This window comes from Paroedura picta, chromosome 8, assembly GCF_049243985.1.
Source record: "Paroedura picta isolate Pp20150507F chromosome 8, Ppicta_v3.0, whole genome shotgun sequence".
Classification (NCBI taxonomy): Eukaryota; Metazoa; Chordata; class Lepidosauria; order Squamata; family Gekkonidae; genus Paroedura; species Paroedura picta.
Genome location: NC_135376.1, coordinates 252785 through 388679, shown reverse-complemented (window position 1 = coordinate 388679; position 135895 = coordinate 252785). Strand labels below are relative to the sequence as shown.

The 135895-nt window shown below is 53.9% G+C and overlaps 5 protein-coding genes across 8 annotated transcripts; 1 reads left to right on the top strand and 4 right to left on the bottom strand.

Moving 5' to 3' along the window:
- Window positions 1–4219: 4219 nt before the first annotated feature.
- On the bottom strand, window positions 4220–16901 carry LSG1 (large 60S subunit nuclear export GTPase 1). The gene is made up of 14 exons (XM_077347959.1): window positions 16753–16901; window positions 16462–16592; window positions 16259–16378; window positions 14893–14979; window positions 11984–12070; window positions 11546–11606; window positions 10105–10281; window positions 8768–9163; window positions 8362–8463; window positions 8121–8264; window positions 7080–7203; window positions 6663–6742; window positions 5280–5450; window positions 4220–4582 (listed from the first exon to the last, which is right to left on the bottom strand). The coding sequence occupies exons 1-14, from the start codon at window positions 16855–16857 to the stop codon at window positions 4412–4414; spliced, it is 1956 nt and encodes a 651-aa protein (XP_077204074.1). The 5' UTR covers window positions 16858–16901; the 3' UTR covers window positions 4220–4411.
- Window positions 16902–25215: 8314 nt separating this feature from the next.
- On the top strand, window positions 25216–29083 carry FAM43A (family with sequence similarity 43 member A). The gene has a single exon (XM_077347951.1). It carries the CDS (start codon window positions 25743–25745, stop codon window positions 27003–27005), a length of 1263 nt encoding a protein of 420 aa, XP_077204066.1. The 5' UTR covers window positions 25216–25742; the 3' UTR covers window positions 27006–29083.
- Window positions 29084–50490: 21407 nt separating this feature from the next.
- XXYLT1 (xyloside xylosyltransferase 1) lies at window positions 50491–64586 on the bottom strand. Its single transcript, XM_077347899.1, has 4 exons — window positions 64221–64586; window positions 63951–64098; window positions 63034–63166; window positions 50491–57549 (listed from the first exon to the last, which is right to left on the bottom strand). Exons 1-4 carry the CDS (start codon window positions 64584–64586, stop codon window positions 57153–57155), a joined length of 1044 nt encoding a protein of 347 aa, XP_077204014.1. The 3' UTR covers window positions 50491–57152.
- Window positions 64587–64743: 157 nt separating this feature from the next.
- ACAP2 (ArfGAP with coiled-coil, ankyrin repeat and PH domains 2) lies at window positions 64744–114565 on the bottom strand. Of its 3 annotated transcripts, none has more exons than XM_077347948.1 (24): window positions 114393–114565; window positions 109779–109836; window positions 104498–104617; window positions 103991–104044; window positions 101919–101977; window positions 96985–97168; window positions 93082–93126; window positions 91903–91998; window positions 91032–91106; window positions 89683–89795; window positions 88589–88609; window positions 85032–85083; window positions 82478–82578; window positions 81726–81831; window positions 81136–81341; window positions 80956–81025; window positions 80494–80588; window positions 80183–80361; window positions 79151–79249; window positions 69576–69763; window positions 69294–69403; window positions 68165–68275; window positions 67295–67356; window positions 64744–64958 (listed from the first exon to the last, which is right to left on the bottom strand). In XM_077347948.1, exons 1-24 carry the CDS (start codon window positions 114443–114445, stop codon window positions 64855–64857), a joined length of 2361 nt encoding a protein of 786 aa, XP_077204063.1. In that variant the 5' UTR covers window positions 114446–114565; the 3' UTR covers window positions 64744–64854. The 3 variants fall into 3 exon arrangements, with proteins under 3 accessions (XP_077204063.1, XP_077204064.1, XP_077204065.1); XM_077347949.1 differs by having other exon boundaries at window positions 69576–69760; XM_077347950.1 differs by lacking the exon at window positions 88589–88609.
- A 1872-nt stretch (window positions 114566–116437) lies between these two features.
- On the bottom strand, window positions 116438–134034 carry PPP1R2 (protein phosphatase 1 regulatory inhibitor subunit 2). Of its 2 annotated transcripts, none has more exons than XM_077347946.1 (6): window positions 133737–134032; window positions 132916–133023; window positions 126983–127060; window positions 126546–126646; window positions 124277–124459; window positions 116438–117778 (listed from the first exon to the last, which is right to left on the bottom strand). In XM_077347946.1, exons 1-6 carry the CDS (start codon window positions 133961–133963, stop codon window positions 117711–117713), a joined length of 765 nt encoding a protein of 254 aa, XP_077204061.1. In that variant the 5' UTR covers window positions 133964–134032; the 3' UTR covers window positions 116438–117710. The 2 variants fall into 2 exon arrangements, with proteins under 2 accessions (XP_077204061.1, XP_077204062.1); XM_077347947.1 differs by lacking the exon at window positions 116438–117778 and adding an exon at window positions 123603–123777 and having other exon boundaries at window positions 133737–134034.
- Window positions 134035–135895: the final 1861 nt, after the last annotated feature.

Genomic DNA, 135895 nt, shown 5'->3' with positions numbered 1-135895 from the left:
GCTTATCGTGTCCAGAGCAAGCAAGGCGATGTTACCACTTTACTCCGCTCTGGCAAGACCTCACTCGGAGCTCCGTTTTGGCCACCACAACTGAAGAGATGTAACCTGGAGCATGACCAGAGGAGGCTACAAGGGGGGCATATGAAGAAAGATTGAGGGAGCTTGGTCAGAAAGAAGACGGCCAAGCGGTGAGATGACCTTCAAATACTTGAGGGGTTGCCATACAGCAGTTGTTTCTGTTGACCCAGAGGGTTGGACCAGAACCAGTGGGTTGAAATGAATTCAAAAGAATTTTCAGCTAAACCTCTGGGGAAAGTCCCTTACAGTTAGAGTGGTGCCTCGGTGGAACAGGCTTCCTCGGGAGGTGGTGGCTTCTCATTCTATGGAAGTTTTTAAGCAAAGGCTACAGAGTCATCTGGCAGAATGCTGATTTCGTGAACTTAGGCAGATGGTGAGTTGGGTGGGCAGGAAGGGATGTGCCCGGGTTTGTCTCTTGTGGCCCTTCCTTGCAGACCCAGGGGATCACTGATTGTTGTGGGATGGAAGGTGAATCTCCTCCAGGCCAGGCTGCATTCTGGAGATTTCTTTTTTTTAGTAGAGGCATCACTTGGGCACGAAATTTGGGTCACCATTAGTGGACAGGTAGTTGTGAGTTCCCCCTTCAAGGATCGCTGCCTTGCCATGGCAAGACGGACAGATCATAGCAGAGAGCTCTGACAAAAGGTGATCCACCTGAGAAGGAAATGGCAAACCACTCCAGTACCTTTGCCATGAAAACCCAATGGACAAGTTCAAAAGGCAAAACAACATGATGCCAGAAGATGAGCCCCTCAGGTCGGAAGGTGACCAATATGCTACTGGGGATGAGCAGACGGCTAGTACAAGTAGCGCCAGAATGAACGAAGTGACTGGGCCAAAGCCGAAAGGACGCTCAGTTGTGGAAGTAACTGGTGGAGAAAAGACAGTCCAATGCTGTAAAGATTTTTATTCCATAGGAACCTGGAACGTCAGATCCATGAATCAAGGCAAGCTGGACGTGGTTAAACAAGAGATGACAAGCCTGAACATCGACATTTTAGGAATCAGTGAACTAAAATGGACAGGAATGGGTGAATTTAATTCAGATGATCATCAGGTATACTAATGTGGGCAAGAATCTTGCAGAAGAAATGGAGTAGCCTTCATAATCAATAAGAGAGTAGGAAAAGCAGTCTTGGGATACAATCCCCAAAATGACAGAATGATCTCAGTTCGAATCCAAGGCAAACCTTTCAACATCACAGTAATCCAGGTCTATGCCCCAACCACTGCTGCTGAAGAGGATGAAGTTGACCAGTTCTATGAAGCCCTACAACACCTTCTAGAAGCAACGCCAAAAAATGATGTGCTTATCATCATGCTAAATTGGAATGCTAAAGTAGGAAGCCAAAAGATAACCGGGATAAGAGGCAAGTTTGGCCTTGAGTACAAAATGAAGGCACAGGCTGGTAGAATTTTGTCAAGAGAATACAATGGTCATAGCAAACACTCTTTTCCAGCAACCCAAGAGACAACTCTACACATGGACATTACCCGATGGTCAACATAGAAATCAGATTGACTATGTGCTCTGCAGCCAAAGATGGAGAAGTTCTATGCAGTCAGTAAAAACAAGACCAGGAGCTGATTGTGGTTCAGATCATCAGCTTCTTGTTGCAAAATTAAGGCTTAAATTGAAGAAAGTAGGGAAAAGCACTAGGCCACTCAGTTATGAACTAAATCATATTCCCAACGAATATACAGTAGAGGTGACAAATAGATTTAAGGAATTGGATCTGATAGACAGAGTGCCTGAAGAACTATGGACGGAGGTTCGCAACATTGTACAAGGCATAGCAACTAAAACCATCCCAATGAAAAAGAAATGCAAGAAATCAAAATGGCTATCTGAGGAAGTTTTACAAATAGCTAAGGAGAGAAGGGAAGTGAAAGGCAAGGGAGAAAGAGAAAGATACACCCAACTGAATGCAGAATTTCAGAGAAAAGCTAGAAGAGATAAGAATGCCTTCTTAAATGAACAGTGCAAACAAATAGAAGAAAACAATAGAATGGGGAGGACCAGAGATCTTTTCAAGAAAATTGGAGATATGAAGAGAACGTTTCATGCAAAGATGGGTATGATAAGGGACCAAAATGATAGGGACCTCACAGAAGCAGAAGAGATTTTAAAAAGGTGGCAAAATTATACAGAAGAAATATACAAGAGCGAGCTTAACATCCCTGATAACCACAATGGGGTAGTTACTGACCTGGAGCCAGACATCCTGGAATGTGAAGTCAAATGGGCTTTAGGAAGTCTGAGCAACAATAAAGCTAGTGGTGGTGACAGCATTCCAGTTGAACTATTCAAAATCTTAAAAGACGATGCAGTAAAAGTGCTACACTCAATATGCCAGCAAATTTGGAAAACTCAACAATGGCCACAAGATTGGAAAAGGTCAGTTTACATTCCAATCCCAAAAGGGCAATGCCAAAGAATTTTCAAACTACCGCATCATTGCACTCATTTCTCATGCTAACAAAGTTATGCTCAAAATCCTACAAGCTAGGCTCCACCAATATGTGAACCGAGAACTTCCAGAAGTACAGGCAGGATTTCGAAGAGGCAGAGGAACTAGAGATCAAATTGCCAACATATGCTGCATCATGGAGAAAGCTAGGGAATTCCGGAAGATCATCTACTTCTGCTTCATTGACTATGCTAAAGCCTTTGATTGTGTGGAGCACAACCAATTGTGGCAAATTCTTAAAGAGATGGGAATACCAGAGCATCTTATTTGTCTCTTGAGAAACTTATATGCAGGTCAAGAAGCAACAGTGAGAACGAAACATGGAATCACTGATTGGTTCAAAATTGAGAAAGGAGTTCAGCAAGGCTGTATACTGTCGCCTTGCCTATTTAACTTGTATGCGGAGCACATCATGAGAAAGGCGGGATTAGAGGAGTCGCAAATTGGGATCAAGATTGCAGGGAGAAATATCAACAGCCTCAGATATGCAGATGGCAGAAAGTGAAGAGGAACTAAAAAGCCTGTTGATGCGGGTGAAGGAGGAGAGTGCAAAAGTTGGCTTGAAACTCAACATCAAGAAAACAAAGATCATGTCATCCGGCCCCCTCAATTCCTGGCAAATAGATGAAGAAATGAAGATAGTAACAGATTTTATTTTCCTGGGCTCCAAGATCACTGCAGATGGGGACTGCAGCAAAGAAATTAAAAGACGCTTGGTCCTGGGGAGGAAAGCTATGGCAAATCTAGACAGCATCCTAAAAAGCAGAGACGTCACCCTGCCAACAAAAGTGCGTTTAGTCAAAGCTATGGTATTCCCAGTTGCAATGTATGGCTGAGAAAGTTGGACCATAAGGAAGGCCGAGTGTCAAAGAATTGAGGCTTTTGAACTCTGGTGCTGGAGAAGACTCTTGCGAGTCCCTTGGACTGCAAGGCGAACAAACTGGTCAATCCTGACTGCTCCTTAGGCCAGATCCTGAAGATGAAACTCAAATACTCAAATACTTTGGCCACCTCATGAGAAGGAAGGACTCCCTGGAGAAGAGCCTAATGCTGGGAGCAATCGAGGGCAAAAGAAGAAAGGGACGACAGAGAGTGAGGTGGCTGGATGGAGTCACTGAAGCAGTAGGTGAAAACTTAAATGGACTCCGGGGAATGGTAGAGGACAGGAAGGCCTGGAGGATCATTGTCCATGGGGTTGCGATGGGTCGAACACGACTTCGCACCTAACAATAACAACAAGAAGTTGTGAGTTCCTGCATTGTGCAGGGGGTTGGACTAGATGACCCTGGAGATCTTTTCCACTATGAATCTATGACGAGAGGCTGTCCTTGAGAGTGGGACAGGAAGCTGTTTGTGATGGCAGCATAGATCAGGATGCACAAAAATGGCTTTCAATTGTGGGCGGGAAGGCTAGACACTAGTGGGAGGACACTGAAGCCAGAGTAGTTCAGCAGGGGAATGGGCTCCCCCCTCCCTGGCAGCAGCTATACAAAGATTTGGCAGGGTGCTCTGGGCTGACCATGGCCTGTGCAGGTGGTTGGACTCAACGCGTCTTTCCAACTCTAATGACTCCAGACCAGGCCCGCTTCACAGCTACAGTCTCCCCCCTTCTGACCAAGAAACGGGCCAGGCAAGGCTGTGTCTGCCACAATGTACAGGAAGGAGATGAGTGAGGCAAGAAAAGTTTATTCCAAATGTACAGAGACCACCTGTGGGACTCCACAGAGGGGCTCCATGCACCCCCGTGGCAGAGGGATGCCCGAGGCGTCTTGCTGCAGCCTGAGCAGCCAAGTGTGGCCCCAGCAATGCTTCCGCCCCTTTGTGCTCCGGGATCCCCTCCAGCGGTCTGGCCCCAGGGGCTGTCAGGCATCGAGGTGCTTTGTGAGGCGGCGGATTTTCTCCTTCTTGTTCTTGTTGCCATGCTTCTTCCAGGGCTTGCCTTGGCTTGCTTCTGCCAGATGCCCAGGGGGGACTGTGCCCCCTCTGGCTCCCAAGGAAGACCGGGTCCCCCGCATCAGGGCTCGGGCGTTCTCCTGCCAGAAAGCCGTCATTACCAAGCGCACTTTTTGTCCTGCCCCTCCCACCAAGTGGTTCTGGATGGCAGTTGCTATTCTGCCTCCTTGCAAAGGAGGCACCGGAGGGGGTCTGCAGCAGAGCCGAAGCAGAGAGCTGAGGGAGGGAACACGGTTTCTCCAAAGCTTTTCCCTCAAAACTTTTGTTGGGCGTTAAGGTGTGCCTGGACTTGACTCTCTTGGTGAGGAAATCTCCAGCAGGGAGGAGGGCACGGGCCCCAAATCTACTAGGCAACCAGCTGCCCTGGCAGAGAGGGACTTCCCCGCCCAGGCTCCCCACCCCTCAGCCACTCCAACCCTGACACCCGGCTGGCTGTCCACAGCGAAGGCAGGCAGGAACCCCACCAGGCAGCCCCCAGGTGGAAGGGCCGGCAACCCCCAAAAGACAGCAAGGGCAGAGTTCTATGTGGCTGTCCCGGGGGGGGGGGTCCTCAGCACCCTTATGGCAGCAGCAGCAGCACTTGGCTGGGAAGCAGGGCCTCCACTCCCTTTACCTGGGTCGGCCACGACAAGAATCCTCAGGCTGCCAGAAGCAGGCAGCACCTCCTGAGAGCTGGACACTGCCTCAACACCCCTGCTGCAGCAGCAGCAGAGGAGGAAGGAGGGTGGCTGAGCATATTCTCCTCCCCTCCCCCCCCCCCCATGGTCCCCTCCTCACCTGATGGAAGAAGGCGTCCACCGTGTTTTCAATCTGCCAGGCCTTCGCGTTCCGGATGGCTGGCATCTCCGCCCAGGGCTGCCCCGGTGGCCCTGAAGCACCCCTTCTGTGATGGATCTGGAAAGCCTCGGGATCGGTCCCAGGAGGGGGGTGGCAGTACAGCAGCTTCCCCTGTGAGGGAAGGCGAGGCCCGAGGGAGCGGGGTTCACACTCTGCCCCTCAGACAGGGCTTCTCCCCCAGCCAGAGTCTCCTCTGAATGGGGATTCAGGGAAGCAGCAATGAAGCGGGCACATCGCGCCTTGCCCCCTCCAAGAAGCGGGCAGCACTTTCCTCGCTCCCTCCGGCACTTGGTATATTTGTGAGGCAAGGAAGAACAACACAAGAACAGCTGCTAAGGTCATTCCTGATACTCTCCACATTTCTTCTAACATTAGACTGGGAAGTAACTTTTGTGTTTCAACTTGTCCTAAAAGCTGCCAGAAGTCTTCTACCCCACCAATAGCTTCAACATTTCCAGATGTTCCTCTAAAACTGGAACACTGGCCATTAAGGTGACAAAAATAACATGTTCTAAATAAATCCTATTACATTTAAATTACTGAGTGGGGGAGGCCTGCAAAGACTTGTGGAGGGAGAATTCATTCACCCCTCTTGTCCTCCGCTAGCTTCTCCTCTGTATCTTCCTGCACACCCCACACACCCCCCCCTGCTGGCTGGCCTCCCCTTTTGTTTCTCCGGCAGCAGCCTCTGCCCACCCCACTCTGCCTCCAGCTTCACTTTTCCTTTTTAGCCTGACACACACCTTGCCCTGCTGATGCCGGGGCTTGGAATCCTTGGCCCTGTTGTTGGGGGGCTGCCTAGCAATCCCCTGGACAGCTGCTGAGACCTCACAACTCCCCCCCCCCATGAGATGGAATCTTAAGAGTTAGAAGGGTCCTCGAGGGTTATCTAGTCCAACCCACTATTGCGTGCAGGAAATCCTGAAAATGCTTTGCTGAAAGAAGCACAGTCAGCTTCTCAGGCTTTTAGCCTTCTGTTTACACTTCATGTTGTTCTACAAGCCTAGGCCTTCTCTCAGGCTTATAGAAAATACACACACACCCCTCAATCCATACAAGGCCCTGTTTTGTGGATTCTTTGATCCACACTTGAATGTCAGGGTTCAACATTAGATATCGACCAGTGCATTCTTAAGTTATGTTTTTCCCTCCTGCTTCCATATCCGGACACCGTTCTCCCGCCTGCCGTTCCTTCCCCACAAGCGCCCGTTGCTCCTCCAGGCAGAGACAAAATTCACGTTCTGGACCATTTCAATGGCAGACCAGACTTAGGATCACATCTCCCCACTCCCATGAAGGCACGCGGCTTCCCACATAACTTACAGCAACGTAATCCTTCAGGATGTAGCGGGCCGAGCGGGGCTGGTCTGGCCGCCCGTGATCTGTCATGAAGCCTCTCATGCCTGGGGGTTGGGAGGGGGAGAAGAGAGTTGGCCGTTACGGGCAGGCAGCTCCGGCCATTCTCTCAACCTTGTCGGGGAAGGGAAGTTGACAGGAGCCCAGCCAGAGCTCCACGATGGACCAGGCACTGGAGCCCCAGAAGCAGGGAGGGGTCGATCCAGGTGCCTCTGAGCGCCTCACCTACACCCAGCAGCAGGACTTCCCTGAGATGGTTAGCCTGCCCCCCTCCCCCAAGGACACCACTGTTCTCCTCTCAAAGAACTCGTGGCAGAGCCAAGTCTCAACCAGCAGCCAAGGGGGGTGGGGGTGGGGGGCTTAAGCCCCAGCAGCGTGACTCACATCCGTAGGCCGTCAGGAGCTCCTCTGATGTTGGCGGCCGACTGGGCGCCTCATCCTCTCGGGGCCGGACAATGTTTATGCCGTAGGTCACCTCCAAGACGTGTCGTGGGATCCGCTGGCAGACGTGACCCAGTTAAGGAACCAAACTTGGGGGCAGGGGGCAGTGGACAGCCCCTCACTCAATGGTCCCTTTCCCACAACCTGGGGAGGAAGCACCTGCCACGCTTGGACGGCCCAAGCAGGCCCCACCCAGAGGATCAAAGGTCCTCGCCAGGCAGCTGCAGTCCTGCCCCCCCCCCAAGATTGGGGATCAAAGTGCTTTACAAGCTCTCTCTCAACTGAGGGGGGCGGGTCAAGGCTGAGCTTGTGGGCTGGTCAGCCCCATGGAAGGGCTGTGGAGGGCCGGCTGGAAGGCAGGCTGGGATCGAAGGAGCAACAGCGGAGGGGAGGTTGGGGCTGAGGCGCTTCGGGGCTCCCTCTGCCACTGGTGCAGCCCAAGAGTTCCAGGGCCCTGCTTGCCCAAGCCGGCTGCGACCTCCCCAGCTGCCTCCTCTCCCTCCCAAGAGCACAGCTTCCAAGGCCGCCTCTTGGCCAGCCCGCTACATGCCCCTGCAGTGCCTCCGAGGTACACCTACCCTCCTGGCATCCACAACGCAGGGCTGGCCTTGAACAGGGGTCTGTCTCCCAGGGGAGTGACCTGGCACTGGCCCGAGGGCACCCAGCAGACCTCATGTGTGTGTGTGGGGGGGGGGGAGGGGGGATTCAGTTCTGCTGAATAAATGCTGCTCCTTCCCCCTACCCCACATGAGCTTTCCCCAGCAGCCCAGGGTCCAGTGCCCCCAATTAAGGTTACATCACACACACACACACTTGCTTGAGAAGGCCACTCCCCCCCCCCCACTCCAGAGCCTTTCTACCAAGCTCAATAGCCCCCTCCCTCCCCCCCCCACCATCCCAGGCACAGGCACAGTCCTCTCCCACAGTGGACTGCTCCCCCCCTTCCCCTGTCCCCCACCCCAGAGAGCAAAGAAAGTAGGATATCAGAGAGACAGGGGGGATGTGATCTCGCATCTGGTCTATGGGCAAGATCCCGCTGCACACCATCTCTGCCTTGGTGGCCACAAAGGACGGGAGGACAAGGCCGGGGCAGTCGCAGAGGCAGAGGCCGGGCCCCACGTACAGGGTCTGTGGACAAAGAACAGAACCAGGTGCGCACACACAGGTGGAGGAGGAGAAGCCCCCTCCCTCTGCCCAGCAATAGGCTGGCTGCCTCCAGCTCTACCTGGAAATGCTTTGTGTGACCCGGCGTGGCAGACACAGAGACCTTCTTCCTCCCCAAGATGGTGTTGATGGTCGAACTCTTCCCCACATTGGGATAGCCCACCTAGGGTGGAAGGCACAACGCTGCCTTAACAGGGAGGCCAGAGCTCCCCCCTCCCTTGCCTATGCTCAGAGGCATTCTAGACCCTGGCGTTCAGCACTGTCTGCTGGGCCCGGCCCTCCCTATAAGGCCACCCTAGCTAAGGCTTGAGAATTCTGACTCTGGTGGGCCTCTCCAGGCTCCCTCCTGTGTGACCCACGGCTCTCACCGCCAACCGGCCCTTCTGGGTCAGCCACTCCTTTGGGGGGGGGGAAGCACCCCTCACTGAGGAACCCCCTATCCACCCACGGTTCTGGCTGCGACTCACCAGCCCCACAGTGACCTCGCCCTCTTTGATCTTCTTCCCAGTGTGCACCGTTCGGAGTATCTCCAGCAGTTCTTCCCTCTGCACGAGTCGGCTGCTGTTTAGGAGGGTCCGGCTCTGCTGGACTCCTAGGCCGGCAGCCTTGGCACAGCCCGTCCTGCTTTCCCAGCAGGGCCCAGCAGGATCCTGGCTCTCTGCCACCTGCTCCTCCTCCGAGCAGGTCAGCCAAGCCTCCTCTTCACAGTCCTGGTACTCTCCGCTGTCCTCGTCTGTGCTGCTCTCCTGCTCTTCCGAGCTGCTCTCCTCCAGCAGACGTGAGGGAGAGGTGGGTCTCTCGGGCCAGGGCTGCTCTTCCGTCTGGCTGGCCAGCCCAGCGTCCAGAGCAAGCAATTCTCCAGCCTCCCAAGAAAAAGGAAACAGAGAGAGGTTCAAAGAGGGGGGGGGATAAGGGGCAGCACTCTCCTCCCACCAAGGAGCCTCCCTGGCTGGGGAACAGGGCTCCCTTCTGAGCTTCAGGAGTTCCCCCCTCTCCTTCATTTGCCTGCCTATTCATGTCAGCCTCTGGGGCCATGGGAGGGAGGTCTCTGCCCCCTGGAGACAGGCTGTGCTGTTGCAGGCTGTGCTCTCTCCCCACCCGCCACCCCCCAGCAGCAGAAGGGACCTCAAGGGATTCTAGCCCAACACCTAACACAATACAAGATATTCATGCAAGTCCCCGCCCCATGCAGACCCCCAGTGAGCCCTGCTCCAGGCCCAGAGAAAGGCCTGTGCCAATCCAGCTTGGAGGGTGTGGTGACTGGCATTTCCTGGGCGTCTAAACTGAGGGCACGAGTGCTGAGCCCTGGCTCACGCCATCCTGCCCACATTCAGGGTGAGTCACAGGAGCAGCACTGCTGTCTGATGGCCACCCAGCCTCTGCTTAGGATCCTCCTCCAAAGGAGGAGAACTCCCCCCCCCACACACACACACACACACCTCTAAAAGAAACCTGCCAAGGGAGCGGGGGCCTTGACAGGAAGCTCTTCCTCCTGTTTGGCCCAAATCCATTGGCTCTGGTCAGGCCTTCTGGGGCAACAGAAACGGAGCAGAGGAGGAGGCCTTGGCTCTGGTGGGCTCCCAAGGGTGAAAGCTGTCTCCTCCCCGAGATGTCCCCCAAGCTCCATCCCCACCAAATCCTTGCAAGGTGCTCTCCAAAGGACAGCCACGGCCAACTCCACGTTAAAGTTCCACTAGGGGGGGAAACACGGTGCCACCTGATGGCCTCACCCCGACGGAAAGCACAAGTGTCTCCCGAGCACCACCAGCCCCTCCCTCCCCCTGCAGGGCATCCCCAAGGCTACCTTGGAGGCCAATCCCAGCCGCTGTCCCTCCGCCAAAGCTGACCAGAAGACCGCTGTCACCCCTTCACCCTTGAAGAAGTGCGCCCAGGCAGACCGCTGCGCTTCGCTCAAGAAGTCGGCCTTGTTGAGGAGGAGGAGGGTCTCCTTCTCGGGGCTCAACTCCTTCACATAATGCTCCTGCAAGGCGGAAATAGGAGAGACCCTCCATCAGACACCTGCCCAAGCCGGCAGGGGGGGCCACAGCTCAGACAGGAGGCCGTCCTGCCCACCCCGCCCTGAGCAGCAGCCTCGCCCAGCGGCAAGAAACTGACATATAAGAACCAGCTCTTCTTCTTCTTCTTTCTTCTTCTTCTTCTTGCCATGATGCTCAGGGCCTTGGCCTCTCCAGACACACTGGGAGTCCCTGCACTCACCCTTGCCTGGCAGGGGCCTCTTTCTTCACAACAGGAAAGATCTTTGTTCGGCATGGCCCCAGCCGGTCTTCAATGCCCAGAGAAGTCTCTCCCCAGACTGAGAGTGGCAACTGTCCTTCTGAACCACAGGAGGGGGCAAGAAGTTGCTGAGGAGATCAGGTGGGAAGTGGCTTCTCTCCCCAGCTCTGGGCACCTTATAATCAGGCCATGGGCCTCAGTCCACAGACCCCTCCAGCTCCTCTTACCCCACGGGGAGGGGGGCGCTCTCCTCTCCCACCTGAGACCGGCAGTCCCTCTGCTGCAAGAGCCACCTTTCTCCTCCCATCACACCCCCTCTGTGCTGCTGTCAGACCTGAATCTTAGAGCAGCAGAATGGCTAAGGGAGAGCTTGACAGAGAGCAACGGAGGAAAACCAAATCCCACAGAGGCACTTTTGGAAAGGAATCATGCCTGCGAATCAACAGCGTCTCAAGCCCTCTGTCATAAGGCCAGGGAAACTTGAAGGCAGCAGGACAAGAGGAAGGGCGTGGCAGGAGATGAGCGACACAGGGAAGGCAAGAGGTTTGAGAGAACGTTAATCCGAAGGGCCACCACATACCCCACACACTCTCTCCTTGTATGCCGTGCTTCCCTCTCTCATAACATTCTACCTATCACCTTAGGTCATTTTTCAGAAACTGATTCCTCCTGGAATCCCTGGTCTCACTTGCCCATTGGTCTTTGTTTCTCCATAACCATTTGTCCCCCTCCCAGTCAGCACTCTGGGTTTGGAATGTCTTGTGTGCAGCTACACCCAGCGTGGCTCCCCTTCTGAAATCCAGTCCTCCCTCCTCATTGCAAGGCTCTTCTGCCTAACAGAGCAGCAACAGGCAAAGTGAGACTGCTCAGAAAACCCGGCCTTTGGGACCGGAAGCAGCACTGGTGTTTGGGGGCGGGGGAGATTCATTCATTTATTTATATTTGTATACCGCTCTCCCCTGAGGCTCAGACGAGGGGGGGAACCTGCTGATTCTACCTTCTCCACTCACCAAGTCAGGGCACCTGAAGAGGAGGGGGTTCCGGGCATCCACGATCTGCACCACCACGTCGCTGCAAGAGAGAAGGGAGGGGGGGCAGCCACCTTTGCTCACCCTCTCCCAGGGAAGGGCAGCAGCTGAGCAGCAAGCAGCACTCCCCAGGGAAGCCTGGCTATGTGAGGCAGGGAGGGGGAAGTGCCAGCTAGGACCTGGGAGCCCTAAGGAGTCGTGTGGCCTTCACACCTCTCCTGCCTCCCCCCACCCCCCCTTGCATCCGGACCAACAGCCACTGTGGTGTTTCTCTGGAAATGGACTTTTTCATTGAAAAACCATGAGCTGTGATTCCTTCTCCTGCCCGCCCCCACCATAGCTGCAGCTCAAAGAAGTGGCTTTAGCAGCCCCTCCCCTCCCACCACATCGAGAGCAGGGTGCAGAATGGAAAGACATCACCTTCTTTCAAGAACTCGCCAAAGCTGCCTCCAAAATTCCAAATTTCGTTCAAATGGAGTCAAAATGAGCTTCTGTTCTTCCTCTAAACTTGAACATGGCAAGGAACAAAACAGATTTGGGGGTCCTTATTGTCCATTTACTAGAGAGCTCTTAACTGCATAGCTGTTCTCAGAAACCTGCTTGTATTATGAGCTGCTGTAAGCTGCCCCAAGTCTTTGGGAAGGATGGCATATTAATTAGAGTACAATTAAATGAGTAAATAAATAATCTGATGACAACCCTTTGTGTCAGCACCTATATTGCCTACTGGAAGAACAGACAGCAGCTGCGCTCCATGGATCAGGCTCTCAGCCCTATGCAAGGCAATGGAAAGAGGATATATTTATTCAATTTATATACCATTCCTCCCTACGAAGCAGGCTCGGACTGGCTGACAAATAAAAATAAAGACAGAAAAAAACAGTATCTCTCACCGCACCCACTAGATACCCTCTGCCTGTCCAATCAGACTGGAGGATATAAAACGGGGGGGGGGGGGGTGAAGGGTGAGGGAGGCCTGTAAGCCCAAACCTCAATCACAGGCAAGGCGGAAGAGAGCTGTTTTGCGGGCCCTGCAAAACTCTGGTAGCTCCATCAGGGCCTGGATTTCAACTGGGAACTCATTTCATAGAATCATAGAGTTGGAAGGGGCCACACAGGCCATCTAGTCCAACCCCCTGCTCAACGCAGGATCAGCCCTAAGCATCCTAAAGCATCCAAGAAAAGTGTGTATCCAGCCTTTGCTTGAAGACTGCCAGTGAGGGGGAGCTCACCACCTCCTTAGGCAGCCTATTCCACTGCTGAACTACTCTGACTGTGAAATTTTTTTTCCTGAGATCTAGCCTATATCGTTGTACTTGAAGTTTAAACCCATTACTGCGTGTCCTCTCCTCTGCAGCCAACGGGAACAGCATCCTGCCCTCCTCCAAGTGACAACCTTTCAAATACTTAAAGAGGGCTATCATGTCCCCTCTCAACCTCCTTTTCTCCAGGCTGAACATTCCCAAGTCCCTCAACCTATCTTCATAGGGCTTGGTCCCAGATCATCTTCGTTGTTCTCCTCTGTACCCTTTCAATTTTATCTACATCCTTCTTGAAGTGAGGCCTCCAGAACTGCACACAGTACTCCAAGTGTGGTCTGACCAGTGCCGTATACAATGGGACTATGACATCTTGTGATTTTGATGTGATGCCCCTGTTGATACAGCCCAAAATGACATTCACCTTTTTTACCGCTGCATCACACTGCCTGCTCATGTTTAGTTTACAATCCACAATTACCCCAAGGTCTCGTTCACACACAGTGTTACCTAGAAGCGTATCCCCCATCCAGTAGGCATGCTTTTCATTTCTCTGACCCAGATGCAGAACTTTACACTTATCTTTATTAAATTGCATTTTTATTGCCCATTTTTCCATTGTGTTCAGATCTCGTTGAACTCTGCCTCTATCTTCCGGAGTATTTGCCAGTCTTCCCAATTTGGTGTCATCTGCAAACTTGATGAGTAGTCCCTCCACCCCCTCATCTAGATCATTAATAAATATGTAATAAATACGTAATCCTGCGTTAAGCAGGGGGTTGGACTAGATGGCCTGTATGGCCCCTTCCAACTCTATGATTCTATGATTCTATGTTAAAAGGTACCGGGCCGAGCACCGAGCACCGAGCCCTGAGGTACCCCGCTACTCATCTCTCTCCAGTCTGATGAAACACCATTGACAACAACTCTTTGAGTGCGGTTCTCTATTTCAAAACGAAGGAGCCCGGGCCAAAAGAGCCCTGGTTCTGGCTGAAGTCAGGCAAATGCGTTTAGGGCCAGGGATTACCAACAAGTCGGTGTTTGCAGAGTGCAATGTTCTCTCGGGTTTGTTGGGAGAGGTGGTTCCTCAGGTATGCAGGGCAGCATGGGCAATGGGGCACTACAGCTTAACTGGAAAAGTGCCACAGCTGTGGCTCTAGGTTATTAAGAGCCCATTTCAGGAGCTCTGCTGAGGACCAGCCTGGCTGAGCCAATAGCATTTCTGGCCCCCTTGAGCTAATAAACCAACAAACTTGGTGCAGTCGTTAAGAGCAGTGGCAAGCCTCTTTCTCCTCCACATGCAGGGAGCTGGGTGATCTTGGGCTCACCACAGCCAGGATAGAGCAGTTTTGACTAAGCAGTTCTGTCAGAGTTCTCTCAGCCCCAACTACCTCACATGGTGTCTGTTGTGGGGAGAGGAAGGGAAAGCAACTGTAAGCTGCTTTGAGACTCCTTCAGGGAGTGAAAAGTGGGATATAAAAGTCAACTCTTCTTCTAGAAGAAGAAGAAGAAGAGTTGGTTCTTATATGCCGCTTTTCTCTACCCGAAGGAGGCTCAAAGCGGCTTACAGTCGCCTTCCCATTCCTCTCCCCACAACAGACACCCTGTGGGGTGGGTGAGGCTGAGAGAGCCCTGATATCACTGCTCGATCAGAACAGTTTTATCAGTGCCGTGGCGAGCCCAAGGTCACCCAGCTGGTTGCATGTGGGGGAGTGGGGAATCGAACCCGGCATGCCAGATTAGAAGTCCGCACTCCTAACCACTACACCAAACTGGCTCTCTACTTCTTGGGTTACAGAAAGGTGCTGCTGAAGGACCTTGACGGTTGCAGCAGCCAACCTCTGGCAAGCCAGCTGTCCCAGAGTCAGAACTTAGTATCTCCTCTTGCCCCTGGCAGAGAAGAAAAATCCCAAAGGTTCGCAGAAAGCAACAGGCCTATTCTGGATCACAGAAGCCACGCCCAGGCACAATGTTTTTCTTTTTGCCCTGCCCGGCAGGGAGAATGTGCTGTGATGCTCCAAGCCAGGTAGGGGATAAATGAAACAGCAGAAATGGTTGATGCATGCTCACCAGGCAAGCTGCCGTCTCCATTCCAGGAAGCTGTCTCTTTCTGCTTGGTTCAACACTGCAGGGCTGGTTTGCTTGTCCCAAGAGGGCCTGCAGAAAGCAGCCAAAAAATATCCTGTTCAGTCCTGCCTCAGCAGAGATCAAATAAGAAAAGACATGTTCATGCTGAAAAGGCATCAGCTGCATCTAACGCCACGGCAAGAATCAACAGAATCCCAATGGATCGTACAACCCTCCGAATCCAGGTCAACAGTCACTCACTGAAGAGATTCCAAAGCGCTGCTATATAAGTCAAGGAGAAACTCGAGGAAAGTCCAAAGGGATGTGGCAACAATTAGAGAAAGGAGGGAGGGTGGAAGGGCAGGACCACCACATTTGAATACTTCATTTCCAAAGCACATTTGTATGGAGGTCGACCATACACTGAACATGAGTGAGCATGTGACTCGGTAGCTAAAAAGGCAAATGGGATTTGGGGCTGCATCAAACAGAGTATCCAGATCATGGGAGGGGCTCTGACGCAGAGCTCCTGCTTTGGTTGCAGAAGGTCCCAGGTTCTGTTGCAGCAGAAGGATGAAGGTAGCAGGAGATGTAACAGACCTCTGCATGAAACCCTGAAGTGTGAGTGACAGGGCAAGGAAATAATGTCAATTGGGACCAGACATGACTCAGTTTAAAATTGCTTCACAAGGGTCCTGAGACTACTCTCACTACAGGAAATGCCCTTTAAAGTGCAAAACTATTCAACCTCAGTAACCAGTGCATCTCTCACAGCCAAATTACACTGAGGAAGACAAGTCAGATGTCCATACGGGTTTGTACAAAGGCACATAACTTTTTTGCTATTTACCAGGTAGCTGTGATGCAAACCAAAATCTGCCTTGAACATCGGCAAGAAAGTAAATAAATATGCATGCCACTGTGGAACAGAAAAAGACCCTGGAGGAAGAAGATAATCTAGATCAGAAAGCAGCACAAGGAGACAAGGGTTTAATCCCCTACAAATCATTTGCCGCTACCCTACATGAACTACCACCTCCACTCCAGTTGCATTTGGTATTTTAAAGAAATCAGAGCCTCTGTCACATAATTCCTTGTGTAATGTACAGATTGGCCATGACCTGCTCAAAAGGTATACTGCAGTTTGACTGTATTGGAGAATTGCATGCTCTCCTTGGGCTCTTGGTCCTCTACAGTTGGTGTTTACGCACCTGTGCAAGGATGGATGTTAAGCCGGCCCACACAAGTAGCCACGATCTCTTCTGTTGCCCTCAGGACAACATCAGAAAAGCAGGCACAAGGTACAGGGGTGCAGGCGGGGGCACAGAACGTGGAGCCAGAGCACAATGCTGCCGAACAACAGACTCACCGTCGTGGGATACGCAGGAACTGCTTGTTCTGCTCATGCAGCTCATGGATCTCTTCGGTCTCCTTGGCTGTCAACAGGCCAGTCTGAGCTTCAGCAGGAACAAGCCTGATATTCAGTTTTCTGCAGAAAAGGGCGATGCAGTGGGTGGGGGGGGGTCAACAGGAGCGCAGGGCGAGGATTGGGTCCACAGCTGTTCAAAGAACTCACCGGCCACAAATTCGGTGCCGGCCAGCTCAGCCGTGGCCAGGAATTCTTCCAAGGAGCTCTGCTCGGTGATGGACTGGACGTTGAGGCGGCTCCAGTCGTAGCCATCGTGCAACTCGCTCGTGTGGAGCTGTCGGGAAAGGAGGAGCTCAGCGACGCCGCCAGGCCTCGTCTGCCCCGGGGCGAGCCCCACGAGCCGCAGCCCCACGGCAGGCAGGCAGGCAGGGCCAGGGCTGACGAGGGCCCCGGGGAGGCGGCCTCCCGCCCTGGACGCCCCCCACGCGCCTCACCCATCCCTCGGCGGCGGCGGCGGCGTTGCGGCGGGGCCCCCCTCGGCCCTGGCGGCGGTCCCGGAGGAGCGCGCGGCCCAGCCCGGCCGCCTTCTTCTTGCCCATCGCAAGGCGCGCGGCCCACGCAGGACGGTGCTTCCGGCCACGTGGGGCGGCCAGGCCAATCGCGGCGGGCGGCGGGCGGGCGGGCGGGGGGCACCGTCCTAGAGGCTCCGGGCTGCGCGCGGCGCCCCGCCGGTGGTTCCGGCCCGCTTCGTTCCTACCCGCCAGGGGGCGCCAGACGCCCGCTCGCCCGCCCGAAGGGGAGGGAAGGAAGGGAAGGGAGGGGCTCCGGCGGTGCCCAGGCCTTGCTGCGTGGCCCCAGGGGGCTGGGCTGGGCTGGGCTGGGCCGGGGCGGAGAACCCCCACCGCCCCCCCCCCTGGGTCTTCTGCAGGCCTCGGTCCCCAGGGCAGAGCACACGCCCGGGCACGGACAGCGGGGCCGAAGGAGACTACGCCGCTCGCCGCTTCCCCACCTGAGCCAGCTGGTGAAGGGGCCTCCTGGGTCATCTAGTCCAGCCCCCTGCCCCATGCAGGACGCTCACCACCCTCTCGCTCATCCACGGTCACCTCCTACCCCCAGGGCTCACTCCCTCCACTGTAGGCTGCAGCAGGCGGGAGAGCTGCGTTTGAGTCCTGCAGCCTCATAGAAGCCAAGCCAGGCCTTTCCTGGGTCATCTGGTCCAGCCCCCTGCACCACGCAGGACGCTCACCACCCTGTCACTCATCCACGTTCACCTCCTACCCCCAGGGCTCACTCCCACCACTGTAGGCTGCAGCAGGCGGGAGAGCTGCGTTTGAGTCCTGCAGCCTCATAGAAGCCAAGCCAGGCCTTTCCTGGGTCATCTAGTCCAGCCCCCTGCACCACGCAGGACGCTCACCACCCTGTCACTCATCCACGTTCACCTCCTACCCCCAGGGCTCACTCCCTCCACTGTAGGCTGCAGCAGGCGGGAGAGCTGCGTTTGAGTCCTGCAGCCTCATAGAAGCCAAGCCAGGCCTTTCCTGGGTCATCTAGTCCAGCCCCCTGCACCACGCAGGACGCTCACCACCCTGTCACTCATCCACGTTCACCTCCTACCCCCAGGGCTCACTCCCTCCACTGTAGGCTGCAGCAGGCGGGAGAGCTGCGTTTGAGTCCTGCAGCCTCATAGAAGCCAAGCCAGGCCTTTCCTGGGTCATCTAGTCCAGCCCCCTGCACCACGCAGGACGCTCACCACCCTCTCGCTCATCCACGGTCACCTCCTACCCCCAGGGCTCACTCCCTCCACTGTAGGCTGCAGCAGGCGGGAGAGCTGCGTTTGAGTCCTGCAGCCTCATAGAAGCCAAGCCAGGCCTTCAGCCAAGGCCAAGCCCCCCCCCCCCACTCCACCCATAGAATCATCGAGTTGGGAGGGCTACATCCTGGGTCATCTGGTCCAGCCCCCTGCACCACGCAGGACGCTCACCACCCTCTCGCTCATCCACGGTCACCTCCTACCCCCAGGGCTCACTCCCTCCACTGTAGGCTGCAGCAGGCGGGAGAGCTGTGTTTGAGTCCTGCAGCCTCATAGAAGCCAAGCCCCCCCCCCACTTCACTTATAGAATCATCGAGTTGGGAGGGCTACATCCTGGGTCATCTAGGCCAGCCCCCTGCAGGACACTCACAAGTCTACCGCTCATCCACTGTCACCTGCCACCCCCTTGAACCTTCACAGAATCAGCCTCTAAATCAGATGGCTATCCAACCTATGTTTAAAAACCTCCAAAGATGGAGAACCCACCACCTCCCGAGGAAGCCTGTTCCACTGAGGAACCTCTCTAACTGTCAGGAACATCTTCCAGAGGTTTAGACGGAATTTCTTTTGAATTTCATCCCATTGGTTCTGGTCCGTCCCTCCCGAGCAAGAGAGAACAACTCTGCTCCATCCTCTAAATGGCAGCTTTTAAAATACTTGATGGTTACCAAATCCCCTCTCCAAGCTAAACAAAGCAAGCTCCCCCAACATTTCCTCATACACAGTCTGGGCCCAGTGTACCTGAGGGATCGCCTCTCTACTTACAGCCCCCAAAGAGCCTTACGCTCTAACAATTCCAACTTTCTGGTGATCCCTGGCCCCAGGGAAGCTCACTTGCTCTCAACCAGGGCCAGAGCATTCTCCATCCTGGCCCCCACCTGGTGGAACGAGTTTCCTGAGGAGATCAGGGTCTTGGCGGAACACTAATATCAGGGCTTTCTCAGCCTCACTTCCCTCAGAGTGCGTCTGTTGTGGGGAGAGGAAAGGGAAGGCGAATGTAAGCTGCTTTGATATTCCTTTGGGTAGAGAAAAGCGGCATATAAGAGCCAACTCTTCTTCAGTAATCTCAGGTCTCTCTCAGCCTCCCCACCCTCACAGGGTGTCTGCTGTAGGGAGAGGAAAGGGAAGGTGATTGGAAGCTGCCCTGTGACTCCTTTGGGTAGAGAAAAGCCGCATATAAGAACTAATTCTTATTCTTCAGTCACATCAGGGCTCTCTCAGCTCCCCCTCCCTCACAAGGGGGTGTGTTGTGGGGAGAGGAAAGGGGAGGCGATTTTTGGGCTGCTTTGAGACTTCTTCAGGCAGAGAAAAGCAGCATATAAGAACCAAATTGTCATCTTAGATCCTGTGAGCAGCAGCCGCAGCAGAGTAAGTTTTGAGACTCCAATGCGGCCTTTTTCAACCATTTGACTGGAGGAGCCCCTGAAATAAATTTTCAGGCTTCAAGGGCACCCAGAAGTGATGTCAGCTGTCCAGGCCTCCCTGCCCCACCCCTTGGAAGTGACAGGTCCTCCAAAGTAACATCACCACTTGCACCCTCCGGCCTTCTTTCACTCCCTTCCCCCACCTTTACTATTATGGCATCTGTACCTCAGGTAGGCTAGAAGGAAGGGCAGGTGCTGAGAAGACAGCCTGGATCCCTGGGCCACGTCACTATGGTTCTTACACTCATGGCCTGCCCACCAAGCCCTCTGGGCAAAGGCAGCCTATCCCCCCCCCTTATCCAGTCCACTCAGCTGGTGTTTCTGGCACTCCCCATCCCAAGGCTCTTGGTAGGAACCTCCCCACCACCCCCGGGCACCCCTTCTTCAGACAGCCCTCTCTACTTTCTGTTTGCCGCCCCCCTCGGCTGCTCTTCCCCCATCACTGCTGTTCTTAGCCCCTTGAGCCCTCTTGGGCTCTCCACCAGGTCCACCCAGAGCCTTCCTCTGTCTACAGTGGATCGCTTCTGGACCCTAGAAAAGTGCCTGTAGACTCCTGGGGGGGGGGCTTCTTCCCAATCTCCAGGGCCTCCAGGCTCCAGCCACCTGGTTCCTGCTGCTGACCCTTCTGCAAGCTCTGAGCAGGAAGCAGCAGACTGGAGCAAGCGTCCTTTGGGATGTCATGGCTGTCTAAGCTCAGTTCCTCCTTAGCGACTGCGTCCTGGGAGGCACCTGGTGGCCTGAATCTGTGCCTGGGGCTGCCCTTGGACAGATGCGCATCCAGATCAGATGGGAAACTTTGGTGGGTGGCAAGGGCACTGACTGGGAGGAAGTACCCGGAAGGAGACCAGCCTGGCAGCCTGAGCCAGTGCCACGAGCTGCCCATGCCCTTCTGGGCATCACCCCAGAGAATGGTCATGACCTGCAAGGCCCTCAACCGTCTGGGAACAGGACATGTGGAAGGTGTTGCGCTCCCTTTGAATCCCGCCCAGCTGTTTCTTCCAACCTTCTCATCTTTGGAAGGAAGGCGAGTGGTCGGGGGCATTGGAACAGGACCTCCCTTGTTGTGGAGGGCCCTCTGTGTAGCTTTCCTGTTGCTCTACCGGGATGAATGTCCTCGGCCTCCCTGTCCTGCACAGGGGGTCCAAAGGGGTCTCTGAAGGAAGGGACAGCAACTGCAATCCACCAGGTCTGCTCAGACCGGGGGCTCAGATCTGCCCAGCCCCAGTGGAGTTCTATAGCCAAGATAAGCGACGGGGGCCACACCATCGCCGCTTATTTATTGATCAGGACACTGCAAGGAAGGCGCATGCAGAGTCACCAACTTGAGAACAGCAGTGTCGAGCCAGAGCCTGCAGTGATAGCTGTGGAGGCATCTTCAATTCCACCCAAGTCCTGTGTCATAGCGCATATTTCTACCATTTCTAATTTTCACCATTTGAGAATATGTCTTATCGTCTGGAGCCCACTGAAGGTGGCGGCACCAAAATGGGTTTGGTCTAGGGCCCACTGAGTCCGTCTTTGTGAATTTCAGAATGGATTTTATAGTGAGGAGGCCTCACAGTGTTTTTAACTTTGTAAATCCATACATTTATTAATATTTTTCATTTATTTATTTGATTTCTTATCTGCCACTCACAGCAGTGCTGGCTCATGGCAGGTTACAACAGTAGAAATCCCACAATCAAAATCAGCCCCCACCTTAAAACTGTAACCGTCCCCAACTGCAAATGCCAACCTCGTCCTCCTCCCCCCCCCACACACACACACACTCCACAAGCTCTCCCTCCCCGGTGCCCCAGGGAAATTATTTTTTTATTATTCATTCATTCAATCATTCATTCATTCATTTGGATTTTTATACCTCTCTTCCCTACAGCTCTGGACAGTTTACATGGAACGTTGCACAAAAATACATAGAACTTTATGACAATCTATAATGTTGCATAGATTTCATAGAACATCACAATATATCAGGTAACAAGCACAACACAACGTGAATAACAACTCTTATATCCCTGTGGAGATCAAATTGTTCAGTCATGGAAGGGGCATCTGGGGGGGGGCAGCAGATGTTCCGAGTGGGTCAGCCTCAAGCGAATGCCTGGTCGAATAGCTCCCTTTTGCAAGCCCTGCGGAACTGAGAAAGTTCAGGGAAGGCCTCTGATGTCCACAGGGAGCTCGTTCCACCAATTGGGGGCCAGGACAGAGAAGGCTCTGGCCCTTGTTGAGGTCCTACATCCTTCTCTGGGGCCAGGGATCCGCAGCCAGTTGGAGGTGGCGGAGTCTCTCAAATACACTGGGCCCAAAAAACGTATGGCCTTAAAGGTGATTACCAAAACTTTAAGGTTAATCCGGAGGAGGTGGCCTGCAGTCCTGGCTGAGCTGAGGAGGGGCCCTGCGATCTTCCTTAGCTGGGCCCCAACCAAATGCCTGGTGCAACAGCTCCATCTTACAGGCCCTCAGCTCTTCCAGGAGCTCCTTCCGAAGTGGACAGGTTGCTGGGCCACGTGACCACTTGCCCCCTTGATCCCTGCCCTTCTTGGCTCCTCAAGGAAGGGGGGCCTAGGGTAGGAGAGCAGCTCCGTGATATTGTTAACTACTCCCTCAAGTTGGGGGAGTTTCCGGAGCGGCTTGAGGCGGTGGTCTGCCTGCTCCTGAAAAAAACATCGCTGGATCTGCGGGACCCGGCCAACTACCACCTGGGTGCACACTTAGCGTTCCTGGGAAAGGTCATTGAAAGGGCCGCAGCGGACCAGCTCCTGGCGTTCCTGGAGGAAACTTTGGCGCTCGATCCATACCTGTCTGGCTTCCGTCCTGGCCACGGGGTGAAGACGGTGCTGGTTGCCCTGACGGATGATCTCCGTCGCCAGCTGGATCGAGGCGGCTCTGCTGTGTTAGTTCTTTTAGATCTGTCGGCCACATTTGATGTGGTCGACCACGAACTACTAGCATGGCTCCTCACCGGGATGGGATAAGGGGCACAGCATTACGCTGGATACGCTCCTTCCTCCAAAACCGGACCCAGAGGGTGGCGTTGGGGGATATCGAGCTCGTTTGGGCTCCCCTGTGGAGTTCCACAGGGCTTGGTGCTTTCCCCCACGCTTTTCAACATCTTCATGCGCCCTCTGGCCCAGCTGGTCAGGAGTTACGGCTTGGGTTGCCATCAGTATGCTGATGACACCCAGCTGTATCTCCTGATGGACAGCCGCCCTGATTCCCCCCCCCCCCGGATCCATTTGCCAGATGTTTGGAAGCCGTAGCTGGATGGCTCGAGCAGAGTCATCTGAAACTCCACCCTGCCAAGACGGAGGTCCTGTGGTTTGGACGGAAGGGAGCAAATCAGGAGCTCGATTACCTACCTTGGCCGGGACGCAACTGACCACTGCGCCCCAGGCAAGGAATTTGGGGGTGACTTTGGATGCCTCGTTAACACTGGAGGCCCAGGTCAAGAAGGTAGCGAGCCAGGCTTTTTTCCACCTTCGCCAGGCCCAACTACTAGCGCCCTACCTGTCCCCCAAACACTTAGCCACAGTGATCCATGCAGCGGTCACCTCCAGAACAGATTTCTGTAACTCACTCTGCGTGGGCCTAACCCTGCGCCTGATGCGGAAATTACAGCTAGTACAAAATGCAGCTGCTAGGGTCCTCACAGGAACAGCTTGGAAGGCCCATGTCCAGCCTGCTACCGATTGCTAACCGGATCAGGTTCAAGGTTTTGGTTTTAACCTTTAAGGCCCTCCGTGGTCTGCGACCCACATACTTGAGGGACTGCCTGACGCCTTATGCTCCCCACAGGGCTTTACACTCGCTGGGGACTAATTTACCGGTGGTTCCTGGGCCCAGGGAAGTGCATCTGGCCTCGACCAGGGCCAGGGCCTTTTTGGTCCTGGCCCCCGCCTGGTGGAATGAGCTCCCGGAGGAGCTGCAGGCCCTGCAGGATTTGCCATCTTTCCACAGGGCCTGCAAAACGGAGCTCTTCCGCTAGGCTTATGGTTGAGGCCGGCGCCTCCCCTTTTTAGATGCCCCCCCCCACATCAGCAGTGACCCCTGGTTTCCCGGATAGTACCGCCGCCATCAGGTTGGGGGGGGGGTGGAGTTGGGGATTGTTTTTAGGTGTTTTTATGTATTATGGGTTTTATGGGGTTTTTACATGTTGTCACCCGCTGCGAGCCTCAGGGGAGCGGCGGGTTAGAAATCCAATAATAAGAACAACCAGACCTTGAACTTGATCCAGTGCAGCTGCCTGAGCCCCTCCAGGGTGTTCCAGTGAGGACACCGGCTGCAGTTTCTGGGTCCATTGTGGAGATGAGTGGCACGTGGATCGTGGTGACCAGGTGTGCAAGGACAGGTAGTCGCTTGACTTGGTGTAGATGGAAGGAGGTTTGGTGGGCTACTCTTGTGACCTGCGCCTCCACTGACAGGGAGATATCAAAGACCACCCCAAACGTCTGGCAGACAGTGTTATGTTAAGTTGCACCCCAGCCAGGCAGGTAATTTTCAGGCAGCACCTTGATACTTCTTTAACCTTCCTTGTTTGCTTGATTCCAATTTTTTTTTGGGGGGGGGTAAGTATTTTTGCCTCCTTTTCCCTTTCCAGCAGATACAGAAGCTCCCAGACCCAAGCTCCAACATCTCCAGTTCCAGTGGACTCCAGGCAGAGAGTTCTTTCACGTCCTCTACTACCTGGTCCTTTCCGCTGGAGATGCTGCTGGGGATTGAACCTGGGGCCTTCTGCATGCCAAGCAGAGGCTCTGCCACTGAGCCAGGGGCCCCTCCCTGTGCAGGGAAAGGGTGTGAGTCTATGGCAAATCTCAAGTGGGGTTTCTTGGTGGCCCTGGAAGGGCTTCCCAAATGGATGGCAGTTAATTAATGTTATATATATTTTAAGTGCATCAAATATTTATGGCAATATCACCATATATGGTCCTATGGGCCCATGCACCCCCTCCCAAAGTGGCCAGTGATGGGTCTGGAGGGGCTAGGAAGAGGAGAGGCTCCGTGCCTGGGTAGAAACAGCTCTGCTTCCCAACCATAGACTGCACAATCGCATGGCTTCTGGGGTTTCTCAAAGCCTGAAGAAAGTTTCAGAGGTAACGACGTTGAGGGGTTGAAGAACATGAAAGGCTGTGGCACACTCTCTCGGAGGGGGGGGGGGCTAGTGAAACGGCCCAATTGCCACAGCCTGATGCCAAGAGCCGTGGGGGGGGGGGTCAGACGGGCTGGCTGAAGGCGGATCAGAGGGACAGAGAGGCCTGACTCTTCATGGGGCAGACCGGGGGCTGCAAAGCGACTGACTCTGGGCATGGAGCTGGTGAATGGGGCAAATGCCATGCGAGGGACAATTTGAAAGCCGCTCTGTCCGCTGGCAGGGTGTCACGTGGTTGGGGCGAGAACAGTGCATCCCTCCTCCTCCTCTCCTTGCAGTTGGGTTTGGGGCCCTTCTTTCCACGCTTTCTGGGCTGAGGGCTGGCTGGCAGCCACAAGGCTGAGTCTGGCGCCAAGCATGGGTACAGCTGGGGCTGGGCTGGGCTGAGCTGGGGGGACCGGTGGAAGAGGCAGGGCGCCCTGTGCTCCCGGAGGGAGGGAGGGAGGGGGCACCAGAACAGGCAGGCGGTGCCAGGAAGGGGGTCCTGAACGAAGGCCTCTGGCATTCTCTATCCCCCCCCCCCAGACACAGACACATGGCTGCTGCTGCTGCTGCTGGTGGGGCGCACATGGCTGGTGGGGCGCAACGCTGGAGCGCGGCCTGAGCTGGCTTGTGCGGCGGGATGGTGGCCGGCTGCCACGGCGCTCCGCGGACGCCTTCGGCCTGCTCCCCGTGGCGGGGACCGGGGCGACGGGGCCGGGCTGCTTCTCTCTCGAGCGCCCCCCTCCCGGCAGCCCCTTTGGCCCTCCCACCGCCACCCCCCTCCCCCCACTGGCCAGGGCTCCCGCCGGTTCCGCGCACCGGTCTGCAGTGGGCCTGCGGGGGCCGGGCCGGGGGCGGCGGCGGGCTCCTCCTCCAGCCTGTCGTCGTCGTGGCCGCGACCGGCGCCGCCCCGGCCTATATTTGGCGGCGGCGGCGGGCAGGAGGCGCCGCGAGGATGTGAAGCGCGGGGGGCGATGGCGGCGGGAGCGGCGGCGCGCCGGAGGAGCGGGAGGCGGCGGAGGAGGAGGAGGAGGAGGGCGACGGGGCGGGCGCCGCTGCTGCTGCTGCCGCCGGGGCTGCGGCTGGCGGAGGGGGCCCCGCGGCCGGCCGGCCGTCGCCGAGATGCGCGGGCGGCCGGGGCTGCGGCGGGCGCCTCCCGGTGAAGAGCCGCCGCCGCCGCCGCCGCCGCCGGAGTCGCGTCGCGGACCACTGGCGCCGTCGGGCGGCGAGGCGATGCTGCCCTGGAAGAGGCACAAGTTCGAGCTGCTGGCTGCGGCCGCCGAGGCGGAGGAGGAGGCGGAGGAGGCGCCGCAGCAGCAGCAGCCGCCGCCAGGAGGCAAGGGCGCGGGGGCGGGGGGGCTGCCCTGCTCGTCTTCGTCGACGGCGGCGGCGCTGGGCTCGCTCAGCCGGGTGGGCCAGCTGTTCCGCGGCAAGCGGCAGAAGTTCCGCGTGAGTCGCGAGGCGCCCACCTACACGGTGCTGTACCTGGGCAACGCCACCACGCTGCAGGCCAAGGGCGAGGGCTGCACCGACGCCGCCGTGGGGCGCATCTGGGCCAAGAGCGAGGCCGGCCGGCTGGGCGCCAAGATGAAGCTGACCATCGGGCCGCAGGGCCTGCGCCTGGCCCCCGACGCCGCCAACGGGGGGGGCGCCGCCCGGCCGGGCCACCTCTACCTGCTGCACCGCGTCACCTACTGCGTGGCCGACCCGCGCCTGCCGCGCCTCTTCGCCTGGGTCTACCGGCACGAGGTGAAGCACAAGGCCGTGCTTCTGCGCTGCCACGCCGTCCTGGTCTCCAAGGCCGAGAAGGCCCGCGCCATGGCGCTGCTCCTCTACCAGACGTCGGCCGCCGCCCTGGCCGAGTTCCGCCGCCTCAAGCGCCGCGCCGACGCCCGCCGCCAGCAGCTCCAGCACGCCGGGCCCGCCGCCGACGCCGCCCTGCCGCTGCTGCCGCTCCGCCGCCTGCTGCTCCTGCACGGGCCCGCCGCCTGCTACAAGCCGCCCGTCGAGCGTAGCCGCGGCGCGCCCAAGCTCGGCTCCATCACCGAGGACGCGCTGGGCGAGGAGCTGGAGGAGCGCGCCGCCCGCCACGGCCCCCGGCCCCCGGACGACCAGGACGAGGAAGAGGACGACGACGAAGAGGACGAGCTCCTGTCCGACGGCCGGCCTGACGGCGCGCCCAGCCTGGGCCTGCTCATCAGCCGCCTCGGCCAGCTGGCCATCGGCAACGACCCAGCCCTGCTGCGCGCCGACCTCCGCGTCACCCGCCTCCTCTCCGGCGAGAGCACCGGCAGCGAGTCCTCCGTCGAGAGCAACGGCCCCGACGGCGGCTCTCCGCCGCAGCCCGACGACGGCCACGACAACCCCGAGCCAGACACTGGCTGAGCGCGGCCGGCCCAGGACTCGCTGCTGCCTGCTGGCCTGCCTGCCTGCCTGCCTGCCTGGAGGCGAGGGGGGCTGGAGGGAGACCCCCCCCCCATACACACACACCGCCCAGAGCCTAGGAGGCCCCGAGGGCGACTCACAAGGAGCCAAGAGGAGCAAGTGCAATGTCTTGGGATGGCCCTGCATGTGGGGCCACCTCACACTGGAAATCCCCTGGAGTCTGCTGCTGGGCCTTGCCCTGGCCTGGCCCCAACCCTCATCCCCAGAGCCAAACATCTTTCGGAGAGGAGGCCTCTTGTTTACACTTCTGGGTTTTAATCCCCACAGGGAGGAGTTTTCCCTTTTTAAAAAACTAAGCCCTGTATATTAGCCATGATGGAAGGAAGGAAGGATGACGCCTGGGATCCCCGTCTGCCTGCGTCAGAATTTTTGCACTGAGATCGAAATGAGGGAGACCTTTTTCCTCCACCTTTTTAAAGTTGTCTCCGGGTCGTCGGCCTGCCGTTGGGCAGGATCCCGTCTTCTGCCGCAGCATTGCTTTCTCTTGCCTCTTTTGCTGGGCATGGCCAGTGGGACCTGGGGGCGAGAGAAGGGCCATCGGAGACATGTTGCTGCTTTGAGGGGGAGGACGGGCTGGGATCAGAACCCTTCGTTGTCCCCTGGAGTTTTTTGCACCCAAGAGTGGATGTAATAAAGAGGAAGGTGATGGACAAGATGCTTCTGTTGGCTTGAGGTGCACAGTTTCCAGAATTACACAGCAGCCCTTCAGCTGGGCCAGAGATCAGAGGGCAAGAGGGCACACGAGGCCACAGAGGGGCTGCTGGCGTGGTTAAGAGCAGCAGCTCCTAACCTGGAGAACTGGAAGGGGGTTCAGTTGCCCCCTCCTCCTCCACATGTAGCCAGATGGGTGACCTTGGGCCAGTCCCAGTTCCCTCAGCCTCACCTGCCCCATCTGTTCCAGGGAGAGGAAGGGTAGGCAATTGGAAGCTGTTTTGTGACTCCTTCTGGTAGAGGAAAAGCGGGGTACAAAACCCAACTATCGTCTTCTTGAGTCAAATACTGCAAATACTTCCTCTTTCATTAGAGGGCTTTTTAAACAATCGGGATAACTGTGATGTTATAGCACCACTGCTAGATTATTATAGCATTATAACAGTCACTTGCAACCATATGTCGACAAGGGAAACGAGTAGAAATTGACTTACTTTTTAAACATAAAAGTTATGAACTACTGTTTGGATGCAACAGCATCCAAGGGGCATCAAAAGATGAGTGGAAAAAAGCCCAACAGGGGCCCGAAGGCGCTGTCTCCTCCATGTACGTGTCTCAGACTCTCACACCTGCTGCTGGAGTTTCATTCCAGTGCGCTCCACACCATCCCACCTTGGGTCAGCATTGAGTTCATTGATTAGGGATGGGGTAGATTTTGTTGGTAGTGATGCTTCTATTTAAAATATTTTGAAAATTCAGTTAAACCACAAGGCTTTTGGAGGGAGGTGGGCTGGGAGTAACTCTCGAGGTCCTAATAGGGACCTTCATGGCTGGGTTAGGGTTCGAATCTGGGCTGGGTAATTTGGGTGCTGTAATGGGCTGGGCTCATAGGTCAGTGGCTGAGCATCTGCTGAGGACGCAGCGCTGCCAGGTTCGGTCCCCAGCATTGCCAGTTGAACAAGTAGCAGGTGATGTGAAAGACCATGGAGGGGGGGGGGCACTGCCAGTGAGAACAGGCAGTTCAGACCCTGAGTGTTTTTCAGGAGAAGGCAGCTTTATTAAGGTGGGGCTGGGCCTCAGTGATGAGCATCTCTTTTGCCCATGTGAAGGCCACAGCCCCATCCTCGGGAACAATCAGTAGTAGGTCATGTAGACTGATTGCCTAATTTTTACTTCATTTATGCATGCAGGGTGCCATCAATGCCATCTAGTCCAGCCCCCTGCTCAATGCAGGATCAGCCTCCAGCATCCAGGAGAAGGATCTGTCCAGCCGCTGCTTGAAGACGGCCAGTGAGGGGGAGCTCCCCACCTCCTCAGGCAGCCCATTCCACTGCTGAACTAGACTCCTAGAATCCTAGAGTGGGAAGGGGCCATGCAGGCCATCTAGTCCCACCCCCTGCTTAGTGCAGGATCAGCCTCCAGCATCCAGGAGAAGGATCTGTCCAGCCGCTGCTTGAAGACGGCCAGTGAGGGGGAGCTCCCCACCTCCTCAGGCAGCCCATTCCACTGCTGAACTAGACTCCTAGAATCCTAGAGTGGGAAGGGGCCATGCAGGCCATCTAGTCCCACCCCCTGCTTAGTGCAGGATCAGCCTCCAGCATCCAGGAGAAGGATCTGTCCAGCCGCTGCTTGAAGATGGCGAGTGAGGGGGAGCTCCCCAACTCCTTAGGCAGCCCCTTCCACTGCTGAACTAGACTCCTAGAATCCTAGAGTGGGAAGGGTCCATGCAGGCTATCTAGTCCCACCCCCTCAAGCATCCAGGAGAAGGATCTGTTCAGCCACTGCTTGAAGACCACCAGGGAGGGGGAGCAGCCCATTCCCCTGCTGAACTAGACTCATAGAATCCTAGAATGGGAAGGGGCCATCCAGGCCATCCTGTCCCACCCCTTGCTCAAGGCAGGACCAGCCTCAAGCATCACAGAATCCTAGAGTGGGAAGGGGCCATCCAGGCCATCTAGTCCCACCCCCTGCTCAGGGCAGGATCAGCCCAAAGCATCCATCCAGGATAAGGATCTGCCAGGCTGCTGCTTGAAGACTGCCTGTGAGGTGGAGCTCACAACAGCCCATTCCATTGCTGAACTACTCTGGCTGTGAAAATTTCCCCCCTGCTATCTAGCTGGTACAGTTCTATATGTAGTTTAAAGCCACAACTGCAGGTCCTATCCTCTGCTGCCAGTGGGTAATTTCCCCTACCCTCTAAGTCACCTTTCAAATACTTGAGGTGAGCCATCCTGTCCCCTCTCAACCTCTTCTCCAGCCTGAACACTCCCAACTCCTTTCCTCGCAGGGCTTGGGACCCAGGACCCCCTCCCTCCTTGTCACTCTCCTCTGCTCCTCACAATTTTGTCCAATTTTGTTCATGTCCATTTCCTCCAGAACTGCACACAGGATCCCAGGTGGGGTCTGACCAATGTGGTACACAGTGGGGCTATGACATCTTGTGATTTTGATGTGATGCCTCTGCTGATATAGCCCAAGACTTCATTTTCCTACTTTACTGCTGCATCACATTGTGTGCTTCAAGTCCCCAAGAACCCCAAGGTCTCATACACACAGTGCTACCCAGAAGTGTCTCTCCCATCCAGGATGCATGCTTTGTGTTTTTGTGACCTAGATCTAGAACTCTGCACTTCTCTTTATTCAGTTGCATCTTGTTCTCATTGTCTCCTTTTCCAGTGTTTTCAGGCCTTGTGAATTCAATCTCCATCTTCTGGGGTGTTTGCTACTCCTCCCGATTTGGTGTCATTTGCGAATTGAATGAGCAGTCTGCCTACCCCTTCAATCCCATCATTGAGAAAAATGTTGAGAGTCCAGGGCCCCGTTCTGTAGCACCCCGCAACTTACCTCCCCCCGATCCAGTGAAATGCCCATGACAATCCCTCTTTGGGTGCCGTTTTCTAGCCAGTTCCCCAGCCCCCTAAACCTCCTCCAACTTACCCATCAGAGCATCATGGGGAACCTTGTCAAAAACCTTACTGAAATCCAAATAAGCAACATCCACTGAGTTTCCATGGTCTACTCAGCCCACCACTCGATCAAAGAAGGGAATCAGGAGGGCATGCTTCCATGGCCAAGAGAGGAGCTCAGCCTGGGACTCCCAGAGGCCAAATTGCAGACTGGCTGTATGCAGAGTAGAATTCAATCATCAAACCCGGCTTGCCATATTAGAGATTACTCTTGAGGAACGAAGCAACAATTCCTCCCCAAAAAAGTTTTCCGTGCTGTTCTATCACAATGGTGCGAGATTTGTGTCCAAGAAGAATTGGGAAACCCAGGAAGTTTTCTGGGTAGGAGATTTTGTGGGTCCAGGCTCCCATGGCTAGGCGTAGAGGTCAGTGTGCCCTTTGGCAAGAGTCAACGTGTGTGTGTGTGTGTGGCAGGGCAGACTCCAGTTGTGCAGGCAAGCTGTGTCGGGGGGGGGGGTCTCCATGAGGGGGGAGGGCTTGCTTGCCTCTGGCCCCTGCCTGTTGCAGCTTGGCATTCCAAGGTCTCGGGCTTTCCTCAGCCCCGCTTCTGCCTGTCAGCTGGATCCCCAAGAGACGCTTAGTGTGTTGCCTGCCTGGAGCCATTGCATTCACGGGGGGGGGGGGGGCTTCCGCGTCCAGGGCTCCCAGTCCAGCATTGCGCCTGTGTGCATGCCCCCTCCTCCAGCGAGTGGTCGACTTCCGTCATGCAAGGTTCACCTGGCTGCGTGTGAGTGCTCTGGGTCTTCCCTCTGGCGCGGACCTGGCCCAAAATGAGGGGCAGGGGCTGGAAATTATGGGGGGGGGGGGGGCTGGAGCTTGATATGGGCTGCCAGGCAGCACTGAGAGCACCTCCTGCCCCTCAATGGTGCCAACCACTGGGCTTTCCACTTTCCATGCGATGGGCCCAGCACGGAAGGACTGGGCCCACAGGTGAGCTTTGCAGCCAAGCCAGTCGTGGGTCTCCTCTGCCCTGAGCATGTTTACCACACCCCTTGGCAGTCCCAGGCATGCTTGGCTGGGGGGAATGATCCGGCAACCCTGCATAGGGCTGGCTCAGGGCAGTGCCCCCCCCCCTGGCCTCCTGCAGAAGGGAGCCAGACTGGCCCGGTTGTCCCCCTGGGATGCTCTCCAGAATAAGGTGACCAAATTTTAACATTTGTAAAGCGGGACACCATTGACCAGGGGTGGGGGGGGGGGTACGTGATTAAAAATTTGGTCTATATGGAGCAACAAAACATTTCGACGCATAGAACACAAAAATAGTATTGTAATATATATATATTGTTTTTACTTGCAACATAAGTACAATTTGCCAGGTTCCCCCAGATGTCCCTCCAAAAGTGGGACAATCTGGTCGCCTTACTCCAGAAGGACCCGACTGGCCGGTCTGGCTGCCCATCCTGTCCAAGAACAAGCTGTCCTCTTCTGGCCCCAGCAGGCATCAAGGGGGGGGGGGGCGCGTGGCTGCCAACTCCCCGGCGGTGGATGAGCAGGGCTGGCAGCTCCCCTCCCCCCCCCCTCTTGTAGGGCTTTGCGGGGAGGGCGGGGGCACCGGTGGGCCAGAGCGGGGGCTGGGGGCTACCAGGCTGATCTTGACCGGATTCTTTGTCTCCCCACCCTCGCACGCGCACGCACGGGCACACACACGGGGCGGGGGGGGCGGGGGGGCGGGGCTTTCCCAAACGCTCTGCGGCAGACATGCCGCCCCCCCCCCGCGCTCCTGTCCGTTGAGCTGCCCCACCCCCCACCCCCAGGAGTCTGGCTGCGGGGGCGCGTCGGGCTCCCCTCCCCAGCTGGGTCAGCCGGAGCTCCCCGAGGGGGCGGTGCGCAGAGGGGCGCCGGGCGGCGCGGGGTTCTTCGTGAGGCTGATCTGCCGCCGCCGCGGGCTTGCGACCGGCCTGCTGCTGCCCCTGCGGCGCCCGCTCCGGCCAGTGCCACGCTGCCCTTCCCTGCCGCAGGCCCTCTCCGGAGTCCGGCCGGCCCGCCGGGGCTCGAGGCCCGCGCTCCTGCCCCCGAGTGGAGCCTGCGGAGCCCGGGGAAGAAGGGCCCGGGCTCCCTGCAGGAGGGAACAGCGGGCGGCTCTGAGGACGGCACGGGGGGGGGGGGGGGATTCCTCTCGGCGGCACCTTGGCCTCCGCTCTGCTGCACACCGCCACGGTGTCCGCCAAGAGCTACCTTGCTACTAGCGCAACATGCCCGCCTGGCTGGAGGCCCAAACGTGTTTTGGGTGCCGGGAATCCCGTAGCAAAAGAAGAAGAAGAAGAAGAAGAGAAGAAGAGTTGGTTCTTATATGCCGCTTTTCCCTACCCGAAGGAGGCTCAAAGCGGCTTACAGTCACCTTCACATTCCTCTCCCCACAACAGACACCCTGTGGGGTGGGTGAGGCTGAGAGAGCCCTGATATCACTGCTCGGTCAGAACAATTTTATCAGTGCCGTGGCGAGCCCAAGGTCACCCAGCTGGATGCATGTGGGGGAGCGCAGAATCGAACCCGGCATGCCAGATTAGAAGTCCGCACTCCTAACCACTACACCAAACTGGCTCTCTGCCTCTTGCTTCCCAGGGGGTTGCCCGGTGGAGCTCCACGCCCTGGCCTGCCAGGGCTGCCCCAGCTTCCTCTGAGCCTGGGGGCAGCTGCCCCAGCTTTCCAGTAGACCAGGTGTGGAAGCGAGGGAGGGTGGAGCCCCCAGACCCTTGGATTGAGGCCTGAGATCTGCAGGCTGGTCAGTGAGAAGGTCCCCAGGAGCCTGCTGTGCGGGAGGGGGGAGCAGCCGGTGGGAGTGCCTCTCCCGCTCTCTGGAGGATGAGGCCGAGCCCGGGGTGGGGGGTCTTTGCCCCTCCTCTTCCCAGCAGGTGCTTGCTCTGAGCCCTTCCCTACTCTCTACTCAGAAGTCACCAGTGGCGGTCAGGCTGGACATGGCCACCCAGGCCCGTGCACAGCTTTTGGCTTCCACCCCACTGCTCCAAGAGTAGGCCAGTCTCCGGATGCCCCAGCGCCGCCTGCCCCACATTCTTCCCGCACCACAGGAGGCTTCTCCCCTTCCCCCTCCCGAGAAAGGCACCTGGGCTGGATGGCTCATCGAAGGGTGCTATTTTTGTCCCTGGCAATTGGCACACCGCTTAATGACTGCCTCCTGGGCCAAAGACGGGCCCCGCGTCTCTTGTGGAAGGAAGGGCGTAATTACGGCCTGTTTGAGCTTCGCCCACCAGCTCTCCTGCCCCAAGGAGGAATTCAGGCCAGACGTTTCTCTGCCCCAGCACACAGCACCAGCTGGAGCCCTCCACGCACGGGCCAGGAGGGGGGGAGGGAGGGAGCCGTGCCCTGGCTGCCTCCTCTCGACTTCTGTCTAGCAGGCTATGGGGCAGAGGCATCCCTCCCTGCTGGGGCAGCCCCGGCCGGCCGAGAAGCGGGTGGATTCAGAGCGGCTGGCTCTTCACGGGCGAGATGGGAGCTTCTGCAGGGTGTAGCCTTGAAGCTCCGCTGGCAGAACCACCTCTTGGGGAAGGAATGTTTCGGTCGGCATTTCTAATGGTGCAACCCTCGCCCTCCTGACCAGCAGCCCTTGGGGTCCCCCTCCTACCATTTCCTCTTACAAAGGAAGAAATGTTTGGAAGGGGGCAGCGGAAGGGTGGCGTCCCACGCCTCTTCCCAGACCAGGAAGTCTGCTGACCATCTGGACGTGGGCCGAGTCGGCCAGGGAGCGCCCTCTCTCTGGGGCCAGAGCCAGGCGGAGGTCTGAGGGACTACGGAGACAGCGATGGGCACACTCGGCACAGAGCCACCAAACAGTGGCTTGCACTTCCAGAAGGTGGGGAGGTCCCTGGCCCCCAGGGCGGCCTCAGGGAAGGACTCTGTCCAGACCTGGCCTGCTGTAGCACAAGGTCTGCTCCCCTCCCCCCGGCTTCTGCAGAGGAGACACGAGGCCTGCCCTCCTGGGGTCGGCCTGAGCCAGCTCAGAGAGCTAAATGTGGCACGTGGAAGGCTAAGGCGCTTAGGCCTCCTGCCTGCCGAGGGGAGGGCGATCATCCTGTTAAGGCTCCTCTCTTTGCCTTCCCATCCTGAGGCCGGGGGCTGGGGGGGGCAAGGGAGGAGGCTTGGCGCTCAGGCTTTGGGGAAGCAGCAGTTTGGTCCTGAGCTGTGGTCCCCAGGAGGAGACTGCGGAAGGCCCCCTCGAGCTTCAGCTCTCGGTCGTTGCTCTGCCACCCCTTCGGATCCCCCCGGCGGGTGGGCGCCTGACCCAGGGTGGGCCGGCCTTCGCCAGACTCCTCGTCTTTGGGCGGAATCCAAGGCAGGTCCTGCCCCACACCGCTGCCCAGACGCTCCCTGGGGCTCCTCCTGTCGCCCAGGCCCACACCAGAGTGCAAGGTGTGAGCCTGGGCACAGCATGCACACATTGTGGGCACACACGGAGGCCCAGTGGGGGGCCTCTGGCTGGCTCTGAGAAAGGCCGTCCTGCCCGACTCTCTGGGGGACTGCAAAGGCTGCCTCCTACTGAATCAGACCCACACAACCCCCTTGGCTGGTCTGGCACGGTTTCTCCAGCACCTCCCATTTCCTCCTGCCTGATCTTCTTAAACGGGAGGTGGAACCTGAGAGGACGGAACCGGGGACCTCCTGCCTGCCAAGAAGAGGCTCGGCCACTGAGCCAGGGCCCTGCTCACCTCGGGCACCAAAGGCCATCCCTCGCTCTCCAGGGATTCTTTCTAGAGGAAGTCGTGATAGCGATAGGGGTGGTAGGTGTCACCTGCAGGTCTTCTGGGCACAGTCCCACAGTGTGCCACGTGAGCAAGGCCACCTTGCATAGCAGGGCTTTTGGCGGGTGGCAGGTGGGTTGCAACTTGAACCAGCTGCTGCAGGGATCAGAGGCCAGGGAAGCTGCAAGAGCCCTTGAGCTGCAGGCCTCATGCCAGGCATGGAAGACAAGCAAGCCCCTCTGTGTTTTCTTCCAGCCCACATCACCAAGAGGAACATTTTCCCCTGACACTTGCTCATCATCATGTACATATTCAGCTGGTGAGGCTACATCCTGCTGAGACCCTTCCCCAAATCAGCCACTGCCCACCCCCCTGCTCAACGCACTGCCTGGCGTCTTTCTCTGGACCTGCCGGAGGCCGGAGGCTTCTCGCTCTGCTGAGTCATTCTGTGAACAACAAGGGTGGAAGAGCAAAACCCAAATGGTCCCTCACTTGTTTTCTGGTTGCACAAGATTGCACAAGACGTGTGTCACTGACTGCCACGCACCCTCTCTGCCCCCCCCCCTTCCAGCATCCATTTCAGCCCAAATGTTTCATGCAGCGGGACCGGTCGCAGGGAAGGCCAGGCTGCTGGCAGGCCGATGTTGCGTGGGGGCTTCTCCGCAGGCCGCAGCTCTTGGTTTTAAAATGTTTTTTCCCTTAAAACGGATCCCATGGGCCACTCTCCTCTCACAAGCCATACCCTGCATATCTGCATAGCAGCTGTCGCCTTCCTGACTCTGTGTGTGCGTGCATAGCTACTCTGTGATAGTTGAGGGAGGGAGGCCTCAGACCACCATGGCAGGGGCACCACCAGGGGCGAGGGGCAGCATGTGCCTGTCGGGCAGTCACTCCCTCGGCCCCCAGCCACTGGTTAAGTCAGAGGCGCTGGTTGTTCCTGCAGGGTCCGCCTCTCCACACGGCTCTCTGCTCACACGTTGCCTTGAGACGTCCCTGCTCAGCTGCGCAAAGCCTCTGGCCACTGGGTGAGACGGACGGCAGCTGCTCCCAAAGCGCTTCCGTTGCAGCTCCTGCCTTCTGCGAGGGCTGCAGGACCTGTGGGCCCAAATTCATTGTTCAGGAAAGACACTCTGACAAAGGGAGCCGGACCATAGTAGACGTCCAGAGGGGGGAATGGGCTGCTTGTCGCATAGGTGCCGTTTGGATCCCAGGGTCAATGTTGCACCCTGCCTTGGACCTCGGGAAGAAGGGCACCCGCTAACGGGAACCCGAACATGAGCCAGCAGCCAGTCTTGAAAGGGGGCCCCTGAGAGTCTGGCTGACCCATGGTCTGACCCTAGACACCCTGACCTTGGTGGGACTGGAGGAGGCTGTCCAGCAGGGCAGAGTCTTCCTGGGATTCGAGGGGCTGGGAAGGCCCGTGGCCCAGCGGCAGAGGCTCTGCTTGGCACCCAGCAAGCCCCAGGTCACTTCCGAGCAACTCCAATGACAAGGACCGAGCAGTGGGCCATGGGAGAGACCTCTGCCAAGGGACAGTCTGATAGCCCCACTATGGGATGGACGGCAGATTTCCTCCAGGCCTGGCTGGATTCAGATATATATATATATTGGGGGGGGGGGCAATGATGGCCAGGCTTCACTTTGTGGTTGGTCCACAGATGGCATTTCATGTAAGAACACTGCTTATTTTCCGTGTAATTTTTCGCCCTAAGCTGTTTCACAAACAATCCATGAATATAATCATATCTCTTCTTAAGTGCACCCTTCCAAGGACAACACAAACCGAAAAGCAGCTTAAGAACCAGGCCAGCAGCAGCCAGACTGGCGGGGGTGGGAGGAAGGAAAAGAAAAAGGCCAGTGGAATCATTCCCTGACGGAAATAGGGCAGCTGCCCCCACCCCTCCCCACCCCCTAAAAGACAGCTGAGAAGCCCCCCCCCTCACACAACTCTTCCTCTGAAGCTGATGTCCTGCAGGGAAATTCCCTCCTCTCTTCCCCAGGAAGAGGGAGGTATAGAAAGTGCCCACCTTCTTTGTGGGGAGGGGGGAGAGGGGCCCTGCCTCCCTTTGCCAGTCACACTCTGACCTTAGCTCAGCCACTAACTGAGAATTCAGAGAGATCCAGGGGGGTTCTTAGGAAAGAGACTGCCAAGGAAACAGACCATATTTCTAATGCCCCTCTCTGGATGTGTAGGGTGGCCTCCTTTGGAATACCCTCTCAACATGAACCCATGAGCAGTGTGTGTGTGTGTGTGTTTGGGGGGTGAGAAATGCCCCCATGGACTTCCCCTGTCCTTCCTCTCCCATCTTGGCAATTTATTTTTCTAAAATGAAAGGGACATGGGACTCTTGGGTTCCTTGAAAAAAATGAATCTAAGGAGCCATGACATTTCTTTCCTTTTTGAAAAGAAAGACAAAACGCCAGTGGACCTTGTTTATAGGGCTCATAGGCTGTAAGCCATAGCAGGGCTGAGGTGGGTCAGTCAGTAATGTGCTTGTCCAGAGATTATGGCTTTATGCATTTGAGCCTAGCTGTGGGCCTTGAGTTCCCACACAGCATATTTATTTTTACATTTTTGCTTTTGAAAAGCTCATGTTTTTAAAATGAACCATTTAAGAAACATTAGCTTTTCAAAAGTAAAATAATTAAAACATGTGTGGGAAAGAGAGGAGGAAGTGGCTTTAGGCAAGAGGGGCTTGTCTTCATTTCTTCTGACATTCATGCAGAGCAACATTTAAGAAAGCTTTTAAAGCAAAAAAAATGCTTTTCCAGCACAGAAACTGTGACAAAATGAAGGCAGCACTAAAATGAAAGGCCAGAGTGAAAGCAGCTTCTCCTGCCGAAAAACCAATCAGCAAAGACCAATCAACAGAGCGCGCAAGCCATCCAGGCAGGTCAGCAGTCATGGCTGGGGATCTCAAGGGGCACGGGAGAGGGTGCTCCAGAACCCATACACCATAGCATGGTTACTGCTTGGAGAGGAAGAAGAAGCAGAGTTGGTTTTTATACCCCGCTTTTCTCTATAGGGAAGGAGTCTCCAAGCAGCTTCCAATTGGCCTCCCCTTCTTCTCCCCACAACAGACCCCTTGTGAGGCTGGTGGGGCTGAGAGAGCTCTGAGTGAGAGATGGTGAGTAGACCCCAGGGCCCCCCACAGCAGGCTTTATGAGGAAGGGGTGGAAGGATCCAGCCCCCCCCCATATTAGAGGCCACCTCTCTCCACCATGGGGTAATACCGCAGGAGCCCCAGGCCCCACCAGGAGGCTGGCCTCACAAGGTGAGGTGGACCCCTTCTTTTTGGCTCCCCCCCCCCAGTTTCCTAAATGCAGTTGCTTCTGACAGCCCCACAAGGCTCCCAGGGAGGAGGAAGGGCATTTCCTGACCTGCTTTTTCCACTTACGGCCAGCCAGCCGATGCCTCTTCCCATAGCCAGGAAGCACCGCCTGGAACAAAAACAGGAAAGCCCAGCCAGACGTGCTCCACAGCTGCTGAGGTGAAGCGCTAGAGAATTTCCCCTCCCCCCGCAAAATAAGCCCCTGTGCAGATTACTGGGGGTTTCTGCCGGGAGAAGGGGCCTGTATGCAGTTCACAGAAGCGGAAAGCAGCTTTGGTTTGGCCGCTTGGAGTGAGCATTGGAGGACTGTGCAGCAGGAGCACCCGCCCACCCCCTCTTTCCGTGGCTCTGCTTGTTCACCAGATGTTCTCTGCATGTGGCTCTGTTTCCAGAGGCCTCACTCAGCAGCAGCAGGAGGTCAGTTTTTCCATTCACCTTCCTGACAGGAACCCCCCCCCCCCGTTCCTGTTCCTCCGTCAAGGATCAGTGCTTCCAAAATGCGTCAGCAGCACTCAGCGCCTTTCCTGGTCTTCACACCAAAAAGCTTCCATCTCCCCACAGCCCTGGAAGGACCATCCGTCCATGGCCCTGCTGGAGAAATGGCCCGGCTGGAGCAGTCCCCTTTCCTTTCCAGGATCCAGCCTCCCCTTTGCCCAGCATTTTGGTTACTGTGCTCCCCTGTGGGCCACCCCTCTGTGTCTCCCAGTGACCTTCCCAGGCTGATGTCGTATCCACTGGGCGCCTTCAACAGAACCATGCCACACTTTTCCTGACCCCACCCCACGCACGGGGTTCTAAATGAGGGGGAATTATGGGGGGAAACTGAATCAGCACAATGATTTCTAGCTGTCAAAAAATAGAAGCATTTATGAGAGAAGGAAGCCCTGATTTATTTGTAGCTGACTTTTCTCCCTGAGGCTCAGAGCAGGTTACGGAATCAGAAACAAATGCAGCCTCACAACAGAAGGCACCCGGTGAGGATGGCAGCAGACCACATGACCCACAAACTGCCTAAGGGGAGAGGGGAGAAGGGGTGGCTATTGTGGTCCGGGAGGCCCTTACCTGCAGGGCTCTCCTGGCGCCGGAAATCAGTGGGGTGGAGCGTGTCGATATTGGATGGGACTCGGTCGAGAGTGTGGCTATCTGGTTGGTATACCGTCCGCCCAACGTGCCTCCTTATGTCCTGCCCCGCCTGCTGGAGGCGGCAGCCGCCTGGGCGTTGCAGTACCCCAGGCTCTTGATCCTGGGCGAATTCAATGTCCACACGGACGCGCCCCCTTCAGTCCATGGTGGAGACCTGGTGTCATCCGTAGCGACACTGGGACTTTCGCAATTTGTTGCTGGGCCCACTAATTTGTTGCTGAGAGAGCCCTGAGATTACTGAAGAAGAAGAGGAGTTGGTTCTTAGATACCACTTTTCTCTACCCGGAGGAGTCTCAAAAGTGGCTTCCAATTGCCTTCCCTTTCCTCTCCCCACAACAGACTCCCTGTGGGGTGGGTGAGGCTGAGAGAGCCCTGATATCACTGCTCGGTCAGAACAGTTTTATCAGTGCTGTGGGGAGCTCAAGGTCACCCAGCTGGCTGCATGTGGGGGAGCGCAGAATCGAACCCAGCTTGCCAGATTAGAAGTCCACACTCCTAACCACTGTGCCAAGCTGGCATGGATGAGCTTGACCTGCTCAGCTGAGTCAAAGTCACAAAGGAACTTTAACTGACAGAAGATTTTTTTGCGGGGGGGGGGGAGGCTGGAGCAGTACAGTTGTGGGTTGTTGGAGCTGAGTCTTCCTGAACCCACACATTTAATAACAGGGATGAGAGAGATTCTAACAGCAAGAAACCTTCTTCATAAATATTGTGCCACTGCAGATCAGTGAGGGATGATCCTGTAGTCTCATCTGGAGGAGGAGACAATTGATCTCACTGGTGTGGCTGAAATCTGATAGCAGGAAAATGATGGGGTGCACCCATCCCACAGCCCTCCCTGGAGGCCGGGAAGGGAGGGCGGCTGGCTAACCTCTACACTCCTTCCCTGTGCAGACTCCAGCTGGCATGGGCCGCCTGCTCCTTACGTCAGGGGCCAAAGGTCAACTAAGCAGTCTGCTTCTCTGTTGGCCACCCAGCTGCCTGCCAAGCTGTGTGTCGTGGTTAGGAGTGCGGACTTCTAATCTGGCGATCCGGGTTTGATTCCCCACCCACACCAGCTGGGTGACCTCGGGCTTGCCACAGCACTAATAAAGCAGGTCTGACCAAGCGGAATATCAGGGCTCTCTCAGCCTCCCCTCCCTCACAGGGCGCCTGTTGTACGGAGAGGAAAGGGAAGGCGACTGTAAGCCCCTTTCCTTCAGGTAGAGAAAAGTGGCATATAAGAACCAACTCTTCTTCTTCAGTAATCTCAAGGCTCTCTCAGCCTCATCCAACTCACAGGGTGTCTGCTGTGGGGAGAGGAAAGGGAAGGTGATGGGAAGCCGCTTTGAGACTCCTTCGGGGAGAGAAAAGCGGCATCTAAGATCAACTCTTCTTCTTCACTAATCTCAGGGCTCTCTCAGCCTCCCCTCCCTCACAGGGAGGATAGGAGGCCAGCTCAGGGACATTATCAATCTCTCCCTGGAGTCCGGGGAGTTCCCTGAGCAGCTGAAGGGGGCAGTGATTCACCCTCTCCTGAAAAGATCCATGCTGAATTGCACACTATCCGGTGCTGTGCTTGAAGACAGAATTCATGAGCCTGTCTGTCGTCAGGGGCCAATTAAAAGAAATGGATGTCAATTTTTTTCAGGAAAATATTTTTCACAGTCAGAGTAGTTCAGCAGTAGAATAGGCTGCCTAAGGAGTTGGTGAGCTCCCCCTCACTGGCAGTCTTCAAGCAAAGGTTGGATACACACTTTTCTTGGATGCTTTAGGATGCTTAGGGCTGATCCTGCGTTGAGCAGGGGGTGGGACTAGATGGCCTTCATGGCCCCTTCCCACTCTAGGATTCTAGGAGTCTAGTTCAGCAGTGGGATGGGCTGTCTAAGGAGGTGGGGAGCTCCCCCTCACTGGCCGTCTTCAAGCAAAGGTTGGATACACACTTTTCTTGGATGCTTTAGGCTGATCCTGCGTAGAGCAGGGGGTTGGACTAGATGGCCTGTATGGCCCCTTCCAACTCTAGGATTCTGTGATTCAGAAACACCTAAGTTGGTGGCCAGTTTGTTTCATTCCAGGTGCTGGTTCTGACCTTTACACCTGTCATGACCTATGGTAACTGGACAGCTCTCTGTTGGGTCTCCCGCCGCTGAGGCTGCCCCCTCGGGCGTTGACCAGAGCCTGGACCATTGTGGCTCTGGCAGTGTGAGAGGGGCTGCCTGGAGAGGGGATGCCCCCCCCTTGGAAATGTTCAGGTGTGGCTGGAGCTGTCATTGTTTGCCAAGGATTTCAAGGTGATTTAAACAGAGTGCACCATTTAAGGGGAAAAGATTAGGGGGTTGTTTGCTTTCAAAAGAAAATGTTTTCAATTAGTACTGTATACTGCCTTGAACCACTAAGAAAGACGGGGTATAAGCATTTCCATCCATTAGTTAATAAAGCCAGAGGTATTTAGGGGGCCTGCTGCTAGCATCTGATGGGAGGGGATGGAGGTAGGATAAACTGGACCCTCCACCAGGTCTCCCCCTCCCTCCCTCCCACCCAGCCGCCTAGGAGTCTTCTGGTGCCCAGCTGCACGGCAGACCCTCCTCACAGCCGGTACAGAACTGCCCTCCCTTCCTCCACAGCAGCCACCACGTCCAACCTCCTCTCTCCCCCAAGAAGCCCCGAGCTCTCAGGCGCCAAATTCATTGTGTCGTGCTGCCCGTTCAAGTGCGCTTCTGCCCTTCTAGGCCTCTGCTCCTCTGTTGCCCAGAGTGCCCCAAGGGTGGGGTGTCCACGGGTCCACCGCAGGTCTCTGGCACCATCGCCTCCTCCTTTCTAGCTGAGAGTCGCCAGGGCAGAGAGCTTATGCCACTCTCAATGGCTGCAATGGGTATGACCCTGCTCCGTCATTTCTGCAGCGTTTAACTTGCCATGCAGTCGAGATTGGTGCTTCTTCCAGGGTGGTGTCACATTTCTGCAGTCCTAATCCTTTTACACCACTGCTTACAGAATGTCCTTCTCTGTGGACAGTATTGCCCAGAACCACACTCCATTCACACAGCCACGTTTCCCTCTGCACAGGGAGACTCCCACACGGGCGTAAAGGCCTCAGCCTTGCTGGTGTCGGCCCCTCTCTGCTACTTCGGCTGTCCTAGTGGAGCCCAGACGTTGCCCTGCTCCGGAGAGCGCTCAGGGCTGGAGAACGCGGGGGAAGAGGCTGAATCAGGCAGCAGAGCTTGCAGGAAAGCGAGGGTCTGCAAGAGGCACGGAGGTGCTTCCTGGACTCCTTCCGGACTGGGCAGCTCCCCAAAGTGGGGGCTGAAGGGAGGTCTCCCTTGGGGAACAAACAATGCTTCTGAAAAGAAGCTTCCTGCCTGGGGAAGGGGGAGGGCCCCAGGAGTCACACCCAGGCAGGGAAAGCACTTCAAGGGGCTCTTTGCTGAGAACAGGGCTGTGGCCTGAGGGAAGGGTGTCTCTGCTGGGGTCCTCCCCAGGAGCTCCGAGAAGCTGCTCCTTGCCTGGGGCAGCTGGGCCTGGAGGCTGGAGGACTGGGAACCAGAATCAGCCTCCGAGCACGGTGCGGGAAGAGGGGGGAGTGCCCACAGCCCCACCCACCCACCCACCCACGTGCAGGAGGGAAGGAAGGAAGAAAGCGGCCCTGCTCGCCCAGCCCACCTGGCCCTCAGTGGCCGGCGTTGGGGAGGGCCCCCATTTTCTGGCCTGCAGGAGGGCACGTGGGGAGGGGTAGCAGCAGAGAGGCTAGGCCCCATCTTGGACTTTTGCCCAGGGCCCCAGAGCAACTGAGATTGCCCTGCTGCTTAACTGCTGCATCTCCGCTCTGGGCCTGTTTCCCCCAGTGGCTGTTGCAAAGGCCGGGGGTGGGGGTGGGGTGGGGGGGGTCCCTGGCCACTGCGTGTGCGAAGTTGCTGCAGCAGCTCAAATATGGATTTGTTTTCCCACTGGGAATCCAGAGGCATGAAGCAGGAAGCAGGCTGGCGGACCGTTCTGCCTGGGGGCTCCTGCCAGGATGCCAGGGAGACATCGGTCACTTCCTGCTGCGGAAGCAGCCCCCTGCTGCACACAGGCCGTCCCCCTCGGCTCTTGCCTCTTTGCATCTCCAGAGCAGGGCTTTGTCCCCGCAGGATGCTTCCCAAATGTGGCCTTCCCAGGTCTTGCCACCGGGCTCTCAGAGGCACCCCAGGGCTACGCTGAAGGAGCCCAGCTGGACCCATGGATTGACTTCCCTTAGGCCCCCCCCGGGGGGGGCAGCCCTGGCAATTCCTGGAGGCTATGGGGCCTTGGGAGGGACCAAGGTTGTATGCTGCCAAAGCCCCCCTCCCAAGAAACCATCTGCTCCCAGGGAACTGGTATCAGTTGCAATGTCAGGAGGCCTCCAGGCCCCACCTGGAGATTGGCAAACCTATCATAGAATCATAGAGTTGGAAGAGACCTGCAGAGTCATCTAGTTCAACCCCCTGTACTACGCAGGGCACTCACAACCTGTCTACCCACAGTGACCACAGTTACATGCCCAACTGATCCCCCCACCCCAAATCTCCAGAATCCAGCCTGGCCTGGAGGGAATTCACCTACCATACCCTTGGTATGCAAGGTATGAAAGGAAGGGCCAGCAGCCCAGGGTCAGTTTGTTCCTGCAGCAATTCCACTTCTCAGGGCTCTGTTGCTGCCACAGCTGATCATAACAAGGGCATTCAAAAGCAGAGTTGGTTCAAGTGGGCTCAGGTGGACAGGATCGCCCTCCTGGAGGGACATGTGCCACAGCTCCCTTCCCCCGGGCTCAGCATTGCCCGCTCTGATAGGCAACTGCTCTTCTGGTCTGCCCAGGTCCCTGGGAGGGAGAGACAAGACCTGAGACTTCCCGTGTGCTGAGGCACGCAGCCAGGCGGGGACTCCCCCCACCCCCCAGGGCCTGGCAGAGCTCCCTGGGCCAGCGTGCGGGAAAGGGGAAGTGGGACCCATCTGGCTAATATTAATGGCACCCATAAAAGTTCATGGGGTGTGTTTGTGTGCCTGTCAGTGCCTGAGGCTGGAGTGGCGGAACACAAATGGGCCCCGGGGCCCTCAGGCTCAGAGGCGGAGTCCCGTTCCCACAGGCGTCACCTCCCTGGGCTGCTGGAAACCGTTCCCCCCCCCCTTTCCTTCCAGCCGACAAATGAATGCTCTTGCTTCTGAGGAGACCCATAAATGCGCAGCCCTGTTGACCATATCGACTGCCCGGCTGAATCGCATTATGGCGAGCAAACGCCTGGAGCCGGCCCCTTTCAGGACCATGGGCTTGTTTCGGGGCTCAGGGGAGTGGGCAGCTAAAAGAGTGGCACCTCCCCCAGGGTCCAGAAGGCCCCCTTGCGCCTTGGCCAGCCATGCTCCTTTGTGGTTCATGGCGGACCCTGTGAGGGGCTGAAAAGCCCCCTTGGAGCGCCTGGCATTGTGGGTGGAGCAGAGCTTCTGCAAATGGGAGGAGGGAGGGCAGGGTTTGCTTGGGTGTGGAACGTGTCTTGTTAGCCTGGAAGGCTGATCCTGCTTATAGCCCATTTTGGTGCTCCTGGCTCTGGCCATTCCCACCCAGAACCTTAGTGAGTGGCTCGCTGCAGGCTTGTCGAGGGGGGACAGGAATCCAACCTGATGTCCTCCAGGCAGTGTGGCAGGCTCTCCTCCCCCCAGCAAGGGAGACCAGATGGACCAGATAGGTGGCGGTGGGCACCCGGCTGGAAAGGACACAGGTGGGGTGGGTGGAGTGTCTGGCTTGGCCTGTGGAGGAGATGCACAAGGGGGAGGCTGGCTTGGCAGGGCCCCAGAAGGGACAGGAGAGTCACTTTGGTTCCCAGAATGTCCCCCTGGAGCCCTGCCAGAGATTGTGCCCTGCGGACTTTCCCAGGAGCCAAAGGCGAGAGGAATTAATGGCTGGGAGAGGCCGTGGGCATGGAGGCTCCGGTAGCTGCTCAGGGGGGGGGGGGCAGCCCGGGCGACTCAGGCCTCTGGGCCCCCCAGTTCATTTTCTACAGTGTGGGCTCTTTGGCAGTCCAGAGGTCAGGGAGTGGTGAGTCCTCCTGCTTGCCCTTAGCAAGAGCCCCTTGTGTGCCCCATGCCCACAGACCAGAGGCAGAGGCAGAGGCAGAGGCAAGGGGGCTCCTTGAGCTGAGCACGGCTGCTGCTGGGACAGAGCATCACCTCTGCTGGCTGGGGTACTTGCAGTGGGTTTGGCACCTGCCCCTTTTGCAGCCCGCAAGCACCCTGAGAAGATCTTTCCTGAGTGAGTCAGCTGGAAATGCCAGGAAGGAACCCCTCAACAAGTTCTCTGCTTCCGGCCCCTTTTGCCCTCAAAGTGGCAACGTCCTCACAGATGCCCAGTGGACAACCCTGCCGATTGCCTGAGAGTGATTGCCCTCTGCTGCCCTGGCGGCTGTCAGACCACCGGCGTTTCTCACAGGCCTTTGGGTTTGGGAAAGAACCCACCTTTGGCCATTCAGGCTGGGGAGCAAGGTCCAGGAATGAGAAACAGTACCCTGCGTGTCCACTCACTCTTTGGGCACCACTGGGCCAGGGGAATCACACCTGGCTCGCCAGATTAGAAGTCGGTGCTCCTAACCGCTACACCAAGCTGGCTCGGATTAATTGTAATTAGAGGGGTGTAACGGTACAGTCCAGGAGGGAGTCCTACACGAGGTGATGGGTTCATGGTCTGTCACCGTATGTCCTGTACGTTTCTACTCCCCTCCCTCCTCCTCCTCCTCCTCCTCCTCCTCCTCCTCTGCCTCACAGTCCCCTGGTTCTTTGCTTCCTGCACACCTCGCTGTTCACGCTGTTCTCCAGTTCTGTCATCTTAATCCAATTGCATTGTTCGTTGATTGTCTTATGCTGCCTGCCTGGTTTGTGACCTATAAGCCTCCCTGAGTTGACATGGGCAAGGCAGACTTTAAATCACTAGAGATGCAAATACGAACTACGCGTAAGCATCCGAGGTCTCCAGAATTCTTCCTTATTTTATTTTATTTTATTTAGCTGGATTAGCTCCTTCACGCTGGATGTTACAAAAAAAAAAAACTGCAAAAGAGGAAGGAAAAGACTTCAGGAAATGGCGTTGAGTCTGATTCTGGTCTGGGTGGGAGGTTAAGAGCAAAGTGGTTCTGAATGTGGCCAGTGCTCAGGTACAGGCAGCCCCTCTCTAAGGAAGGTTTTCCAACCTTTTGGCCATGGGTGACCCCCTGAGCCCCCAGACTCCCATGGGATGGGCCACCACCAGACCACTTCCACATGACAGGAAGTGGTATTACCAGGTCTCTTCCCATGTCACCAGAATTGACATATTTATTAGACCCACCCCACCCTCACCTACATTTGACTTTAATACTTTTGTAGACCCCCTTCAAGGATCGCTGCCTTGTTGTGGCAAGGGGGCTTGCGTAGCTCAGTGAAGCTATGAGCTATGCCGTGCAGGGCCACCCAAGACGGACAGGTCATAGCTGAGAGCTCTGACAAAAGGTGATCCACTGGAGAAGGCAATGGCAAACCACTCCAGTATCTTTGCCATGAAAACTCTATGGACAGTTCCAATAGGCATAACGATATGACGCCGGAAGATGAGCCCCTCAGGTCGGAAGGTGTCCAATATGCTACTGGGGATGAGCAGACGGCTAGTACGAGTAGCGCCAGAATGAATGAAGCGGCTGGGCCAAAGCCGAAAGGACGCTCAGTTGTGGAAGTAACTGGTGGCGAAAAGACAGTCCGATGCTGTAAAGATTTTTATTCCATAGGAACCTGGAACGTCAGATCCATGAATCAAGGCAAGCTGGACGTGGTTAAACAAGAAATGAGAAGACTGAACATCGACATTTTAGGAATCAGTGAACTAAAATGGACAGGAATGGGTGAATTTAATTCAGATGACCATCAGGTATACTACTGTGGACAAGAATCTCGCAGAAGAAATGGAGTAGCCTTCATAATCAATAAGAGAGTAGGAAAAGCAGTCTTGGGATACAATCCCCAAAATGACAGAATGATCTCAGTTCGAATCCAAGGCAAACCATTCAACATCACAGTGATCCAGGTCTATGCCCCAACCACTGCTGCTGAAGAGGATGAAGTTGATCAGTTCTATGAAGCCCTACAACACCTTATAGAAGCAACGCCAAAAAATGATGTGCTTATCATCATGGGGGATTGGAATGCTAAAGTAGGAAGCCAAAAGATAACTGGGATAACAGGCAAGTTTGGCCTTGGAGTACAAAATGAAGCAGGGCACAGGCTGGTAGAATTTTGTCAAGAGAATACAATGGTCATAGCAAACACTCTTTTCCAACAACCCAAGAGACGACTCTACACATGGACATCACCAGACGGTCAACACAGAAATCAGATTGACTATGTACTCTGCAGCCAAAGATGGAAAAGTTCTATACAGGCAATAAAAACAAGACCAGGAGCTGATTGTGGTTCAGATCATGAGCTTCTTGTTGCAAAATTTAGGCTTAAATTGAAGAAAGTAGGGAAAAGCACTAGGCCACTCAGGTACGAACTAAATCATATCCCCGACGAATATACAGTAGAGGTGACAAATAGATTTAAGGAATTAGATCTGATAGACAGAGTGCCTGAAGAACTATGGACGGAGGTTCGCGACATTGTACAAGAGGTAGCAACTAAAACCATCCCAAAGAAAAAGAAATGCAAGAAATCAAAATGGCTGTCTGAGGAAGCTTTACAAATAGCTAAGGAGAGAAGGGAAGTGAAAGGCAAGGGAGAAAGAGAAAGATACACCCAATTGAATGCAGAATTCCAGAGAAAAGCTAGAAGAGATAAGAATGCCTTCTTAAATGAACAGTGCAAACAAATAGAAGAAAACAATAGAATGGGGAGGACCAGAGATCTTTTCAAGAAAATTGGAGATATGAAGAGAACATTTCATGCAAAGATGGGTATGATAAGGGACCAAAATGGTAGGGACCTCACAGAAGCAGAAGAGATTAAGCAAAGGTGGCAAAATTATACAGAAGAACTATACAAGAGCGAGCTTAACATCCCTGATGACCACAGTGGGGTAGTTACTGACCTGGAGCCAGACATCCTGGAATGTGAAGTCAAATGGGCCTTAGGAAGTCTGAGCAACAATAAAGCTAGTGGTGGTGACAGCATTCCAGTTGAACTATTCAAAATCTTAAAGGACGATGCAGTAAAAGTGCTACACTCAATATGCCAGCAAATTTGGAAAACTCAGCAATGGCCACAGGATTGGAAAAGGTCAGTTTACATTCCAATCCCAAAGAAGGGCAATGCCAAAGAATGTTCAAACTACCGCACCATTGCACTCATTTCTCATGCTAGCAAAGTTATGCTCAAAATCCTACAAGCTAGGCTCCAGCAATATGTGGACCGAGAACTTCCAGAAGTACAGGCAGGATTTCGAAGAGGTAGAGGAACTAGAGATCAAATTGCCAACATACGCTGGATCATGGAAAAAGCTAGGGAGTTCCAGAAGAACATCTACTTCTGCTTCATTGACTATGCTAAAGCCTTTGATTGTGTGGAGCACAACAAATTGTGGCAAGTTCTTAAAGAGATGGGAATACCAGAGCATCTTATTTGTCTCTTGAGAAATTTATATGCAGGTCAAGAAGCAACAGTGAGAACTGAACATGGAATCACGGATTGGTTCAAAATTGAGAAAGGAGTTCGGCAAGGCTGTATACTGTCGCCTTGCCTATTTAACTTGTATGCGGAGCACATCATGAGAAAGGCGGGATTAGAGGAGTCACAAATTGGGATCAAGATTGCAGGGAGAAATATCAACAACCTCAGATATGCAGATGATACCACTCTAATGGCAGAAAGTGAAGAGGAACTAAAGAGCCTGTTGATGCGGGTGAAGGAGGAGAGTGCAAAAGTTGGCTTGAAACTCAACATCAAGAAAACAAAGATCATGGCAGCCGGCCCTCTCAATTCCTGGCAAATAGATGGGGAAGAAATGGAGATAGTGACAGATTTTATTTTCCTCGGCTCCAAGATCACTGCAGATGGGGACTGCAGCAAAGAAATTAAAAGACGCTTGCTCCTAGGGAGGAAAGCTATGGCAAATCTAGACAGCATCCTAAAAAGCAGAGACATCACCCTACCAACAAAAGTGCGTTTAGTCAAAGCTATGGTATTCCCAGTTGCAATGTATGGCTGCGAAAGTTGGACCATAAGGAAGGCCGAGCGTCAAAGAATTGAGGCTTTTGAACTCTGGTGCTGGAGAAGACTCTTGCGAGTCCCTTGGACTGCAAGGCGAACAAACCAGTCAGTCCTAGAGGAGATCAGCCCTGACTGCTCTTTAGAAGGCCAGATCCTGAAGATGAAACTCAAATACTTTGGCCACCTCATGAGAAGGAAGGACTCCCTGGAGAAGAGCCTAATGCTGGGAGTGATCGAGGGCAAAAGAAGAAGGGGACGACAGAGAATGAGGTGGATGGATGGAGTCACTGAAGCAGTAGGTGCAAACTTAAAAGGACTCCAGGGAATGGTAGAGGACAGGAAGGCCTGGAGGATCATTGTCCATGGGGTCGCGATGGGTCGGACACGACTTCGCACATAACAACAACAACAACTTTTGTAGAGATGCTGTATGCCATTCATAGCAGGGGCTGGTGAACTTAGAGAGAAGGAGGGGGGGCACCATGGGGAAAACGTTTGAAAAGTCTATTGAGAAGGCATATACAATTACATAGAATACATACACCAAGATGCAAAAAACAAATGAGAAAATTACAAAAGAATCAAATACCACCCCAAAAGTCTACCCCAAATCTAGAAGCAGGAAGCCAAATGGGGAGCAAATGGGGAGCCGCCAGCAAGGCATTTCCTGCCCCCTTCCCAGGTGACTGTGCTTCCGCTCTTTCTTGCATGAAGCTGCCAATCGAACAAAGGGACGGAAATACCAGAACATGCCAGTTGCTGTCTAGCAGGCTCAGCCGCTGCCGTATCATTGGCTTCGGGAATCTTTCACGGGGGGTGCGTGTGTGTCCGGGGGGGGGGTTGTAGCTGGTCCCCCCCTTATGCACTTTTTAAAGATGCTGTTTTGAAGGCTCCCCCCTTCCTTCGCCCTGGTTCTTGCTTCCAGCCGGCCATGCTCTCTTGGAGTGCTCCTGTGGCGGGGGTGCTTCGCTCTCCTCTCACCTCCCTGTGGACCGCTGGGCTTTATTGCCCGAGCCTGGGTGCAGCAAGCAGAACGGGTTATGGGCTTGTGCCCCTTCAGCTGGGCAGAGTCTGCACTTACTTTGTTTATTCCATCATCAGTCCTGTTGAATTCAGATCAATTTGAACTCGAGTCTTCCTCCCCCCCCCCCAATTGAAACAGGAAAGTGTTCTGCACGTGGTTAGGGAGGCTCAGAAGAGGGGGGAGGAGGCAAATGGAGACTCTTTCTTTTTCTTGAAGGGGGGGGAGAGGATCCAAGAAGTCAGAGGAGGGAGGAAAAAATCCTTTCTTTTCTTGAAGGGGAGGGGGGGAAGAGGATCGAAGAAGGCAGAAAAAAAAATCCAAGACCAACAGAAGTTGAGAGAAATTAGGGGCCTCTCCTTTAAGGCAGTCTTGTCACATGACCACCTGTGGCCAATCATGGATTCATTCAAAACAATGCGATTTTAAAATATATTAAGCATTAAAAGCACTCCAAGATATCGCACAATAAAGGTAGGGTCACTCCCGATCAATCCTTCTTGCTGCAGAAGGAAAATTTAAATCGCCCCAAACCAAAACAGAAATCTCATTCTGTGTAGAGGGCAGGGACTGAATCAACCTGGGGTTGGAATAAAAGCTCGGTCCAGTTTACACCCCTGCTTGACCCAGAATAATCCACTTCTTTCATTGGAGCTGCATTTGCCCCTCCTTGTGGTGTTTTGGAGCACAGCATCCCTTCTCTGGCTAGTGAGCTTTCCTGTTCCCAAGACAGACACTCTTGTTTTGAACTTCCTCTAGTGTCTGTCACATGACAGGAAGTTCCACTGTCCAGATTTGATGCACTTCCAGACTGTATTGCTCTAGTTTCTCCTCAGACTGGCTTTCTGCCTCTCCCCTTTGACTTGATGCACTCATCCAGTGCCTGCTAGCTCCAAGGCATTTTCACCACAATATGCCTCTTCTGACCATGTAGGAAACGTTTCTTTTCCTTGCTGGGGCTGGTTTTGTTCTCTACTTAGCTGGAATTTCTGCACATTCATCAATCACATTAAAAAGTTCATTTATTTGCAAGTCTTACTAGAATTATGGGCACCCGGGACTTGTTAGCAGGCCTTCCCAATCCCCAAAATGGATGCTTTACCACTGCCACACACTGAGCTGACATTTCCTACCGCACAGCACAGCACCGCACCCCCGCACCTTCTACATGTCTAATAACTCTCTTCCTTCTCTGGGCCTGACCTGGAGATGCTGCTGTTTTAGAGGTGAATTGGGGCCATTGTAAAAATGCTCCAAGGGTGCTGAAAGAACTTGTAGATATTTAGATCTCTGAACCTCTGTCCATCCTTTTTAATACTTCTTGGAGAACAGGTGAGGTGCCAGATGATTGGAGGCGGGCAAATGTTGTCCCTATCTTCAAGAAAGGGGAAAAGGAGGATCCTGGCAATTACTGACCAGCTTGACATCTATAGCTGGCAAAATTTTATAACAAATCATCAATCGGCCCTTGAGCAGCTGGAACTGAGAGCTGTGATTTCTAAGACTCAGCAAGGGTTTTGCAAGAACAAGTCATGTCAGACCAACCTTAGCTCTTTTTTCGAGAAAGTGACCACCTTGCTGGATCAGGGGAATGCCATGGACATAGTTTATCTGGATTTCAGTCATGCTTTTGATAAGGTTTCACATTATATTCTTGTTGACAAGTTGGTAAAATGCACTATGCATCCTAATTCTGTCAGGTGGATTGATAGCTGGTTGACAGATTGTACCCAAAGGGTGCTTGTAAATGGTTCAACATCCTCTTGGAGAAGAGTGACAAGTGAAGTGCCCCTGGGATCTGTCCTGGGGCCTGTGTTGTTCAACATATTTATAAGTGATTTGGATGAGGGATTAGAGGGGGTACTTATTAAATTTGCAGTCGATACTAAACTGGGAGGGGAAGCAAACACAACAGAAGACAGAATCAGAATTCAGGATGATCTTGATAGGCTCAAGAAGTGAGCTAAATAAAATGAAGTTCAATAGGGACAAATGTAAATTTCTGAATTTAGGTAGGAAACACCAAATACACCAATATATGATGGGGGAGACTTGTCTTAGCAGTAGCATGTATGAAAAGGATCTAGGAGTCTTAGTAGACCATACATTGAACACGAGTCAGCAGTGTGACTCGGTGGCTAAAAAGGCAAATAGGATTTGGGGCTGCATCAAACGGAGTATTGTGTCCAGATCACGGGAGGTGATGGTACCGCTTTGCTCTGGTTCAGCCTCACTTGGAGTACTGTGCTCAGTTTTTGGCACTTCCGATGGAGAGGGGTGTTGACAAACTGGAACGTGTCCAGAGGAGGGCAACAAAGATGCTGAGGGGTTTGGAGACCAAGACGTATGAGGAAAGGTTGGGGGAGCTTGGTCTGTTTAGCCTGGAGAGGAGATGACTGAGAAGGATTCTGATAGCCATCTTTGTCTTGCCCCGGAGGGATGAAGCAGAATGGGATAAAATTAATGCAAAATAAATTCCATCTGAGTGAGAGCGGTTTCTCAGTGGAACAGGCTTCCTCGAGAGGTGGTGGGTGGAGATTTTTAGAGAGGCTGGAGAGCCATCTGACGGAGAGGCTGATCCTATGAAGGTTCAAGGGGGTGGCAGGTGACAGTGGATGAGCGACAGGATTGGGAGTGTCCTGCATTTTGCAGGGGGTTGGACTAAATGACCCAGGAGGTCCCTTTCAACTCTAGGATTCTACCCTGATCAGTAGTGTGGTGAGGCCAGGCAACCGTCCCCACCCTCTTCAACTGGGCTACCCGCCAGGTCAGCCCCAGATGGGGAGCAATCTCAAAGGCTGCCATGGCACCCCTCCCATTTTTTATACGGGGCAGGGTGATCCTTTGGGCAAGCGGAAGGAAAAATGATGTAGCCAGAAGAGTTCAAAGGGGTGTTCAAATGCCTCAGCGTCCTCCTCCCTTTGCCTGCCTTTCCCTCATCTCCCACAAGGTCTTCAGCCACACTGAGAGCCAAGTGCAGAGTTTCTGCCCCTCCAACCTGCTCTGTGACCAACTGTGCCAATGCAGTCATTCATGAGGTCTAGAAACCTGATTTCCACAGCATGTGCCACCATGAGGGCTGTTGAAATCACCCAGAATGATGCCTCCCCCCAGTCATCTCCCTTATTTACCTTTCTATCCATCTCATAATTTTGATCTGGGGCAGTGATAATTTCAGGCAGCACATTTATGCAAACTTCAGAGCCCAGTATCTCCATCTCAGTAATTCTGCAGAGTTTGTTCCCTTCCTGGTTTCTAGCTTATATGACCCCATTATTTGATGAGCAGACCCATTCTGGCCCCAACACATCCTCCCCTGCCCTGTCTGTAGCGCTCCTGCCCAGGAGCCAGCGTATTCCACTCCCCTCGGATCTCTGAAATGGCCATGCCACCTGTGCTCTCTCTAGCCCCCTGGAGCTCCCCTGTCTCATTGTCAGTTGGCTGCTCCATCCTTTGGACCAAGCCATGCTGGAGTTCCATCTCCTCCTGACTGGGACTCTTATGCTTTCCCATTGCGTTGAGAGAGACACAGAGCACATCCCCAGAGATCCAGAACACTGCAGCTCCTATCACCAAGCCCATCGGGGGCCATCAGCAAAGAGGCAGCAGCAGCAGCAGCTGTCCTGCCCCACAAGGGCCCTGCTGCCCAGCCAACGCACCCAGGTGGGGGTTGGGGACCGAGCTGCAGGGTCGAGGGGGTGGCATTTCTGTCAACATCAAATGTGACCCACAGGAGAGCAGGCAGAGGCTGGCCTGGCTGGAGCCCCCAAGGGCAGAGCAGCAGCCCCAAGTGATTCCCCCCACCCTGCCCGCTCTGTGAACATGGCTGTTTCGTATTCAAGGAGCCCTCAACTTGGATTTGATTGGGTCTCTGAGAGAAATTGTGCCCACACCACAGAAGAGACTTGCCTTCTTGGCCGTTGTGAACACACTTCATTAAGCAACCCAGAATGGGGGTTGTGCAGAAGAGGTGCCCCAGAAGATGGTGCTTCACCCTTCCTACTCCCCAGACAGAGTCCAGGTGCAGCCTCTCTCCCTGGGGGTCCTGACCCCAGCTCCCTGAAGGAGCATCACCTTATGGCTGCCCCAGATGTGGCAGGAGAGGGAGCAGGAGTGCTCAACCAGTCCAACGGCACCTCCTCCACCAGGGAGGGAGCCTAGGTTGCAGTTGGGAGCATGGGCCGGATCGCACCCAGTTCCTGTTCCAGCAGGGTCTGTAATCCTATAACGCCTGTATGTGTTTAAATGGGGCCCATCAGCAACTGACTTGGTCCAAGACTTTTGCTGGTCCAATGACAGATCTGGGGCCGACTCTGCACTGGAAGAACCGGAAACGGGCAGGTTGCTCTCAGCCAGGGATGGGCGCAAATGGAGCCACAAAGCTAAATCGCTAATCTTGCCCTGCCCATGGTTTGTGAACAGAAGAAATTCCACAAATCTTTACAGCACTTTGTGGCCATTTGTGCCTGGAGCAGAAGGCAGGTCCCTTCTGTCCCCACAAAAACAGCTGAGCAGTGGGGCGCTGCTCCCGGCCGCCCAGCCCATTCAGGCGACCTTGTGCACTTGTGCTTTAAACCTTATTTATCTTATTTATTAATTAGATTTTTTGGCTGCCCCTCTTCAAGTGTTCTTGGAGTGGCTTACAACAAAATGGTACATAAAACCCCAAATTAAATAAAAACATACAAATTCAACTAAGCCATTGCTCCGACCATCTCTTGCTCCCTGAGGCGGCAGAATTTCCGCTGAAGGAACTGCAGCCCCTGGCCCAGCTGGGGTGCGGCGAATCAGGCAGGGAGCCCCTGCAGGTGGCAAGGGTGCCGCCCTTGGCCTCAACCCCACGCCTGGTGGAAGAGGCCTGTCTTGCAGCCCAAAGGAACTCTGGGAGCTCCATAGGGACCCCGGTCCCCATAGGTAGCTCATTCCAGCAGCCTGCAGTCAGGGCTAAGAAAGCCCTGCCTCTGGTTGAGGCCAAGCACACCTCCCCGGGGCCAGGGACCACCAATAAATTGGAATTTGCTGAGCGAAGCGCTCATCAGGGGGCATATAGGGAGAGGTGGTCCCTCAGAGACGCAGGTCCCAGACTGCTTCTGGCCTACACCTCAAACATGATTTGGAACTCAATCAACAGCCAGTGCAGCTGCTGGAAAACTGGTCGAATCGGGGCTCCCCACAGGGACCGAGTAAGGACCAGGCAGCGGAATTCTGGAACAACAGTAGTTTCCAAGTCAGGAATAAGGGAAGGCCCACATGCAACAAGTTACAGTAATCTAGCCTGCAGGTGACTGTTGTGTGGATCGTTGTGGCTGGGTGTTCTGGGGCCAGGTAGAATGCTGGTAGCCTGGCCTGACTCAGGTGGAAAAATGCTTGCTGAGCTACTCTAGTGACCAGAGTAGCCTCCATGTTCAGGGAGGTGTCTAGGATCACCCCCAAATTCCTGGAGGTACACCCTGTCAAGGTGTGGGGAGATGTGCTTCCTCATCTGGTCCTTTCCTACCCAGACACAGGACCTTCATCTTCAAGGGGTTGACCTTTAGGCGACTTTGCTGGAGCCATTCCACCATGGCTCCCAGCCAAGGAATTGGGAGAGGTGTTCGGCCAGCCACTCATGAGGAGGTTGGTTGGGTGGCATCCCTGTGTTGGTGACTTCCCAGCACATGCCCAGCTGGCCTAGAGGGTGCGTTAAGCTTTTAAAGAATATTGGGGAGAAGATCCCTTCAGTTCACAGCGGAATGACTCCCCCCACTCCCCCCTGCCCCCACCCATGAGAGCAGCAATGCGTAAGGAAATGACCCCCCTCCTCCCAAAGGGCAGGTGGGGGGCATAGGCGGACAGCCCTAGAGGCAAAGCCCCTCTCAAAGCCCCTAGAGGCAAAACCCTTCTCCTGAGCCCCACATCTTTGCAGCCTGGGCTCTGACACAGCAAAGCCGTCTGGCTCCACAGCAGGGGGCTGCTCCCGCTCAGCCACTGGAAACGAAGCCCTGTGCACCCGGCAACTGCTGTGGCAGTCCTGGTGAGAGCCCCGTCCCCCTCCCCCCTCGAGCCGAGCCAGGGCTACTGGGATGGAATGGCTGAGCACGGGCGTTCCCAGCCCCACCGCCGCCTTGCCTGCCCCTGGGAGTGCCCGTGAACTACTCTGTGGGGATCGGCGTGTTGCAATTGCCGTGGTAGATCTTGACGGGGCCCTCACACTGGAAATAGCGGTCAAAGACCTCACTGTAGCCGTGGTCCCGCCACCAAGAGCAGAGCTGCCTGTTCCAGGTGCAGTCTAGCACGTGGAACAATTCCGGGTGCTCCATGCCGGCCAGCGTGAAGAAGTCCTGGTCTCCGAGGTGACCCTTGAAATGGTACTTCTCTGCCAAGTGCCACGCTGCCTCCGGCTCTAGCAGGCGGTTGTAGAGCGCAGACTGGCGCATGGCGTCCAAGTTCAGCAGCAGGACGCCGCTGTTGAAGCCGGGCAGCCCGTCTGGGGGAGGCTCCCCAACTTTAGTCCCAGGGTGCTCCTGGCGGTACTGCCAAAAGATATGCCTGGGGGAGAGAGGGAGAGAGGTGGTGAGCCAAGGAGCAGGGGGATGGGGAGACTCCAGCGCCTGCTGGGCCCAGGTACCCCCCTCTGCTGGGTGGGATGCCCCAACAAGGAAGCGGCTTCCCAGGCCAAGCCCTGTTCCTGGGCGACCCAGCCACACGTTTCCCTTCACCTCCAGGGCAGCCGAAGTGCCACTGGTGGACTTTCAAGCCTGGCTGACCCTCTCAGGAGGAAGGCCTGCCACCCAGGACTCTGCCTCCCCCCACAGCCAGCAAGAAAGCCGCCAGGAGGTCTGCAGGCGCCATGGTCCCCATGTGGGCAGGCCGGGGCTCCAACGTTCCTTCCAAGCTCCGTCTACAGGGTGCCACGTTCACCCCCTGCCTTCCCAGGCAACGGACAAACACCAGCCCGGGAGGAACTGAGTCAGCCCCCAGGGGCAGCCCCTGATAACGGGTCCTGGGGCATTCCCCAGAGAGCCTGCCCTGCAGAGCATACCGTCACGTGCCCCTGCAGAGCCAGGGCGGAGCGAGGTGGGAAGCATGTGTGTCCTCAACACCCACGCTTGCCTGCTGGCCCGTTCTCGTTGGCCCTGCCTGCTGGGAAGAAGGGGATACGGGGAACCCAGAGGTTGCTCCACGGCGCAGCTGGCACTAGTCACTGTGGCCGGAGGAAGCCCACGTCCTCCCAAGGGCACACCACACAGAAGGTCAGCAGCAGGCTGACAGAAGGCTGCCTCGACCCAGAGGAAGAAGAACCTCTGCACACTCTCGCCACGCAGTTATTACTGTGAGAACCCATCTCTGCCTGCAGACCTGCCGGCTTTGTTCCCCAAAGCATCCCGTGGTGCCATCATTCGTAAGAGCTTGTGCTAACTGACCTGCGAGAGATATTAGGCTAGCCGGCCCGAGACTGCCAGGCTCCCCTCTGGACCTCTTCTGGAAAACCAGGGCAATGGTTGCTACTGTCCGGTCATGCAGCCCTGAGGTCGGCTGAGGCAACCAGTGAGACAGTCCGGTGGGCTGGGCCACCATGTCGCGGCTGAGTCCCTCAAGAGGCACCGCCTGCACACTGAGGTTCCAGTTCACACAAGAGCCTTAGAATTTCCATCCTTGCCATGTCAGGTTGATCCAGTTCCCTCAGAGAGGCTAATGGATGGACTGACTGATTGTTAGACTGCCCCTCCCCACAAGCGGGCTTGAGGCAATTTATACATGCAAAGCAGTTCTGGCATGGGTGTTGGGCTCCACGCTTTATTAATTAAAAGAACAAGGTTCATAAGCCGATATTTGGGTCAGCACGGCGTTAAGCAAGAGTCAAAAGACATTGGGTGAAACATAATCCATCTGTCCCTCTGCTAAAATATACCCTATCTTGATTTCAGTAAAGCTTTGATAAGGTCCTACATGATATTCTTGTTGACACATAGAATCATAGAATCATAGTTGGAAAGGGTCATACAGGCCATCTAGTCCAACCCCCTGCTCAATGCAGGATCAGCCCAGAGCATCCTAAAGCATCCAAGAGAAGTGTGCATCCAACCTTTGCTTGAAGACTGCCAGTGAGGGGGAGCTCACCACCTCCTTATTCCTATTCCACTGCTGAACTACTCTGTGAAGTTTTTTTCCTGATAAGTTGGTAAAATCTGGTATAGATCCTATTACTGTTAGATGGATCAAGAACTGGTTCAAAGATCATACCCAAGGGGTGCTTGTTAGTGGTTCATCATCTTCTTAGGGAGGAGTAACAAGTGGAGTGCCCCAGGGATCTGTCCTGGGCCCTGTGTTGTTCAACATATTCATAAGTGGTTTGGATGAAGGAATAGAGGGGGTGCTTATTAAATTTGCAGATGACACTAAACTGGGAGGGGTAGGAAACACACCAGAAGACAGATTCAGGATACAGGGTGATCTTGAGAGGCTGGAAAACTGGACTAAATATGAATAAAATGAATTTAAATTGAGATAAATGTAAAGATCATCATTTAGGAAGGCAAAACCATACACATCACTATGGAAGGGGCAAGAGTTGTCTTGGCAGCAGTAGGTGTGAAAAGAATCTCGGGGTCTTAGCTTACCAAATACTGAACATGACTCAGGAGTGTGATTCAGTGGCTAAAAAGGCAAATTGGATTTTGGGCTGCATTAAGAAGTGATGGCAGAAGACATTGTCCATGCGGGGAAACCTGGGGGGGGGGGGGCTCAGAGGCCACTGGCTGCTTTTTGTTCAGAATCAAATTCTGCTGCTGCCATTCTGACCTCAGCTCCCAAGGTCGGGCAGCCACAGCAACTCACGCCCCACGACCAGCATGGGCAAAGGAACAAGGAGCAGGTGGGAGTCCATCTCACAGCACGGATTTCTGCAGCTGGCCTTGGCTGGCCTCCAGCCCCACTTCCCGCCTAGGAACAAAGCCCCCCTAAAAATAGCCAGTCCGGCTGGGACAATGAGCCCTCTGCCCGCCCGCTCCAGCCAGCAGAAAGCAGAGTTGCTTCCAGGAGCCCTGCAGACTCCTCCGTCCTCCATCCCCAGGACCAGGCTTGGGGGCTGAGCACGAAGGGCTTGCCAGAGCCTGCAAACAGGCAGGCCTCCCACTGCCTGTGAGTGTCAGGAGTTGGCACCCTCAGCAGTGATGTGTGTGACAAAAAAATCCCATAGCTGTCGGGTCAGATGATCAGGGAGGGTTATCCAGGTTCCAAGGACTGGCTTGGGGCTTGGATTCAGGTTTCTGGGGCACTGCAAGAGGATTTGGCCCCCTTATTCCCAATGGGAAATCTATCCAGGGGGCTGGGGGATCCAGTCTTTAATGGCACCAAAATGGGCGGCACCAGAACTGCAGTGGAGCAGAGGGGGCCTATCCTCTCAGGCATGGGTGTTATAGATGGCAGGACCCTGCCTCTCAGCCTGGCACACTGTTCTTCCCACAACTAGGGGCACTGTGCAATAGTCTAGGCTTGTGCCAAAGCTAGACCCTGGAAAAACCTGACAAGACACTGCTGGGACTAACTTAATCCAGATACCACCTGAGTCAGGCATTATTCTCTTCCTTCTCCTCCACTCCATTGTCTTTCTGATTAAGTGGCCTGGCTAAGATCTGTTCGCCCAGAGGCTCATAGGCAAACTCCTTTCTCTCACACCTGTGACTCCTGCTTGGCCCCTCTGCCAGGGGGAAATCTCTCCCCCAACCTCAGCAGCTAGACCTATTGAGACATGATGGGTCCCTTTCTTAGATCCATTCACTCCTTTGTCCAAGCCCATCAACACCCATCCCCTGACCTGGCCAGGGCCTTGCCCAACATCTTGCTCCATGGAAAATTCCATCAGGTGCTCACCTGGGTTACATCACATAGGCCCCTCCCCCAAACCATATCTAAACAATGGCTTCACAAAGCTTCACAAAGACCACCCTTCACGATGGTTCATGTTGCTGCTCTCTGCCTCTCTACTCTTCAATTTCGGTAATTGTATTGAAACTTTTTTTCCACTCTGCTTTTCCTATCTGATTGCTAGCATGCTAGATAGGTAAAGGTAAAGGTATCCCCTGTGCAAGCACTGACCCTTGGGGTGACGCCCTCTAGCGTTTTCATGGCAGACTCAATAAGGGGTAGTTTGCCAGTGCCTTCCCCAGTCATTACCGTTTACCCCCCAGAAAGCTGGGTACTCATTTTACTGACCTCAGATGGAAGGCTGAGTCAACCTTGAGCTGCCTGCTGGGATTGAACTCCCAGCCTCACGGCCTGAGCTTTCAGACAGCATTTCTGCTGCCTTACCACCCTGTGCCTCAAGAGGCTCTATAGTGTGCTAGATATTTTTGCCTATTTTGTTATTTTCCTTCTAATAAAGATTGTTACTATTTTACTATTACTATTTGTGTCTGCCTAGAGTTCTTAAGGGTTTAATCACCTCGCAAACATTGGCAAATGACCCATTTTACTGTTACCACCTCTTGCTAAGCCTGTTCCACTGAGGAATCACTACAACTGTCAGGAACTTCTTCCAGATGTTTAGCCGAAAATTCTTTTGAATTAATTTCAACCCATTGGTTCTGGTCTGACCCTCTAAGCCAGTGGTCCCCAACCTTTTTATCACCGGGGACAGGTCAACGCTTGGCAACTTTACTGAGGCCTGGGGGGGGGGGTAGTCTTTTGCCGAGGGACGTCACCTGAGCCCCTGCTCCACTTGCTTTCCCACCAGAACCCCTGACTTCCCGCTGCCCACTGAGGGGCGCTGCCAGCAGCAGCTGCGCAGTGCCACACCGAGGGGGAGCCCCAGCCATGGCAGCCGCTGGAGAGCACCGAAGGTGAGCCAGTGGCAGAGTGGCCAGGCAGCCCCCGTGGCAGCAGCTGGGGAGGAGGACAAGGAGGAGCCGTGGCCCAGTACCGACTGATCCACGGACCGATCCTGGTCCCCAGACCGGGGGTTGGGGACCACTGCTCTAAGCCATCTTCTCTATCACAGCCCTTCAAGTATTTGAAGATGGTTACCATGTAATCTCTGAGTTGCCTTCTCTCCAGATCCCTTTTTAAATTGTTTTTAGTGTTTCTTGCTAGCCTAAGCTCATACTGAGTTTTAGCTTTTCTAACACTCACCCTACAAGCATTGGCTATTTGCTTTTATTTATTATTGATTGATTTATTGGATTTATAGCCTACCACTCTCAGAAACTGGCTTGGGACAGGTCACAACAAATAATCCAACGATTAAACCCAAGAAAATACTCATTAAAACCCCAATCAGCAATATTACAACCCCAACAGATGGCAAAAACGTTGTACAGAATAAATCTTACAAAGATGGCATAGGGCAGACCAACCTACACCAAGATGTCTGGCACCAATACCCATACCTCCTGCCCTAGCCCTGGCCCCAACCATGTACCTGGGGGAAGAGCTCCGTTTTGCAGGCCCCACAGAGAGCAGAAAACTTTCCGAGGGCCTGCAGCTCCTCCGGGAGCTCATTCCAGCAGGTGGGGGCCAGGTGAGCATCCCTGGCACCAGGAATAATGAGCAGATGGGTACCAGCTGAACACAAAGCCCTGCAAGGGACATAGGGCGAGAGACGGTCCCTCAGATAGATGGGTCCCAGACCGAGAAGGGCCTTAAAAAGTGCTCCATGAGTTCCTTCCAAGAACTCTGGTTTATAGAACAAAGGGTGGACAGGCGGTCTTATAACTTCTGCACCTTCTCCTCCAGGAACACTACTAACTTGCCCTTGGTGTATTTAGGGTTACTCTGAGGAAAAGAAAGGAAGGAGGGAGGGATGGAATGAAAGAAGGAAGGAGGAAGGGACAGAGAGAAGGAAGGAATAGGAGGGGTTCTCCTGAACAAAGAGCACAATTAAATTATTTGTAAAGTCTGTTTCTTAGTTTTAAACGGGGATAGAGAGCATCCCAATCTGGTGCAGAGGGTGAAGCAAAACTTTTTTTTATTTTGTAGGGGCCTTGCAGGAGCCCACAATGTCAATTCTGCTTCCTTCCCTAGGAGGGAACATACCTGTAGACAGGCTGCATCTCCCGAGCAATGCCAATCACAGCTCCTTCCGGGAAATTGTCAAATTCTTCAAACAGCTCTTGGATGTTGGCCCGGTACTCCACGTCCAGGTCCACCTGAATGATCCGTGAAATCTCTGGAAGACAAAGGAAGCGGCTGTGATCCACACATGTTTCACAGCTCCCCCATCCCAAGCATTGGGCTTTGGCCTGCAAGCAGCCCATCTTGAGGTCCACCTTGAAACTGATGCAGGTTTAGGTTTCCCTAGCAAGGTCCTTTGAGGCTCTACCCATCGTCCCAACCAGGAGTCAGCATCGCACATCAGAGGCCAGTAGCTCATGCTCACAGCATCTTCCTCCATCCCCCCTTTTGTGTCCACCCCCTCTCCCACATTTGTCTGTCAGAAGCAGCAGTAGGAAGTGAGGTCCCCCCACACAGGAAAGGGCTGCCAAGGGAGGCCAGCTTGGCCAGGGGTCATTGCTCTGGCCAGACTCTACGGCAGCCATGGGGGTGGGGGCAGAGTTATGGTCTGGCAGGAAGCACTAGGCCAGAACTAGGAGCGTGCAAAAAAAAGTGTGTGTGTGTGTGTGTGTGTGTGGGGTGGGGGGGCGGAGGCCTGACTTAGGTCTATTGCACCTGAGAAAAATGTCCATATTTCCCAAAGATTCTGGGTCCAAATCCCGGCTCACCGCCCCTTCTGCCCCAAACGGGTAGGCGGCTGAATATGCCCAAAACCAAGGCTGGGCGGGGGCGGGCTATTCTTCAGGCGCCCCTGCCCCAGAGAGGGCCAGTCAGAGGCGGAAAGGGACCCCGGGGCTCAGCAGTGCTCAGGCCGGGCCTCGTCGCGGGGGGGGGGTGGGGTGGGGTGGGGTGGGGGTGCTCTCCCTCCCTCCCTCCCTCCCTCCCTCCGTCCGTCTCACCGTGGGGCAGGGCGCGGTGCAGGGCGACCGAGAGGAAGAAGATGGCGTGGCCGTAGTAGGCGCCGGCGCCCGCGCTGAAGAGCCGCTGCAGGGCTTGCACGGTGGGCAGCAGCCGCGCCGTCACCGCCTCCACGTCGTGCACGACCACCTGCGGGCCGGAAGAGCGGCGGGGGAGGGGGGAGGGGGTCAGCGGCCGGCCAGCTGGGAGGGGAGGGGAGGGGAGGGGGGGCTTCCCCGAGGACCCCCGCCCGCCCAGCCGCCCGGGCCTACCTGGGAGCGGAAGGGGGCTCCTCGGAGGGCGGCGCGCAGGAGGGCCCGTCCGAGGGGCTGGCTGGGGGCGTCGGCCAGGAGGTGGAGGACGAGCGCGCGGCCGGGGGGCAGCCGTGCCAGCCGCACCAGGGAGCGCACCGCCGCCTCGCCCTTGGCCCGCAGCGCCCCGCCGCGCTCCGCCCGCGCCAGCACCAGCAGCACGTGCACGTCGCCGCCCGAGCCCCCCCCCAGGGCGCCCCCCCAGGCCGGCCCGCCGACCCCCGCCCAGTACAAGGCGCCCACCGCCAGCGCCGCCCCCGCCGCCAGCGCGGCCCACGCCGCCGGGCCCACGCGCCCCCGGCGCCGCCACCCCCCCCAGCGCCCCATCGCCCGCCCCGACGCCCCGCCCAGCCCCGCGCCACGCCCCCAGCACCTCTGCTGGCCCCCCCCCGCCCCCAGGCTACAGGGAGGCGGCCCGAGACGGCGAGGGGCCACCGGGTCCCCAGCGCCAGACGCCGAAGGAAGGACCACCCAGACAAGCGCGTAAGCAAAGCCACTTTATAGGCATATATATATATGTGTGTGTGTAAAAAAGAAAGGGGGTCTGGGGGGTGGAACGGGACGGTCCAGATTCTCTCTTCTGCTCTCTGACCCTTCAGGGCTTCGGCGCCTCCGGGGGCTGAAAGCGCCGCAGCTTCTCGGGGTGGTTGGAGGCCATTTGGGAGAAGTCCCGAAAGATGTCCTGGTAGGTTTCATCTCCTGCGAGAGGGGGAGGGAAGGAGACAGGGTCAGGAAGGCCCCCCTCCGCCAGGGCAGGCCCAGCAAAACCAGCCTGCATTTCACCCCCATAAAACTCGTCGCACTTCCCCCCACCCCCTGTGGACTTGCACACCCAATCTACATGCTCCTATTGCAGCGCTTCTGCTGGGGGTGGGGGTGGGGGTGGGGCGTCGGTGACGGCCTATGCCCCACCCCCTTCAGAGCAAGGAAGCCCCAGCACCTGCACCCACCTCCGCTTAGCCTTCTGATAGTGCCTCCTCAGAAAAGGGGGTTGGCACCCACCCCACTGCCCCCCCTCCCTGGTGTGAAGCTGAAGGGGGACCCTGTGTAGAATGCCCATAAGCCTGTAGCCCTCAGGCCACTCCCCCTGCTGGTCCCACACTGAGTGGGGGGGGGCGGCGGACTAGGTGGCCTGTATGGCCCCCTCCAACTCTATGAATATTCTAGGGCTGCCCCTCCCTAGGTGGTCTTCATTTCTAGAGTCCTGGGCCCTCCTTCCCACCACCCCACAGGTCCTCCTCTCGGCCCAGGCCAATAAGCAAGACAAGTGAGAAAAGGAGGGTGTGGTGCCTCCAGGGGGGCTACCAAGGCCACAGCATGCATCCCCCCCCCTCACACACACACACACAGGGGTTCGGTCTGCACCCCGCACCAGGGCCTGAGCTGCACGCATTGGGAGCCCAGAGGTGCGCCAGACTCTACCTGGAGAGGGACCCTCGAGGGCAGCCACAGAGGGGAAAGCTCAGCGTTAGAGACAGCGGCAGAATTTCAGCACAACAAAGGAGAAGCCTTTATCAAGACGCTACAACAGGAGGGTGAGGCGGCTTTGGGGCTCTAAGGAATGGGGGGGAGGCCAGCCCCCATGCCCACCCAGTCTACAGGTTGAGCCCCCTGCCTAGACCCAAAGATGCCCTTCGGGGGGGGGGGGGGCTCCTGGTGTCTGTACTGTGAGTGTTTAGGGAGGAGGACTGTTCCCAGAGCAGCAAGTCAAGCACCAGGGCAGGAGAGGGCCTCCGTCTCCCCCACGCCTCAGAGCCTGTCTCTCCTCTCTGCAGCTCTGAATGCAGCCAGGCTAACTGGGCCAAGGGCCCGGTACCAGCCCCGAACTGCTGTTCGCCTTTGGGGGGAGGGGAGCACTGTTTTGGGCTGCATGAAGTACCAAGCAGAATTCCTCCAGCCAAGAGGAGGGCATCAAAGGACTGCTTCCCAAGGCAGGATTCAAGAGTCACGTGATGGATGAGAGCTCCACCCCCCTTCAGGGCCTTCCCTTCCCACCACTGCAAGATCCCAACTGCAGCACAGAAGAAACCAGCCAGAGCTCCAAGGTGGCACCAGGGGAACAAGGCTCCTGAAGAGGCTCGGGTAGCTCTGGAGCCCCGGGGGAAGCCTGGGGCCGAGCCAGCTGGTGGCATCCATGACGTTCTGAGGCCACCCTTGCAAGTCAGGCAGCAGCCCCCCCATCTGGCCACCTGCCAGGCCAGCCCCACCCCCACGGACCCAGGAGCAGCTGCCTGCACAGCACGGCTGGCAGAAGTGCCCGGACACACACACATCCTGCCCTGCCCTGGCCAGATGGCCTGCTGCAGCAGCCCTGGCCTCTTCCTCCCCCGGGCTTCTTTTAGCAGGAGCAGAGTGGAGCTTGGAGGGGGCACCCCATCCCACTGGGCCTGGAAGACAGATTCTCTCTCCGCCTCAGATGCCAAGCACCAACCCAACTCTTTGGTGCTTTGCTGAGGCACGGCGTGAGGGTGCTGGCATCTTTCCCCTGGCACTTTTGGCACCCTGCGTGAAGTCTGAGGAGCTGGGTGCAGGTGTGGGGGGAGGAGACACCTCAGGGCAGCTGCAGAAATGTTCTGTGAAGGTACTTATTTGTGTAATTTCTCCAGTCCTTCTGAGGTCTCCAAAGAGCCCGTTTAGCTGCTAATCGCTTTTCTATGCATGGAACGGCGTCTGGGAGAAGCACCCAGACCTCCTTGGGGCAAAGTTGCCTTCCTGACACATTAGCCAGGCTCTGGAGCCCCATGGTTGCGCCTCAAGCCTCTGCCCAGAAGAGCACAGGGATAGGCCCTTAGGGAGGACATGCAGAATGGGGCTTCTGCAGAGGTCACTGGAGAGGGGGGGGGCTGGCCACCAAGGGCTCCTGCCCACTGGCCAGCCAGACCTGCCCTTGGCCGGTCCCCTGTGGCCTGCTAGAACTGGGAGAACTCCGTCTCCCAGAAGCTCCCAGAACTAAGCGTCCTCTAGCTGCAAGCTGATGAACTCCTGGATGCAGGTCCTGTACTGCATCTCAGTGTGGTTCTCGGCTGGATGTTGACCTGGCTGGCCATAGAGTCCTTCAGATTCCCGCATCTCTTCATTCATTCTTGCTAAACGCAGCCTAGAAGGGAAAGATTGGAGAGAACAGAGGCAGTAGAGGGTGGATCCAGCCTCAAATCCACCCCGCTCCCTGCCCCATTTCATGCAGCCTCTCTCTCTGGAGCCCCCCCACACACACACACACACTTGCTCTGCCGCAAAGCGCCCCCAGTCTGGGCAGCTGGGCTGGGAAAGCAGGGACACGTGTCTCCCGACAGAGGGCGGAAGCCTGCATGGTTCATGGCATCAAATGAGGAAGGCTTCACCTGGGGGGGGGGGGGGGGTTGTACGTTCTGCTCGTGTGTAAAGTGAAGGCTCTTTTGACAGAAGCAGCGGAGCCCCTGGTTGCTTGTCTGAACCCGGTGACCTGTGACTGCCTCTACCTGAGGAGGAGGAGGACACTCCTACAGACGGCAAGAGCACAGGCCTGAGGCAAAGGGAAGCCTGCTGGGAGCACCAGAGGCAAGGCAGCTGGCAGGTGGGGTCGGGCCGCTCATCCGGCTCCCTGGCTCCTAGAGTGGCCCACCAGTGGCTTTGGAGTGGCTTCCAGCCCCCCCCCCACTCCCCCTGGCACAAGTGACCCTCCTGGCCGGAGGTAATTGGACAAGAATTCCAGGATGGGAACGGGGTTCTGAGCAGCTGTTACAAGAGGCGTTCTACTGGGGGGTGTGGGGATGCACCCGTATCAACATCCAGTGGCAGGCATGGCACATGAACCTGTGAGACCCAGGCCAGGGGCCCCTGCCGGCCCCCAAGGAGAGAGCCCACCCGCTGCCCGCTGCCCGCTGCCCTTGGCCCTGCAACCAAGCCAGAGGGAGTGTGGCACTTACAGCGTCACGATATCCGCGTTGGCGGCCTCCACTGCCATGCTCAGGGGGTCCTTCCCTTCCTCATCAGTGGCGTGCTGGTTAGCCCCTCGTTTCAGGAAGAGACACACTTGCCTGTCCAAAAGAAGGGGCACAGCTCCTGCAAGGCCTCTACCACAGAGGCCACCCCCCTCCGCCCCCCAAGGGCAGAGGCACCCAGGAGGAGAAGAGCCGGTCCCAGGAGGGAAGGTCCCAAGAGGAAATGCAAGGCTTCTCCGAGGGAAAAGCCTCCCGGGGGGTGGGGAGCTGAGGGTCTACTTGTGAGGATGTGGGGAGAGGGGGCAGAAACATGTAGCAGCAGTGCAGCAGCCCTCTTTGGGAACACTTGGGTTCAATCCTGTGGGAGGGAACATGTCTGCTGCCTCTTCACAGACAACTCCCTCCCACGACACCTGCAGGCACCCCTTGGGGACTGAGTGGAAGAACTCTTTGACACGTATGTGCCACAAAGCAGAACATATGAACAAGCCCGGCTGCCTCCTCCTCCTCCTCCTCCCCTGGCTCAGTTTATTGACTCTTTCTCCCCTCCCCAAAGCAGCTTCCATCCGTCTCCTCTTCTCTGTTTTATCCTCACAACAGCCTTGTGGGGTAGGTTAGGCAGAGGGTGTATGTGCAGCAGCTTCCAGACTCTAGCCTTACACCTGGACCCCCCCCCCCCGGCACTTCACGCTGCGGTCCTGCTGTGCTGGCAGCTGCCCAGGAAGGACCTCAGAGGGCTAGGCCGGAAGTGGCCCAGGAGGCCTGGGGCCAGCTGCCTCTTCTCTGAGCTCGCACTGCCTCACAGCGCTCTTGAAAAGAAAAAGGAGAGAGCCATGACAGGTGAGGCCTCAGCAGCAGCAGCAGCAGGAGGGGGGGGGGGAGCAGAGCCATAGCTCTCATTCCCCACCACCCACAATTCCTACTGACTCAGCCTGACAGATTCCCCCAATCCTGTCAAACCGTTTTTGCCATACCCCGAATGTGGTTTTGCTTTCAATGTGCACGTAACCAAGGCAGGATTCAAGAGACACGGGAAGTGGACGCAATTCCTTCTTTGGGCAAAGCACAAGGCCTCTCACAACGTACCCACAAGGGCCCATGCAATGCCACCTACCCAGTGTGCCCCAGGACTGTGGCGTGGTGCAGGGGTCCTCGGCCGCGGCCATCCCTTAGGTTCACATTGGCCCCATTCTGGAGCAGGAACTCACAGCTGACCAGAGAGCCCTGGGGAGCAGAGACACAAGACCACCGTGGGGCGGGGGCCTTTCAGTCACCCGGCTGCCTCCAGGCCAGCCCCCCACCTCTCAGCCAGCAGAGGCACATGACTACAAACTTCGTGTTTTGAGGGCCCAGTGGCCTGGCCCATCGACCTGACCCCTGCAGAGAACATGCTCACCCCACGAACTGCCTGGATCAAAGGCGTGGACCTGTTCTCCTCCATGTTGACCCAGTTGACGGCTGCCCCATGGGCCAGGGCCTCTGCCATCAGAGGGAGGTTCTTCTCGTAGGAGGCCCGGTACAGCTGCAGCCCCGCGATGGACTCCCCAGAGTCAAGGGAGGCAACTGTCTCCTGCTTCTCCCCTTCTGAAGGAAAAGAGATGGTTGGGCGAGCTTGGCTAGATGAAGCAAAAGTAGAACCATCCAGCATTGCATCATGTTTCCCGAGGTGGCTAAGCCTGTTGCCTCCATCCCTAGCCACGGGCATGCAGAGGTGGGCTGCCTCTCCACCCGGAGGCCCTGTGCACCTGTCGTGGTTACAGACCTCCGTGGACTTCCCAGGAGGCAGCAGGCCAGATCCCTTCTCTCTGTTTCATTAGGCCAGGGGGGTAGACCAAAGATTCACCTAGTCCCAACATCCCATGGCTGGCCAGAAGCCGTTAATATTTTAACTTGCATATGTCACGTGTACCTACAGGTGGCCTTTGTACTGGAGGTTTGGAAAAGAGTAACTGATACTTATTTGCAAACTACCTTTCTGCCCAATCCGACTAGGACAATTAATAGTTAAAAACAGAACATTATAAAACACTTTAAAAACGAATAACAATCAAACCTGATACCTAGCTGATTACGACTTCCGCTAGATATGGGGGGGGGCGGAATTCACAGAGTAGTTCAGCAGAGGAAGGGGCTGCCTTAGGAGGTGGGGAGCTCCCCTCACTGGCAGTCTTCAAGCAGTGGCTGGACAGATCCTTCTCCTGGATGCTGGAGGCTGATCCTGCACTGAGCAGAGGGTGGACTAGATGGCCTGCATGGCCCCTTCCCACTCTAGGATTCTAGGAGTCTAGTTCAGCTGTGGGATGGGCTGCCAGAGGAGGTGGGGGCTCCCCCTCACTGGCGGTCTTCAAGCAGGAGCTGGACAGATCCTTCTCCTGGATGCCTGAGGCTGATCCTGCACTGAGCAGGGGGTGGGACTGGATGGCCTCTATGGCCCCTTCCCACTCTAGGATTCTAGGAGTCCAGTTCAGCAGTGGAAGGGGCTGCCTTAGGAGGTGGGGAGCTCCCCCTCACTGGGGGTCTTCAAGCAACAGCTGGACAGATCCTTCTCCTGGATGCTGGAGGCTGATCCTGCACTGAGCAGGGGGTGGGACTAGATGGCCTGCATGGCCCCTTCCCACTCTAGGATTCTAGGAGTCTAGTTCAGCAGTGGAAGGGGCTGCCTTAGGAGGTGGGGAGATCCCCTCACTGGGGGTCTTCAAGCAGCGGCTGGACAGATCCTTCTCCTGGATGCCTGAGGCTGATCCTGCACTGAGCAGGGGGTGGGACTGGATGGCCTCTATAGCCCCTTCCCACTCTAGGATTCTAGGAGTCCAGTTCAGCAGTGGAAGGGGCTGCCTAAGGAGGTGGGGAGATCCCCCTCACTGGCCGTCTTCAAGCAGCGGCTGGACAGATCCTTCTCCTGGATGTTTGAGGCTGATCCTGCACTGAGCAGGGGGTGGGACTAGATGGCCTGCATGGCCCCTTCCCACTCTAGGATTCTAGGAGTCTAGTTCAGCAGTGGAAAGGGCTGCCTAAGGAGGTGGGGAGCTCCCCCCCCCCCGACTGGCAGTCTTCAAGCAGCAGCTGGACAGATCCTTGATGATTTAGGCCAGGAGCTCATGGTAATTGTAGTCCATGAACTTCTGGAGAGCCACAGTTTGGCCACCCCTGCGGCTGATCCTGCACTGAGCAGGGGGTGGGACTAGATGGCTTGTATGGTCCCTTCCAATTCTATGATAAAGAGATGCACTTAAAAAAAAAAACAGGTCCAGAGTAGACTCAGGAAATTACAGATCAGGTAGCCCAATATCTGGCCCAGGTAAATTAGTAAAACTATTATCAAAGATACATTTACTCAGCACACAGAGGGGCAAAACTTTAGGATGCTTCGGGCTGATCCTGCATTGAGCAGGGGGTTGGACTAAATGGCCTGTATGGCCCCTTCCAACTCTGTGATTCTATGAAAACCTGTTGGGGAAAAATCAGTATGGCTTCTTCAAAGGGAAGTTCTGCACCACCAACCTCTTGGAGTTCTTGAAGAGAGTGAACAAGCATGTAGGTAACCCGGGCAGGCAAACATCGCGTGCCAAGGCTTCCAAAACGCTTTGGACAAGGCACTTTATCAAAGAGGCCTGAGTAAGCTTAACAGTCATGGGTAAGAGGCGGGCTTCTTTGATGGATTAAGAACTGGTTAAATGACAGGAAGCAGGAAGGAGGAACAAATGGGCATTTCTCCCAATGGAGGAGGGTAAAGCGCCTCACCAGGTTTGTTATTAGGGCGGGTACTATTTAATGGGGGGGGGGGAGTATAGTGGCCAAATTGTTCAGAGAAGCTCCATTTGAGCCAAGGAACATCTGAGGAAAAGCCAAGATACGGGGGGGGGGGGGGGGAGGACCCACAGCCAGAGACCAAAGCCTCACCCCTGAATGTTTTCCTGGTTTCTACCCCAGGGCCACGCGGCTCCCCTCTCCAGTGACAGAGGATGGGGGAAATGAGGACAGGTGGTGCGCAGTCCCCAGAGGATCTCTCTCCACAGGGTGAGGGGGAAAGAACACGGTCCAGTGGCCTTCGCTGTTGTCAAGGGATCCTAACCTGGGAGCCAAGCATCAAGAGGGCAAGTTCTCAGCTCCAGGAAACAGCTGTGAGACCGCAGGCGGCAGCAGCAGCAGCAGCAGGGATGAAAGGCAGGCTCCATCCTGAGGGTTGTTAGGGAAAGGATTCAAAATTATCCTTTTAAGGATTATTTATCTCCAAGAAAGAGATAAGGTACTAAGAGAAATCACAGCTCTGTTCCAGCTGCCCAAGGACCAATGATTTGTTCCAAAATTTTGCCAGCAACAGATGTCAAGTTGACAGGTCTGGGCCACTCTCACCCAACTAAAATGTGGGGATAATTTTTGGAACCTAATTAAGCATGTATACTCTAAGCAGGAGGCAAGAATTTTGGTTAACGGAATGTTAACTAAGGACCCTATTCAAATTGGGAAGGGAACTAGGAAGGATGTCCGCTTTCCCCCCTACTATTCAACCTGGTATTGGAGTCTCTAGCTTGTAACATTCGAACAAATGCAAAGCTTTTGGGACTTATGGTTGCTGGAGAAGAATTTAAACTTAAAAGTTATGCTGATTATGTTGTCTGTGTATTAACCAACCCAGTCTCCACCTTAGAATTGCTGTTTGAAGAGATAAATACCTTTGGGAAACATTCTGGATACAGGGTAAATCTCTCTAAAACTAAGGTTATGTTATTTGGCATGTCTGACCAGAAAACAGAGACAATCAAAAAGACATTAAGGTGTGACATCAACCCCAAGAAGGTCAAATACCCAGGAGTCCAAATTGGAAACCGCTCTGAGACTCGGTTTGTAAACAACTATGGGGAGCTTAGGTTACAAATCCAACAGGACTTTAAGAAGTGGAACAATTTGAACCTTTCATGGTCAGCGAGAATGGCCACAGTGAAAATGTCAATATTACCAAAATTTAACTTCCTTTTTCAAGTCCTACCAATAGATATCAATGACTCCATGGTGAATAAATGGCAGTCTGAAATAAATAAGTTCATCTGGAACTATAAGAGGCCAAGAATTGCCTTTAAAATCTTACAAGATGGCAAGAAGAGGGGGACAGGGCGTCCCAAACTTAAAATTATATCTACATGCGGCAACATTGACAGCAGTGGCAGATTGGATAACTGACCCAATGACAAGAATCATAGAATCATAGAGTTGGAAGGGGCCATACAGGCCATCTAGTCCAACCCCCTGCTCAACGCAGGATTAGCCCTAAGCATCCTAAAGCAAAGAGACTTGGTGTTGGAAAAGGCGGCTAGTAAGCACAGTCTCCATGAAATGCTCTGGCAGTCCTTGAAAACAAAAGGAAAGGAAAAACCCAAGGTCAACTTTTGGACAAGATCTCTCTTAAAGATCTGGAACAAATACGAAAAAAGACTTTGTTCTCCATCATACCTACTAAAATAGCCAATAGAGGCGTATTTTTCTAGACAGCAGCAAAAAAGAATAACATGCCCAATGTACAAGGACTTGTTAACGAGAACGGGTGAGCTCAAGCTGCAAGTATTAAACAAAGAAGGATATGAGCTACAATGGATGGAGTATAATCAATTGAAATCTAGATTAAAAACAGACTTTGAGTTCCATGTGGACAAAAACACGCCTCTTAGCGATTTCGAAAACATGTTATTGCTCAAAAAACCGCACCTACAGGGCCAGATCTATAAACTACTTTTGAAATATGAAACCAAGTCAGAACAAGTTAAGAACTGAATGATTAAATGGATGCAAAATCTGGGTTCTATAATTGCTATGGAGGAATGGGAACGAGCATGGATTAAAATTCCTAAACAAACCAACAGTCAGGTTTTAAGGGAAAACTGGCATAAGATGTTTTATAGGTAGTATATTACCCCAAAGCCTCCGGGGAGGGCGGTATATAAGTATGATAAATAAATAAATAAATAAATAAATAAGGTCATTGCAAAAATCTCAGATAGGTTTGATAATAAATGCTGGAAATGTAATAAAGCAATAGGTTCTTTTTATCATATGTGGTGGAATTGTGAGAAAGCAAAAAAGTATTGGGCCAAAATACATATGGTGTTACAGGAAATATTTAAAATGCAGTATCCAATGAAGCCTGAATCTATGTTGCTAAGTTTTCATCCAAGTGCTTTACCAAGTTCTTCTAGAATCCTCTTCTTCCATGCAACCACGACGGCGCGGTTGGTGTGGGCGAAGCACTGGAAGGTGACTGAAACCCCAACTATTTCTACATGGCTAGACAAATTAGCGGACTTAGCAAAAATGGCAAGACTCACTAACATGGTTAACAAGAAACCACCGGAAGAATATGATGAACAGTGGAGCAACTACCTGGACTTTCTTAAGAAAGAGAGCAGTAACTGTTAGATTAGGGTTAACATGCGATGGGAACTGACTACATACTTCTTAAGATAATATCAGACTATACTATAATATGTATTAATTACTTTACTAGCTGGTTGCTTTTTTCTTTTTTCATCCTTCTGTAAACGCTTAATATAATAATATTATTATTATAATAAAAAAGCTGACAGGTCTGTAGTTACTCGGATCCTCTTTTTTCCTTTTCTTGAAGATGGGGGACGACATTCACTTGACATCTGTAGCTGGTAGTTGACCTACTGCAGGGCAGGAAATGGTGAGCAAGCAGAGAGGGCGGGACAGAGCTCAAGAGACTCTTGTGAGTTTCCCCTTCCATATGTTCCTATCCCTGGCTGCTGGCTGCTTGTTAGAATCATAGAATCATAGAGTTGGAAGGGGCCATACAGGCCATCTAGTCCAACCCTCTGATCTACGCAGGATCAGCCCTAACCATCCTAAAGCATCCAAGACAAGTGTGCATCCAACCTTTGCTTGAAGACTGCCAGTGAAGGGGAGTTCACCACCTCCTTAGGCAGCCTATTCCACTGCTGAACTACTCTGACTGTGAAAAATTTTTTCCTGATATCTAGCCTATATCGTTGTACTTGAAGCTTAAACCCATTACTGCATGTCCTCTCCTCTGCAGCCAACAGAAACAGCATCCTGCCCTCCTCCAAGTGACAACCTTTCAAATACTTAAAGAGGGCTCTCAACCTCCTTTTCTCTAGGCTGAACATTCCCAAGTCCCTCAACCTATCTTCATAGGGCTTGGTCCCTTGGCCCCAGATCATCCTCGTTGCTCTCCTCTGTACCCTTTCAATTTTATCTATGTCCTTCTTGAAGTGAGGCCTCCAGAACTGTGCACAGTACTCCAGGTGTGGTCTGACCAGTGCCGTATACAATGGGACTATGACATCTTGTGATTTTTATATGATGCCCCTGTTGATACAGCCCAAAATGGCATTTGCCTTTTTTACCGCTGCATCACACTGCCTGCTCATGTTTAGTTTACAATCCACAAGTACCCCAAGGTCTCGTTCACACACAGTGCTACCTAGAAGCGTATCCCCCATCCAGTAGGCATGCTTTTCATTTTTCTGACCCAGATGCAGAACTTTACACTTATCTTTATTAAATTGCATCTTGTTCTCATTTGCCCATTTTCCCATTGTGTTCACATCTCGTTGAACTCTGTCTCTATCTTCTGGAGTATTTGCCAGTCCTCCCAATTTGGTGTCATCTGCAAACTTGATGAGTAGTCCCTCCACCCCCTCATCTAGATCATTAATAAATATGTTAAAAAGTACCGGGCCGAGCCCCGAGCCCTGAGGTACCCCGCTACTCACCTCCCTCCAGTCTGATGAAACACCATTGACAACAACTCTTTGAGTGCGGTTCTCTAACCAATTCCCTATCCACCTGACTGATTGCAGTCCTTCAATTTATCCATCAGAATCAACTTATCCATCAGAATCAACTTTTCCATCAGAATTGTTCACCCTGGGGACGCGGTAAATCCACTTTCTATTTACACATCGTGCTTTGAAAATGGCCGCGTCACGAAACAGCCTCTGAACGTTGCCAATGTCATTTGGAGGGAGCTCCATAAGGCGACAACATTAGGAGGCTGTGATGCGAAAAATTCCTTTTGCGGAAATTGTCCCTTTATTGGTTCAAAGTAGTCATTTTTCCAAAAGGCCTTATCCTGATCCTGCAGGATAATTAAGCCCCCCCTCTTCCCGGCTGAGATCTATAAGGAGCAAATTGGGCCTCTCACAAAATCCGCTCCTGTCCTTGTCTTAGGAGGAGACAAAGAATCGGTGATGTTGAAAGGCAACATGATTTAAACAAAACAAAAGTAATTTTTGATGCAACCACCCTGGCTAAGGATTCGATGATGCCCTACCTTACAGGAGAACCGTCACTTTAATGAGGCACAAGGCGCTCCCTTCTGCTGTTCTTGAAGGCAGACATGAAAAGACTCCCATTGAAGACCACTAATTCCTCTAATGGTGACGGGGAGGTTGAGACTCTAGAGCAGTGGTTCTCAACCTCGGGGTCAGGACCCCTTTGGGGGTCAAAGAGCCTTTCACAGGGGTCGTGGCAGAGCAAGCAGCATGGCCCGGAGGCTGCCACCCACACAACAGCCTTGTGGGGTAGATTGAGAGAGTGTCTGGAGCAGCAGAAAACAGCAAGATCGGCATGGTGGGACAAGAGGCAAAACTGACATGAGAAACCCCGGGAAAAAATAAGTTCTATGCAACTGTGTACAATGGATCTTCATGCCATTGGTCAGTTTCGTTTAATTTCTGTGAAAGAACACCTGCATAATTTGATGGTTGGGGGTCACCCCAACACGAGGAACAGTATTAAAGGGTCGCGGCATTAGGAAGGTTGAGAACCACTGCTCTAGAACCTGTAATCTTTTATTGTAAAACCGATAAGCAGATTCCTGAAAATCTCATCATTCCTATAGCTGAAGGCTCCCCTTGGAGACAAAGAATGCATCATGTCTCTGGGATGTTATCATCAGATAGGAATAAAGAATGGCCCAGCTGGATGGCTGGCATCTAGGCTCAGAAGCCTCTGGACTCAATAAGGGAAGGAAGGATTTTATTCCAAAGTTTGTGTAATTTTTTCTGTTTTATACTATTTTGCATGTTTTATATTATATGTATACCACTTTTGAGATTTCAGTACTGTGGAATATGTATTTTGAAATCCATCCTTGTTTGCTGGCCTTGGACCGTAATCATGAAGACTAAATGGGAGGCTGGTGTCTAAAGGAGTGCTCTTCCGACCAGGCGAGGGAGGCTGACACCAGAGCCTCTCCTGAAGGGGAAGCCAAGGTCCAGAGGAGGTCCAAGAGGGATGCAACCCCCCCTCTTTTTCTGAAGTGTGCCAAGGAGCCCGTGGGAAGTGGTGGGGCAGCAGAAAGTGCCAGGGATGTAGATGGTCTGCTAGAGTGTGACACACATGATTTCTGAGAGCAAAGGCCAAAGACCGTTCGGGTATCCAGTTTAGCAAAAAGACACATAAGGGGGAACATGACAAAGGTCATGTTCAGTGGAGGGGGACAGGGTGTTTTCTTCCCTCCCCGGTAATAGACACCCAATGAAGTTGATGAGGATAGATGCTGGAGAGGTAAAAGAAGCATCTCTTTGCTCAATGAGTAATTACATTAAGGAGTTTACTGCCAGTGAATGCAGTAAAGGTCCCAAGGTCTTTAAAAGGAGTTAGATTCACGGAGGATAGGTCCATCCGTGGCTTCTAAGCCATGGTGACCGAGGAAAACCTCCAAATCCAGAGGCAGTATCTCTGAATCTCAATGCCAGCAGGCAACATTAGAGGAAGGCCCTTGATACCCTGTTGATGGCCCTCCAGAGGAACTGGTTGGCCACTATGTGAAATCGGATGCTGAACTAGATGGGCCCCCAGCAGGGCGGGGGGGGGGGTTCTTATTTATTTCTGAGATTTAGATACCACCCCTCCTGAACCAGCCATCTCAGGGCAGTGCACAACCTTTAAATGTACAGTTTACAGCACTGAATAATAAAAATGAATATTCAATAAAATAAACATTTTAAAACATTTAGACTTCAATTCTACTTCACAACAGCAGGCCCCATAGGTAGAGGAGGGAGGAGAGGGGTGGAATATGAAGCCCAACCACATTGTACAATGTGAGTTTTCTGCTGGCCTCAACCAAAGGCTTAGTGGAAAAGCTCCCTCTTGCAACACCTGTGGGACTGAGTTCTAACAAGGCCCAGATCTCCTCTGGGAGCTCCTTCCACCACTGCTTGAGGCAAGTGTGCTTCCTTGGGGCTGGCGATTCTCAGCCCGTTGGGACTGGCTGAACACAGTGTCCGCTTACCAAGGCCTCAGCCTCTATGCTCTGTTGTTGGCCCTCCAGAGGAACTGGCTGCCTACTGTGTGAGCAGGCAGTTCCTCGGGAGGCTGGATTACATGGACCCTCCCTGGTCTGACTCAGCATGGCTCCTCTGCTGTTTCTATGAACGCTTCGGCCTCTGTGCCCTGCTGTTGGCCCTCCAGAGGAACTGAGACAAGAGGCTGGACCAGATGGGCCCTAACTGGGCTGGTCCAGCAGGGCTCTCCTGATGTTATGGATAAATCTGTTTAGGAGCTTTTGTTGAGGGACTTGCCAAGAGCTTTCTTCTCCTTCTCCTCCTCCTCCTCCCTATGTGTGTGTTTTATTCCAAAAGTTTTTATAGATCACTATTTTAGTGTCTGGAATTGTTTGAATTATTTTAATGTTCATCATCTTGGGGACCATCAATTGGGTAAAAAGGTGGCAAATAATTTAATGTGGCATGCTTGAGGGATAGAATTAGAATTAATTGGAAGAATGACATCTCTTCTGGCTGCGTCAGAAGGGGTCATAGAAGAGCTTTACCAGGAGAGCCAGCCATCTTCAGCTGCTAATTTGGGGGACGTGACTGATAACAAGCCGCTGTGTGCCTCAGTTTATCATCCAATTTTCTCACTTAAAGACCGACAACTCCACCCAAAATCAAGGCATTTCCTCCTAGAGGGACCCGGAGTGCTCACCTGCCTCCCCCTCGTGCAAGGTGTGGGCGGAGATGGTGGCGGCCGGGTGCTCTCGGCTGTCCTCTGCACTGTGCTGGAATGTACTGTCGTCGCTCCGCACTGTGGGAATAATAAGCCTCCCTGGGAAAAGGATACTGGGGGGGCTGGAGCAGTCGCCCCTTCCCTGACAGGCCAGGAGGCCACGCAACCGCCATCCCTTTGGCCCCCAAATTGCCCCCCCCCCACCGCTGCCCAAAGCCAGGCAAGTCAGTGCTGCAGGGGAGAAGCAAGGTCCTCTTATTCCCTCATGGAAGCACACAGCCACACAGCGCTCAGACAGGGAGAGGGGGAGTCAGAGGGGGGAGAGTGGTACTTACTACTACGCAGCTTGGAGGAGGTGTCAAAGTAGGAGAAGAGTGAGTCTAGCTCATCAGGACAGAAGAGAGACTCCCGCCTGGCCTCGTCGCTACTTACACCAGCCACTGGGGACATGCAAGTTAGCAAAGCACGGCGGGGCAGGCAGAAGGAGCGGAGGGGGAAGAGGAGGCCGTGGGGAGGAAACAAGCTGGTTAGTACCCCACAGAAGGAAGGCAGGCAGGCAAGCACACACCCGCACACACACAGGTAGTCTTCCGACCCTGCTGGAACCACGAGGCTCCAAGGGAACAAAGGACCTCTCCAAGGGTCTCCTCTAGGGCGTGAACTGGCCTGGGAAACAGAGTCTTGGCTGAGGTCTCCTCCCCTGCAAGGCCAGCCTTTCACTCTCCACGAGCACCAGACCTTCCTTTCCCTCTGTCCTCGTCCAAAGCAGGCCTGGCCCCACCCCCCCGTTCTCCACAGCTCTTCCCCACCGAAGGTGGGCCCAAGATGCACCTCTATGGCTGGGCCTACCCAGGAGGCCGAGGGCCTCAAGGGGAGCCCCGATCCAGCTGGAACACAGCAACCCCTCCCTCTTCCCGGCCGCCCAGGCAGGAAAGCCAGCTGCCCAAGGGAGGGGGAATTGTTCAGCTGCCCCACCCCCACCCCAGCACAGAGACTTTGAGAGATGGGCACCTTTCGGAGACGCAGCCAAAGCCTCAGAGGTCCCAGGGGGCTTTCCGGGGCTGCTGTGCCTTTTTGCTTCCTGGCTGGGAGGTGGGCCTTTCACTCCAGAACCCTCAGAAGGGAAGAGGCCTCTTTCCACAAACCTCCTTTCCACATACTTAGCCCGGATGTAGGCCTCCTTCTCCTGCCTGCAGAGGAGACAAGCCGAGTAGGCAATTTGCGTCCCTGCCCCCCCCCCCCCAATGCTCTTCCATCTCGCAAAGAGGCTGCTTCCAGGCAGCCCCCGTGGAACCCCAGCACGCCAGCCAGCCCCACGTCACCTGTGGCTCCCTGGCTGTGGCTTCTTCACTCCCAGCAGTTCATTCCGGGCCTCATAAACTCTGTTGATGACATCATTCCCCAATTCACACATGAGCTGCAAGAAAAATGGTGGCGAGTTTCCCAAAGGGCCGAGCCAAAGAAGGCTCCTTTGGATCTTGCACTCTTTGCCCGTTGGTTCATCTGCACAGGGCTTGTTCCCTCTCCGAGGGCCCGGGGAAGCCAGCCAGACCGCAGCAGAGGAAAAGGGACTGTTCCCTCCAGGGGGGAGAAAGCAGCACCTCTTGAGAGAGCCCCTCTGCCCCCCACCCACCCAGGACACGGAGCCTGGTCCATTCTGTCCTTGCCAGAGCCAGCCTCCACCCTGGCATCCACCCTGGCAGCTGTTCCTCCTTAACAGAGTTTTTGGCAGAGGTGCTGTGCACGCCCAGGAAAAGAGGCCATGGCGACCTCCAGCCCAGTACCTTGAGGAGCTCTGGTTCCCATGAATCGAGGGTTAGGGATCGGACTTTGGAAAAATGGACCCCCAGGCTCCTAAGCAGAAAGAAACAGTCATGAAAACAGGAGGGTGGAGGGACTTCCGGGAGGGGGTGCAGCAGGGAACAAAGACCCCCCCCCGCCCCCCAGTCCTGCCCGTAATCCACCTGTGGATGCCTGAGCACTCGATACACAGCGTGATCCCCAGGTTGATGCTGGCCCACCGCGGGTCTGCCAGGCCGCAATCACAGCAAGCAGCATTGCCTGCAATGCTCTGGACCCTCTGGAAGGAGCTCTCTGCTCTCAGCAACCTCTCCCGGGCCTCGCCACCCAATTCGGGGCTCCCTGTCGATGCGGCCGGCTTGCGCTCCACCTGTTGGGGAAGGCGTCCAGAAGGGAGTCTGTGAAGTCAAGCTTCCCCTGCACCCTTTCCCTGCCACTTGACCCACCGGGGACTCTTGGCAGAGGAAGCCCCTTGCTGCAGCAATGTGCCTGCATGTCTGCCCAGTGGGGGGGAAGGGTCAGGACAAGCACCACTCTGAATGAGGAGCCTGGCTCTGACTCCCAAAGGACACTCAGCCACAGCTCACGGAGTGTCTCTGAATGCCATTCAGCGGCCAGAGGGAAGGTCGTGGCACCACTCCGCCCATCCTCCGCCCATCCTCAGAACTGGGCCCTTACTGCTGCCACCTACGAGAGGGCCCTTTCCCCCTGCCCTTCTGCAGGGTTCCCTGCAGCGCCCCCCTCCCCCGCTTGCCTCGGACTCATCTCCCTTCTCCCGGTAGGCGGTGGCAATGCTGGCTTGCACAGCCTGAATCCACGCCTGACGCAGCTTCTCCGAATCAGCCTGCAGGATGCAGCTCCTGCAAGGGAAAGCAGTGGGTGCTTGCAGCGGTTTCTCCAGGGGCAGCAACCCCAGGCTGCCCTCTCCAAAGCAGCAGGAGGACCCAGCAGGACCCAGGGGAAAGGGGAGGCGGCGGCCACCGAGGCCTGTCGCAAGACACCACACAACCTCCACCTGAAGGCAAGTCGACCCGCCACCCCACCTGCCGCTCTTCCAGAACAGCCGAAAACAACAACACCCCAGGGACGGGGAGAGGCCGCTCAACTTCAAGGAGACCAGGGCAGTTTTGTTCTGCAATCCTAACCCTATTTTGTTCCTTATTAGATTAGATGATCCATCCCAATGAATGTATTGATCTACCTTACATCAGACTTGCTCAACTTTTTTTACCACTGAGAATCCCCTGAAACACTTTTCAGGCTTCTAGAAACTTCAGAAGTGGTTGGGAAGCAGAGCTGTGCACAGGCTCACCCCTTTCCCCCCCCCCCTCCAGGCCATCATTGCCCACTGGGGGAGGGGGGGGTTGACATGACCATACATGGTTATAGGATGTCCAATCTGAAAACTGGAACCCAGGCCCCAGTCCAGCCACCCACATTCCCAGCCCCTCGGAAGGGCCTTCACTGGCATTGCCACCACGATGCTCCCAAAGGATTTCGCCTTACTTGGTGGGGGAGACGACTTCAAAACAGAAGCGTCTCTCGACATCCTCGCAGGGCTTGACGGTGCACAGCCGCAGGTCTTCCACGACGACAGTGGGGTTGTCCTAGAGACAGGGGGCAAGAGCAGTGGGCAGGCGGGACCTGCTGGTTGCAGCTGCTTCCCATCCCCTGTCGGGCCTGGGGCGGCCTCAGGAGGTAGAGATGGACAGCCAGTGCCAGCCCCCCACACCCAGCACCAAAGGGCAAGACCCTTGGGCAGGCGGGTGCTGTAGCCACAATGCTATAAGAAGATTTGGTTCTTCTAGGCCACTTTTCTCTACCAGAAGAAGTCTCAAAGCGGCTTACAGTCGCCTCCCCTTTTCTCTCCCCACAACAGACACCCTGTGAGGGAGGGGAGGCTGAGAGAGCCCTGAGATTCCTGTTCAGTCAGGACAGCTTTATCAGGGCTGTGGTAAGCCCAAGGTCACGCAGCTGGCTGCCTGTTGAGGGGAAGGGCGGAATCAAACCCGGCTGGCCAGATTCGAAATCTGTGCTCCTAACCACCACACCAAGTTGGCTCTCTAACCCTCTTCTGCCCCTGCCTCCAACTCTTCCTTGACTGGCTGTCACTATCCAAGTGTCACGGGCACATTCCGGCCGAGGGGAGCTGCAGCTGCCCAGAGCCACCCTTGGCACTATCACTGAGGCCCCAAAGCAGCAGCCCTCAAGCGCGTCTTGCTGACACCGCAGACTGATCAAGACGGGGAGCCCTATGGGTCTGTCTGCAGCAAGAGCAAACAGCCAGAGTCCAGGAGCGCCTTCAAGACAGGCATTAACTGAGGCACAATAAAATCAGAGTCCAGTAGAACCTTTAAGACCAACAAAGATTTATTCAAGGCATACTGGACTCTGATTTTATTGTGCTACTTCAGACCAACACATGGCTACTCATTTGAATTTATAATCTGAGGCAGGAGAGGAGCTTCCAGGAGTCACTGCTCACTTGTGGATTGTAAACGAAATATGAGCACTCAATATGATGCAGCAGTAAAGATGGTACATGCAGTCTTGAGCTGTATCAACAGAGGCATCACAGAAATCACAAGATATTTATTTATTTATTCATTCATAATTCTGCTCCCAGACCTGCCGGCTCATGGCGGCTAACAACAAAGGTTAAAAATACAATAAAATCCCAGCTAGGGTGGTGCGCTTCGGCTGCCAAAGCAGCTGTTCAAGCCCTCAGCAGCCCGCGCAGCTTCTGCAGACTCCTGTGTGCAGCTCTGGAGGCCTCCCTTCAGAAAGGATGTGGACAAAATGGAGAGGGGGCAGAGGAGAGCAACAAGGAGGATCTGGGGCCTGGGGACCAAGCCTAGGAGGAAAGTATCTACCAACAAGGATTCCCACCCCTTATGTGGAACATCCACATAAGGGCGAGAATCCTTGTTCCCTGCTCCCTCCCCACCCCACCCCCTCTCCTTACCTGGTGGCAGGTCACACTGGGCTGACCCTGCCCCCACCCGTCTCCTGAAGCTGGCCTGGGAGGCATAGGAGCACTGGGGCAGCCCAGTGAGACAAGAGCCTCCGGGGAGGGCGGTATAGAAGTATGAATAAATAAATGAATAAATGAATAAATGAATAAATGAATAAATGAATAAATGAATGAATGAATGAATGAATGCTGACTCGCGCTGGGCTGGCCCCCCTCGCCGCCCCGCCCCGGCCCCCGCCAGTCTCCTCAGGCTGGCCCCGCTCTCTGGAGGATGGGAGCAGCCTTGGCAGACTGGCGGCAGCAAGGCCGGAGCACTGAACAAGCCTCAGTGCTCTGGCGCAGCTGCCCATCTACGGATGCGGTCCCTGGGGCTGGGACTACAGATGTCATGTCCGTAGACTTCCATGGGGGGACCGCTCCAGTAGATGTTCCACATCAAAAACCAAGAGATTTGGGAATGTGCAGCCTGGAGAGGAAGGAGTTGAGAGGGGACAGGATGGCTCTCTTGAACAATCTTAAAGGTGGTCATTTGGAAGAAAGCAGGGAAAGGTTCCTGTGGGCGGTAGAGGAGAGGACCTGCAGGAATGGGTTTAAACTCTGTAGACAATGGTACTGGCTAGATATATCAGGGGGAAGTTATTCACAGTCTGAGTGGTTCAGCAGTGGAATCAGCTACCTAAGCTCTCCCTCACTGGCGGTCGTCCATCAATATAAAGTAAAGAAACTTTTGACGTAACGGCTTACTGACAATTTGCCAAGAATTCTTCTTTATTCAGGCTATATTATAATGTAATCAATGTATTGTAAATAAAGTTCAGTTTAAAGCTCACACTACCCAGGACTGTTCTTTCATTGCTCAATGGCAAAATCCTACATCCCACCACTCCAGCTGGGGCCTGTTCATGGGGGAGGAAGGATGGAGGGCACCACTGGAAGCCAAACTGCAAGCAACAGAACCTCCACGCAAGAGAGACTTAAATGCCCCCGCCCTCGATCTGCTCCAAAGCAGATTTGAACGTTGGGGTGTTCTGCAGTGACCCCCCCAATTACATCTCCCGCCTCCTTTAGAGAATGTGCAGGACTCACCTTAAATTTCTTCTGGTACACCAGCTGGTTGTTCTGTATAGAGAACCAGCGCCTACAAAGAGGAAGGAAGGATCATCATCTCACCGCAAGAGGGGGGAGGGGGGCACACAGCACCTTTTCTTAGCAGGGACTCTGCTGCTCCCCTGTCTGCAGCTGCTACTTGGTTCCTCAGGACAACAAGGAAGGCTTCTAGGAGGGCCAATTAAAATGGGAGAATGTGCATGGCCGGAGGAGGGGGTGGGGGCTGCTCCAGGTTGAGCACCGGGAAACAAGTAGGCCAGGTGTGGGGGGGTGGGGGGATGGAGCTGTCCAAGTGGTCGGCATGCAAACACACAGCTTTTCCTGACTAACTTCCTGCATGGAAAAAACAGAGAGGCCTTTGCCTGTGCTTCCCACAAGGATCGGCTGCTGTTTGTCTAGATAAGAAGCCATCCAAGGATAAGAAGCCATCCCCTGGGGCAGAATCCGCTCTCAGACTTGCCACTGAAGGAGGCATCACGCTGCCCAAAGCCAGCCCCAGCCTTCATCTTTCTGCTATCTGGAGCGCAGAAGGCGTCTGCAGAACCTACCTGCCCCCCCCCCCCGGTGCCAGACCTCAACCTCCAGGCTTAAGAAAGTGGCTCTCCCGGCTATCGGCCCCGGAACCAGAGCACCCATCCCGGGGCACAGCTATGGATTGCTCTCAGAGTGTACGTTTCTATTTCTCCTGCATTAGCATAGTTGGCTTGGGCAGGTGCCTTGAGGGCTGGATGCCAAGAATGCAACCGTGCCCGACCAGGATGCACCATTAACATGCTGTGTGCCCCGTCACCTCTGCCACTTGGAAACCTCCAGGCTGCCTGCAGCATGCAGTCAGAACAAGCCCTGTCTGCTGTGGCGGCATGCTGTGTAGCCTAGTTGAGGTGCCTGGCATGTTTCTCTAGTGTGGGCCTGCATAACACCAGCCCTCTTTGCGCTGCACATCCAAGAACAGAGGAAGTCATGGAATCATTCAGGAGGGCATTGCAAGAGGGGCGTTGCCTTTTCACACTGTGAGCAAGCGGTGCCTCCATGCAGCCATTGGCAGAGCAGGGACCCCCCCGTTCCACAAAGCACACATCAGGGGCCCCCCGTCACTCCAAAGCAGCGGCTTCACTCGGGAAGCACAAGGCAAACTGCACCAGCCAAAGGAGACACGGTCAAAGACATCCAGCCAAGGGGCAGGAGGAAGAGGGGGCGGCAGGGCCCTGGCCTCCAGCTCAGCCCCAGGGAGCATCACAAGGGAAGAGGGCCAAAGGGGCTGTGCTTGGGTGCATCAGAGCCGGGGAGAAATCAGCTTTTTCGGGACTAGCTGTACAGGTATCTGCATAGATTATTTGATCTGTATTCAGCTTAAAAATACCCAGGAAATACTTCTGAAAACCAAAGACAGATCAGAGAACCTGTCAGCTGGTATAGCTGATCCCGAATAAAGCTAAATTTCCCCAGCTTCGTTGGGGGTGGTGTGTTTGACTAGAATAGCTGGTGGTGGAGACGTTTAACGTGCTGAAGAGAGGCTTTCCATTCCATCACCTCTAGGGTTCTTTCCTGCTGTTTGCTCTGATTTCCCAGGCAACTGTAGGGTGTGGAAAGAGGCATCCCTGCAGGGGGAGCTGTAGTGTCTTAGAAATGATAAGTGTTTTCCTATATGGCACTGCATTGTAGGTTTGCAATTTGCATGGTTGTTGGCTTCAAATGTGAACTACCTTGCATTCCCAACCCACTGGGAGGTTTGAAGGAGCAGTGGCAATTTGGCAAATAGGATTTCAGGTCAGGGGAATACTGCTCTTTAGCCAATCACAGAAGATGGTTCTTTTAAAGAATTCTACTGTGCATGGGCAAAGAGCATGAAAGCACGTGCGGGCTGAGCTCCAGATTTTATGGCTGCCGAGGGAGGTTTGGAGGGCATGCAGTGCTGGCTCGGGCTGCTGCTCTGAGCCCAATTCCTCTGCTACCTGAGACATGTGGGAAAACAGCCAGCCTGTCAGCCTTGCCGGGGAGAGGCTGCAGCTCTGCCTGTGCTTGGCATGCAGAGCCAAGAGTCTCTGATGGGGACTTTGCATCAGTTCCTGCCTTCCTGGAGGAGAGTGAAGACTGGAAAGAACGTTTTTTAAAAAGCTTTCTTCTTTTACCGTTTGCAGACCTTTGGTCTTGGTCGTGTGTGGGTGTGTGAGGCCAAAGGCCTCAGGCCTTTTCCTGCTTCCCCTTGGTTAGGTTTTAGTTCTGAGTTTGTGGCTTGCAGCTGTTGTTCTGGAGTTTTTTTGTTGGGCCTGGTGACAGATGGGGAGGCCAAGGGTTCCAACCTTCCATTTGGTTCTTTAGGGTTGGTTTAAAAATTGGTTGACTTATTCATTTTGGTGGCTTATGCATGGGGTTCTACTTGCTTTTTTTTTTTTTAATCTATTATTTTAAATTAATTTTCCCTCCCTCCCTCCCAGTTGCAGCCTGGGGCCATGCAGGGTCTTGCACCACCCACTGCCCAATCTGAGATCCCAGCAGCTATGCTGTGTCCAGTGTATGTGTGTGTGTGTGTGTGTGTGGGGGGGGGGGGGGGAGAAATAGAGGGAACCGTGGTGCCACCCCCTGCCCCGCCCAGCCCGGTGGCTAGAGAAGCGCCCTTCAAAGCGGGACTACAAGGCCAGAAGCCCACCTCCCCACCTGCCGAGTCAGCTGCCCACTCTGGCAGGGAGGGGCCTTGCTTGCAGGCCCATCACCTGCCCATCCCCTGCTGCCTGGAGATGCTGCCAGGGATTGGAACCGGAGGGAAGGAGGCCTTCTGCATGCCAAGCAGAGGCAGAGCTGCGGCCTCTCCCCAGCCAGGATGACAGACAGGGTGTTTTCCCACATGATTACTGTAGAAAAAAGACGCTAAGGAAAATCCAAGTTCAGAAAGGTTGGAGCGTTGCAAGAGGGATTGTTCTGAATGCCTGAGGGAGACCCGAAGCCAGTTTGGCATAGTGGTTAGGAGTGCGGACTTCTAATGTGGCGAGCTGGTTTCAATTCTGTGCTCCCCCACATGCAGCCAGCTGGGTGACCTTGGGCTCGCCACGGCACTGATCAAGCTGTTCTGACCGAGCAGGAATATCAGGGCTCTCTCAGCCTCACCCACCTCACAGGGTGTCTGTTGTGGGGAAAGGGAAGGAAATGGGAGCCACTTTGAGACTCCTCCAGGCAGAGAAAAACTCTTCTTCTTCTTCAATTTCCAGACACTCACACGCACACGCATGCACACCCCCCAACACGGCCATGTCCCCAGGGACAGAAACAAAGGCATTCTCCCTGAGCATTTGTGGCCGTGGGCTGCCTCTTCCTCCTCCCCCCCTACAGGTGATGCTAAAGTCATCAAACTTGTTTCAGCTGAGGAGGAGGAGGAGGAAGCACCAGGCACCAGGCCCCCCTCCCGAATGGGACAGAGAGGCTTCCCTTGATCCATGGCCAGTCACCCAAGGGGAAAGGGAAGACTACACCCAAGGCTTGCATGCTGGGCCAAAGGAGCAGGGGTGGGGAGAAGGGAAGGGATGTAAGAAGCCGGCAGGTACCTGAGGTGGTCAAGCCTCTTCCTGTCATGTGGAGAAAAGGGGGCAGGGTTAAAAACAGGAGGGCAAGGAGGAAGAGATGAAATGAACGCAGAGAAAGCCAAGCGACATTGCCACAGAAGCAGTGGGACTCAGGCCAAAGAGGGAGGGGGTGCAGGCCTCAGACGAGCCAACCCATGGCCAGATGCCAGGATGCAGCCTGTCCTGTCTGCTGCAAGCAGGGACTGAGACACTCAGCTGTGACGTCACCTGCAGCACTGCTGCGGTTTGACACACTCAGGACAATCTCAGGTGCTGAGAAGGAGCCCAGGTGGGTCAAGCAACCCACAACCAGTGGCTGCCCCACTCAGGATCAGCTCCAAGTGCCACAGCACCCATGGAGGGCCAGCTGCACCATCCCCTGCACATCACCCTGCGATGGGAAGTCATGCGATCCACACGCAAAGGATCCTTCTATCCCTGCAGTCAGTCTTCCAGGGCACAGCCAGGAGGTTGGAGCGAAGGAGAGGCCAAGTGCCTCCGGGACTTCTCCAGGCTTCTGACACTGCAGAATGGGAGCACCTCTGGGGGCAATGTGCTGATCAGCCATAGCTACAAACACACCCACCCACAAACGCACACCAGAGCCCAGGGGAAAGCCAACAAGTCCTTAGCATGCCAACACACCAGCTGCCTTTCCCAGAATGCTTCCCACACAGAGGCCCTACTAGACGGAGCAGAGCAGCGCAGTGATCGCCTCCTTGGTGGTGTCCTTGGGAGCAAGGTCTTAGACTGCACCCACCCCACCCGTGGGAGCTCTGGCTATGCCATGGAATGCCGTCTCCTGCCCACCTTGCTGCCGGGGGTGAGAGGAGGAGCTACGATGCCCCACCCGGCCCACCCTCCGCTCTTGGTTTCTGCCTCCAGGGTCACAAGCACTGCTGGCCTGAAGGGGCAGCTTTCAGAGACGGCCTCCAGGTGACACCTAGTCCACTAGGACGGCCAGCAGCAAGTGGTCACTGACCCGGCTGGGGAAAAAGGGGCTCGGCCACAGGAGACGATGGCTGGAGTGGTCCACAGAAACACACGGCAAAGCCCAGGAAAGGGAAACCTGCTACCTGTTCCAGGTCTTGAAGGCATTGCTGGCTCGCTTGAACAGGTACCCCTCCATGACAATGCCGTTGGCAGCATCAACGTTGTATTCAAGCTTTGTCTCGTCGCTGGAGAAATCCTAGCACAGAAACAGAGCCCACCCTCAACAAAACCTCAGGAGGGCACTGCCCAGCACGGCCAACGTGCAAGTGAGGGGGACCCCCGGGACAAGGCACCCTGCCATCCGGATCCTGCTGATGCTCACCAGAGGGGCCACTGGGACAGGACCAGGGGGGTCCCAAGCCATGAGAACTGCCCCTCCACAGGGCACCATCTATAACCTGATTTCTGTCCCACAGGAGGCCTCAGAAAAGTGGATTCTCTCCTCCTTAAAAGACTCAGAATGTGCCAGCAAGTGACCATTGCCCAAGCCCTTCTCCAGCTCTGAGACTTGAGGGTGGCCACACCTGCCCACAAGACCCAGCCCCTAGGTCCTCTCCTGGGACTGGACAAGCCCTGATGGCATCTGCTTGGCAGCAGGGAGCAGCCTTTCATGCTGGGTTGTGCTGATGCCCAATGAACACGGGGGCAGAGAATGAGGTGGGAGGGGAGCCCAAGGGGAGCCCAATGGGGAGGAACGGGGGGAGACAGCCTCAAAAGCCAGGAGAGCAACACAACAGCCCTGGGGGAGCCAGTCCTGGGCCAAGGAGCCTCCAGCAGATGCCAGTGGGGACCAGGCTCCAAAAAGAGACCAGTGAGGGGGTGTGCAGTGCAGCCTTTCTATGGGATGGAATGTACAGAGCCTGAGGAGAGCAGGCACGGCGGCAACAGGCTTTCCAGTCAGACGGGGGCTGCCTTTGGCCTACTCAGGCCCTCCCCCTTCCTCGACCTCGCTCCCTCTAGCCAGCAGCCGCTCCCCAGACCCCAAGCGGAGACTGGCCTGTCCAGTACCAGAGGACTACTTGGAACTGAAGATGCCAGGGACAGACCGGGATGCACCCCCACAGAACGACGGCCCCCTCTGGCAGAAGCACAATGCCCTGTGAAGGGCTGTAGCTGCGACCCACACAGCCCCTCTAGAAATTCAGGAAGGCCCATCTTGTGTGTCCCCGTCCCCCCCCTCCTGCCTGCAGCCATGCAGCAGTGCCCTCAGAGCCTACCCACTAGGGTAGAAAAGCCATCTGTGGGGTGGCAGAGAGGTGGCCACATAAGGAGCAGGCGGGGCAGGAGCCCTGCTTGGCCAGCGAGCAGATGGGAAAAGCTCTTTGCACAACGGCAGAGCCCCATGCTCCCCCCTTCCCAAGAGCAGCAGGCAGCGTCCTCCCTGCGACTGGGTTGTGGACAGTCCGTATGTGGCCCCCCTGCCAGCAGGCACCTTTTGCTGAATGGTGGAGTGTTTTTGCTCCATCTCCCTCTTCTCCCGTGTTGCATCCACGGCCAGTCGGTCCAGCTGCGAAAGGGAAGAGAAGAGAGGCTGCTTGAGCGAAAAGAACTGCCGGGAGCCCCCAGGTGACTTCGGCCGGCTGCCCCAGGCCCCAGAGATGCACCTGGGCACCCCCATCTTGCCTGCCCCATCTTCACCACTCCTGCCCCAAGGAGCCTTCCAGCCTGTGGCAGAGCAAGAGGCCTCCCCTGTCCTGCCAGTCGCTTCCAAGAATAGCAGTGGTCCCAGGGACCCGCGGCTGGTGCATCGCACTGGAGAAAAAGGATGACTTATGTCCGAGTAGCTCTCACAGCGGCCAGTTGGCCTTCCCTCCTTCTAGCAGCAGGAGCCCCAAGCCGGGAACCGGAAACTGAGGCAGGTGAGAGGACTGAGTTCCCAGGCCAGAGCAGCATCTAGGCCTGTGGCCCAGCCAGAGTGGAGGGAAAGAACTGATCTCAGTGGGTTTTTCATAGGTCCCACTCGGTTTTGCTAACTGAAGGCATGAAAGGCCAAGAGTGGCAGCCTTTGTGGGCCCTTGAAGGGCTCTAAGAGCTGTGCGGCCATGGCTCAGTGGGCCTGTTGGACAAACGGGCTACGCTGGAAAGACCCCTCTCAGACTAAGACTGTGAGCAGAGAGACCCATGTAGGAATCAGGCATCTCAGTGTGAGATCATCTCTATCTGCCCACAGCCACGTTCTCAGACTTTGGCCCCAAGAACACGGAAGCCACAAGAACCTGTCAGCCCCCCCCCCCGCCGAGGCCCCCCCCAGGCCTTCCTCCCCCCTCCCCCGCTCCCCCTCAGAGGCCTGCCTTATTTCTCACCTGAGCTCCAAGGTCTTTCATGTAGGGTCTCAGCTCACTGAACAGGTCATAGCCTTGGTGAAAGAAGGCCAGGTGGGCATACATGAAAGACAACATCTAAGACAGACAGAGACAGGTCAGTTTGGAACGCTGGCTCCCACGTTGCCTCCACAACAATTCACTGCTTATGGAAAGGTTTACTCCCCATCTTTCTCTTGTGGCCAAGGGCAGCTTACTATTTCAAATGAAAACACTCCTAATAATGCCTTCTCCATTTACTCCTACCCTCCCCCTACCTTCCAACACACATGCAGCAAAAAGCTCAAAGAAAAGCCCAAGGATTGGATGCTATAGCTTTCACCTTTCTCTGGCACTGCGCTGGGCCTTCCAGAGCTCCTTACAAGAAACCAGCCATGTGCCAGAACCAGGGAGCAAGGCCCGAGGAGGCCAACTCTGCGCTGGAGAAGGGCAGGAGGGAAGCACACACAGAACTAAGGCCCAAGATTCACGCCGTAGTCATGGATGCACTCTGGCATGGCCCAAAAGCGTCTTACGGTAGCACCACAGTCATTTCGGCAGGGGGTCCCCGCCAGCCAAAGTAGGCAGACGAAAGCAATCCAATTCTGCACGTGGGAGCTTCTTATGGACTCCGCTAGCCATACCCCCCATCCTGCTACATGGGGCTTACAGCAGGCCTCACATTGGCTGTTGGAGGCCACCGGAAGCCGCAAGAACCACTACAGGCACGTGGACATCAGAGGCAACAGGAGTGATGGGGTTGAGCACCGGGAAAGAAGTAGGCCAGGTGTGTGTGTGTGTGTGTGGGGGGGGGAATCACCTCCGACCTTCTGTGTCAGGGACAACCACAAACCCTGTGCCAAGCCAGCCCCGATGATGTATCAGACAGAGCATGAAGCAGACAGGCATCTATGCCGCAGACATGAGATCAATGTTGGAGACATTCCACAGGCCCAGTGGAGAGAGGGCAAGGCCTGTAGCCCCCACCTACCCCCGGTGTCCCAAGGTCTCTGTCAGGGGAAGAGCAGAGACACCCCCCCCCCCAAAGGGACAGCTGCTTCCAGGGGCTAGCTAATCACTCCCAGCAGCTACTGCTGAGCCCATGGATCACACAGTCCAACTTGCTCATCAATTCCAACTCAGTAGCTTAATCTTTTTTAAAAAGTGCATGTAGAAACTTACTGATTTTAGGATCTCAGACCGCCTCTTTGACTGAAGAACATTGATCTAAGAAAAACAAATGTTGTGTTTGTTTGTTGGTTTATTATTCCATTTCACATCAGATGTTAGGCAGAGAGACAAAAGGACTGTGTTTCATCCAGTTTCTTTTGCCTCTTTTGCTTAACTCTGTGCTGTGCTAAAGACCTGCTTTTGAACCTTGTTTGCTTAATAATGATACATCTTGCATAAGTTTGAAGCTGGCCATGGTTCTCTGACCCATGTAGTGCTCCCCCGTTTCAGAAAAACTAGCCCAGTGCAAAGGGAAGACCAAGGGTCAGGGGAGGGAGCTTGGCAAGCAGCTTCTCCTCTGGAAGTGTGTACCCTTGCAGGCCTCAGGAATGAAAGGTAGCTAGGAGTCCTGGTTCTCCCAGCTGGCAACCCTGTACTTCAGCCAGATGGTGGCAATGTGTGTCCCTTTTGCCACCTTCCTGGAGTTACACAAAGACTGTCCCAGTACAAAAGTTGGATTAATAAGACAAAAACTGGAACATAAACTTGCACTATTAGAATTTCTTCATTTTCTTTTAATGCTGGTGAAGACGGAGAAGATTTGTCAGAGCATTCTCCAGTTCTATAAACGCTTTCAGACATAAATTTCTTCAATGACAAGTAATCTTTTTATGATAGCTTTCAAAATGAGCTATAATCCTAATACAAATGATTCTGTCCTTGACAAAAATGACAAATTTCAATTAATGTCAAACAAAAATATGGTTTTCTGCCTTCTGCCACTATTCACAGCCTTCTGTATTTTTGTTTGAATTTTATTTATGCAGCTCAAATATGTAAAAATATTAAAAACAATAAAAACAGCAGAGAATAACACTTTTTCTATACGTAACACATTTATAGGTTAGCTGTAAATCTTGGTTCTTAGACAAATCCAGTCAATTTCTGAATTCTAGCCACAGAAGGTCAAATCCTTTGCAAACTCATGAAAAGAGAAAGTTTCTGGGTTTTTTAATTAAGAACTTTGGCACCAAATGGCTTGAATTCAGAAACTGGCTGAATGTGTCTATGAACAAAAATATAAATATAAATAAAAAATAGAACAAAGCTGTGGAATCCCTTTCCTGTATGCTATACGTTTCTTCTGGATATAACTGTAGTTTAAAGATATCCAGTTTATTAGTAGTGACTCCCTGCCCCCACGCCCCTCCCAGACTCAGCAGACCATTGCATCATCTGACACACACAGGGCAAGTTTTTAACATCTACTACAGTTAGTTATGAAGATGAAACTCAAATACTTTGGCCCCCTCATGAGAAGGAAGGACTCCCTGGAGAAGAGCCTAATGCTGGGAGCCATCGAGGGCAAAAGAAGAAGGGGACGACAGAGAATGAGGTGGCTGGATGGAGTCACTGAAGCAGTTGGTGCGAACTTAAAAGGACTCCGGGGAATGGTAGAGGACAGGAAAGCCTGGAGGATCATTATCCATGGGGTTGCGATGGGTCAGACACGTCTTCGCACCTAACAACAACATAGTTAATCTTTTGATAGGCATACAAAAACAAACAGCGGGTTCTGTTTAAAACCAGGGAAGATATGTAGGTATATAAAATTTAAAATATCAAAAAAATTTTTTTTGTAAAGTTGGTAAAATGAGGAACTACCAGAAAATGTCTCCTGTTTTCCTGCTATGGAGCAGGTTCTTGAAGGCAGCCCTTTGAAAATCCTGATTAACACGAGAACTTTTAACACCCAGTGGCTGTGCCAGGGACACTCATCCGAGGGCAGTCAGGAGCCATCATGGTTGAAAGGTTTGAGTAAGTTTAGGTCATACGTCTGGTAAGTTTTGCACTGACCCTGGAATATTCTTGTCATCCACAGGACGTTGGTTTACCATCCTGATGATTGAAAAGTATCTTACAAACATATTTTATACCTGCGTGTTTTGAAAAAAATTGTGTGTGCTTAATATGGACCTCTGAGGAAGACATGAACAGGTTCAAATGCATTCGGTCTTTGGATTTTAGAGTACGACTATAACTTATATATGTGTAGATTCAAATGAGTAGCCGTGTTGGTCTGAAGTAGCACAATAAAATCAGAGTCCTGTAGCACCTTTAAGACCAACAAAGATTTAATCAAAGCGTGAGCTTTCGAGTGCAAGCACCCTTCGTCAAACTATGATCTTCTTACATGATTTATTTTCTGTCATGTAAGAAGATCATCGTCTGACGAAGGGTGCTTGCACTCGAAAGCTCACGCCTTGATTAAATCTTTGTTAGTCTCAAAGGTGCTACTGGACTCTGATTTTATTATATATGTGTGTGACCTATAGGAAACGCATTGTTCCCTGCTATTTTGTTTTTGATATTTTTATATATTTGGGCTCCATAAATAAAATATATCTATATTACATCATCTATCTATCTATATTATATAAAGGTGCTGCTTTCTCAACCTTTTTAGGTTCTTAATATTTTTTCATCTCTGCCAAGCAAGGCAGATTATTATAATTTATTTGATGATTTTTAGACTGCCTATCCCGGTAGACCAACTCTGAGCAGTGTATGATATGACATATGTATAAACAAAAGGATAACAACTTTAAAATTAAATTAAAGCAGTTAAAAACAACAGTAATGGCAACTGGTAAAAATGATCTGCAACAGCAGCCTAGTATTGTGATTCTCCTGCCATCTCAGTCAAGTCAGACTGTGGTCTTGACCTCCTGCACTCGATGGTGGGCCTGTGGGTCGAGACAGGCCGGAAGTCTAGTTGGCGTGGAGCCAGACCAAGCCGGTGTGATCCAGGCGACAACCACTTTGAGACGAGCCTTCAGCAGCTCACTCACTCAGCAACTTCAGCATGCCACCCATGAGACTGTCCAGAAACTCCAACTGGTTCCAAATGTGACTGCACAAGTCCTGACATGGACTCAGTGGAGAGCACACATAACACCAGCACGGGCTCCAGATGGAAGGTTCAAGGTTCAAGGATCTGGTGTTGACCTTTAAAACCCTAAACGTTCTCTGACCAGCATACCTACAGGACCGCCTTTTTACTATTACTATTACTATTATATTTCTTACCCGCATCCCCCCAAAGGCTCGAGGCAGGTTACAGCATATATAAAACCCCCAACAACATTTAAAACCAATATAAAATACACAATAAAACATCAGCCCCATAAAACAAGATGCTGCGGCATAAGAACTCTTCCTGGACCCAGAATCTCCCAACTAATTCCAGAGGGGAAAGGGGCAAAGAAGGTTCTGATGACATTCACTACCGCCACTCCTGTGTGGGGGAGGGGGGGCATGATCTTACTTGCCCCCTGGCCTCAACTATAGACCTGGCGGAAGAGCTCTGTTTTTAGAATCGCCTTAGAATCCCCCAAGAGCATTAAGATCAACATCTGCTCAGGGTCCCCGGCCCAAAGGCCTTTTCAAACCTCCCCCCCCCCCCCCCGGAGGAATGCGCTCTTGGGAGAGATCAGGACCTTGTGGGACCTAGATCAGTTCTGCAGGGCCACCAGGCCTATGACAGAGGCCTAAAATAACATCCACCAAGAAATGTAAGCCTTGCCACTGGGAGGAGGAAGAAAGCTGGATAACTGGCTCCTGGTCAAGCATGTCCCTCCCTGACCCGGTCTGGGATTTTTAGTTGGGGGCATCAGTAATAACACAAAAGGTTTTAAATTTTAGCGCTGTATGTGGTTTTACTGTTGTTACCCACCCTGAGCAACATGGAAGTGTGGGATATATATTACCGATGGTGATGTTAAGGTCCACGTTCTCTTCCAGACAAAGAGCATCGCTGGAGGCCAATCTGACCACCCCTCCCCAGCTCTCCCTGGTTGAGCAACCGGAAAGCCCCTCCTAAAAGGAGACTGCTTCTGAGGGCCTTTGGCTTACCTGAAGGACATAGTCAAGGGCGATGTGGCGGAAGCACTTCCGAGTGGCAGTCAGAATGTGAGTAGCCTCCTCCACTTCGTGCTGCTTGTTTCTGGGGACCTGGGCGTTCTTGGCGAGCGCGTTCTCCTTCTCTTCACTGACTTTCTCAAACTGCTTTTTTGCATCTTTAAATTTCCTTATATCCCTGGAACACAAAGGAAAGGGATAGCCGTCTTTGGCCACGGAGCAGTCCTCACAAAATGCAGCCAAAAGGAATCTATCCACCTCTGGTGTGGTTCTGCCCAATATGGGCTGGGATGGGGGAGGGAGGGAAGACAAAAGCTGTGGTCTTTCCTTGCACTTTAGGGGAGAAGCAGGCAGGAGGGCCCAGATCTTCATGCCAGGCCAGAGCTGGGAAAGCTTAATTCTGAGACCTGCTGGAGACATTTGTTCACCTGGGAATGGATCTACCCACTTAATACGCTGACCTCCAACACCATCCCGTTACTCTGTTGCCATCCACCTTCCCACAATCAGCAGCCAAAGCAAAAGTACCATTTTTAAAAAGACCAGATTCCAGGACAAGAACAGCACAACAGCAAGTGCAACAAAAAGCTAGTTAATCTGATTTAACCAGAGCAGCATACAACATTGCAACCTTTCTCCAAGGCCATAAGGGGGGGGGGGGGGTGTTGGCAAAACGTTCCAATACAAAAATGACATCAGTCAACTAAGAAATACCCGTCATGGCCCTGGACTTGGCCATGAGCAGGACTCAAGACTTGCTGTAAGAGACAGATGATGCAGACATGTTTTCATGGTTAAACCATAAAATTAATGGTCCTTGTTGGCTCCCAGGACATTGGGAAAGGTAGTTGTGTGGCTTTGGAGGAAGCATTTATGCTGCTGCCAGGACCCCCAAGGGCGCCTTTCTCAGTGCCGGTGCCGCCGGTTCCAGGCACAGACCAGAGGCCTCAGCACATGGGTGAGAAAGGGACGCCTGGAGGGAGGCTTGAGAAGAGTCCGTCTTTGGGGAGCTTCCTGCCTGGGACAAGCCGGATCTGCCCAAAAGAGATGGGCTTCCCTTCACCCAAAGGGAACCAGGCTGCCAGGCGACTGAGCAGCAGTTAAACTAATTGGGGTGGTGGGGGAGGTGCATGTGTGTGGGAGGAGCCGACAGGAAGGAGGGAGTCCAAAGGGCCGACTGCACCAGCCGTCTGGGTGACAGGGTTAGGAGTTTTTGGGAGCGGGTGGAATAGAAATCGAATAAGTAATTTTCAAAAAATAACAGAACAAGGAGGTTAGAGTAGGCTGGCAAAGGAGGGGCTGAGAGAGGCGGGGGTGGGGGTGGGGGTGGAGAGGGACAGAAGTTACAGGGGCCCCTATGCCACTGGCTGGCATGTCGGGGAGAGCTGTGGTGCCGGCAGGAAAGCCAACAGGACACGGGCGTCCTGAGCAGAAGTTCTCTAGGCAGGGATGGGAGGGATGTGTCCAGGGAAGTGCTGTGCAGCACAATGAAGAGATCAGAGTCCAGTCAGGGAGAAGACATGAGGGGAATCCACTCCTCAACAGAAGAGATCTGTGTGGAGATACTGGGGCCAAAGGGCTACCGCTGCCCACCTGATCAAACCCTGGCGGCTGTTCTCAAGATGTGACAAAAGCAGGTAACGGAGTGATCCTAGGAGGCCTCAACACCCCTCACCTGGACTGGGCAAGCCATGTGGATGCCATGAGATTCCCAGGCATTGTAAGCAACTGTGTACTGACCCAGAGCCAGCAAGAGGGGCAAGGATTGCGGACCTGGTCCAGAACAGAGCTCAAGACCCGGAGAGAAACACAGAAGATGCGGCACCCGTTGGGGACAGAGACCTCACGGCTCCTCTGGGCAGCCTTCAGGCCTATGGAGAGCTCCCCCTGAAGTCCAAATTGGTAATGTCTGGTTTCCAAAGAGGGAACTTGACAAAAACGAGGGGAGGAGATAGAAGGAAGCTGGGGGGGGGGGGAGTACAAAAGAGTCAGTTGGAAGCTATTTAAAACCAGCCTAATGGAAGCCCAGAGAGAAACCACTGCCCAGATTAAGGAAGGAACTGCCAAGTCTACAAGGCTGCCTCCACTCTTGGAAACTGCAGAGAGCAACAAGGCCTTTTGTTTTTGCAGACTGAAAGGGAAGGGAGGCCATGGAGGCCTGGCAAAAGAGGCGCAAAGGAGTCATTAGGACTGCAAAAAGAATTGAAGGAGCAAATTGCTAAGATCCTCAAGACCAACAATAAGTATTTCTTTAAATACACCCAGAGCAGGAAACCAGTCAGAGAAGCCACTGGGCCTGTGGGTGACCACAGAGTAACAGGGTGATAGCAGAAAGGCAGATGTGGAGATGGCAGAAAAACGCAAGCAGTTTTTGCTTCTGTGTCCACCGTGGGGCCCGGACAGCACAAGCTCCTGCCAGAGACACTGTTCTCAAGCAGGGAGTCTGAAGAACGGAGTCCAATTGAGGCAGTGAGCTCTAGCCCTTCCAGGGACATTAACAACCAGGAAGCCTCTGGGGGAGGGTGGCATAAATGAGAATTGACATAAAAATAGGGGCCCCCCTCCAGGAAATAATTAACCTCTCCCTCTCAACAGGAGATTTCCTGGGAGAACTAAAAGAGGCAGTGGTGCGTCCATTGCTCTGGATCCGCAGGAGCCTGACAACTATGGCCCCGTCTCGCATCGGGCGTTTCTGAGGAAGTTGGTTGAAAGGGCTGCTGCAGACGAAATATCAACATTCCTGCAGGAAGCTTCAGCCCTTGGCCCATTCCAGTCAGGTTTCTGGCCTGGCCATGGGGTAGAAACAGTGCTTGTTGCCTTGACGGACAACCTCCTTCACCAGTTAAACCGGGGCGGGTCAGCGTTGCTTGTACTATTAGACCTTTCAGCAGCATTTGACACAATTGACCACGAGCTCTTAGCTGATGGTGGGATACGGGGGACAGCTCACGAATGGCTGATCTCCTTTCTCTGGGGTCGCGGACAGAGGGCAGCTATAGGAAAGAGGGTAGCCACCAATAACTCATATGTCGAGCCCCACCAGCTCATGGAGGAGGGCAAGATGCTGTTTCCATTGGCTGCAGAGGAGAGGACACGCAGTAATGGGTTTAAACTACAAGTACAATGATATAAGCTAGATATCAGGAAAAGAAATTTCACAGTCAGAGTAGTTCAGCAGTGGAATAGGCTGCCTAAGGAGGTGGTGAGCTCCCCCTCACTGGCAGTCTTCAAGCAAAGGCTGGATACACACTTTTCTTGGATGCTTTAGGATGCTTAGGGCTGATCCTGAGTTGAGCAGGGGGTTGGACTAGATGGCCTGTATGGCCCCTTCCAACTCTATGATTCTCTGATTCTATGATATGTGGACTCTTCTATCCCATTTAACATCTTCATGAGCCCTCTTGCTCAGCTGGTGTGGAAGTTTGGGCTGGGATGTCATCAGTATGCAGATGACAGCCAGCTCTTCCTCTTGATGGATGGCCGTTCTGATTCTTTCCCTGAATCCTTAGCCAGATGCCTGGAAGCAGTGATGAAGTGACTCAAGCAGAGTAGTCTGAAGCTCGACCCTTCAAAGACGGAGGTCCTGTGGCGGGGCAGGAAGACTCCAAGTGAAGAAGTGCACCTACCCAGCCTAGACAGGGTGCAGCTAACCGTAGCTCACTCTGCCAGAAACCTGGGTGTGGTCCTCGATGCCTCCTTTTCCATGGAGGCTCAGGTCACAAGAGTAGTGCAGCAGGCTTTCTACCATCTACACCAAGCCAAGCTACTTGCGCCCTGCTTGGCCCCAGAACATCTAGCCCCAGTGATTCATGTGGCAGTCATCTCTAGACTAGACTTTTGCAACTTGCTTTACACAGGCCTTCCCTTAACCTTAAGCCAGAAATTGAAACTGGTCCAGAATGCCGCAGCCAGAATCCTCACAAATACACTATGGAGATCACACATCCAGCTAGCACTCCAACAACTCCACTGGCTCCTAGCTGAATTCCGGATTAGGCTTAAGGTTTTGGTTCTTACCTTCAAGGCCATATGTGGTCTTGGCCCAGTGTACCTGAGAGACCACCTCTCTGCCTATAAAGAGCCCTACACTCTGCCACCTCCAGCTGGCTGAGGGTCCCTGGCTCCAAAGAAGCACATAAGATTTCAACCAAGGCCAGAGCTTTCTCTGTTCTGGCCCACACCTGGTAGAACAAGCTCCTTGAAGACATCAGGGCTCTGCCTGAGCTCCCACAGGGATTGTAAAAGGGAGCTCCTCCACCAGGTATCTGGTCGAAGCTGACCGACCCAATAACATCTGCTGGTCCCCCCCCCGACACCCCTACATGATCTGTACCTAAACTGACCTCCCTATGGATTCGTGTTAGAAGTTATAGAAGTTACTGTTGTAATATAAACTGTTATTACAAGTCCACTGTTATGATCATTGTTGTTGTTGTGGTTACCATGATTCTATGTATATCCTCCATGTTTTGTGTAAACCGCTCTGAGCCTCATGGGAGGGTGGTACAGAAATATTACACACACAGGCTCTTACGGAACGGAAATGTGTAATGGTTGACCTACTAACCAACCAGTATCTGACAAACGAAAGTTTGATTTGCTAAAGCTCATACTTGTAACATCAGCATGTCTTCTGTCCTGTCTCCCCAGCCATTTGTGGAGTTTCTAGGCCAATATCAGCCCAAGGCCAAAGGATCAAAAGAGAATCAAGACACTTGAATGAGACTCAGCCTAAAAGCGACTCCTGGTCCACTTGGGGTGTCAGCCTCTGCAAGGCTCCATCAAGCAACCCCCAGTGCCCCCTAGTGGTGCTTCTGGACTCTGGCTCGTTCCTTGTGGTTGTACGGTTCACCTTTACACGTACACAGCATGTTATGGACACTTTTTATCCAGCACAAATCTCAGGAAAGCAATGAAAGTGAACTTACTCTTTAACAAATGTTTGAAGCTGTGTTTTAATGGATCTTTGTGTCTGGTCAAACAGGATCTGAAATGTGAAAAATGTGTGTTGAAACAAAGCTCTGAAAAAGGAAACTGGTGAGCACAATATCACGGAGCAGCTGGCCTTCAAACTCTCCTAGGCTCCCCCTTGGGCCGCCACGCTGCACTGGGACGTCATGGCAAGGAGCCACCCCCCCTCCAAGGCCACGTCCTGCTCTCCCATCTCTAGCAGAATAGCCATGGCCTCACCAAGGAACAGTCCCCAGCAAGCAGCCCTCAGGCAGGGCTGAGGCAAAGAGACAAGCCCAACAGCCCTTCCCCCTCCACTGAACGGATGGCTCTCGTGGGAGCAACATATCCCTCCGCCCTCTGGGCCCAAAAATCTTCCACTCTTAAGATCAGAACAGCACCAGGGTAGACGTATTGGCATGTTCTCCCCTCCCTCACAGGGTGTCTCTTGCAGGGAGAAGAAAGGGAAGGCAAGTGTAAGCCGCTTGGAGACTCTTTCGGGGAGAGAAAAGCGGCATCTAAGAACCAACTCTTCTTCTTCTTCTTCTCCTTCTTCAGTAATATCAGGACTCTCTCAGGCTCCCCTTCCTCACAGGGGAGAGGAAAGGGAAGGTGAATGTAAGCTGCTTGGAGACTCCTTTAGGTAGAGAAAAGCGGCATAGAAGAACAAACACTTATTCAGTAATCTTAGGGCTCTCTCAGCCTCACCCACCTCAGAGGGTATCTGTTGTGGGGAGAGGAAAGGGAAGGTGAATGGAAGCCACTTTGATACTCCTTTGGGTAGAGAAAAGCGGCATCTAAGAACCAACTCCTCTTCTTCTTCTTCCTTCTCCTTCTCGCGGCATCTAAGAACCAGCTGATCTTCCCTTGCTCTCTAGAGACTAAGCTCCTGGCAATGCATCCTAGTATTGCATTAGTCTCCTTAGCTGCCCCATAGTCAATTTTTTGTCCACCTGGACTCATAAACCCCTTTCACATCTATTCTTATCAAGCCAAGTATCCCCCATCGTATACTGATGGGGCTACATTTTTATTAACCAAATGTAATACTTTATACTCTTTCTTTTTAAAATTTATTTTGTTGGCTATGGCCCAGTTTCCCAATCTATCCAGATCTCCTCAAATAGTAGTCCTTTCCTGTGCAGTGTCAGCCACCCCTCCCAATTTAGTGTCACATGCAAATCTGAGCAGTATACCCTCTATTGCCTCATCCAACAGGACCAGTTGGGGCAATTGCAGACACCCCCCCCCCCGAGGCCCTTGTGGCCACAGCTCAGCCCTACCGACTCCACAGGGGGTACAACAGGCTGAAGGTCCCAGTTTCGGCATCTTCCCCGGAGCAAGAGGGCCAGGGCAACCAAGGGACCAAGAGGCGGGTCCTGCACGCAGGAGCTTCTCCGCAGTGCCTCCGTCATTCTTCTGGGCACCATCCCTGTCGTTCTGCTTGAAGGCCCAGTGCAGTGCCTGCTCCTCCCAAACGGGGGGGGGGGGGCTGCTCAGTGCTTCCCCTGCATGGGATCCCGGCTCCTCTTTCATCCTTCTTCCCTCGGCACCTCTCGCTTCAGCTGGGAGAAGCTTCTGACCCTTGATTCCCCCCCACCCCCCACCCCCCACACACAGGGGCTGCTGTGGAGCCAGGCCAGCACGTTCTCCTCCTCCTGTGCTCAACACAGCCTGCCACACTGACAGAAGAATGGCTGCAAACCTAGCCTGGATGCACCAAGGAAGGCTCCATCTCTGGCAAAGCCTCCAAAGTAACAAGTCTGGGAACTAAATGAAAAAAAAAACGGCAAGGGGGGGGGAGCTACAAACTATGCCTGCCGATCCACACACCACCATGGGTGGGAGGGTGGGAGGGAGGGGAAGACTGACAGGCGTCACAGCACTGAGTTTCGAGAGGGACATCCGAGTCCCCTTCCACGAAGGCCAGCCTGAACCATGCATGCACACCCCCCCCACCCCCAGGCAGGTATCTCCAAAGGGGTGGCCTAGACGTATAGGGAAGCCACTGCAGAATTAGCCAGTGCCAGCTGATGTCCCCAGCACTTACGGTGTGATAATCGACCATCTCTTGAAGGCTGTCAGAGAACTTGGTCAGGCTGGTCTGTAAAGAAAGAGAGGAGGAGGGAAAGGCGTGTTTTTTCTGCTGCGGTCCCCAAAGATGACGGAAGTAGAGACCAGAGACCAGCAGGCAGAAGCAAAGGCAGCCCCTTGCATGGTCTTGGCTGAAGAGTCACCCTCTGGTCATGCCCTGAGACACCCAGCCTGGCTGGCGTCCTCGGCTTGGAACACGTTACGAGGAGGCTTAAACATGCACAGTGCGTTGCCCTCAGAAGATAAAGAGGGCAGGGGTCCAAGAGCACAAAGGGGGAGGCCGACCAAAATGCAGAAGGGCAAAGAATGGAGCAAACCTCCCCTTCCCCCCGCCCTCCGCTCAGGAATCACACACCGGCTCACAGTGGCCACTCCTCCATGAGAAGAGCAAAGAAATCTTGGAGGGGCTGGAGGGGAAAGGGAACGGGATTGCGGGGGTCCAGGGAACTGGCCACGAACTTACCTCCACTAGAGCATCCTGACGAGAGTAATGGGCAAGGTCTTGGATGCCGCTCATGAACTGCTTGTTGGCCGCACAGAAAGCTTTTCCCATGTCAATCATTGCAATGCAGAGCTTCACTAGCTGGAATAAGAAGAGGAGAGATCCAACCCTGCTCAGCTCAGCTCTCAGCAGCAGGAGGCAGAGGGCCTCCCCCAGAAACAGAACTCACAGGCTCTGAGGCAGAAGTTGGGCCTGGGATCTCCCGCTACAGCCACTGAAAATGCCACCAGGGTCAAGCTACAGCAGATAAAATAGTATCCTCACATTCAATATTGAATAGATGGTGGACACAACGGCAAAATTAAAAACATCAGCCTGAATGTCAGACTGCATTAAGAGTCCGAACAAGCTTTTCTATGAGCGGTAATAATTTCCCACACAAAGCTGATGAACACACAACCACACGTGCTTCGACCGCAGGGCCCTTCCTCACTGGTCAATTCCTTTTGATTCCTATTGCTGGCTGCAGACACCTTCATTCAGAAAGACTGGAAACTGTATACCAGTCAGTGAAGACCTGTGTGCAAGAGAGGAGGGCTGCAGAAGCCTCCATGAGAGAGAAACCCCAGCTCAGGATCATCAATGCACAGGTTTGTTCTTCCCCAGTATGCATTATTGACCACGGAGGCAGGCTATGCAGTGACCCTCCCACTGCAGCAGGATTCCACTCCAGAGGCACCTGGAAGACCAACAAGATTTTCGGGGGGGGGGGGGATGCATTATTGAGAGGCAAAGGCCATCTAAGGGACTAAGGGAGCTTTAACTCTCAAAAGCTCCAACTTCCAGGCACTTGTTGGTCTCCGACTTGCCCTACAGTTTGGCTGCCTTCTGCACATCTAACGGGAAGGGCGGGTCGTGTGGCCTGCTGCCTGCCAGGATTCCCTAGAGAGCCCTCAGCAGGCATGCTGCTGCTCCTGGCAAATGTGAAAGGCCACGGAGGAGGGGGGCTGAAGACTCACAAGCTGAGGATGGAGCACAGGGAGCAAAAGAGGGAAACAGAGAAGGAACTGGCAGGAAGGACTGGAGGGGAAGGCATGCACTGCATTTTTGCTGCAGAGGACCCAGGTTCACGATAGAGCTAGCAAGGCTAGACAGGTCAGTTCCTGGATCTCGCCTTTTCTCTGCCCGGCTGCTTTGTTTCCCCAAAATAAGACTACTGGGAGCCCTTTCCCTTCCTGCTGCTCTTTGTAACTTCCATGAGGGCAAGAGGTCCTCTCTGTAGTCCCTCTCCAGATGGCCAGAATGCCTCCTTGCCGTCCCTGCCTTGTCTGTGGACTTCTTTTGCAGGGAAGAACTTCTCCTCTGAAGTAACAAGCCTTGAGTGGCTTCGTCTCCTACAGCAGCACCCCCTTCTGAAGGGCGACCCTGATCTAAGCTCACAGACAGATCCTGGGAAGTCCATGGGAGAGGGGCTGTGGCTCTGTGGCAGAGCACCCGCTTGACACACAGAACGTCCCGAGCTGAAAGGATCTGAGGGCAAGAGAAAGCTTTCCCTGGTGCAGAGGTGACCAAAGAGGGAATCTTGCCCACCCCAGAAAACGGCAGGAGGGGCCAGGCGCACATTGCATTCTTCAGAGGCTTCGCCAACCTTGGCAGGGAGCATCAACTTCAGACTCAGGAAGGGGGCTGAGCAGTGCCCCCCCCCCAGGCTGCTCCACCAAGAGCAGCAGCACAGACAGCGCCCAAGGGCAGGAAGAGCCCCTCCCCAGGGAACACAAGCAGATGACCGCTTTTGTTCAGTTGACACCCCAAAACACTGAGCTCCTTAAACGTCTCCATATAGATAGATATATTCATAAATATATATACTAGTAATTAAGCCCGCCGTAATAACAATACAGCGGGCGCTAGGCAAGGGAGCCCCCGGCAGCGGCGTGCACCGTGGCTGGCGGGGGCTCTGTGGCCGGCGGCCTGACGCGGCAAGAGGCGGTTCGCGCTTGCCCGCGGGCGGGGTGAGGATATTTTAGCCCTCTTGGCCCTGGCATCTTGGGGCAGGCTACATCATAAGACAGCATACTTTATAAAACATACAATAAGTTAAAAACTACAAAACTCTAAAATAATTAACTGAAATTCATCATCATTTGATGTTTGTTTGTACAGACCCAATTGCTTGGAGGGTCACTCCTCCAAGGGAGGAACCAGAGAGAGACAGCGTACCAGTATGGGGGGCCCATATGATATTTCCATGTGTACTGGTCAAAATGATCAAAGCCAGCTGCACTTCTTTGAGGCTGGGGACCACAAGTTGGCTAGCCATGACCAATCAACGTATTCTCCAGGGGACATAGAGAGGTGGTCCTTCAGAAATGCAGGTCCAAGACCACAAATGGCCTTAAATGTTAGCACCAAGACCTGGAACCAAATCTGGAACTCAACTGGCAACCAATGCAGCTGCTGTAAGACTGGTCTTACATGGGTCTCCCATGGTGTCTTTGTGAGGACCCAGATAGCTGTATTTGGGACCAGTTGTAACTTTGAGATTAGAGCCAAGGGTAGGCCCGAGTAGACTGAGTTATATAGTCCAGCTTAGAGGTGACCATCACATGGATCACTGTGGCTAGGTGCTCTGGGACCAGATAGGGCACTAGTAGCTTTGCATGGCGAAGATGGAAAAATTGGCTTACAAAGGCCTCACAGCTTATATCCAATTTACAACTGTTTTTACGTCTGTCTTTCTTATTGGATTTGTTTGACCGCTGCTCCCAAGGCTGGCTCGCGGCGGTTTACAATTTCAATATACAATCCATGCAATAACAATAAAATCCCATTAAAATAACATTCTAAAATTCAGCAATTTATGGTGATACACAATTTAAATTTATATCCCACATGAGCCTGGTGCGTGGCTGATAGATGGCTGATGGAAAATTGGGATGATGTCACTGGGGACCTGTGGAGTAAGGCCAGTCTAGGGCCCGCAGGTCATTCCACCAGGTAGGGGCCAGGACTGAAAAGGCTCTGGCCCTAGTCAAGGCCAGGCATGCTTCCCAGAGTCCTGGGATCATCAGCAGATTCATACCTGCGGGGGGCATAAGGAGGTAAGCAGTCCCTCAAGTATGCAGGACCCAAGCTGCATATAGCCTTAAAGGTTAAAACCAAAACTTTGAACTTGATCTGGAAACAAACTGGTAGCCAGTGCAGCTGCTTCAGTAGAGGCTGAACATGGTCCCTCCAAGATGATCCAGTGAGGTCCCACGCAGCTGCGTTCTGAACCAGGTGTAACTTCTGGAACAGAGACAAGGGTAGGCCTGCATAGAGCGCGTTACAGAAGTGTAACCTAGAAGTGACCATTGCATGGATCACAGTGGTCAGGTGTTCAGGGGCAGGTAGAGCACTAGTAGCCATGCTTGGCACAGACGGAAAAACGCTGTCTTGGCTACCCTGGTGACCTGGGCCTCCATAGAAAGCAAGGCATCCAGGATCACCCCCAAATTCCTGGCTTGGGACACAGGTGATAGTTGTAGTGTGGGCAGGGAAGATGCACTTCCTGCTCCTGCCCCTTTCAACCCAGCCACAGGACCTCCGTCTTGGAGGGGTTGAGTTTCAGGCAACTCTTCCTGATCCATCCAGCCACTGCTTCCAAAGGGCAGTAAGTGAATGAATTACTCTAAATAAGTGAGCTGGGCGTGAACTCACAGATGTGACAGAGGTGGCATAGAATTCTCTTTTAGCCACCTTCACCACCATCTCATGGGCTTCAATAAGCATTCTATAAGATGTTCTCATATCTTCATCATGGGCCTTCCTCCAGACTCACTCCAGTTCTCTCACCTCCTGGTTCCTTCGGCACAGCTCCTCAGCATGCCAGGGGGCTGGCTAAGGTTGGAGAGGAAGAGGACGCTGGGGAGCCACCGTGTCTAATATATGCCGTTTATTTTAAATGTTGTTCTAATGATGTTTGCCATCTTGGGGACCCTATTTGAGTTGACATATTTAAAAATGAATAAATGAGCTGCCATTTGACTTCCTTAAATGGGCCAACCCCAAGGGCAGAAATGGCACTGCAACTGCACTGGAATATGCCTAAAAGTGGCATAAACAAAGAACAGGTCCTGGGCCCAGTTTCAACACAGGAAAGAAGAAGGGAAAGTATAAGCTGACCTCTTGAACTTGTGAAGATGAAGGGATATTGATTGTTCTAGTAAGAGCTGGTTCACATTTTGTAAGACTATGCAGCACCACATGCTAAATGGTGCTCCATGCAGCCATCTCCCGCACACCTCCATGCTCTTTGTGCTCCACACACTTTTGTGAGCAACCAGCTCCTTTTAGCTACCACAGACAGAAAGACAGACTAAAACATGAAGCTGCCTTACATTGAACCAGAAGCCCCTCCCTCCTGCGTAGCTCAATCAAGATTGGCAGCAGCTCCCCAGGGTCTTAGGCAAAGGTCTTTCCCATCACTTTCTGCCTGGTCTCTGACTGGAGATGCCACTGAGGACCTCCTGCATGACAAGCAGAGGCTCTGCCACTGAGCCACGGCGCCTCCCGTTGTTCATGCAATCACTGTTCATGAAGGTGGGTGCGGATCAAGTCTGGCAAGCATTTTGAAATATGGACCATAAAATACCTGCTTGGCGAGGTGAAGGCACCATGATGAGCCAGGCCTTCCTGAGGCCACGTCAAATTCTTCACTTAGCCCAGACTGCATCTGCTAGGACCCTCAGAGGGGTCTGAACAAAAAGGGCCACACTCCTTCAGCTCTCAGGTCTGTACTACTACCTATTTAGGGTCACCAGCCTGGCCTCTTCAGCACATCTCGGGTGCTTTGTCACGAAAGAAGAGAGCTGTTTCTTGCACTATCTGAATGAGTCCCAGAGTGGCTTACAAACACTTTCCCTTTCCTCTCTCCACAACAGACAGCTGGGAGGTACATGGGGCTCAGAGAGCTCTGAGAGAACTGTCCTAAGGTCACCCAGCTGTCTGCATGTGGAGAATCAAAACAGGTTCTCCAGATTAGAGATGGCTATTCTTAACCATCGCCCCACACTGAAGGAGGCCACACACCAGTCCGTTCCCTTCTGGCTGGCATTCCATCTGTCCTGTAGATGACACCTGAGAATCTATGATTCTACAAAACACAGCCCCAGGCCAGCAAGACTCCTGGTGCCGGCCCTGAGGGCATGGATGCGCAAGGAAACTCATCCAGGTCATGCGCTACTCCCAGATGGTGATTCAGGATGCAGAAGATTCCAAAGCCCTACTCCCTGCTCCATTCATTGAAGCCCAGAGTACTCACCTTCTCCAGCTTCAATTCAAGTTCTGTCACATCTCCTTCCACCTCTTCCAGGGCAGCCCTGCCAAACAGAGCACAGAGCACTGTGAGACAACCCGCAAAACACATGCACAGCCCTGGGGCACCATCAGCAATGACAGAACCATGCTCTCGACTCCCAGAGCAGGAAGGCTTATCAGGGAGGGAACACAAACTCATCATGCATACAGTGGGAATGTGGGGGCATGCACTGTGCTACTGCAACAAATAAGAGGAATGGATCGCTCTGGTTACCTTGACCTGAAAGGTCTACTCAGAAGTCAGAACCATTTCAAGGAAACTTGCTTCCATGCTACGAATGCATGCAACCTCACACGGGCAGTGCTTTTATGCCCAAAAGCTAAAAAAACAGACTTAAGAGCAATTATGACAGCTAGAGCCATATGCCGAGTTCACCTGTGCAAAATGTCATAAGCAACTCAAAGGATCCTAGAGGGGGAAGGGGCCATGCAGGCCATTTATTCCAACCCACTGGGGAATGGAGCTTCAAGCATCCAGAGGAAGGATCTGTCCAGAAGAAAAAAGGAAATCACGAGGCACATAGTAGTCTTCTTTATGTATTGTCACAGTAGTAGTCGTAGTATCACATTGGCAAAATGCTCATAATCGTCTGGGGATTTCTCTTTATGTTTGATCATATGTTTGACCATTTAATGTTATAACCTTTTCACCTCTAAACATAGAGACTACTATGTGCCTCGTGATTTCCTTTTTTCTTCTGAGTTCACATTGAGGAATCCACGGTTCTATATTTGCCTGCTTGAAGACTACCAGTGAGGGGGAGCTCGCCACCTCCTTAGGCAGCCCAATCCACAGTTGAACTAGACCCACCGAATCCTAGAGTGGGAAGGGGCCCTGCAGGCCATCTAGTCTCACCCCCTGCTTAATGCAGGATGAGACTCATAAAAACATAGAATCATAGAGTTGGAATGGCCAAACAGGCACCCCCTGCTCAACGCAGGATCAGCCCAAAGCATCCAAGAAAAGTGTATCCAACCTTTGCTTGAAGACTGCCAGTGAGGGGGAGCTCCCCACCTCCTGAGGCAGCCTATTCCACTGCTGGACTCACTGAATCCTAGAGTGGGAAGGGGCCATCCAGTCCCACTACGTGCTCAATGCAGGATCTGCCTCAAGCATCCAGGAGAAGGATCTGTCCAGCCGCTGCTTGAAGACCGCCAGTGTGGGGGAGCTCCCCACCTCCTGAGGCAGCCCATTCCTCTGCTGAATTAGACTCATATAATCCTAGAGTGGGAATCATAGAATCATAGAGTTGGAAGGGGCCATACAGGCCATCTAGTCCAACCCCCTGCTCTACGCAGGATCAGCCCTAAGCATCCTAAAGTATCCAAGAAAAGTGTATATCCAACCTTTGCTTGAAGACTGCCAGTGAGGGGGAGTTCACCACCTCCTTAGGCAGCATATTCCACTGCTGAACTACTCTGACTGTGAAATTTTTTTTTCCTGATATCTAGCCTATATCGTTGTACTTGAAGTTTAAACCCATTACTGCGTGTCCTCTCCTCTGCAGCCAATGGAAACAGCATTCTGCCCTCCTCCAAGTGACAACCTTTCAAATACTTAAAGAGGGCTATCATGTCCCCTCTCTACCTCCTTTTCTCCAGGCTGAACATTCCCAAGTCCCTCAACCTATCATCTTCGTCGCTCTCCTCTGTACCCTTTCAATTTTATCTACGTCCTTCTTGAAGTGAGGCCTCCAGAACTGCACACAGTACTCCAGGTGTGGTCTGACCAGTGCCGTATACAATGGGACTATCACATCTTGTGATTTTGATGTGATGCCCCTGTTGATACAGCCCAAAATGGCATTCGCCTTTTTTACCGCTGCATCACACTGCCTGCTCATGTTTAGTTCACAATCCACAAGTACCCCAACGTCTCGTTCACTTAGTGATAAGTGTAACATTCTTCATTTAGGTAGGAAGTATCATATTCATCACTATAGGATGGGCGAGACTTGTCTTGGTAGTAGTATGTGTGAAAAGTGTGAAAGGTGTTGAAATTAATTCAAAAGAATTTTCGGCTAAACATCTGGAAGACGTTCCTGACAGTTACAGCAGTTCCCCAGTGGAACAGGCTTCCTTGAGTGGTGGTGGGTTCTTCTTTGGAAGTTTTCAAGGAGAGACTAGATAGCCATTTCACAGAAATTTTTGTAGGAGGGATCACTTGGGCATGAAATTGGGGTCATCATGGGTGGGCAGGTAGTTATAAGTTCCTGTATCTCTTTGCGGTCTGCTGTGCTCGCTCTACTAGGGCCGACGCATCCAAAAGGCAACAGTGTCCAGGGCACTGCCACTTCTGTCCCTGGGAATGTTAGCCAGGTGGTTTGGACAGCAGCAGCTCCAAAAAGAGCGACCTTCCTGGCTGCCTTTGCCCTTCAGGTGCCTGGTCATACCCCAGTGCCTGTTGCTCAGCAAAGAAGCACTCAGAAGGATTTGGCATTTCTATTCAAGGTGTGCTTTGAATAAAACTGTTGTTCTTGACTTTGAATGTCAGTCTATTTACTTCTCATGGAGATTCAGGGCAGCGGTCCGTAGATCAGTTGGTACCGGGCTGCGGCTCCTCCTTGTCCTCCTTCCCGGCTGCTGCCTCGGGGGCGGCCCTGCCACTCTGCCACCAGCTCACCTTTGGTGTTCTCCAGCGACTGACATGGCTGGGGCTCCCCCTTGGTGTGGCACTACACAGCTGCTGCTGGCAGCAATTCCCAGCAGGCAGCGGGAGGTCAGGGGTACCAGCAGGAAAGCAAGTGGAGCAGGGGCTCAGGTGGTGGCGCTGATGTCCCTCAGCAAAAGACTACCCCGCCCCCCGGGCCTCAGTAAAATTGTCAAGCGTTGACCAGTTCCCGGTGATAAAAAGGTTGGGGACCACTGATCTATGGGCAGGACATTCAATAAAAAACTACAATAGAACTAGGATTGTAGAAAGTGAAGCACATGTCCCATTAAATGGTGCAGAATTCCACAGCAGGATCTTCGTTTCAGGAAACCAGAGACAACAGTGCAGAACACAACCCCTAATAAGTGCCCCCAAACTAACTTTCTTTTATTCCATTCACTCCAAAAAAGAAAAACAGACAGACCACAAGAGTTTCCTTTCTCAGGGTTCACCAAGTTTGGTCAGTTTTTCATATGTATTGGAGAAATTAGCACAAGTTCTACAGTGGGAATCTTCTCATCACATCTCCTGCCTGTAAATCCACCCTCTTTGGGAAGAAGTTATTTTCCCTACACACACACACACACACCACCCCAATATATAACTGGAATGAGCACAGGTGCTTCTCCCAATCTTCATCCCTCCCTCAGGTCACACCTCACAATGCAAGTACCTTGGGGCAGATACTTTCTGCCATATACTGAGAGGCAAACCTCTACCTTTTTATGGCAGAAAAGACAAAAGCAAATCCCCAGTCAAGGCAAGAAAGCCACAAAGCAATCGAAGTGGCTCACTGCAGCATTTCCCTGATGCGTTGGAAATGATACGTATTGAATGGCTGCCCGTCTGGGTACTGGTGCTGCACCGCAAGTCATGTTCCGATAGCCATCCTGTTAGGCTCACGTGACTGTAAAGTGATGCTTGGGAGACACCAGGGCATCTTCTCCAAGCTAGCCTGACCCTTTCAGTCAGGGAGCTGTACTTAAATCAAGTCCTGAGTTTTGTATCAAAATAGACCAACATACATTAAAAGGAGCTTAGAGTCCAGTGGCACCTTTAAGACCAACAAATCTTTGTTCAAGGTATGAGCTTCATATCCGAGGAAGTGCGTGCGCACATGAAACCTCATGCCCTGAATGAAATTGGTTGGTTTTAAAGGTGCCACTGGACTCTGCCGCTTCCGACCCACAGGGCTGCCCACTTGAATACCTGGAAAGGAAAATTAAAAATGACACTGGGTTTGAAAGCCAGTTCTCCACTCATCAGAAGGGTGTTCTGCTTTATGAGTTATTTACTCCAACCATCTCCTAATGCTGCAGGAACCGACTCTCCCTTCCTTCAGGCAGTGCCTATTCAACAGGCAGATTCCACATTTCGTACCACACAAAATGGGGAGGGGGGGGGGAGTTGCATCCCTGCCGGGCTTGGTATGCGTGTGGGATCCACAGAAGGTGCAGGGCCCAGGGAGGCACCGCAGACTCATCTAGTCCGCCCCCTGCAGAGCCGCCCTTGGCAGAGCCGCCCCCACCCCCACCCCCACCCCCACCCCCACCCCCACCCCCACCCCCACCCCCACCCCCACCCCCACCCCCACCCCCACCCCCACCCTGAGGCCAGGGCCCGCTGGTCTCCTTGGAGCCTGTGGAGGCAGGTCAGTTCTTGGACGGGCTGCAGCCGAAGGAAGGAGGGAGGGAAGGCCGGCCTCCCTTCGTCCGCCGCCCTGTTGAAGACGCGGCCTTGCCCGGCTGGCGGGCTTCCTCGGGAGGAAGGGGGCCCGCGGGAGGGGGCGGGAGGGGGCGGGAGGGGGCGGGGGGGCGCGCCATCTCCCCCTCCCCCTCCTCCCCCTCCTCCCCCTCCTCCTCCTCCTCCTCCTCCTCCTCCTCCTCCTCCCCCTCCTCCTCCTACCTGAAGCGGGGCGAGTCCTTGAGGCACTCCTCGAAGTCGACGGCCACCCTCATCGCCTCTCTCCCGCCTTCCTTCCTTCCTTTCCCTCGTCCGGGCGGCGGCGAAGGCGGCAGCGGAGGCGGGGCTTTCCGGGGGGAGGAGCCCGCCGCGGCGACCAGCCCCTCCCCGCCGGCGATTGCCAGTCCCCCCAGCCAATCGCTGGTCACCGGCGGCCCGCCCCCTGCCCGACGCAAGGGAAAGCTTCCTACCGACCAATGGCGTGTGGGGGCCGGTTTCCTCCGCCAATGGCCGCCCGGCCGCCCTCCGCCTCACAGACCAATCCGAGGGAAGGTAGAGTCCCCTCCCCCGGACAGGCATCACGCGGCACTCTGCAGCCTATCCCAGCCCGCTTGGTCCGCGCCTTCCTGGCGGCCGACCTCTCTGGCGCAATGGGGGCGGAGTCCGGCCCCGAAGCAGCCCCGCCCAAGAGGCATCCCCGGGCTTGACACGCGTGCGCACGTGTGAATGCGCGGGCCGACGCTTCGCAGCAGGCTCTAGGGCCCCATTCCGGGTCCCAACTCCGGGAAGCCGGGAATGCCTCCCGAAGGGTAGCTGACGTCCATGGGGGAGGGAGGCAGGGGCTTCCCGCCCGGGTTGCCAACCGCAGGGGGGATTCCTGGAGGCCGAGGGACAGATCGCTGACCCGCCGGGAGATCACCTTCCGCGCCGTGGAGGCTGCCAGCCTCTTGGTCGCCTCCGCAGGGCTGCCGCTCCAAACTGCAGTGCTGGCAGGAAGCAGGCGCCTGGGGCTCCCAGGAGGATTGGGGCTGGGGAGCTGGCCAGCAGGACGCTGTGGTCCGGACAGCCTTTGGCCACTCTGGGACCGCTGGCGGGTGGTTGTGCCCCAGACAGGGCTCCTGTGCCTGGCACAGCTGAGGGAAGGGGGACAGCTGGGCAAGGGGCGCAGGGAGGGAAAGGCTGAGGCCGCCTTCGGGGATCAGACGAGCCCAGCCATTCCCACCACTCTTCCTCCCACAAAGGGGCTTCAGGCATGAGCAGCTTTGGGGCAGGAATGGTCACCTTCTGGTTTGTTTGGGTACCTCTTCCTTTGAGGATTCCAACCCTACAGCGACCTGAACCCTGCCTGACTTACACTCCACCTGCCTGAGACTTCAGCTGGACAGCGTGTTAATCAATACCATCGACAGGATGAGGAATCTGCAATTCAATCCAACCAGAATTGCAGAAATCCAAAACAAACACCATGAAAGCAGAAAATGATGCCATGAGAGCCAGATAATAGCATAACAACCTCAGGAGTGTGGTTCCCATTACCCTTCCCTTTATTAAACCACCCACCTAAACTAAGGACCCAGCAGCTGTGCCTGAGTCTCTGCTTCATGCGCAAATGGCCCCGGGTTCAACCCCAATGGAAAGGATTAGGCAGGAGGGAAAGGGAAAGCTCATAGGTACGGCCAGTTGACCGTATTGCCCGTGATGGTGTGATCAGTCTAAGGCAGCTTCGGGTGGATATGCAATTACAACACTGTCATATAACTTTTGGAGCCTCCTGAACAATTCTGTTTTGCCCAGTTGGCAGAATTACCGAAGCATGGGAGCCTTCCCGGCCACCTGAAGGACCACGCTGTTTCACAAGAAAAGGCCAGAGAATCCACAGGATCTTGTGCATTTGTAGAGTGGCCCCGTGTAACGCCTGATCAGATGAGCAAAACTGCTGTGGCAGAACATAGGAGAGTCTGTGTTGGTCCTAGGCCTTGAAGAGCCCCATCAGGGGTCCCCCATTGCCTTCTCTGACGGGTAGCTGGGTAGCTGGTGGAGTGACGGCGGAAGGGGTGTCAGAGTTCAGAGAGAGAGAGAGAACCAGGACTGGCCCGAAGTCACCCAGCATGCTTTAATGAGGGAGGAGGGGAAAACCCCCCTCCTACTTCTCCAAATTAGAATCTGCTGCTCTTAAACATTACAGCACACCAGCTCTCTCCTAGAGTACAGCAAACCTGTGGGGCTTTATAGGGACACCCTACACAAAGCTCAGTAAGGCTATAAAAGAAGTTTCAGTATTTTATTCAGACTTCACGCACACAAACTCACGGTAGAGAGTCACCTTAAATTAGATCCATAAATCTGTATGAAGCTGTCAACATCCCAAACCCCAGACCAATCTAAGGAGCAAAGAGCCAAGGCAGAGCTTTCTACACTTGAGAGTGGCTGTGTGCGTGCAAAGTCAGAAGGAGCGTGAAACCAAACTCTCGGCTCTCCTTTGCGGCCTCCCCTCCTCCCGTTGCACGACTCTGTCTGGGGTCTGCAACAAGAAGCCCTTCAGCCTCTCCTCACCCCCATGCTCCTTGCAGCTTCTCCAACAGCTGCAGGTTTCCAGGCCTCAATGGACTAGCTAAGCCCACTAACAGAGAGAGTGTGAGAGAAGAGGCCACCAGCCCTGAGGAGCAGACAGGCTCAGGATTATCAGAGGAGAGAGCTTTTATCACTGTGGATTATCAAAGACAGCTTTACTCCAGAGGCGCTGTTCACCCATGTGGCAGAGCACAGGTCCAAGGGATTCTCGAGCGGCGCATAGAACAGTATGAAGAAGCCACAGGGAAGAAGTCTAAACCCAAGCCCGCCACAGACAGTACAGAGGGACGAAACAACACTGAGTGTTGAAATCTTCCCAAAATTTTCAGACTGGAATTTCACCACACCAAGATGGGGGTGGAGGGGGGGACCACTGAGATCATGCAAAACCCATATTCTTTTTCCTTTGCCACAAACATGAATGCAGTTTCCTCCTCTCATGAAACCAGCTGAGCAGAACACTTTTTGTGGCAGAATGTCCAACTTGATTAATTGCGGGGGGAAGTGCGCTAGGAAACTCTACCAAAAAGGAGAACTACTCTACTAATCTAATCCCTTTTTTAGTAGATTTTGCAAACTGCCGAGAAGTTCAATACATGTGCAATTATTCTTGGCACATCGATGCCACCAGCCCTTCCGAGTCATGCCACCATTTCAAGAAGAACAGAACACCAGAGTGACTGTTTTGCATGTTTCAAAACCAGAAAGAGGAGTGACATGGATGTGCCAAGGTCACCAATGCGACACCACATTTTTCTGCAGGTGATGAGTGACAGATGCAGCCTTCCTCTGCGAAGAGGCATCAGAATAAACCAGCTTGGCAGAGTTTCCACCTGCCCAACAGACAAGCGCCAACAGTCCCCACCCTTCTTGGCAATACAAAAGGCAGAGCAGATCCGGCCCATAGTCCTTGAGCCATAACTGCAGAGCAGTGAAGCAGTGAATACAGAGGCACGGCTTGAGGAGCCGTTAGAGTCCCGAGCAGACTTCTTCTCGGCCGTGTGCAACATTCTCCAGCGAATCAGTGGACGCAGGCACTGCAGAAAAAAGAGAAGAGCAGACACTGTTTCTCAAGAGGAAACACTCACACAAGCTCTCACGGCAGCATCCCCTCTTGGGGACACGGGAGGCCATGCCAGAAGCCGATCCACCAAGTCTCAACAGCCTGCAGGGGTCCCTGTTATTCAAACACAGCAAAAGGGAAAGCCAACATGCTTGAAAAAGAGGCACATGGACTCTTCCTCTTCCCTGGGATGCACAGGTCTCAAGAACACGCGCCACCTGGGAGGAACCAATACCTCAGGCAGATTTCATGGATAAATCCACATGTGCCGAACCCGGCTGAATTAAGGCCCAGGAGATGTCACGCCTGCAGACTGGGCAGGGGTCCAGAGCCCTGTTAGAGGTCAGCAGGCAACATCCTACGCCAGAGCACTCTGCCCATCCCAATGCAGAGGACCACTGCCTGACACCTCTGTGGGGTTGTAAAAGGTGGCGTCTCGGCGCATGGGCTACCCCCGTCCCAGTTTTTCACCCAAACTCCAGCCCCACTCCTGCCTGCCCCAGCACAACATGACACACAGATTGTTCCAGGACCTGCTTTACAATGTTCAATGGTTTATAGTTCATGCAGGAATTGCAAGCATTTGACAATGTGAGCCTATGATCCTATGATTGCACTGGGAATGCAGACAACTACCTGAACAGAAACACCTTTCTGTTCCAGAGGATAGGAGTGCCTTTTTCTTTTCTTTTTTAAAGGTATGGATGGACAAGCGGAGAAGGATGTTCTGCCTTCAAGCAGCTGAAATGTAGTTTAATAGGCAACTGGACGTGAAGTCAGAGCCATAATTTCCCTCCTCTCTTTCATACCTCTCACAGACAGAGGGAAGAGATGCAAAAGCCCAGCAAAAGGCCCTTAATGCAGCTGACAGGGCAGGTGCTGTTTATTTACATGATATTTATAGTCTTCAAATGTGAAAAAATTCTTCAAATACGTTAGTAGCAGGAAACCAGCCATGGAGGAGGCAGTGGGGTCCTAGGATAACTCAGGGGTAAAAGGATTACTAAAGCAGAGAAATAGCAGCGAAGCTGATACATTTTTTCTCTCCATCTTCACTGTGGAGGATGGGAGGTGTCTGCCCACTCCAGAACTGCCAATTTCAGGAGGGATGTAAAAAGACCTGCGAGGGACATGAGAGGAGGTCTCTGACTGATGGACAAATGAAAAACAGATGACTCAGCATGCCCAGATAGCACACATTCAAAAGTTCTGGAAGAACTCAAATGGGAACTTGTGTATCTCCTGACAAAATATGCAACCTATCTGCCCCCATTCCCAAGGACTGGAAGGTAGCTAATGAACTCCCATATTTTAAAAAAATTCCAGGGGAGATCTGAGAAATTACAGGCCAGTCAGTCTAACACGGATACCAGGTAAGTTAGTGGGATTTGTTACTGATGAACAAAAGCTATTGAAGAAGAACCAGTATGGGATTCTGTGTGGGAAGAACTGGCCTCACTAACCTTTTAAAGTTCCTTGAGGGGGTGAACAGTCATGTGGACAAGGGGACCCAGTCAATGTTGTTTACATGGACTTCTAGAAAGCTTTAGATAGAGTTTCTCATAAAGGGCTCCTAAGTAAACTCAGGAAATAAGAGGGCAAGTCCCCTTGTGGCTTAAAAATGGATAATTAAGAGGAAACAGAAAAGTAGAGTCTAAACGGGCAGTTTTCTCAATGGAAGGTGAGAAGCAGTAGGGCTAAGTACTAGGCCTGGTGCTTTTTAACTTGTTCATTAATGATCTGGAGAGGGGAGTAAGCAGAAGTGGCTAAGTTTGCGGATGGCCCTCAGTTATTCAGGGCAATGAGAACCAGGGAGGCATGTCAGGAGTTCCGTCCGGAGGCATCTGTCGAGACTGGGCAAGTAAGCATCAAGGTGGCAAATGTGGTTCCACATGGGCAAGTGCAAAGTACACACAAGCCAAACATTTTAACTATGACTATATTATGACAGAGCAGAAAATGGCTATAACTCACCAGGAGAGAGCTCTTGGGAGTCCTGGTAGATAACTCACTGAAAACGTCAACTCAGTGTTTGGCTGCAATAAAAAGGGCTAATGCTCTGCAGGGGATTAGTAGGAAGGGGACTGAAAACAAATCCGCCAGTGTCAAAATGTCTGTGTAGAAATCTCTGGCACCACCTCACTTGGAGGACTTTGTGTGATTCTAGTCACCGCACCTCAAAAAAGATATTACAGCCTTGGAAAAGTTGCAGAAAAGGGGAACTAAAAGTCTTATGGGGATGAAATACATCCTGTATGAAGAAAGGCAAAAAAAGAGGGGAGGGTTCTTTATCTTGGAGAAATTATGACTAAGGGGTGACATGATTTACAAAATTATGCCTGGGACAGAGAAGGGAGTGAAAGAAGTCCTTTTCTCCCTTTCTCACAATGCAAGAACTTGTGGGAGCTCAATTACACTGATGAACAGAATACATAAAAGTCCTTCACACAAAGAGTAATTAATATATGGAATTCCCTGCAGTAGGAAGTGGGGGCAGCTGCAAGCACAGAGAGTTTCAAGAGTAGCCTGAAGAAACATCTGGAGCAGAGGCCCATGAGTGGCTCTTAGTCACGAGGGATAGAGGGGACACTCTTTTGGGGGAGTGATGGTGTTGGGGGGCTGCAGTAGGAGGGCTTCTGGAGTTCTGGCTTCACTGATGGACCATCTGATGGCCCCTGGGTTTTGGCCACTGTGTGACACAGAGAGTTGGGACTGGAGGGGCCCTTGGCTTGATCTAACAGGGCTTCTCTTATAGTCCACCTTTCTTGCTTGGAAATACAAAGAGTGAGTCAATATCATCGCGAGGATGGGAATGGGACATTCAATATACAATGCAAAAGGAATTGGGGGGGGGGGGGTAGAATCAACCCAAAGTCTAAAAACAGAACTAAAGCAAAGCAGGACACACTAAGGCCTCTTATACACGGGCCAGAATGTCCGCGGTGGTGGCAGCAGCGCTTCAGTTAAAATCACAGATAACGCTTGCTGCCACCGCCGGCGCAGGCACCTCCCGGCCCAGGGCTACGAAAGGCCCGCGGTAAGCGACCACAGGATCTTCCGCAGCTTCCTGGGTAAGCCGGGGCTGCGGCGGGCCGATGCTGTGCGTAATCGCCAGTGCCAGGCTTGTCAGCCCACCCAGCCCTGACCCTACGGTGTCCCTATAGGGACACCGTGCACCCCTGCGGGCTCCACGGAGCCCCAGAGCTGGCAGGGGTGACCCCCCGCCCCCACCTGGGCTTGCGGAGGGGGCCTGAGCCCCCCATTCCCTCCCCAGGCTGTCCAAACCTCCCCCTGCCCCCGCCGCGTCTTCTGGCCCCAGTGTTCAGTGTGGGGGTGTGTGCTACACCAGGGCAGCCCAGCATGCCCTGCCCCCGTGCATACACGGGGAACGGCGGGGCATCCTGGAGGCCTAAGTGATGCAAAACTACCTAGTAGGGTAGTAATCAATACATAGTAGCAGAGAACACAGTCCCTAATACTTTGTCCAAGTAATTGCATGAATTGGTTTATTGGCAGCCTGGACATCCTCCCTCCTGCCCCTGTTACAGGAGGAAGCAGCAAGGGGTCTGAGCTTTCCAAGGCAATCAGCAGCATCCCTTCCTTTCCTAGGGAAACTCTTATGCTTCACCTTTCTGCCATAAGCAGCTTTGAAGATCATTTCATAGAAAGGCATGAAAAGCATATTTAAGAAATAATTCTTGCCCAAAATAAACCACCCCTTTCCTTTTCAAAGGCATACCACTTTATATAGGAAGCACACAAAACCACATAAACACCTTGAATGTCTACAGCTTTTTAAAAACCCGGCAACCATTGCAGGTGCTCACCCAAACAACTGGCCCATCTGCTCTGGCCCTCTGACAGCCAAGGCCTCTCTGAAGCAGGACAAGGTCAGTAGGAAGGGCATCCCAGAGGGTGGTAGCCAGGGCTGCAAGCCTGGGCATCTTAGAAGACCCTCACATCGGTGGGACGTGGGGTCATCCCAAAAGGGAAGTACACACACACACCCCGAATGCTCCACCTGAGGTCGACAAGAGCAAGGGTGTTCTCAGTTAGTGGCCCCTGTCCTGTGGGAGAAGTGCATGCCTTGTGGGCCCCCCCTCGGTTCCACAGGGCATGCAGGGCTGCTCTTTTCCAGGCGGCCTTTGGCAGACTGCAACCGCTAGGCGGTTGGTCAGTTATGCTGCAACCATGTCCTCACCATCCACAAAGCCTATCCTACTTGAGCGGAGAGTGATATAGATTTTTAATTGTTTTAACTTTATTGTATCTTTTGTAACGTTTTTACCTGGTACATTTTGTATGTTATTAGTCACTTAGGGATATAAATTTGATAAATGGACATGCAGACTCATGAAAAACTTCGCAAGTATGGGCCAATACCTTCCACTGATCTTCTGAGAACACTGACCGAAGAGCAGAGGCTTCTATGTGCTCTGTCTGTGGACTCCAGGTTTGATATGAGCTACACATTACACTAACTGAAGTTGTCTTTAAGGGCAGCCCTACAGTGAGAGGGTGGCAGTAGTCCGGCTGAGTTACAGCAGCAGAGATTGACAGGCAGCCTGGCTGCACCGAGAAAGAAAAAGGATATCTGCCCAAGATGCAGCTGAAAGAAAGGGGTCCTTCCACAGCAGCATCCAGCTGTTTCTCAAAATCAAAATAACTGAATCAAGGAGCACTCTTGAAATGCAACTAGTTGGGAAAACAAGGGAACCTCCCCATGGACATCCAGCTCCCTGCCCTTCATCACCTCTGTACTGTCCAGATTCAGCTGTTGCATGCTCCTCCCTCTGCCATTTAGCATCGCATCCAGGCACTGGCTCAGAATCCAAATGGCCACCTCTGGAAGCTTCAGCACCAACATGCAGAACGAGATGTTATCAGCATATGGAAGCCCTCCCCCGCAAAACCCTCAGAAGATGGTGGATTTCATTCAGAAATATTGAGAAGCACTGGGCAGAGCAGAATCACAGAGTCATAGAGTTAGAAGGGGCCACACAGGCTCAATGCAGGATCAGCCCAAAGCATCCTAAAGCATCCAAGAAAAGTGTGCATCCAACCTTTGCTGGAAGACCACCTCCTTAGGCAGCCTATTCCACTGCTGAACTACTCTGACTGTGAAAATGTTTTCCCTTATATCTAGCCTATATTGTTGTACTTGTAGTTTAAACTCATTACTGAACGTCCTCTCCTCTGCAGCCAACAGAAACAGCATCCTGCCGTCTTCCAAGTGACAACCTTTCAAATACTTAAAGAGGGCTAGAGCGCAAGAGCCCTGACTGCTGTAGTGCAGCCCCATCATGCTGCTCTGGGCAGAGGCGCCATTTCCATAGGCCTTTTCATGGAACCCCATGCTGACTCCAGCGCCATTCCCAAGGCTGGTCACTTCTGACCAACAAAAGGCCTCCCTCTCAAGGCTCAGGAGGAGACATACGCAAAGCGTGACACTGAGAAGTAAACACACAACACACAACAACCCCAGCAATCCCAATGCTGCTACCACTTCCACTACATGCCAAGTCATCAGGAATGGGGGGGGGGGCACCCCTCTGGGGAGACCAGACCCATTCTTATTCCCAGCTAGCCTGATCTCATTTGGTCTCAGACGCTAAGCTTGGCTAATATCTGGATAGGAGACCTCCCAGGCAGACCCGGGTTGTGACGCTGGAAGCAGGCAATGGCCCACCACCTCCAGGTGTCTCTGGCCTGGAAAGCCCGACCAGTGGTGGCTGCTGCAAGTCCGCTGTGATTTCAGTGCTACAACAGCAGCAACAAACTGACATTCACCCACCAACTTCGCAAGAGAAAGTGTTCAATTTATTCTTGCCAAGGATGCTCCCAGCAGAGGACGAGGGAGGGGCTGGAGGCAGGGAAGGGGCTTGGAAGAGAAAGTTCTTTCCCTCTTAAGCCGCAAGCGGACTCAATGAAAGGTGAAGCAGAAGGATACATTCCGCCTGCGGGATGCTGCATCTGGAATGCAAATACAAACGTGAAGGGGGGGAGGCATCAAGATGTGGTCTCCAGTCAGCCTTCCTAGCTCAGCTGCAGCATTTCAGATGCTCGCATTCTGCTTGGAGCTGGAGCTGCAGCAACTTGCATACATTCTGCCCAACTCCACAAGCCCTAGGTCTGCCTTCCAGGGGAAAATCATGAGAACTGCTCCCACAGTTCAGGCCTCCACTGCAACTCCCACTTCCAGCTCAGAGGGAAAAGGGTCCCAGAAACAATCATCTCATCCGCCCAGAAGGCAACCGGGCTGCAATAGTCCAGAAGAGACAGCCCAGAGAGTGCATGCAAAGCAAAGACCTGTAGGTAGGCTGCCAGAGGCCAACTCTTGGTCCAGCAAAACCAGAACACTGGCTAGACGCTTAGCAAGACACCCCCCCCCCACGCTCCCTGGAACACAGGCAAGAGGGGAATTCTCTCTGAGCCTAACTGATGGCATATGCTTAAAGAAGAAAGAGCTTACCGAGTTCTGGGCTCATTCGTTCCGAGCCAGCTGCATCTGTCATCTCTTCATCCTCGTCTTCCTCCTCATCTTCATTGGCTGCATCACCCCGCAGTTCCTTCGCAATCAGCTGCCTGGCAAGTTTGATGTTCTGTGCTTCGTTATAGTGCATTTTTCGCTTCATTTCAAACTGCCTCTTTTTTTCTGTGGACACAAACATGCAATTATGGCCTCTCCGCCTACCAACACTCTCGTCCTAAGGTGTGGCTGACCCTCTGAGGAAAAGTGGAGCTGTTTGCTGCTTCCACCCCCCACCCACTTACACAGCCATTACACTGAAAGACAGTCAGAAGAGGCTGCAAGTATTTATAGTTCTCACTTATTCCATCCCTAAGGCAGAGGCCAATTTTTAAAAATGTAGCCCAAAGCACAGCAATTCCAAAGGAGACTCAAGCTCCCCTTTCCCCATTCTCTGCCAGCTTTAACAAACCCAAGGCCCACCCAACAGAGAGGGTCTGAAATGCTTCTGACAGGAACCTAAATCACTAATGTGAACCAGGTTCAAATCCCCCCAACCACCACCACCACCATGCTTGCCGGCCCATTGTGCTCTGCCTCTCAGACCAACCTACCCTGCAGGGCTGTTGTCAGAATAAAACAAAGTGAAAGCCAAGCAGCTCTAGACTTTGGGGGGGGGGGACAAAAAAAGCAGAGCCATAAAACACAGGCAAGAGTTGGGCAGATCTGCAGTGGGAACAAGTTCCATACACTGGAGATATGGGGGGAGGGAGTTGAGTCAACTGTGCATGCCCATGAACAACAAAATCATGCACGCCTACAGGCACCACCCCTGGGTAAAAACACCTCTTAGACGTGTAGGAGTCAAGCAACCAACACTGGCTGGTCTATGAATGTGGGACTCTAAGAAGATTCAGGCCTCATCCACAGGAAAGAATTCTAAGCAGTGTTCCATATCCTCGGAGCAGAAAGTGCCACCTCACCCCAGCCCTGCCTGTTCTCCAAGAGCACAGGGGCTGGCCCACGTGGTAGATTTCAAGAAACTGAGAACAGTATCCAGCCTTCCTCCCTTTATCCTCAAAACAATCCTATGAAGTAAGGCAGGTTGAGAGGAACTGGCCCAGGCTCTTAGACACTATACCACTTTGAGGCTCCTTCGGATAGAGAAAGGCAGAATATAAGAACCAATTCTTCTCTCTCAGCCTCACCCATGTCACAGGGTGTCTGTTGTGGGGAGAGGAAAGGGAAGGAGAATGGAAGCCGCTTGGAGACTCCTTCAGGTAGAGAAAAGCGGCATATAAGTACCAACTCTTCTTCTTCAGTAATCTCAGGGCTCTCTCTGCCTCCCCTCCCTCACAGGGTGTCTGTTGTGGGGAGAGGAAAAGGAAGGCGACTGTAAGTTGCTTAGAGACTCCTCCTGGTAGAGAAAAGCAGTATCTAAGAACCAACTCTTCTTTTGAAGAAGATTCTGTGAAGGCTTAAGGGGGTGGCAGGTGACAGTGGATGAGCAAGAGGGCTGTGAGTGTCCTGCATAGTGCAGGGGGTTGGACTAGATGACCCCTTCCAACTCTATGATTCTATGATTCTTCTTCTGAAATATAAGTCTTATTTCAACATTTAAAATAATTTAATAAATTATCCCTTTGATATGTTCCCTACAAACAAAGCTTTTCAAACAATCCTCTTGCCAGTCCACCCGCGGGTGGGAACCTTCAGGCAGAGGAGGAGGGATACCAAAGACGTGCCAGGTGGCCGTGGGCTCAAAAGGACTTGGCCGTCACTTCCAGCCCATTGACTGCTCATACCCAATCTTTGAACTCCATTTGGTGACCCCAGGCCAAACCTCACCTTGTGACTCAGTTTCTTATCTGGAAAAGGGGTTCCCTAGCCCCTTCCCAAATACTTGGCCATCTCATGAGAACGAAGGACTCCCTGGAGAAGAGCCTAATGGTGGGAGCGACTGAGGGCAAAAGAAGAAGGGGACGACAGAGAATGAGGTGGCTGGATGGAGTCCCTGAAGCAGTAGGTGCAAACTTAAATGGACTCCAGGGAATGGCAGAGGCCTGGAGGATCATTGTCCATGGGGTCACGATGGGTCGGACACGACTTCGCACCTAACAACAACAAGCTCCTTCCCAGGGGGCTTGTGAGGATGACCCATCAAAACCCTCCTGCGCACGGCACTCCCTCCCCCCAAGTACTCCCCAAGAGGAAGCTGCTTGCACTTTCCCTCCGGCTCTTGCACAGTGGCCAACAAGAAGACAAGACATACCGAGCTCTTCTGGAGTTAGCTCTTCCTCATCTTCCTCTTCATCACTGCTTTCTGGTTGAGCGAGGATCTTTGGTCCCTTCCCTTCCGCTGCGGCTGCTAACCTGCACAAGGACAGCACAAGGTGGAGGCATGACTCCTGACGACACAGGCCAGGGAGGCAGTGCCCGTCAGATCCAGGCCGCACGAGGAGCAAGTACCACCTGCGGACAGCGGCTCCCTCCCCACACAAGCAGCAGAGCAACAGCTAGCAAGATGGTCAGGCAGCTTCCACTAAGAACCTAGAAATGGAGCCGTTTTTACTAGGGCTGCCTTTAACAGAAGACAGTTACACAGCTGTCCTTGGCATTTATACCAGCTTGTACTATAGTAGCTGTTGTTTTAAAAACGACACAGGAGGAGCTTCCCACCGAGTGAAGGAAGAGGGCAAGAGCACCTACTTTTTGGCCAGCACATCTGCAGTCGGGGCTTCACTGCCTTCGGTGTCACTGCCAGCGTCTTCGTCATCTCTTCCCATGCTAACAAGACAACCAAAGGCGTCCAGTCAGCTGAGACTGAAAATTACACACAGCAAAAGCCAAGACATTCGCCCCACCCTTGCTTCAAGCAGCAGACTCATAAAACCACTTTCCTAATGGATCCGCTTGCCCTCTCCACCCCACTGCCTGGAGGCACAGGGCTTCTTCAGGCAGCTGGTCATCTTCACACTATTTGTAGGACCCCGGCAGATGTTGGGGGAGGGGAGGACCTGAAAAATTGAGGGCGGGGGGGGGCATACCTTTTTTCCTGAGGGGTTTTCCAGGCCTTTTTTAAAATTGAAGAATTGGAAATCTGAGGGTCTACTAAAAATACTCCTATGAAATATTTCCTCTTGTAGGATGAGGGAAATGATCCCAAAAAGAGAGTGGGCATGACGTGTAGACCCATCCAGGTCTTCAATTCTGCACCTACCAGGGCCCCTAGTCTTCAGGGAGGGTGGTGTACGGATTCATTGCTTCTCAATTGTTGTCCTTTTGACCCTTGCGGTTGATCTTTACACCTCTCCCTCCAGCCATTGGGATGGGTAAACCCACCAGCCAGGCAACAAACAGCTATTTCCGTACACAGAAAACAACATAGAATCATAAGAGTTGGGGTACCTCCAGGGTCATCTAGTCCAACACCCTGCACAATGCAGGAACTTACAACTACCTGCCCACCCACAGTGATCCCAATTCCATGTCCAAATGATCCCACCATCAGAAACCTCCAGAATCCAGCCTGGCCTGGAGGAAATTCACCAATGATCCCACAGTGGCAATCAGCAATTCCCTGGAATTGCAAGGAAGTGCTACAAGAGACAAACCCTGGCACATCCCTTCCTGCCCACCCACTCACCATCTGCCTAAGTTCACAGAATCAGCATTCCTGTCAGATGACTATCCAGCCTCTGCTTAAAAACTTCCAAAGGAGAACCCATCACCTCCTGAGGAAGCCTGTTCCACTGAGGAACCGTTGTCATTGTCAGGAACTTCTTCCGGATGTTTAGCCAAAAATTCTTTTGAATTTATTTCAACCCATTGGTTCTAGTCCGACCCTCTGGACCAACAGAAAACAACTGTGCTCCACCTTCTATGAGACAGCTATGTGATAGCCCTCTTTAAGTATTTGAAAGGTTGTCATTTGGAGGAGGGCAGGATGCTGTTCCCATTGGCTGCAGAGGAAAGGACACGCAGTAATGGGTTTAAACTACAAGTACAACGATATAGGCTAGATATAAGGAAAAAGATTTTCACAGTCAGAGTAGTTCAGCAGTGGAATAGGCTGCCTAAGGAGGTGGTGAGCTCCCCCTCACTGGCAGTCTTCAAGCAAAGGTTGGATACACACTTTTCTTGGATGCTTTAGGATGCTCTGGGCTGATCCTGCATTGAGCAGGGGGTTGGACTAGATGGCCTGTATGGCCCCTTCCAACTCTATGATTCTATGATTCTAAGTATTTGAAGATGGTTACCATATCACCTTTTAGTAATTTAGTAATTCTCTATTTGGAGAATGTGGCAGAGAACAAGGTGGGACAGAACCTGTCGCAGAGGAAACCTCAGCGGATTCTCTCTTACCAGGATCTGCAAAAGGGAGGGGGCACCATCCACCTGAACAATATGCATACCTGCACACATCAGTCCGAGAAACTACTTACCACAAAGTTTGCGTGACTCTTACTTTTACTACTTTTCAGGTAGCAGTCCACAAGTACCCCAAGATCTCATTTCTATGTACAGCTACCCAGAAAAATCTATTTGTTAATTTAATTATATTTGTATACCTCTCTCCCCTGAGACTCAGGGTGGTTCACATGGAACCATAACCGAAGGTAACAGTCGTATCAGAATAACGACTGAACAGATCCAATGTTCAGATCAGGTGTATGGAGTCCTGGGAGGAAGGTTCAGGGGCCCTGCAGGTGTTGCTGGTTCCAGTCGACCTCAACCAATTGCCTGGCAGTAGAGCTCCCTTTTACAGGCCCTGCAGAACTGTTTTAGGTCCGTCAGAGTCCTGATCTCCTCCAAGATCTCATTTCAGCAGGTGGGGGCCAGGACAGAGAAGGCTCTGGCCCTGGTTGAGGCCAGGCGGGCTTCTTTAGGGCCAGGGATCATTAGCCGGTTGGCAGTGGCAGAGTGTAGAGTTCTTTGAGGGGCATCGGCAGAGAGGCAGTCCCTTAAGTACACTGGGCCCTGACCGCATATGGCTGGTAATTACCAGAACCATGAGCCTCATCCAGAATTCGACTGGTAGCCATTGCAGTTGATGGAGGATGGGCCAAATGTGGGACCACACTGGTGTCACTGTGAGGACCCTGGCCGCTGCATTTTGGACCAGCTGTAGTTTCTGGATAATGGTTGAGGGCATGCCTGCATAGAGCAAGTTACATAAGTCCAGTCTAGAGGTGACTACTAGGAAGGACTACTCATCAAGTTTGCAGACGACACCAAATTGGGAGGACTGGCAAATACTTCAGAAGATAGAGACAGAGTTCAACGAGATCTGAACACAATGGAAAAATGGGTAAATGAGAACAAGATGCAATTTAATAAAGATAAGTGTAAAGTTCTGCATCTGGGTCAGAAAAATGAAAAGCATGCCTACTGGATGGGGGATACACTTCTAGGTAACACTGTGTGAACGAGACCTTGGGGTACTTGTGGATTGTAAACTAAACATGAGCAGGCAGTGTGATGCAGCGGTAAAAAAGGCAAATGCCATTTTGAGCTGTATCAACAGGGGCATCACATCAAAATCACAATATGTCATAGTCCCATTGTATACGGCACTGGAGCCGTATACCACACCTGGAGTACTGTGTGCAGTTCTGGAGGCCTCACTTCAAGAAAGACGTAGATAAAATTGAAAGGGTACAGAGGAGAGCGACGAGGATGATCTGGGGCCAAGGGACCAAGCCCTATGATGATAGGTTGAGGGACTTGTGAATGTTCAGCCTGGAGAAAAGGAGGTTTAGAGGGGACATGATAGCCCTCTTTAAATATCTGAAAGGTTGTCATTTGGAGGAGGGCAGGTTGCTGTTCCCATTGGCTGCAGAGAAAAGGACGCGCAGTAATGGGTTTAAACTACAAGTACAACGATATAGGCTAGATATCAGGACAAAAATTTTCACAGTCAGAGTAGTTCAGCAGTGGAATAGGCTGCCTAAGGAGGTCGAGAACTCCCCCTCACTGGCAGTCTTCAAGCAAAGGTTGGATACACACTTTTCTTGGATGCTTTAGGATGCTTTGGGCTGATCCTGCGTTGAGCAGGGGGTTGGACTAGATGGTCTGTATGGCCCCTTCCAACTCTATGATTCTATGATTCTATGACCGTCACATGGATCACTGTGGCTAGGTGTCCCAGGCCAAGTAGGGTGCTAGTAGTTTGGCTTCGCAAAGATGGTAAAATGCCAGCCACGCTACCTTTGCGACCTGGGCTTCCATTGAGGAAAACGTCTAGGATCACGCCCAGGTTCCTGGGAGTGAGCCGCTGAGAGCTGCACACCATCCAGGGAGGGTGGATGCACTTCCTCACATGGACCCTTCCTACCCAGCTACAGGACCTCAGTCTTTGAAGGACTGAGGTTCAGACGACTCTGCTTGAGCCATCTCATCACTGCTTCCAGGCAGCTGACTAATACCTCTGGGGGAGAGTCCATCAGGAGGCAGGGTATCATCTACATATTGATGACAACCTAGCCTGAACTTCTATACCACTTGGGCAAGAGGACACATGAAGATGTTGAATAAAATAGGAGAGAGGGCCACTCCCTGTGCGATTCCATAAGTAAGTTGTCGGTGGTTTGATGTTCTCTCTCCTATTGCTACCTTCTTTCTGTGACCCCGAAGGAAGGAGATCAGCCACTGAAGGGCTGTCCCCCATATTCTGGCGTCAACGAGGCAGCAAGCTAAAAGCTTATGGTGGACTTTGTTGAACACTGCTGAGAGATCTAGTAGTATCAGCAGTACCAATCTAGTATGAATACTTCTCATTTTTGTGACTCAGATATAGAACTCGGCACTTGTCCTTATTGAATTGTATCTTGTTCTCATTTGAACACTTTTCCAGTGTGTTCAGATCTCGTTGAACTATCTCTTATGTTCTAGGGTGTTTTCTACTCCTCCCTATTTGGTATCATCCGCAAATTTAACGAATCCCCCCATTCCTTGATCCAGATAATTTGTAAAAACAATGAAAAGTACCAAACCCTGTGGCACCCCAGTGCTCACCTCTCTCCACTCTGATGAAACACCACTGACAAACGCTCTAGAGGTGTGGTTTCCTAGCCAGTTCCCTATCCCCTACCCCTCTGAAAATCCAGTCAGCAGTCCTTTATTGTACCCACTGGAACATCATAGGGAACCTTTTCAAAAGCCTTACTGAAATCCAGGTAAACAACATCAACTTGGGAGGAGTAGCAAACACCACAGAAGACAGATAGAATTCAACAAGATCTTAAGATGCTGGAGAATCATAGAATCATAGAGTTGGAAGGGCCCATACAGGCCATCTAGTCCAACCCCCTGCTCAACGCAGGATCAGCCCAAAGCATTGTACTTGTAGTTTAAACCGGTGGTCCCCAACCACCGGGCTGTGGCCCGGTGCTGGGACGCGAAGGCCCTGGCACTGGGCCGTGGCTCCCTGCCTCCACAGGGCTGCGCCAGGCCGTGCAAACGTGCATTCGCAGCACTCCCACGCAAGTCATCCATAATTGCAAGATCCTATTGCCTGGATATTCTATCAAGCTACTTAAGGAGGACAGCATCCACATCCTCAACCTGGTCAGGCAGTCTGCAGCAGATGCCAACCACTATACTCTTTTGGTTCCCCCCTTATCTTCACCCAGATACTTCCCACTGGAGTGTTACTCTCCTCCTCTAGTGTTTCTTGACAGGCAAGCATTCTCCTCACATACAGTGCCCCTCTGTCTCCTCTTCGACTTTTTGTTTTGCTTGAACAACTTATATGTATGGTTCTATGTATAGTTTCAGTTATATGTAAACTGCCGAGTTTTCAGGGAAGGAGGTATATAAATATGAATAAATAATAAAATAAATAAATATCCATCCACTACTACATTCCAGTCACAGGAATCATTCTACCAAGTCTCTGTAATGGCTACTAAAATTGCACTGAGAACTGACTGGGGAGCACAATGAAAGAGATCTTGGGGCTACTACCCATAGCTCAATGGAAATGTGAACCCACTGCGTGGCAGCTAATGAAAAAGGCAAACTCCATGCTGGGGATGACGATTAAGGGGCTGGAGCACCTTCCCTCTGGGAAAGGCTGAAGAGTTTGGGACTTTGTTTACTGACGAGCTGAAGGTTGGAATAAAGGCTGGAAGACCTTCAGAGTACCCATGGGAGAAGCCTAAAACCAAATGGGAGAAGTAACAGCACTAAAGGACGACTGCAGAACCAAGCAAACTAAGAAGCCACAAGCTAGGCTAAGGTCTGGAGTCACAGGTGTTACCTTGGGACAGGCCTGCTGGAATTCATGAAAGAGCAGGCATCGCTGAGCCCATCTGATAGGGTGGGTCCGGGCTTTGAACCCTTCTTGCCCTCCAGCCAACCCTGAGTCTAGGGAGACAAGCCCTCTCTTCTCCAGTCCCCTTGCAAGTCACATTGCACTTCTCAGGTCTTCTTCACGTGATCCAAAAAGCAACCCTGGCAGCTGGGGAAAGGGGGTTTCTCCACGAAAGATACATCTGTGCAGCTGGCAATGACCATATATGGTCATGTCAACCAGCCTCCCCCATCCCAAAACAGCCAATGATGGGCCTGGTAGGGTATCGCCTCTGTATTTGGAAACCCCTTTGGAAACACTTTTGACTGCAAACCATTCACAGCACCTGTGGTAGGGTGTGCTGGGCTCATCGATCTTCATCAGACCGTAGTCCTTGCCAGCCGGATGGTAAGTGGCCAGGATGTTCATCTCGTCCCATTTTTGGCTCTTCTTGCTGCAATGGAAGGACAGTGGGGGGGGGGGCATTTGTCAGTTCACCCAGGGGAATCCTTTCTTTGCTCTCCTGCATAGAGGTGGGGGGGGGGTCCCAGCCTCTCGCACTGAGTCTCTGAAATCACCTCCAACTTTGCCTGGCTATTAAGGGAGGGAGGGAGGTGGGGTGCTCGGGAGGGGCAAAGGGGAGAGAGAACCTGGCTGTGCACTTCAGACTTTTTTTTTTTTTGGGGGGGGGGGGGAGGCAGGCAAGCAGTGGCAACAGCTCCTGAGAACAGCGCCAGGAAGGGGGTGGCAGGTTGCAGGGGATGAGCGAGAGGGTTGTGAGTGTCCTGCATAGTGCAGGGGGTTGGACTAGATGACCCCTGAGGTCCATTCCAACTTTGTGATTCTATAAGACCCCAAGGAGGGGCAGTCAGGCAGCCCCAGCCATGGCTGCTATGCCCATCGTTGCCGCAGAAGATGCCAGCCCCCCCCCCCCCCCAGGGCCATGGCTGCTCGGGATGAGGGGGCTCCGTGGCAGCCCAGTGGGAGGAGGCCGGCCTCCCGCGGGGCCTGAGGATCTCCAGGAGGGCCATGGCTGCTCGGGGGGGGGGGGGGGGCTCCGTGCCGGCCCAGCAGGGGATGCCATCCTCCCGGCGGGGCGGGGCGGGGCGGGGCGGGGCGGGGCGGGGCGGGGTTGGCCTCCCCCCCTCCCCCCCCCGTCCCTCTCACCCGGCGGCGTCGGAGGCGTCCGGGGAGGGGCCCTGGGAGGCGCGCCGGAGCGCGGGGCTGCCGGAGCCGGAGCCGGAGCCAGAGCCGGAGCCGGAGGGCGGGGGCGCTGGGGCCAGGAGGCTGCCGCCGCTCTCGGCGCTGGCCAGCGAGATGCCTCCGCCGCTGGAGCGGTTCTTGAGGATGCCCTTGACGGGCCTGCCGGAGCCCGACGCCGCCTTCGGATCCATCCCGGCCGCCCCTCAGGCCCGCCGGCCCCGCCCTCGCCTGCCGCCCGCCGCGCCCGCCACTGCGCACGCGCCGCCGCCGACGCGCCCCCCCTCGCGCAGGCGCCGTGGCCGCCGTGGGGCGGGGCGCAGAGGGAGTGGTCGGGGCGCCGCGCGGGCGTCACAAGCAGGGGCGGGGCCGCGCTGGGGGGCGGGGCTCTCTCGGCCGGCCCACTCTCCCTTTTCCCCGGCCTGCCTCCGGGGGGCGCTCCCGGGCGGCCCTGCGAGGTCGGCGCGTTCCTCCCGCCCGTCCTCCCGGCCGCCGCGTGGTTCTCTCGCCCGGGGCCTGGAGCTCTGCGCCGGCTAGCTGGATCTCCCGGGCGGGCGGGTTCGGCTGGAGGCTCGTGGCGGGTGGTGGCCTGGTCACCGCCGTTCCCCCTCTGCGTCCCCGGTCGGGGGGTTGCAGACGCTGGTCTCCGCTGTTAGGCAGGCAGGCAGGCAGGGGGAGGGAGGGCGGGCAGGAGGTTGGCAACCCGCCCACGGAGAGGGGCAGCGCCCCGCCCCCCCTGCCCCCCAGGGCCGGAACCCGCTCTCCCCCCCCCCCCCGCCGCCAATTCTATGATTCCCGGATTCTATATTCCGTCTCAACCTCCGGACAGCCCGAGCGGTTCCTCAGTGGGACAGGCTTCCTCGGGAGGAGGTCGGTTCTCCATCTTTGGAGGTTTCTAAACAGAGGCTGGAGAGCCATCTGATGGAGAGGCTGATTCTGGGAAGGTTCAAGGGGGTGGCGGGTGACAGTGGAGGAGCAAGAGGGTTGTGAGTGTCCTGCACAGTGCAAGGGGTTGGACTAGATGACCCAGGAGGTCCCTTCCAACTCTATTCTTCTATGGTGCCGCCCGCCTTCCCCACCGCCCCTCTGGCTCTGCCCGTCAGAGCGAGGCGGGCTCCACGTGGGCGATGCGGGGCCAGCGGGAAGGAAGGGATCGTGGGGGGGGGGGCACAGGAAGCACCTCTCTGCAGAACCCACGGCCACCCCTTCTGCTCGCCTGTACCCCAGCGGCAGGCCGCTGTTCCCCAGGACTTGCAGGTGTTTGTGTTGTTGTTGTGGCTCTTGTTTGCTTTCGCCAGCTGGGTCCGCCAGGCAGGCCCTGCAGTGTGTGCCAGGAACAGGGCTGGCAGCCGGTGCGAGTGGGCAAGGGAGAAGGCCGGGCCTCCCTCCACTAGCAAAGCAGGGACGCTGAAGGCTGGCCATGAGCTGCCCTCTGGCTGGCTGCAGAGCAGAGCCAAGGCACTCTGTGTGAACCCTCAGGGAAGCCAGCCTGCCAGCACTGGGACTGGGCCCAGGGCACCCTGCTAGCTGCATCTGGAGGGGGGGCCGGGAGGGTAACCTCCAGATTTGAGGCCTCCACTCTTAGCCAGTATTCTTCCAGCCCAGCGTCAGGGATGGGGCAGATGTGATCCGTGAAAGCCTCACGTATATCTGTGACTTGGGTTGGGGGGTGGGGAAACATAGGGGTGAGGCGTCGTGAGCCTCAAAGCTGCAGGGGCTTCTGTGGCTGGCCTCTTCATTCAGTCGCATGGCCAGGCAGCAGAGCTCTGCAAGGGCATTCTCCAGAACCCCAGCCCAGGAAGAATACAGGAAGCCAAGGGAGACCCCATAAGCGAACTGCTGGGTTTATTCTGAGCAAGAAGATAGATGGGAGTTTCCTGGCAGGAAAAGTTGGCATGCCGCTTTCCAAAGGAACATCCCCGTGCCCGGCTGGCTCCTTGTGGGCCCTCCGCCTTGGCCAGGCTGGGACAAACCACGTGAAGTGCTGCGATGTGCAGATCGCAGGAGAAGACCAATTCGGAGACACGCTGGGGCCATCGTTGGTGGGTGGTGGTTTTTTAGCATGCAAGGAGCCCCAGCTCCCACGGTTTCCACTGGTTTTGTGCTGAGGAATCCCATTCAGGAGC

What these genes read in the sequence shown, in the direction of transcription:
- PPP1R2 (XM_077347946.1), bottom strand. Translation starts at nt 133,963, where the DNA reads ATGGATCCGAAGGCGGCGTCGGGCTCCGGCAGGCCCGTCAAGGGCATC. An exon ending in GCAGATGTGCTGGCCAAAAA is followed by an intron (nt 126,647 to 126,982) that starts GTAGGTGCTCTT and finishes GTCCTTGTGCAG; the next exon opens with GTTAGCAGCCGCAGCGGAAG. An exon ending in ACGAATGAGCCCAGAACTCG is followed by an intron (nt 117,779 to 124,276) that starts GTAAGCTCTTTC and finishes TTTTTTCTGCAG; the next exon opens with TGCCTGCGTCCACTGATTCG.
- XXYLT1 (XM_077347899.1), bottom strand. Translation starts at nt 64,586, where the DNA reads ATGGGGCGCTGGGGGGGGTGGCGGCGCCGGGGGCGCGTGGGCCCGGCG. An exon ending in GAGCCCCCTTCCGCTCCCAG is followed by an intron (nt 64,099 to 64,220) that starts GTAGGCCCGGGC and finishes TCCGGCCCGCAG; the next exon opens with GTGGTCGTGCACGACGTGGA. An exon ending in GCACCGCGCCCTGCCCCACG is followed by an intron (nt 63,167 to 63,950) that starts GTGAGACGGACG and finishes TTTGTCTTCCAG; the next exon opens with AGATTTCACGGATCATTCAG.
- ACAP2 (XM_077347948.1), bottom strand. Translation starts at nt 114,445, where the DNA reads ATGAGGGTGGCCGTCGACTTCGAGGAGTGCCTCAAGGACTCGCCCCGC. An exon ending in GTCAGGATGCTCTAGTGGAG is followed by an intron (nt 104,045 to 104,497) that starts GTAAGTTCGTGG and finishes CTTTCTTTACAG; the next exon opens with ACCAGCCTGACCAAGTTCTC. An exon ending in GGTCTGAGATCCTAAAATCA is followed by an intron (nt 91,999 to 93,081) that starts GTAAGTTTCTAC and finishes TGTCTGTCTTAG; the next exon opens with ATGTTGTCTTTCATGTATGC.
- LSG1 (XM_077347959.1), bottom strand. Translation starts at nt 16,857, where the DNA reads ATGGGCAAGAAGAAGGCGGCCGGGCTGGGCCGCGCGCTCCTCCGGGAC. An exon ending in GCGAGGTCACTGTGGGGCTG is followed by an intron (nt 8,464 to 8,767) that starts GTGAGTCGCAGC and finishes CTTCCACCCTAG; the next exon opens with GTGGGCTATCCCAATGTGGG. An exon ending in TCCTGAAGGATTACGTTGCT is followed by an intron (nt 5,451 to 6,662) that starts GTAAGTTATGTG and finishes CTTCCCTCACAG; the next exon opens with GGGAAGCTGCTGTACTGCCA.
- FAM43A (XM_077347951.1), top strand. Translation starts at nt 25,743, where the DNA reads ATGCGCGGGCGGCCGGGGCTGCGGCGGGCGCCTCCCGGTGAAGAGCCG.